Source organism: Triplophysa dalaica, chromosome 12, assembly GCF_015846415.1.
Source record: "Triplophysa dalaica isolate WHDGS20190420 chromosome 12, ASM1584641v1, whole genome shotgun sequence".
NCBI classification, from domain to species: domain Eukaryota; kingdom Metazoa; phylum Chordata; class Actinopteri; order Cypriniformes; family Nemacheilidae; genus Triplophysa; species Triplophysa dalaica.
The window spans coordinates 3,995,562-4,137,769 of record NC_079553.1 but is presented as its reverse complement, the minus strand read 5'-3'; the positions used below and the strand labels follow the sequence as shown (position 1 = coordinate 4,137,769).

Below are 142,208 nucleotides of genomic sequence, written 5' to 3'. Positions count from 1 at the left end.
TACTTAATCACACTAATTAGACACATAGTTGAAATAGAGCTATACTGTAAGAGTATGGTTACAGAACAGAGAGGGAAAGACAATGCTGTTGATTAAGTGCTTTACAATGATGAATTTGATTCAATTGTCAAATCAAGAAATCTATCACATTTTTATATTGTAGATACTGTATGTAGAGTAGAGCATACATTAGCCCTTTCATATACAATACCGGTCAAATGTTTAGGATCACTTGAAAAGAAAAATTGTTGTTGTCTTAAAAATCTTTTAATCTCGTTTCAATGTTTGAAATCACTTTTGTAGGCAAAAATAATTGTGGCAACAAATTCATTTATTTTATTTTCTTATTAATGGATTATTTGAACCAAACAATAAATAAAAAACAGCCAATAAGAGTCCAGCATAGATGAAGTAAATCCTTCATTGATAAAATGCTAAAATGCTTCCCAGGTTGAGACCTCAAGAAGCTGGATGATAAAATGCAAAGTGTATGATTGTTGTCAAAGGATGGTTGCTTAAAAGATGCTAAAATATAGCATAGAGTTCATTTGTTTTGGATGCTTTTAGTCACAACATAATTCTGACAGCTACGTTCGTGTTATTTCATGGTTTTGATGTGTTTAATATTACTCTAAACTCAGGGTTTCTGCAGGTTTCACAAAGTCAAATTTATGACTTATTAAGACCATTTTAGATAATTTAAGAACTGTATCACAACATTAAAAACCTCACACCCAACATTCCCAGATCAACTTCTTTCTGGCATACGAAGTAATAGCTTTAAAAAAATATTTTAATTTCAATGAGCATTAGAGGTAGCGTTACATGGTTGTAGGAACATTAGGACCTGATTAAAATTATTTAAGACCTAGAAGACAAAACATAAGTGAATGTAAGACTTTTGAAGGCCTAAATTAGATTTTGATTTTAAAACTTTTTTAGACTTTTTAAGACCCTGTAAACTGGGGAAAACTATGAATAAAGAGTGATCTTAAACTTTTGACCGTTAGTGTATATACAAAGAACGTACAGATGCAAATCCTAGTGTGACAAATATTCAAATCCACAGATATGCATATTTTGAGCAAATAATGCAAAGAGACCTTTCAGCTCACGTCTTAATGGGAATCACCCTGTAATCCTCATATGTCTCACATTAAGAAGGCTTTATGTTTATAAGAGCTGTAATGGTGTCTATCACTTGTATATTCAAGCATAATACTGAAAAAAAAACAATCTGACTCATATCTTAAAGAAAGGTTACGATATTGTTTTTTTAAATTGTCTGAAAGTGTGAACCTTGCAAAGTAAATAAGTAAAAATTCTGTCATCGTTTATTCCCCATCATGTCATTTAAAACCTGTATATGGCTCTTTCTTCTGTGAAACACAGAAGAAGATATTTTGAATATGTTGCAATGGTTCCCTGTCCATACAATGAAAGTCAATGTGGTTTGGTTACCAGCGTTCTACAAAAAATATTCTTTTGTGTTCTGCAGAAGAAAAAAGTCATACAGGTTTGCAATGACATGAGGGTGAGTAAATGATGGAAGAATTGTTGTTTTTATGCCCTTGATGTTGGTCCTGCTGCTAAAGGTCGTGGGTCAAATTCCCGTACAGATAGATGTATATTTGAACACACTGCATGCCGCTGTTGATAAAGACTGACGATCGCATGCATGTAAATGCAAAACTCCTGTACTTATTCTGTACTTCCACGCATGCTTTGTGCATGAAAGTCTGTGACTTTGTTACTTTATCACTCATATAGTTGGAAGCAGCAGTTACCGTCAGCAGCAGAGAAGGTTCGCGGACCGTTCATTGTGCCCCAGTGGACAGATGTGGCTAGAGAGAGGGGGGGGAAGGATGAGGAATTGGCTCGGCTTGTCACTAGGGCAATGCATAAGGCTGGCCGGCCAGTCGGCTCGCAGCTTGTGCCTGCATTCCCCTTCGCTTAATTAGGGGTTGTTGGTACCACAGAAGGTGTCACCAACCTTTTCAGTCCAGTAACAGATGGTGTTCTTTTTTTTTTGAGGTCCTGCCAAAGCCCACTGTCCCGCTCCTGGGAAAATGACCTAACTCACAGGCAGCTGCTTAGTGCGGCTTGAGTGACTCTTAAAAGAGACTTCTATTGGGGAATTGAGGGACATACCACTGCAGCCCGAGGGGTGCGAGCTTAAGTCCCTCTTTTAAATCGCCCTCTCTGAGCTGCCTTAAGGGCGGAACTTACGTTAGCATCCAAAGCCAACGAGACTAAAAAAAGGGAAGGCGGCAGGCCGCCGGGCTGAAACACTGACCGTTTTAAGTGGCTCGGAAAGACTCGCCGCTCACCCCCACCCCTACCCCCCAAAGCAGATGGTGTGTATAACAACACAGAATGTGGTCCAGGGGAGGTCAGAGAGGGACAAAAAGTGAAAGGGTCCCCAGACAGTTGGGGAAAGAAAAGACCTGCGGAGAGTGTGGGAGGAGCCAAGGGAAGAGAGAGAGAAGAAAAGGGGAGAGAAAAAAGAAACGTTTTTCAAAGCAATGGTCAGTGAGAGGCTGAAAGAGCAGGCAGAGAGTGGCGGGCCGCAGATGCGATACGTGGGAAGGCAGGGGGTCGGAGCTTTACAAGCTGCATGCTGTGTACACACAGCATTACTGCTGTCAGTGACCAACTCACTTGGCTCCATAAAGAAACTCTAATCTCTCTGTCTCACTTTCATTCTCTCGCTCCCTCTCTCTCTGTAGGATATAATATTGATTGCTACTTGAGATTTATTACACAAAACCTTTTGTGTTCATTATTTACTGTGAGAATTCTCTGTTTTAAACGCCATGCTTAAAACAAGACAGAGGTCTGTAAAGATCTGTCCTAACTGGTTATAAATAAAGTTTGTTTCACCAACATCTGTTTCATAGGCCTGATAGCTAGTCTGTATGGCAACCAGCTAGCCACCACGTTATGATGTTTTTGCAGTCCACTGCGCTAATATTACAGCTGTGTATGTGTGGGAGAGCGCTCAAGATAACTGAACTTGTGCTTTTCATAATATTGAATTGTTACAAAGCAGCTTTACACACATTTAAGCAGTAGCTACTGTATTAAAGAGATATAATTATGAAAAATAAAGAAGACGGATTACATTTGTAATACATGGCTTCATACGTTATTATCGGACATTGTAAGTGCAGGTAAGCTCTGTGTATCAAAATGTTTAAATAAAATTTGAATTATAAGGTTCTATCTATTTTTTTTATTTAGTAATTAACATATTCTGATTTTGTGTCAACTTATTTACATAATGTGATGTTTTTTCTTTACATTGTGTATACTTTGGACTTATGTATTTATAATACAAAAATGTTTTGAAGGTTGTTATCTTTTTTCCAGTATGAGTAAGGCTAGGCCTACCACATTTCATACTGGGCTGTTTGTTTGTTTTGCTTAACTGTTTGTTATACTTCTTACATAATTATAAATGGACTTCAACTTGAATCTGACTGTAAGTGGAAAATTCAATGTTTGCTTACAATTTTTGGTTCCCTTAACGTTCTGGGAACCAAAAACTAACTTTTTATAAACCATGAAACTAACATTTTATTTCCGTAAAGATAACCAAAAACAAACCTTAAAAAAACGTTCTGGTAACGTTCCCAGAACGTCTGCCTAAAATAATTTTCTCGGGTCCGTTTGACTGCAGTTATGAGTAACGTTACATCCATTCTGTGTTTTATCCATCGCATATCTAATCTAATTAAAATAAGTAAAGTACAACATCCATTACAATATGAAGGATGAAATCAATGCATTAGATTCTTCTATTAGCCTAATTCCTTTTTCATAACTGAAGTAATTTTCGATAGAAACAGTATTGTTATACCGTTTCTGATAAAACCACACGGTGTGTACCTCAGCATCAGACATTATAGAAATTTAAATAAAGAAACCCATGTCTTCAACACAATATACAGGATTTTAAACAGATATTTATTGACAGAACAATAAACATTTAATTATCTTTCGGCTAACAATATTCATGTCTCACCACAGAAGTATAGATTTATGATTGTTTTTTCAATAAGTTTAACTATTTTATTATTTTCAGCCATTGAAGGGCACATTTATTAATTTCATTTGGTCAGTTATGTAATGTTATGTTAATGTTAATTTCTGTATTGCACGTCACTGACTTTTACCAGTTTTGACCATTTTTACCATTACAAAATAACCAAAAATAACCATCAGGGAACGTTATTTCTGGTTGCAAAAAATAACCATCTCGGAACGTTATTTTCTGTCTATTTTCTGGTTATTCTTAAGAAAACAGGTTGCAATGTTCTGGGAACGTTATTTTCTGGTTGCAAAAAATCAAACATGAAAAGAACGTTTTTAGAACATCATTTTTGGTTCCAAAAAACATGAACAAATCATATCAAAACTTGCCTACACGAACTGAGACCTGTCGTGAGATTTGATAGTAGCAACCGTTGCACGAATTCTTCAAAAAGAACACAAAGAATGGCCTACTCGGCTGCCATAGTTCAACTCTTACGTCATCACAACAGGTTGTTCAACTGCACAACCGTTTCCATTTAAAAACGTTTTGCAATGTTTTGTTGGGGCTGAACGAAGCCAATGTGTCACGATGTATCGAGTCACCCTGGAATTGTACACTAGCGACTGGTACAATACTTACATTTTTTGTAAATGTCCAGTAAGTGCTAGGGCTAGCTTTTTCGCAAGCGCTAGCTAACCACATATTTCTATGCTGTGCTAGTTGATACGTAAACTTACTTAAACAGTTAGAACGAGATTTGTTTGATTTCACTACCAATAGCCTTATATACATACTGGCATAGCAAGCACTTAATGTAAAATACGTTTATGTCATCTTAGCAAAGTTCTAGTGACTAGTATCGTATTGTAATTTTGCAAGAATTGCAATCATAATTACTTTATCCCATCTACATCTGTAAACCTGATCCCGTCCGAATAGTGCTTAACAAAATGCTAGGCTGTTTCAACCCCAGGTAGAATATGGATGAACCCAACCACTGGGTTAAATTTGACCTATGCTAGGTTGGTTTAACCCATGATTGGGTCAAATATGCACATTTACCATTGAAATCAACCGTTATGTTAAAAGGCTTCTCTTGTCCCAATAACCAGGCAGTTTTTACATTTAACATCACTTTCCCTCTCCCTCAATCAGATGCCCAAGCGCATTTACTGCTTTGGAGGGAAATCTACCACTATCGATCTTCGCAGACTCAAGAGTTTTAATAGCCCACGTGGGTAGTTTAGAAGATGGGTGTTAGATGTAGGGCGATATTTTTAATCACTGATAGGACAGAGGTGACGATCACCCTTTTATCAAAAAGTGCCCTGCCGACCTTATAAAACTTCTTACTGCTGTTAGTCAACAAAATCACGACAGTCCTGACAAAATGCTTTGTAGCCAAGCAGATGAAGGAATGGGCGGTTTGATTGCCACGCTGATTGGCTGCCAAACAAGGTCCTCCGGGCGAATCTCAGGCTCTGATTGGATAACGGCGTAGGTCACCGCAACTGTGTTGATGATATAAGTTGACACGGATCTGGAATCGGTTCAGGAAGCTCCTACTCGAAGCCACAACAAACATTCTCTCACACCACGCTGCAAATGAGCCAATTCATTTCCAGCCGATAAGAGCACACGAGAGGCCCGATTTCAGCTTAATCACTTCATACTCCTGGCGTACGTTTGCAAGTATGTTGTTCAAACGTTACCTCCCCGCGTCGTGTGAGAGCTCTTAGTCATTCTTTGAGATGTGTGTGTTAATGAGAGAGCGCAGGGAGCTGGGCTGTTTAACAGGAGTCATGTCTTTGTGTTGGCCTGTGCGGAGCGCTTTAGTTAACAGTGAATAATGGTGCTTGATTACAGCCCATGAGACGGCACATTGCTTAAAATCAATTCTCAATGCAATTACCCAATGCAAACGCCCCCCCTCTCTGCCGGACAGAATAGAAAGTGATTGTGTCAGAGGACAACATCATCTCTGTAAATGACTTGTTGCCTCTTCATATAGGGCCATTAGAGACAGAGCAGAATATCAGTCATAAGGCCTTTCAACGCCTTCCTTTACATGTACATATTCACACCTTAGAGAACATAGACACTAACACATTGATTTATTTGTAGATGCGTTGGGGGAGATAGTTATCAGACTGTATACGCACACCTACAAATCCAATAACAAACACAAACACACAATTGAATTATTGATACTTGTCCTGCTTTGCTGTCTACTTATCTGTTTTTCCACTTACACTGTTGTACAGGTTTGATTTGGTTTTTGCAAACCTGGTATTGTAAATATATTCATATATCCAATTTTTTAGAAGACAATGGCATACATTTTAGTTTGATCTTACATTGGTTATATTTGACAATGCAGTAAGAATCCTAACCAAAGTTGTATTTTTTTATTCTTTATTCAGGTGATGAAATTAGCCTTTTCACGGATGGGAAAACCCTCGGCGGACAGTCTTTGGGAGCATGTGCCGGTCAATGTGTTTCTGGAGGTCAGTGGCTAACTGTTTTTGTGTCCAATTTATTACTTATTTTATCAGTCTTTAAGTGATGAATGCATCTCTACGGAAACCACTTGTAAACTGTGGGGATGTATCTTTACAGCCTTTAACTGTGTCATTTATTGGTTTAACACACACACCAGTGCACACATTCTGGCAGCTGTGCATTAGTTAAAATACAGAGGCCTGGTGAGGGCGAGAAGCTGGTCATGACCTTCGAAGATGAAGTACCACAACGTCTTCTGATACTCATTGTATATTATTACTTTATTGCTGAATTTTATTTTAAATCTTTATTTTAAGTCACATACAGTGTATGTTTGACAACACAGCATTTATTCATTTATAAAGCACACTGTTTTTTTATTTTTGTTTTGAAAAACAGCGCATTTGGACATCCAAGGTTTTGGAAGGATAGCGACCATATGTAATAGATGCTGTATATTCAAATTGCGTGACCAATCATTTTTGTTGTTGTGGTTTCATTTTAGCTTCTTTAAAACTGACTGTTTGTTCCCTAAACCATCTTCATGAGGAGGCACCTGAAATTATTTTAAAACCACGTTAAAGAGTTCTCATTTATGCTGGGCACTTGTTGGCTGCTTATCGGACTATACTATCTAGTCCAATTCATCCAAAAAAGGAAATAAATTCAGTTTAGTAATGAAATTCTTGCCTATTTATTTACTGTCTCCGTCAAAGGAGGGGTATTTAGGCTGAAGATTTAGGACAACTAGTATAAATTATATACATAAATATATGATATAATAAATGTAAATGTGAGCACTAGTAATGGATTTCTCTCTCTCCTTATTGGCGAGGACACTGAAAGGAGCAGTTCACCCAAAAATGAAGAACTGTCATCATTTACTCATCATCAAGTTGTTCCAAATCTAAATGAATTGTTCTGATGAACACAAAGAAATATATTTGGAATAGAGCTAACCAAACAGCTTTTGGCCACCATTGACTACTATAGTACATTTGCTTCATACATTTCCTTGTTCTATTGAACACAAAAGAAGATATTTCGAATAATGTTGGAAAGCGAAGAGTTCTGGGGCTCGTTTGACTACCATTGTAATTTTTCCTACTATGGTAGTCAATGGTGGCCAAGAAGTGTTTGGTTACAAGCATGCTTCCAAATATCTTTCTCTGTGTTCATCAGAACAAAGAAATTCATAGAGATTTAAAACAACTCGAGGGTGAGTTAGTGAAGACAACTTTTTTATTATCGGGTGAACTGTCCCTTTAAACACATCTGCACATAAGTGTGACACAAACCTTACCGCTCCCGCTAAGGTATACAGGATTTACCACAAACCTCCTCTTGAATTGTAATCTGACATTAGTCAGGCATCAGTGAACCAACTGCGCCGTTTCAGAGAGCATGAGCAGTATGTATGAAGCTGTTTCAATGTTTCAACTTCTGCATAAAGAACCAGTTTACTGAGCTTTCAGACAAGAACACTCGTGTGGTACTTCATCTAGGAAGGTCATGACCCGCTCTCTCTCACTGCCCCAGACCTCTGTATTACTCTCTCACTTTTTCTCTGCATCCTTTCTCCATCCTCTTGCGTCAGTGTTCTTTGCTGTGAAATGTCAAATGGAAATGTATTTTTATTGAATACCTAATAGATGGAGCAAACATCAGGATCACATGATACTTAGTCACTGTGGTATAGAGAGATTTGTTTGTGTGTGTGTATTTCATGTGCATGTGAGTAGAACTTAGTTATAAGGTTGGTGTTTACAGAAATAGAACTCTAAAGATACCAGGGGAGTCCCATAGGGTCTGAGTGGTGATGTCATCAACTGCTATATGAGAAAAAGCACAAATAGACACGGCATATGTAGCAGATGTTTTTATCCATTTTTAAACGACTGCTTGAACCCAATAGCTTACCTAGGTGTTGGAAGATGCATTTTTAATTGAACACTCATATCATCCGCGTCATGTTTTAACTCAAGGATACAGAACCTGCATTTCTTCTTATTCATTTCTCATAATGACTATTGTCAAAAGGCAAGATGGTGAAAAAGAGAAGGACTTTTAATTGAAAGGGAACAGGCAAAAGAGGGGGATAGATGACCTTCTAGTGAAGAGAAGGTTAATGCTGCAGGCCACATAGACAGACATTTCTAGCCGTTTCTTTCTGCTATCACTGTAACTCTACACTGAGACCATACAGTGCTAAAATATTCCAGTAAGATTATTTGTTAGATTAGGTATTTCATTTACATTCAACTATCATAACCTACATTTACTCTCTTGCCAACATAGTCCAGTGTTTCACATCGTATATGTTAATTGACTATAATACTAAACAAGCAAAAGAGGGACGTTCAAAATACTAAACATTTTTTAATTGGTTCATTTTCAGTCAAATTATGCTGATAATGAAATTTGTATTTAATCAATATTATATATTTTTAAATATAATGAAATTTACTGCATATTGCACAAATTAACAAATTTGCACATATTATTATTTTCTTGCCCTAAAATGTAAACTGAATGTGTTACCTACAAAATGTAAAAAAAAAATTGTTATATAGCACTTCTGTTGTGATCGTCCTTGTGATACATTTTTGCTTGTGTTTTGTAGGTTTATCACCCAAAATCCAAATCTTTTCAAGATACTCACTGGAACCTGCTTGCCCAAGAGAAAGAAAAATCACAGATGACTTCTCAAATAGTTCCCGAAAACATCAATCAGTTCTAAGGAAAAATGTAGCTTATATCTTCTGCATCCCAGATATTTCTCACGAGACAGATATTCCCCATATATATTAGAAATGTCTCAATTAGGTTCAGGGGAGATGTCAACAATATCATAATATGAGCTCAGAATTGCAAAGTCTGCAATCGAATGTTATTATTTAAGAAATCAAACATTTATCATCAAATTTTGCATAACCCCAAATTGTTTATTTTTTACAATGTATACAAAATATAGTGTTTATTTTTTTAATTTTATGTCTCCTAAATTATTGTAATAGAGACACCTGAGACTTGACATGATACTTAAATGAAACACAACTATTAACTCCAGAGCTATGAAAAATCAACGTCTGAGCTAAAAACAATGTCTTCTGTGTAAGTAGTACCCCCAGAGGTATGTGTATTTACCTCAGGTTGGCAATCACTGTCTTAGCCCATCCCCTGCTTTTCTTCCCCATTGAAATTCTTCAATGAAATTCTCTGCTCTTGCTGCCTGTAAGACAGGGCTTTGCGCCAATGTTGCAGCATCCCACTGTGTTTACATGGAATCCTGGGTAGACTCCAAGGGTTCCAGGCCTATTTTCAATCGGAAAGACTCAATAATTTGAAGCCTAAAGCAGTACAAACCATACGGGCACATCTGTGACTGACAGAACACGTATTTACACACAAACATCATCTCTGACGCACACAGAGCCTTCACAGTCGGAAAAGAAAATACCCATGTGATCTCAACTGTACTGAACAGAGATTCCCTCACACATGCACAGACACCCGCTTCTCTCCATATGTAACTGACCCCGCACACATGTACACACACAAACAGCCACAAAACCACAAATTGGCCCAATGTGGATTTGTAGAGGTGCATATTTTTGCATGCATTTCCAAATCTAATGTGTTCAGGGATGTCAGATGTGAGTTTTTATTTATTTGCATGGGTTGCATAGGTGTTTGTGTCCAGACCAGGAACAAAAGTCTGTTGGATGGATAAAAAGAAGAATGGATTGGTCCTGGAAATAATGACTGATGTGATAGGACGAGAAAAGAAAGCCGCGGTTCATCCGGTGCTACAGTCATCCACATTGCCGCTTCCCTGCTGCTCTACATATGTACGCCCAGCAAGAGCCCTGTTGGCACACCCCACCGGCCCACCTCTCTACCTCCCCTCTATCGTCTACCGCTCACCGTATGACCATCTCTTTCTTTCATTTCTGCCTGAACTCCACGCTCCTCTACTCATCTGTCTCCTCCAATCTCTCCCTCCCCTAATCTCGCTCGTTTTCTCTGTAGTGCCATCCATCTCTCGCAATATCTCGCTCGCTCCGTGAATGTGCCTGTGTTCTCATTTATAAACACCTTTACTTTCATTTGTTTCAGACCCCGTGGCTAGCGTTTTCCATCTTTCCATCTTTTAAGGTATTTCAGATGTAGCATTCCGCTGTGACGTGACATTGTACCGCTCACTTTGAATGATAAACTTGTAATCCATGTCTTATTTCATATCTGAGATGAATGCTGGGTTGATTGTATTTATCCACATTTTTCATTGCAGATAAGTGTTACTGTAAAAATGCATGAAATCTTTTACAAATGCTGTCGAGAGTGAAGGAAGTGAACAGCATGGCTGTATGAGAGGCTTCTCTCTTGGTTGGCTTAGAAAGGCTATCGATTCACCGGTGGTGTCTAGTGGTTTATTTACTCACAACAAATCAATGCTGTGCTCAGCTGTGGGATGCTCTTATTTCTTAGACCTGATCTTTCTTGGAACATCATGTAGTGTGACACTCATATTATAAGCTAACCTTTAATGTGCTGCTCTGCAGATGTATGCCGCATTAGTCTGCAGTGCCATGTTATATCCAACTCTAGATAAAGCTCTGTTGGGGTAGTTACCATTTAGCTTTTATCTAAACATGTACAATAACTAGAATTATGGAAAGTATATTCCTTCTTTAGCAACCTGGGGTTAAAGTGGCCATAACTGAGACAGTTTCTTTATATCTCATGTTAATCTTGAGTACTTTCATCTCTCTCCACTGGCTACCAGTTGAAGCACAAATCAGATTCAAGTCACTAAGACTATCACTGGATCTGCACCGGCATACTTTCACACCCTCCTACCCTCCTACACCCCATCAAGAACAAACAAACACACCTCAACTTCTCTCACTATCGCAAGAGTAACAAGCTTTAGCTGCAGGCCCACAGCGCAGCCAATCTTGATTGTAAGCGGGTCTTCCTATTGCTCGTCGGTTGATGCGTGAGCGGGCTGTTTCTTTTGCCTTGCTGTGGGTGCGCTTTTCCGGGATGTTTGCCCAATAAGGGACTAAGAAAAGTTGTTACGAAACAGATATTCATGTTAAAAAAAACTTTCCAAAACCTATTCGAATGCTGGGGGAGCACAGAAATGCTACGTCATACCTCAAGCTTGTTTTTTATCAAGTGGACCATGTCGAGCATAAGTAGACGGCACGTTTAACATTGTAAAGAAGTCAGAATGCATGAAACACCGTTGCACATCCCCTTTAAGTGTCTTGCTCAAGAGCACAGTGGTGAAGGCACAGGAATCAATCACGCAACCTTTTTGGTTATCAGCACTCGTCATAAACCACCCAACCACCCACAGCTTTAGCCATCTGGTGACCACGAGTTTGCCAAGTTTGACATTTTCCTGGATCAACATGTTGTGATGCAAACGGCACGTATGTGCCACTCCGAGACCTTGTTTGGGACAGACAGAGTAACAAGAACTTCCACCCTGCCAGTACAAACTAATAATCATGTTTCCAGCACCTCAGCATCCCCGCCTGCTTTGTTGTCTCCTCCCGCCTTGTAATCACTTTCTCACTGTGCGTGCATCTCACAAGCCCCGGCCACTCTCAGCGTGCGTCAGCACTATAAGAAGCTCTGCGTGAGAGTGTGTGTGACACAGTAGCCAGTGGCTGTAAGCTCAGCCGGCCTGCTGCTCACAGAGGGAGTTATATGTGTAATTACCGCATGACCCCTGCTGACCCCGGCCGTCTTGTGTCAGCGCTGTGTGTCCGCCGCACCGTGTCTGCTACCGTCTTGTTAACCACTATGCCGAGGAGGGGAAGGTGTTTAGAGGTGCGACAAACATTCAGAGAACCATTTGCACAGTTCATGCCGATTGTCCATCTGCCAAATCAAATAACTTTGTTTATAACTTCCTTTCTGCTTTCACTTCCATGTAAGAAAAGTGATCCTCCTTTTAATATCTCAATAATGTCTCATAAATATCAATGAGATTAAATGAACGCCAAATCTAACTTTTGCTTGAGTTGATATATTTCTCTTCCAGAGATTTCAGAAAGTCTCCATAAGAGTTTAAGGAATCTTCTCAACAATGTCACAAACAGAGCTGAGTCTTCAAATTATTAAAGACTTCAATAAAGATAATCACATTCATACAAATCTAGATTATTTTACATATAAAATCTACATTCGACAGCAACATATTCTTAAAGGGGTAGTTCACAAAAGTTTTTCATCATTTATTCATCATTTATTCACATATTTCTGCTGTGGAGTCTCAAAAGAAGATATTTTGAGAAATGTCTTAGTGGTTTTGTGTCCATACAGTGGACATTTTCGCTAATGAAAGTTCTCAAACTTTATGAAATGGGTAACTCCACCTCTAATTGGTCAATTCTCGATATAAAATGTATACTTGTAGAACTTCAAAATTCCTCACGTCGCCTCAGACTTAATGTCTGCAAGTTCTTACGTGAATTAAAACACACAATTTCCTTCCTGCCAAAGCTATCAATGGTCCTGTCGATCTTGCTGGGTTTTCTACCCATTGTGTTGTCAATTTGCAATTCTAGGCAATGGTGAATTGCAGTGATTATGTAGCCGTAATTTAAACAGGATGATGTGTTTAATTGAATTGGTGCTCCCCGATGTTTCTCTCTAGTGAGGATGCTGTTCTGTTGACAGATGTGTTTTGTCTGTGAATGGTTGTTGTTGTTTTCTTTCGTTCATCCCTTGCTGTGTGTGTCTGTTTGTTTGTGACCACGTTCTTCCTGCGTTTGTGACCTTGGATGTTTTCTTTAAATGTTAACGTCTAGACTTATGATACATTTCTCTATAGTCAGAGGAGCGTGCATATCGGAGGATATTTTGCACTTGAGCTCACAGTGTTTGTCTTCATACCATTTTCTTTTAGTTGATGGCTATTTCTTCTGCAAAGTGCAGTGCTGAGAACCTATTTCACCACGCCGCCCTCCCCCGCATCATCTTCCCTCCATGTAAACACACACTCACCTCCTCTTCCTCTCCTTCTAGACTCTCATCCATTCAGTCTCTAGACTCATCTTTCTGATCCCCGTGTCTGATATCCACTTTTCTTTACCTAACGTCTCTTACTTTGCTCTCTCACCAATTCTTTCTTCCTCTCCCACTCATTTCCCTCCATCTCTGTGGAGGGGCAATTACCCTAGCGTCTCTAAACCCCGGCGGTCTGAGCATCCTTGCGCTATGCATTGTCTGCAGCAATTTACCAGCCGCATCTTCAGATGAATACCTCCATTCACAATTACACCCCCTCCATTAGCTGCTGTCGCTGCTATGTTTGGGGGGGTTGTCTTGTTTCCTTCCTTTATGTCTGCTCACAAAAAAAAGCAATTAAATGTGGACAATGCAAATGTGTATGGAATTGAACACTCCGTCCCCTAGAATAAAGTTTTTTGCTCTATTTTGCTCTCTTCTTGTGTTGATTTTATTTGTCGTCTTTTGAGGTTAGCAAATTTTCTTTCTCTTGATTCGGGACATCGGTCTGCCTTTCTGCACTTTTTAGAGAGAGTGTTTTCACTCTCTTTTAGGGTCATGTGTATCGAGGAACCCTGTGTCCACCATACAATGCGATCTGACTGGCCTATGATGTAAGAAGGGTTATTCTGTTGACGTCTGCTGTAGCAGCATCAAACCTGTTGAAAGTACAGAATGACAGCCCAGGGGTCTCATTTATAAAACTTTGCGTATAGATTTCACTCAAATGTTTTCAGAATTACAAAATCATGCTTGTGCCAGAGCCTGCGCATGACTCCCTTTATAAATCCCAGTCAATACAACCATATATGGAGCTTACAATGCCTATTTTAACCAACCATAACTTAATCTTCATATCATTTACACACGCATTGTACAGTAGCGCACATTCTCAAGCCAAGTTTGTTTTTAATAGATCACAACCTTTGCGTGAAAAGTGGCTAAAGCACGTTTACAGCACTGTTTTGTGCATACACAACGTTTATAAATGAGACCCCAGATCACACTGTGTGTGATTTACTATTCCAATAAATCTTTGAAACTATCTTTCTATGGATTTCAATGTCCCCTGAAGGCTTGAACAGATCGGCATTGACCATTTTCAGGTGTTGAACATGTCAGGTGTCTATCTGGACGGTTTTGTTGTGCAAGTAGAATTGCTTCATTTTTGCACTGGGCACATTGGATGATCGAGGAATTCCGATCTTTGTAGAAATAAATCGCAAGAATATATCTGATTTCTTCCTTTTCGAGGAGGGAATACAACACATACATGGGTATTTTGTTCATATCACTGTAGCAATGGTTTAAAAGGTTTAGATGGTTCTCAAAATGATAGTAATAAATAACTAAAATAATCCTAATGCTATTTCACTATTTTCCCTAATGGCTTAGTTTGCTTAGTATTAGTCATAGCATAATTTTATTTCATTTTTTATGTTTAATGATCTATTTTTCTTTTTATCTTAGTATTTATTAGTTAGTCATACCAATATGTATTACATTTTTCTTGTTAATTTATCTGTTTCTATTATTTAATTTATCTTTATCTCTTATTTATCTTATCCCATATTTTCTTCCAATATTCATGTTGTTCACATATCTGCCAAGCCATGTCTACCACCGACATTTTTATTGATTTCTTTCATGATTGGCATTGCTTTATGAGGCTCTCGAAATTCTCTTGATAATTTTCAGTTCGGAATTATTGGCAAAAAACCTTCACCAATATCTGTGTTTATAAATATGCGAAAAGAAGATAAAACCTGCTGCATCTTCTCGGAAGAGCACTCTTATAAATAAAGGTGCTTTACGATGCCGTAGAAGAACCTATTTTGTCTAAATTGTTCCATAAAGAATCTTTAACATCCGAAGAACCTTTCTGTCTCACAAAAGGTTCTTTGTGGTGAAGAAGGTTTTTCAGATTATAAAAATGTAGGAAAGAGATGGCTTTGACTGAATGCCATCCAAAATGGTTCTTCGGCATCGCTTTGAAGAACCTTCTAAGCACCTCTATTTTTAAGAGTGTATGCATAACATAAGACATACTCCATCTTAGGCACTTTCAGAGGCTCTTTCACCTGGACTGAAGGTACATATTGGTTTATGTTGTGGAGGGCTGTAGATCAGCTTTTGAATGTGTTGGGAGGCTGTCCGCTGTCTCTCCCCTGGTTCTTCCCCTGAGGCAGGAACCGTATGGATCGCAGAAACGAGGAGGAGAAATAAATTGGAGGGTAGGATAAATCGATGCTTGACGGAGAGGCAAATAGACCTTCCAACCTCAGCCCAAACGCAGAGCTTTGGATATTTTCCTTAGGGCTGTATTGGATTGGTTGATGGAGGCTCAGACAAGACTTGGCCTACAAATGATGTCCTTTGTTTTATCCATTAACGTATGAAGAACCTTTACTATGTTGGGGTGGACACTGGTCCATAAGCAGTGCCTGGGGGGGCAGCATGGTGTTTCAGACCATAGTCATTCAGTCTTACAGATGAGAATTTTACAGTAGACCATTTTGCTGGTTACAAACTAATGAATTATGTTGCTCTCAATACTTTAATATCAATATCCAACTAGTGTCCTGTTTCGTCTCCCCGGGATCCAAAATAATACATTCAGTTCATAACTTGAAATCTCAGGCTGGGGTTGACACAAAGTGCAAATATTTTCAGGTTCAGCCTCAGCTCACTAAGGTAAACATCAAGCAATAGAGTGGAGGTCAACTGGATGAAGCACAAGTCTCAGGTCTCAGCTTCAGAGCAAATTTGTCCAAAAGGTCAAATTCTAGTGAGGACTGTTTGCGTGTGCCCAGGAGAAATTTGATTTTTTTTTCCAAATGCCATATACCTGGTTTCAAAAATATAAACAAATGTACAAATTTCTATTATAACTCAACAGAAATATACAGCCACTGACAAAATTTAGACACCATTTTCTTACTTTAAAATGAGCTATTTATAGGTAGCCTATGTGTTAAGGTAAAATGCTTTTTGTGAAAATATTCATTTTTGTTTTATTCCGTGAACTACTAACAACATTTCTCCCAAATTTCAAACAAAAATATTGTATCTTTATTCGCAGAAAATGAACACTGAAAAAACATGTCAAAATAACAGAAAAGAAGCTCCTTATGTTTTCAGATCTAAAATACTGCAAAGAAAACAAGATCATATTCACTTTTAAGCGATTCAGTAGTAATAGTTGGACAAATATTTATGATCGTTCAGAAATAATATTCTTATGATTTATATCACAGTCTTAATGTGTCTTCTCATGCTGTCAGTCTTTAACATTGCTTTTTGATGACTTCATTCCTGAGGTTTTATTTTGTTGAAATTCAACCAAGACTGGATTGTAATGACCACAATACATCTAGAAATGCTTTTGAAATGAAAATTAGGAATGGTCTCTTTTTGTCTGTTCATGCAACATTCTTAGCCTATCTAATTGTGACCATCTATATCAATTCAGTTTCAAATAAGCCTTTAACTCTCCAACTCATATAGGTAAGTTGTTGTGAGGTCATTGCCTGAAAGGGATGAAGGCAAATAAAAACCTTCTTTACATGGTTACATGGGGTATTAAGACGCTGCACCACACAGGCCACAGAAATGAGTATTCATTCATTTGTCTTTTTCTATCATGACTATTAAGAAAAGCAACTGTTACCCTTAAACACAATGCATAGGCTACTGATTATTTGAATGGCATATTTTTCTATTAAACAATCTGTAAACTGATTTACGCATGCTTTACGGCATGAAATATGCTACACTTAAGGCTAGCAAACAGTGCCCGGATGTTAATTCCAGAAGAACGTTTATTGGCAAACATTTTTGTCCGAACTTGCATCGTTGTTCCACTGCGGCTTTCTACAGCAGTATTGATGTTTCAATTAGAAAAGCGTTACATACCACCACAGCCTCGTAACACGGTGCGTCTCCGACCATCTGCTACACCTCCACATATTAAGAATGAGACACGTGGGGCTAATCGAGCTGCACATGAGCGATGGGACCAGGAGCTCACTCACATCTCTATACTGATCGAGAGGAGTCCGCAGGCCCGGTATCCCAGGTAGACAACCGGTACATAATGCCATAATGCACTATGTTTAGGCGCAAACCGGCCTTACGTTGGATAGGACACACCAATGCTCACAGCATTTAGTGATGACGTGTGATGCGTGTTGGCACGTGAGAAACGCTTTATGAAATTCAGAGTGTGAGAATGGTAACCGAGATGACTTAAAGATGTAATGGCAGGTTATGTAACTCAATATAACACACGAGAGAAACCCTATAGATTTGGTTTGGTCAGAAACGTGTGTTTGCACGTTATGTGATTAAAGGCTTAGATACTTTCTTCAAAGTAATCTGCAGACAACAATTTATCACACTATTCATTCTAGAAGAGTAAATAAAACACAATAACATTTTCCTCTACTTAATTGTACCATTTCACCCAGCCTGTCCTGTAGAAAAAAATCCCACAATTCGCCTACTACTGATCCACTTCAGATGGAATAACTCACCGTTTTGGAGTCACCGTATTGTGGATCACATAACAGGTCTCCACTTTGCCTCGCAGGGGTGGTCTCTTGCGCCCCCCACAATGAATGCAGACAATTGGTAGCCAATTGTAGCGAGGGGCAGATTTAACGATGTTTTTGTGCGGATTAATTGCATGGGATTACTAGATTCTCGGTGCAAGACCTGTTCAACAAGGGTTGTCTGAGGATACTCCCCTACTGACAGGGGTTGCTCTCCTCATCCACCACTCAGAATACGCACACATTGTGTAATTTCCTTCTTTGTAAGTAATAATAAATTCACGTGAAATCATGGATCCCTCATACGACACAAGACACTTTGTTAATCTTTGTTTTCGTTACGCCTTTGGTGATCAGGCCGCCATTGATTTGCGTAACAGTGAGAGGAGTTTCATTATTGCGCGATTTAAAGCGTGTCTTTGTAAAATGTAATTAATTATTTTTCATCAGTATTTGAACATGACCTGGATCTCGTGTGAAAATCCACAGAGGAAAATATGTTGATGTATGGGGAGACAGTTACCTAATTAGACCATAAAAAATGGGATCTTTACAGCATGCGGGTCATATAATTACTGTTAATTTAACGCTCAGGTTCTCTGTCATTAATTTTTATTCCCTTAAATGTAGTTTGGCAGCGGCTCCCGGAGCTCAGAAATAGATTTCACTGTATCTTAGAGCGCGCTGGTCCTTCCAAATGAATTACCATAGACCCCACCGTCCAAATAACAAGACTCGCATCATTTATGCGTTGTTAAGCCATGTAATTGAACGATCCATAGTTTGCATATTATACCATTAAAGTAATGTGCTTTGGTTTTCTCCCAACACGACTATTTAAGCTTCTGTGGCGATGTGGTAATTCTCTGAATTACAACCTTAATTGCCATAAATGTTCTTTTGATTTGGGTGATTTCACTGTTACGCCACAATGATGTTCATTATTACGCGGATGAATTTTCACACCGTGTCTTTAAAGTTTTACTTTACACCTTTTTAAACGTCCTTTAACCCCACTTTGACACAATTATCTGCAGATCCTTTTTGTGTATTTCACCTGTTGTTCCTGCTTGGTTGATGATTGGATTTGCCTCGGGACTTTTGTATTAATTCATACAATTTTATAAACCTTTTTTATACAGGAATTGCAAATGAGTATTCAGATACGCAGTAAGATGATGGTTTTGATATGTCCTATCTGAAATTGCATTATTTGAGCCAATTCAAACAAAAGGGTCCGTTTTTACATTTCATTTAATAAGTTTAGTTGTTTTAAGAACTGTTTTTCTCACTTTATTCCTTTTGCAATTTAAAACCTCATTGGTCAAGTTTGATACCTTTTTGCTATTTATAACTGTTTTTAACATAAATGCGCCAAGTTTTTAAAGGCCTGTCGTGACATTTGACCTCATGTTTTCTATCTTGTTTATTGTGAAGTCTATTGTTCAGTAACGCGTAATTGGACGGTGCAGTGGCACGTCCTACTTCAAAGAGCTCTTTATTTACTGCTTTTAAATAGTTCTTTAAATAATCTGATCTTTCTCTCGTTCTTTTTGTCTTTTGTCCATTACACAAGATGATTTACGTTGGGTCTGCTATAGGAGAGAAGGCGAAACTGGTGACGTATGAGGCGTTGTTTAATTTACCGCTCTCTATAGCAACCAGCAGCGCTACTGAAAAAATGTCCCCCTCCTCGGACAATGTCGTATGCTTTTCTTTACAGAGGCTCATAGAGAAGCCAGCTGGTCAGCTTTAAACACCTGCGGTCCCAAACGGCCCACTGTTTTTTTTTCTCAGTGCTTGTTCTCTTTGAAATGTCCCCTCGTTTGACTTGCGTACGCCATGCAAACGAAAAAGATTTTAATGTTGAAGATTTTTAGACACGGTTTGTTGCCTAAAAGCTGTTTGCAATTTATAACAGGAAATTTGTATTTAGAGCAATAAGTAAAAAAATGTAACGCAAATAAGGGCCTACTGCTCACTTTCTATACCTCGAATGTATTTCAGCATGCCATAGAGGAGCTCCTGTCTGTTAATTATAACTTCTGTTATTAAACGTAAATTATACCAAAATTATTTAAATACATAAATTGTAATTACAGTTTTTGTATCTAATTAAAAGATAAACGTCCTCCAAAAGCTTTACTTAAATGTTGAGTGAGTGTTATTTAGTGTACTTTAGTTTTTGATTTACTAAAATGCAAGGCACTTGTATCGACTGTTTTTTCCTACTCCCACGTGTTATGAAAAAGACATGGCAAACAAGCATACTACACAATCTTCTTTCTTTTATTTGCGTAATGAGAAACACAGCAATAACATGTCATGTATTATGACAATTACAATATAATACAACGGTTGACAGTGTTAATCGTAAATAAAATACATTACACATTTCTTCTGTAAAATAGCTTCACAAATATATAAAACAATTAAATACAACATTTCATAATACAATTAATTATTTTAAAAAATAAGGTTTCCAAGTAGCTATATTGATTAATATGCTCCAGATACAACCACAAACTTTAACTTTTAGAAACTGTGGAATTATGAGTTTATGTATTTTCGTTCAGTTCTTGGTTTGTTTTTGTCCTATATCACTCCAAATAAACACACGAATGAAACACTGATATAGTTAAGAAAACTTGGATATAAACACGTACTGAAACTGACAGAATGTCATGCAGGAGACACAGAATGTGAGCATATTTCCACTAAAACTCTGAACGTGATTTTAAAGTTTCCATTCTCCAAATAACTGTCAAAATTCTGACAATTTGACAAAAATTACGCTAAATTACCTCATTACATAAATGGTTCAAAATGAAATTAGTTGTCAAACAAATACTCAACGCCTGTAATAAATCTATAAAATTTCATCACATTAAATGTCTTGATTTAGGTTTTGGTAAATTCAGATTCTGTCAAATCAGTCACATAGATAATCAATGACAAATTTGATTACGGATACTATATACTAGTCATTTCTAAGTTATAAAAGTTATAACCTTTGATGGTCTTCGCTCCGGTCTTGGTGCCCCGTCGGTCCCTCACATTTCAGAGGTGCTGCAGGACACCGAGTTCTTTTGAGGGAAAGAGGCAGTGTTTGTTAAGACTCTTAGCTAACCAATGAACTAAGAGCTCCCTCTAAAAATGCACGTCCTTCATCCATTTCTGCCCAATGAACGTCTCGAAAGGCGGAGCTCAGGTGCGCGCCGCTGCGTCCACTTGGCAAAGAGCCTGGGAGACGCCTGTGGCAAAAGAGTAACTGTCAAATGCAAGGTTCCTTTAATAGGAGCGATCAGTCCGGCTCCGAGAGTCATGGCGACTACAGCATCCAATCATTACAATATCCTCACTTCCAGCCCATCTATTGTACACTCGGAGCCTGGAAGCATGCAGCAAGCTACGGCTTACAGGGACGCGCAAACCCTGTTGCAGAGTGACTACTCGCTGCAGAGCAACAGTCACCCGCTCAGCCACGCGCACCAGTGGATAACAGCCTTGTCACACGGAGAAGGAGCTCCGTGGTCGTCCAGTCCGCTCGGCGAACAGGACATCAAGCCAGCGGTACAGAGCAGCCGGGACGAGATGCACAATACCAGCAATTTACAGCATCAGTCGCGACCACCCCACCTGGTACACCAGACGCACGGCAACCATCACGACTCAAGGGCATGGAGAACAACGACGGCAGCTCACATTCCCAGCATGGCAACATCAAACGGACAGAGCCTTATTTATTCTCAGCCCGGGTTCAGCGTGAACGGTCTCATCCCGGGCACCGGGCAGGGCATACACCACCACAGCATGCGAGACGCGCACGAGGACCACCACAGCCCACATCTCAGCGACCACGGCCATCCGCCGTCCCAACACCAGCACCAGGGGCACCAGGGTCACCACGACCACTCGGACGAGGATACGCCGACCTCCGACGACTTGGAACAGTTTGCAAAACAGTTTAAACAGAGGAGGATCAAGCTGGGTTTCACTCAGGCGGACGTTGGACTAGCTTTGGGGACCCTGTATGGAAATGTGTTTTCGCAGACCACAATATGCAGGTTCGAGGCCCTGCAACTTAGCTTCAAGAACATGTGCAAGCTCAAACCTTTGTTAAACAAGTGGTTGGAGGAGGCAGATTCCACATCTGGTAGCCCCACGAGCTTGGACAAGATAGCCGCGCAAGGGAGGAAAAGGAAAAAGAGGACTTCCATTGAGGTAAGCGTCAAAGGGGCTTTGGAGAGCCATTTCCTGAAGTGCCCAAAGCCAGCCGCGTCGGAAATTACTTCGCTGGCGGACAGTCTGCAGTTGGAAAAAGAGGTAGTGAGGGTTTGGTTTTGTAACAGAAGACAGAAAGAGAAACGGATGACTCCTCCCGGCGGACCTCTACCGGGTACCGAGGACGTATACGGAGACACGCCGCCGCATCACGGGATTCAGACGCCGGTTCAGTGAAAAATAAGGACATGTCGTATTGCCTATTGACTGTCTCAGACTTAATTTATACGTTCTAAACACTGGAACTATCCAAAGCGATAGCAGCTGCGGTTCAACACTGAGGCGCGGGAGCAGATATGAGAGGATATACATGCGTCTTCAATGTTACTCAAAATTCGTACTGCTGCACCAGAGGGGACGCGTGTTCCCCCCAGGAGTAAAGAGAACGGTTGTTCTGTGAATACCCAGCACTGTGAAAAGACGCAGTTTTAAGGTGTAACCCTACTATTTAACGTACACTTTGAGACGAGCGAATTGTCCCTCAAACGTGAGCATGGGTGTCCCATAGCCAGTTGTTTACATCTAGACCCAATAGGATACAGAAACACATCCACTGCGTTTTCTTTAGCAGGTTCAGTCGAAAGCCCGAAAAGTGACTAGAGCTGCAGCATCAAATACACGCCATTTTTACTTGTATTGTAGGCGACTGAGGGTGAACATCGAGTCAGAAAAAAAACATCAATGTGACATGCATCCGCCCACGATTATATTGGCATCAGCGAAAGGCCTTCAAACATACCATTATTTTTATATTATTATTGTTGTTGTTATTATAGATACAGCATGGCTGTGTACAGACATACTACGAGGTGCAAGGTCAAGCCAAACACAATTGATTCTATAGCCATTCCCTTAGTCTTATCAATACGGATGGCTCTAAATTGAAAAGAGAAACTGGCAGGACCCAGCAGCAGACAGATCACCGAAGGGCTAGAGATAGAAACCTTTCCGTCTATCTAGTCATATTACCACAAATACAATTGTTTCGCAGGACTCCAAACAGTGCTGTAAATATTGTATAATTTTGAAAGGACATAGCTTCGTTATCCTCTCACTTGAGCACTTTTTCTTATCGTTTGTAATTTGGAAAAGATTTAGCGGTTTGTTTATTCCTCGTTTGTTTCAGATGATTTTGCATTAGAGTTGGTATATTTGCCTTTATATTTATAGTCATTTAGCCGGATATTGCTTGCTATCTCTCGCGTGAGTCAGTTGCTTTTTAACCCACATTCAGCTGCTTTTTTATAAATTATGAGCTGACTTTACTATATGTTTATGTATAGTAAACAATGTTCAGTCTTCAACAATGTTAGCACTATTTTCTACACAACAAATTCAATATTATATATCTCAAACATTTGAATGTCTTTTTTAATTATTTTGAAATAGAAATGATTTACATTGTATAATGGAGAATGGGAAAAGCAAGTGATGTGACCTGCAATATTTTCGTTTAAAGGCAAAAGGTTTTTCAGTGTTTCATACGACAAAACGTCTTTAAATTTCATTGCCGTCATTTATCAAAGCATATCAATTTGAAACACGAGCACTACGTTATTATTCTTTTTTTATTCTTATTAATATTATTATGTTTAAATTTTCCACACGTTTTACCCAACAGCAGAGCTTTACAGAGTCAATTGATTTTGGGGGGCATTTAAAGTTGTCATTGTGTTGGTCCGGGTTCGCATATGTAGGGTCACGATGCATTGATTATTTACAGAAAATGTAAACACTGGAAGTCTGGAACTGGAAAGATTTGTCCCCGGGGGTTTACTATACGTCATTATTTGTAAATACAATTCTACAATCAGAAATTATCCTTTTTTATTATTATTATTATTATTTTTATTTTGATTATGCTTTTAATATTATTTGGGTGTAGATCTATTCCAGGGACATCTTTTGTTACGGTTCTCATTCTTCTTCAAAAGAAAACAAAAGAAACATTTAGATGAATTAATCAAACTACCATGTAATTCTACCAGATTATGGGATGTATTTATTTGTCGTTTTGTTTACTCTGTCAGAAAGACTCATTCAAACGTTGAAATGGATAAATTTGTGGGTATAATAAAATGCGCAGAGGTTGTGATAGAGAATTGATTTTTGTAGCACATCATGTTTATAGTATCCTAAATCTGTGAATCTAAGATAACATTTTATTTCGTCGAGTGAATAATTTATGTGCATTTTAATGTTTTGGTCAAGGTTTGTAAGCAATGGGCAAAATAATCCAGAATAATAATAAAATACAAATATAAATAAACATACTAAAAATACAATTAATGATTTGAACGTCAACGCCGAATTTGCATAACAGGATGTAACAAATACAAACCAAAAAGATTTAAAAAAACCCCATTTGTTAATAATAATAGCTTGAGAAGTGATGACAGACGGAAGATTTGAGGTATTTTGTCGGTTTCGTTTTAGCGCCGTTCATTAAAACAACGCTGAATTTCGTGATAAAGTTAATATTATCCATAGATACAATTGTTCACCGATGTTTATAATAATTGGACTCCGGGCCAATAAGCATAATTCCTGTTTAAATTAGATTTGGTGCAATTTATACATTTTTGTGTCAAAACGTTTGTCTCGATATTTATGCGCCCTAATTCGTCTTAATTCTTTTGTGTGTGTGTGTATGTTTTACGTATTTTTTGAAAGATGTTTAAAACAGCTTGCCAAGGATTCTCTAAATTCCAGTTTAATTTTATACAGTCTTATTTTTAAAATATTAAATAATAAACAGTGTATATTGTTAGTAGGCCTTATGATGTCAAACGTCTGATTTTATATTTACGTAATGACTAATCCTAATGAATTTGTATTGATTGTTGGTGGGTTCTTATAAGTTTGTTATCATCGTTCATAGTGCCTCGCTTTTGCTGGCGATATTGAACATCACGACTCCTTACCATTCACCGTTTAAGAGCAAGACGTTTTTGGTAGCAACGTTATATAACGTAACGTTATATAACGTTAACAACGTTATAGGTTTCAAAGTGATCGATTTCCTCCATATTTAAAAGGTCTAGAATTTGTTGTAATGAATGTGGTGTCATCGTTATCCTCTAGTGCCACCTAGTGTGGTTTGTTCCAGGACCCCAAAACATCAAAGCGGTTTGCTACATTTGCAGCTTAGTCTCTTAAAAAGCCGGATTATACTAAATCACTGCTGTTCCTATTTTTTATTTCCTTTGAAAATACATGCTGGAACACAAGGAATTTCCGCACTTCTCATATATACTTAAATTATTTTAGAATGTGTTGGCCAATGGGTCCAGTTTCTCTCTATGCACTAAAAACAATTTAAAAATGGGCCTACCAAATTTTATCTATATAAAATAGCAGGCCACTTATGCATGGCTTCTCATGTGTTTTCTGCTCCAAATCCCAAATAATAGCAAATAGAAAACGATTATTTTAATCAAATTATGTAATTAAATCACAATTGCAGCATGAACAAATTAATTTGAGTAGAGCAATAATATATATATATATATATATATATATATTAGATCACAACTTGCAGTATCTAATGTATAATACATTCTCTTATAAAATCATAATGTATGCATCAAAAAACATGTTTAAGCTGATTCCTGTTGAGGTAATTCTTTAAAAGAGAACATTTTGACATTGCAATATTCATTATAAATATTTAAATCCAAGATGTTCTGAAAATTTGATCAAGGTGACTACAACGTCCAATTATAAACACAAAAAGATTCAAAAAGATAAATATCACCACAAACTTAGCCTCCCTCGAAATGAAATTTCCTTGATGTCTATCACCGTCCATTTTAAAGGTAAAAAATTCAAAAGTATTCTTGAAGGAATAAAGCTGTACTAAGGTAGAACAAATCATCCAATCATCAAAACAATTAAAATGTGCAAAAGTGGTCATGGCAATACGGGTTTAAAATTGTGGTCCTGAACTTAGAAATTCTGGGAAATAAAACTTAAAGCCAAAGCAGCAAAATGTATCATAAATAACCTGAAGTTCAGGCTCAGGAGCTCAAGCCATTCAATACCACGAAAAATGAAAAACACTTAATTTTGGCCTTATACATTCATACTTAAATAATGCTTTTTGAAGTGGTTATGCATGTGAGAGATCGCTGCCAGGTCTAAATTACAGGTTCCAAAAATGGACTTTGCTGTTATGGGTTGCATATCCAATGTATTTACAGGGGTGTAATGACAGTTGTCTGTGTAAAACGGCTATCAATAGTACTAGAAATCAAGAAATCGTTTCTTCTAATTAACTGCATCCTCCAGGTCCTCAGGGCACATTAGAGCTCCTCGGTCCATCATTAAAATAGACATAAACAATTCATTACATCACTGTTAGTCCAATGAGACTGTCACTACCAGATGCAATATTAATATGCCGTTAAACTCTGAGGGATTAATGACAGAAAAAAACGATTTCACTTGGGTGGAGACCCTTGTGGGGTGAAGAGGTTTACTAACCAAGTACTATTTCTTTCTTACTTACTTAGAGAAAACAGTAACAATAACTGCAGAATTGTATCAAGCCTCACTTTATTGAACCAAGACCTCATGTCATTCCCAGATCTGAAACAATGCTAAAAGCCGTCTGCGTTTAAATGGCACAAATTTAATACCATTTAGAAATGATCATTAAGGTAGTAAAACTCAGTATAGCAACAAATAAACATAAATACAGCCTACTCTTTGAGCTTGATTCTGCGTTACTGAGTTTGTTTACAGGGTGTGTTTTGATATAATTATGGTAAATAACAACACAGAGCAAATTAAAAGAGGTAATTAAAAAAAAGATGATTTTTATACCAAAAGTACTTAACAAATATTTTCCCCTGGTTTTGACTTTAAATAACGTAACACCTTTAAATAATATTTTTTGCTTTAAAAGAAAAACCCTTTGGTTTCGGGTGATTTTGGCAAATCACAATTTAGCATAGTACAATACAGACAACGAGCAAACATACAAAGCACTTTTCTCCTAAGGCACAATAATATGTTATCTAGCATGCGTCTGCGTTAAATTAAAAGTCAAGTTTTGAAATTTAGAGAAAAGCTTCTCGCTCTGATGTCAACACGCATGTGCAAAACAGGACTGACTCAAGATATGGGCTTTGCACAAAGTATTGCCACAAAATATTTATGTGATTCAAGTCATTGGGGCCCTGAATTTTTAATAATAAATAATTAAATTAAACCACATTACTTTTACATAAGTTCACAATATTCAACATCAATTCGACAACACTTAACAATGAAAATAAAAACAATCTGTGCTCAGTGTTCTTTTTTATCATTTCAATAAGTACGTTTAAAACAAAACCACTCGGCAGTTGTACAGCATGTTACAAATATCTCTCAAAAATAAAACCCTGAGATCAAGATCAAAAACTGAGGTCTGATGAAATGTGTGATTCAATACATTGTGAGTTCAATCAAGCTGAGATCAAGTGAAACATAACATCTAAACAATTCCTCCATGTGGCAGTTCACAGCTCAGTGTAGTTCAAGACAGTAAGTGCAATTTCACAGCACCAGAATCTCCCCCGGCCATCCACTCACCAGGGTCAAAGAAAACCATGAGAACCTTTAGAAACTGCTCCTGCTTACTGGGTGAAACTCTTCTTAATGGACACAAGGGGGAAAAGGCCACTGAGCTCCTGGACAAGGCGCGAGTCGATCTGCAAGCAGAAGGACACGTCCAGCAGCTTCAGCTGAGGACACGACTGCAACAACTTGCGCAGAGATGCAGAGTTCACCATCCGTGTGCCTAAGTTTGCAACAAATAAACATTATACTTTATAAATGCAAAAGCTTTAACTTTTTGGTTTGCCCAACTACTTCCACATTCTACGCACAAATTCTTTGCGAATACTTCATCTCACCGAGTATATCGAGATGCTCCAGCGCATTGCAGTTAGCGGCCAGCTCTTCCAGATCAGAGTCGCACACGGTGCGGTTGGCGGTGAGGAAGAGTTTGCGTAGGCGTGGCAAGCTGCGAGCCAAATGCTGGAAGCAGCCGGAGCTGCTCTGAAGCATGGAGCACCATCCCAGTTCCAGCTCCTCCAGCAGCCTGCAGCCCGTAACCAGCTCGGCCAGCCCGCGCTCGCTCAGGTTCTTGCAGCGCCAAAGGTCGAGGGATCGCAGGGAACGGCAGCGTGAACTGATCATGCTCGCCACAACGTCAAAGTCATCGATCTGTGCTCAGAGGGACACAGTGATGCATGTACGTTGCTAACTAACTGCCATTAGTTTAAGATCACACTATCACTAGGGTCATGAGAATAAAATCACAATTTAAAAGTTTGATATGAAAGAATACAATCATAAGGGTGTGCAGGGACTATTTATATAAAAACAGTACCTCTAGTTTACGGTTCAAGTGGAGGAAATGAACAATATGATCAAGAACGAGCTGATGTGTCCAAACATGCACAGGAACGAATGGTAGTTTCCATTCTTCTATCAAACAGACTTACCATGACACAACTTCCGAGGTTAAGGTGCCTGAGCTCTGTACAGAATGTGAGGATGCTCAACATGGCAGATTGCTGCCGATGTGGAGAAGGAGAGAACAGGGAACAGTTAGGACTAACACAATGCTAAAATGAAAATATTAAAGTGTGTCCTGCTGCCAGAAAAATTAGATGCAGGAATGCCTACTTGACATCACAGCCTAACATGCCAACATTCAACTGAGCTTTCCAATATTCGTTCAAATGGATATGTCAAAATAAAACTATTATATGACTTTATTGTTGATGGTCACAGCGAAGATAAAATGACATCATTTTTTACAAAGTGGGTAAAAAAATACAGCCGTTGCTTTGTTGTATTTCACTTGACCATTCTGTGTGATATAATGCATAAACACTGCGCTTGGGTTTGTTTCACAGTTATTTACACTAGGTCCCATGCAGAAGATGCATTTTTATTTAAGCAATGACAAAAATGATGAAAAAATGGGTTTGCATAAGTGTTACAGGCTGGGCATTTTTGTGTGTGTATGTTTACACAGTTAACATCACTACAGAAGTAGCTACAGAAAAATTATACGCTTTTGGAGACGCACACAGATGCTGAGTCACTCCTAACCACACTCGGAGGATGCCGTTTCTTATTTTTCTCTCGACCTGAGATGAGTGGCACGCTTGGGCCTGCGATGACATGCAGCATACTGATTAAAAGATAATATATCCAGTAAATCTAGCTCTGTGTCTTGATACAATATAATAAGAAAAGAAACATAACATCTTAAAATAGACAAGTGTAAACATGTTTACTTCTCAATTCTCCAAGATTTTATTTGGATGAAAGCGTATAAATAATAAACAAATTTAGATGTGCATGACACAGATCTTTGGATGAACAAACATTTCAGCCACGGATCTGTAATGAGCGATTTTGGCTTTGATGTTAAAAAACTTTTTTTAATTATGAGATAAAACGAGTCAAACAAAAGCTTTCATAAAGTCAATCTTTCTAAAGATTTTTTAAATGAAGACATTTTTTGTGAAGATCTAAAGTGCTTGCTGCTTGTAAAGTTACAAACGCATAATGCAGAAGTAACATATCAAACATAAACAGCGATGTTTAAAAACACAATGTTAATTTGTTTATAAAGGAACTGAGCAGGGGTACAGCTTCCTATTTCTGGAGTTTTTTAGTTTAAGTGCTGCTACAAGAAAACAAACTGCTATGATTGGCTTCACCTCAGTATAGCCCCTCCCACTAAAACTGATCCAACAGAAATCAGCTGGTCTGGTGAGCAGTTTTAAAATGATCTTAAGCAACTTGGAATGCATTTCAAACTATATGTTTTATGAGTACATATTCGATGGATTTTCAATGCTAACAAACACTATCAAACAACTTTGAGTCTGTTGAGTTGGAGTAATTTGATTTCAAGTGAATCAATTCAAGCAAATGCTTCTCTAGCTCAAACAGTACAGCATTTTCATTAACAGCGCAAAGGGTCATGGGTTCAATGCCCAGGGAATACACATACTGAGCGAAAATACCTTGAACACATTGTAAATCCCTTTGAATATCCGCCAAATGCATAAATGTAATCGAGTCATTTTTAATCTAGCTAAAGCAGATCAAAATAATTACACGTTGGGTCAAATAAAACAAAGACAAGAACCCTTGAATCAATATACTGAGATCAATCCGCTCACCTCAACTTTGGTGCGATGCAGTACGAGGCGGCGTAGATTAGTGAGTTTGGCAATGTGATTGAAGGCTTGAGGATGCAGACGGTCACAGGAAGCCAAATTCAGCTCCTGCAGGTTCGGACACATCTGGGCGATCACCTCTAAACACGCTTCATTCAGGAAATGACAGCATGACAACTCCAAACACACCAGACTGAGCCCACAGGCCTTTATAAAACTTGAAGTGAAAAATAAGACAGAGATGGAGTAGATGTTTGGAAGACCAGATGAAGACAATACGTATGTTCATCGGTTTCACTGTTTACAAAATAATCTATAGACTACAGTTTAATGAAATTGAGGAATCTTTACAAGACGTAATTGGGTTATCACTTTCTGTAATATATACTATAATGATTGACTTTATCTACCACAGTAACATCATATCTCAAACTGTCTGTTTTTAGGGTCTTTCCCAAAAATAATTGATCTTTGTGATCAATTATTTGCGTTTGATGTAATTCAACCACCTCAGGTAAATGTATACATTTCTTCTAAGAACAGTACACAAAAGTTCACACATGTCCTAGCTCCAAAAATGTACACCCGATGTCACAGGATCCGATTTACGGATTCACATCATTACCTGCAGAAGCCAGCGGCCGTCACAGCTCCCCGGTTGCCCGTCCAGGACATGTTTAGCCTCTGCAGGAGGGTGCAGCGGCTCTGCAGGTGGCACAGGGAGGCATCAGTAAGTCGGGCCCAGTATGGCTGCAGGCTGAGCTGGATGTACTGCAGCGGGTCACAGCAGTGCTTGTGAAAGAGCTTGCAGCTCTGAGCCAACCGGCACAGGTCCGGAACCGGCAGGTGACACACGATCAGCTGGATCAGCTACAGGAAGACAAACATATTTACTGTGAACAAATGATAAAAATCTATAATACACTATTTACATAAATGACAAAACTAATATATTACTATAATTAATTTCTCTTTCTTCTTCGTTGGACTACGATGCTTTGTAGAACTTTACTTGGTTGGTCAGATATTTGGATTTTTGAGAATATAAATATTTGAGTGTGCTTTTAGATAATGCTACATTACATTTTGAACATCACCATGTTGGTCATAAACATAGGATATCAGGTAAGATCACTTTTAAGACTTTTGTGGCTGTGCTGGTTTTCGTTTTGGTGTGAACACTGTTGGCCGGGATGAACAATAGTTTGGGTGTTGAGCTCATATGGGTTTACAGATAATACCTGTATTATCTTTCCAAAACAAATATGCATTCGCCATAACAACACTGAGACTGACAGTGGTTTGGACAGGAGATCAGAGCTGTGTTAGGGTAATGTGGGGTTACGAATGGCAAAGGCATTTTGAAATGACAATAAAATGATCTTTAATTAGATAAAACGTCCCGTTACAACCACACCAAGAGGAGTTACACCAAATCTCACCTGCAAACTAGCATTTCTCTACTCTGCTATCAACGATTCTTTAAACCGATGTTCTAAAAAACAAATGTTCTACATCATGCGTGCATTGTGGGTAATTATACTCAATGTCTCCTGTGCTAACCTCATAAGGAAGCCTATCAAAGTAGCCGTTTCCAAAGTTGTGCCGATTTTCTCCACCCGACCTGCAGCAGAGACCTCCAATGTCGTTGAACTCCTCATCGCTGTCACTCAGATCACTGATGTCAATGACAGGGATCTTATAAAGGGCTAGAATGGGTCTCTCCCGAACACCCCGCAGGATCACAGCATCCAGCTCGGTGTAGTATTCCAGCAGAGAGCTGTTCACCTCCAGACGCAACAGGTTGGTTGGAAAGCTGATCTGTCTGATGCTGGGGGAGAACTGGCGAGCTTGAGGGGTCGGAGCTTTGGTGGGCTTGCCGGCCCACAAGACCTCCCACCTGCACAAACATCCAGATGATATATTTGGCATCCTTACTAATAGAACTATGTGCAACGGCATATTACTCATCGTGGACCACACCTTGTTCGATTACCAGACCAAAACTACAACAACACACTCAACATTTTACCTAACATCAGTTGGTGGGTTCTGGGAGAACGGGTTAAGAGAGCATGCTAGGATCTTGATAATGGCTCCAGGGTGGTACGTCTCCAGCACCTCGACAGCTGTGGGATACACACGCTCCTCGAAGGCCAGCTCCAGGTAGTCCTGGCTTTGAAAATTGGGTGGCGTGCGGCGGAATGGGGGCGAGGCGCTGGCACACTGCCTCCACCAACTTCCATAAGTCCGAAACACAGCCGTCTGAGTAAAGTCTCCTGTGCTGGGATAGACGTTAGGCACTCCCGCCAGGTTCCACATAGTGTAGGACATACTGTTCTCGCTGCCGTAGTGAGAGCTAAAGTCCAGGACCTCCTTGCCGTATTGCTCCACCTCGACAGTGATGGGCAGAACCGCACGCTGGCCCAGCTCCACAGCCCGCCGGCTGCCCAATCCCTGACTCCGCGTCCCGCTCCTGGAGCGCCGCCGTAGACAGATATAGTAAAACATGCTTAGAAGGGTTAGCATAGGAAACATGGAGCAGCAGGGTTGGGTTTGAGTCAGGAAGCACGCCCCCTGCACTGTAGCGCGAGTGGGATCGGGTTCTACTCAGCACAGGCTATAGGCCATCTGCATGCATGACCTGTAGGTTAGAGAGACACACACAACCAACAACACAAGATTGTGAAAACCCTTAAATGCCAAGACTTATCAAATTAAGAAAACTAAGTGTACAGCTAGACTACTGTAGCTATTGTGTTTCGCATGCTGGGGGTTCAAACAAAAAATGTGCTGTGGTCTATGGAGTAAGTGTACAATGGTTCCTCAATAGACTTGCATTCTGACTTCTTTAATTCTCGGGGTCAAACTGTACAATGTATTTTTAACCAAGAGTAGAAAAACAAGAAACACAGCATAATACGTAGCACATTAAGAATAAACACTATTGCAGGGCTGCTTCCTTAAAGTTATAGTTCACCCATAAATGAAAATGATGTCATCATTTACTCATCCTCTTGTAATTTCGAGCCTTTATGACTTTCTTTCTTCCGAAGAACACAAATGTAGACCTTTTAAAGAAAGTTGGTGACCGACCACCTGCCAATCATTCACTTTCTGTTGTATGGACATAATAGTTCACCATTGCAAGTGAATGGGGGCCTGTCGACGACATTCTTCAAAATATCTGCTTTGTGTTCTGCGGAAGAAAGAAAGTCATACAGGTTTGAAATGAGTAAGTGAGTAAATGTTGACAGAATTTTTATTTTTGGGTGATGACTTCAAAGCATAAACTTGAAAAAGGGAAGCAAAGCTCTTCCTAATCAATTATGTTGCATTTAAGGCCTCTCACTGGTGTATGTTACGTCATTTCTTTAACATGTTATGGTTTAGGCTAAAATATTGGTTTAATGCCATAAACTGGAATTAGTTTTCAGGAATATAATGTGCGATTTAACTAAACACAGCGTGTTTTTTATTGCAGTGTCATTCAACATCACAAATGACCAAACATAGCATTTAATGTTAGTTTTATCTTATCACTTCAAAATACTATCGTCATCGTATAATGTTGACCCTGAGTGGCTTTAACGTGACGTGTTTAAAACATGTCTTAAATGTAATGTCATAAGAACGAGGGCAAATTGTTAGCGGGCTGAGCTAACCTCAGAGTTCTGTGAATCTGCTGACGTTAAATCATAACGCAGGCTGTCATGCACACAACGACAGTTTTCTTAAAAAACAACGAAAACTTACAAATAATATGAGTGCTGCTGTTGTCGGTCCATGTCTCACTTCTGCTGTCATTGCTCGCACATTCTTCACTATTCTCGTGAAATAAATATAAACATCCGCTTTTCCTCTGCGCAATGAATTGTGGGAAGTGAAGTTCCGCTGCACTGGCTTACGCTAGAATACACAAGAATGTCTAGAATTGCGAGGTAATAATAAAGCAATCGTATTGTATGTCATGTCCATGACCTAAGCACGTTTAAAGTGAGATGAACATACAAATATTATATAATAAACATGAATAATTCCCAATTCAATCTTCGTTTAAATCTTTGAATGAACGCAATTGCCTAAGAAATCGACTTTACGAAACGACTTTTATTTGTCTTTTGCAAATAAATGATCATTATAGGCTACTCTCCATTTTATCATTTTAACATGATTTCTTTCACTTAATATTTGGATTTAATGGTTTCCCTCGATATTCTAGCTCATTATCATCGTGTGACACAAAATAATTCTCTGTGACATTAGAAATAATGATGAATGTAAAGGAAAATTATGGAAAACTTAATGAGGCGTTCGCCGCTGCCATTAGTCTAATTAATTTAGTTTTAAGAATTTCGTCTTGTCAGAATTAACGTAAACTATTGCAAAAAGCCGTGATGGTGATGTTCTGCGTTGCTATCGATAAAAGTCAAGCAAAGGAACAAACCAATTAAAGGATTGCTCGAAATAAAATGTTCGATTTTTATGTCATCACAAAGTCATTTAAGTATGAAATGGAATAAAGGTAAACTAATGTTTGTGACAATTGAATGTTTTTAAATACTAAATAAAGCTACTTTTATAGATCCTCGTAAAGTCACGTGCAAATACATTTCTAATCTCGTCTCAATTGGTCGCTTTTTCTCTCATGTAACAATTTACCGAAAAGCACAAACCCTTTGTAGTCCGGAAGAAAGACGTTGTTTTGATGTTCTGAATAATACATTTGTTTGTTTGAATTGACTGAGAATGTGGCGATTGTGACATTTATTTCATCCTTAATGGCCAGATTCCCTCACGGCCTGTCCTGCTGACTCTCTGGTGGATAGAAGGCGCGGTGCAGGCTCAGCTCCAAAGAATACGACCCGCTGGCTGTCCATCACGAGCGGAGGGAAACAGATGCATATGACCGCATATTGGCTGGCATTTGCATCGATGAATGACTTGTCCGGTCGGATTGTCTCGTGGGTGAATTGAAGCCCCATTGTCACCACAAAGAGCATTGAGTCTCTATGGAAGCTTCGCTGAGCAATCACAGGCCAAACTCTCATTAGGAGTGGAGCTGTACGCCGGATAAAGACGAAAATTGAATTTGAATAACACACTCTACAAATGCAGCTTTCTTATACGCTGAAAATGATTCCCCTTTTGTGCACAACAATAATTTTTTGCGGTTGCATGACATTTTAATAGAGACAAACTTTGGATCTGAAAGCACAGCAGAGAGTCTGAGAGAAAAGGGCGTGGATGCATTTAGCCTTGATAAGGAAAAAGGTGTGAAAAGTAATGGTTTAAGGAAAGCGGTGAAAGCAGTGGATCCTTTAACGAAAAAGGGCTTGCTGAAGGATTGACACAAGGAAAAGAGAAGGTTGATGGTGTTGAGTCTGTTAGCCTCCAGCGTGGACAGCTCCCTTGACTGACAGTGTGATCAGCTGTCAGCTCCTGCAGGCATCACAGACAGGCATCCTGTCTTCTGTCAGGACTCTGTTCCAGCCTGCTGTTCCATGCACACGTGCAGGAACACACACACACTGGGTCCTATTCTCCCTCCGACCCAGCTGTCAAAAAGAGCACAGCTAAATAATGAATCTGGCCGTATTCCTTGACGGAAAGGTGGCGGGGAGGGGGATGATGGGAGAGTTTGAGGATACTCGAGGGAAAACCGAAAACAAACCTCAGTCCATTTACTGTAATCCCTTTCTTCACAGCCACAGTGGAACAAGACAACAGCATCAACAAAAATACTGATATCCTTCCATCAGTTGTCATAAATAGTACTTGCTTTGACATTATCTGCTCTTTGACGATCAAAGGCCACTTGGCCGATGCTTACTAGAGGAAAAAGAAAACAAACCCGGCTCTCTCCACACAAAGCGAGCTGAGAACCGAGCCCAGGCACCCTAATTCCATGCTAATTCCCTTAATTTATTAGAAACACTGGAATTCAGTTCCTAATCTTCTTTTTGTTTGACCATTTTTTTATAAATAATTGATTTCTAATCAATTATTCTTAATCCATAAACCCTTAAATGCTTAACATTTTACTGAACTGGGGCATCGTTCATTACCTTCCTCCCCATTTATTTTCAGAAGTTAGTCCTTCATTGTTTATTATCTGCTATTCAACACGAAAAGAACACAAACATGTAAAATAATATCTGTGTATAGGCTCACTAAAGACCTAAATGTACACTTATTCCGATCGATAACACAATAGACTTATGGAACTGCCATGCATTTAAATTCCAAATAAATAAATTATTTCTTAAAGTCTAATCCAATTGAATGCTGTTTCCTGTAGCGCCCTCCAGTTCCTTAATTCCTTTAATGTTCATGGTCAAGCAACATGAAATCATTTGTTCTTAACATTTTACAGAAAATTTAGGAGGACAAGCCTTTTAATACAGCCTAAAATAAACATTTTGCCCTCTGATCCTTTTACTCCCTGTAATCCATTCACTTAACTACAGCAACAATTTTTGAAGCCATCAAAATTACAACATGCTGAAAATATTCATCCCGACCCTTAAACCCTCATTTCTGATTCAAACATTTAAAGCACTGCCAGCTTAAACATGCATACTGTAACTTTACATACGGTTTGGATTACTACATTTTTTTGTCAGGATGTCAATCCATTAGTTTGATAAGTTTTTTTATACAGTACTTAGAATAAGCACAATCGTTTTGATACGATCAATGACCACTCTATTACACCTTCTCCACTATAATTCATCCCTTCAGCTTTGCGTTTAGAAATGAAGTCTGATTATTTTCTATACACACTTGGTTTTTGCACACATACACACATAGACAGACACACATCCCAGCCTGATGGCCCCAGGTGAGAGCATTACAATTCACATAGATTAGAATACATTTGCCAACTTGCCAGGTGTTCTCAAATGCAGGCCTATCACCATGGCAAATCGCTCGGCAGTGGCGCAATTGAATGACACTTCACATTCAAATCAAAAGCAGTTACTCCCTCTCTCTGTGGCATGATAGTCTTTTGAACAGGAGCCAGCATAGTGGGAGGAACCTGTGGCTATAACAACATTATCTGAATTAAAATGGCTTTGATCACTAACAATGGACAGCGAAACACTCGAAATAAAGAGCTTTTGTAAATCCAGTGCCTTAAAACAAAACTGGGTATGACTCAACGCAGCCCAAAGACCGTCAAAGGCTTTCCTTGCGTATCTGAATACAAACATTTTAATCTGTGAATAAGAGCGAATATAAATTATTCATTTTTAACACTTTCTGTTTTTGATCCCATCTCCTCCAAAGTGATATGCACCTGTTTTGTTTTTGTGCCAAACAAAACCTCTCGAATCATTAGAAATATTGCATTCAAGGGCATACGGCAAGGTTCAAAAGTCTGAGGCCGCTTTTACCGTACATTACATTTTTTTCATTACAGTTTATATTATCAGCATTGAGAGGAAAGTTGAACTGAACAAATTTTACATACATTTCAGAATTTTGTATTATTGTATCACCCTAAAACTTGTTCAAATGTTCAAAATAATCAAATAGATTAAGTAACGTAAACTTATTTTTTTTTAAAGTTGTACTTTTAATTTTAAGTTTCTGAAACACTTTTTTACTTTTGAGAAAGGAAAATGACTATTTTTGATTTACTTGAAGTTTTTACTAAAAATAAAAATAAATATTTACTCTTTGTTCAATTTACTTAATTTAAACAGGTTAATTCAACACAATTGGTCAAGAAGGATTTCCAATTCCTAGCATGCTTTGCGTTAGGGTTAGTGTAAATTTTATTGTTATGATTTATTTACATTTTTTTAGTAAAGTTAAAGACTTTGTAGTGTTTAATGTTAACTTCTCTTAGATATTTAGAAGAGTTTGACATATTTTTCAGTTCTTTTTTTAGAAGAGTGGTGCATGTGCTTATGCTCTGTCAAGCTGCATTTGACCTGTAACATGTGTTATGTTACCAGTGAACAAGAACTATGCTAATGTCAGTTCTGAGATCATTCTCTTCTTCCTCATAAGTCAAAAGTGTTTGTTTTATGTAAATAAAGACTAAGAAATATATATATAAAAAAAATAGTTTATTTAACTTGAAAATGTAATTTTGGTGTTGTTATTTACGTTCTGTCTACTTAATTTCATGAGAAGGATAAATAAAATAATTAAGTCGCTAAGATTTGGTAAGAACTTTAACTTAACAGTAATCAACATTTTACAGTTCTGCTTACTTTAACCAAGGACCTCTAAAACTCAAAAATGTTTGAGCATTGCCAACTTATCCGGGTTTACAGTGTTGATTCAAATGCAGACTCCTTTGATTTAGAATTTTCATTGTAATGTTAAATATTTCAAACTGACTTAAAGGTCTACAGAAATACTCTGAATATTCATATTCAAGATCATACTTACTTCTAAATGTACCTATAAACACTTCATAATTATTCTAATTTCATATCAGTCTATCGAAATTATATTTGATGACCGCATATGTCTCGCAATTGACTTCATTTACAAAGGTCAAATATGTGCATCGGCCAGGGAGCGATTTGAATGTTTCATGATGATTACCAAAGTTATTCACCTTTTGTCTAAATGACAGAATCTGCAAATATAATTAGCATGGGTGAAAATACAGGGAGATAGTGGCGATGACAGCCATCAGGTTCTTCTATTGTTGCAGCCTTGTGTCCTCCAGCTGAACTTCAGTGCACGGAGCTTAATTGGATTCAGGAACTCTGCTTTGAGGAAGTCATAACCTTGATCTTTCCCCTGGATAAGAGATTTCTTTTTTGCCACCAAATACATGCAAATTTCAGGCTCGGCCTGGGAGAATTACAAACAGACAAACATTGTTTAATTCCATTGTGATTCTGATTAGAGAGAAATAATTAATCACAGCGTTTAGTGGCCCAGAGACATGAAGAAATCTGATCTTGTAGTGGCGCAAACTGGCACAAGCTAGCTGTAATAAAACATTTCAGCTACATATTGTCAGAAATGGCCACTGATTGACATCTGACTTTAAAATTTGTGTAATGTTTGGAAGACCTACTGACAGAAATGCAATATAATACACATTACTATGTCTTCAGATGTGTATAAAGACCTTAATGAAGCGTTATGTTTTTATAACCTTACGAGCTATTTCTATCTACTTACACAGACAAACTGCTCTACAGAGCGCATTTCATAAATACTTCATATCTCCTTCATCAAAGAAGCGTAAACGTGACGACATCTTAGTCCCGTGTGAGCCACCAAAGTGCTCCGGAAGGAAAAGGTGGAGTGATCTGTTGGTTGCAATTTGTAACCTCACCATTAGTTGCCACTAAATGTCATACACTGGACATTTAAGGGTGTCAATGAAATACAAAGAAATAAAAAAGTGAATACAGATTGGACAGGACAGTAAAAAGGTTTTCTAGATTCTGAAAACCTGTTTGATCATGCAGTCTTTGCACACAGGGCTTTTTCAGAGAGCTTTTTACGCACTATTCCTAATAGGTAAAGAGATCACATCGTGTCCTTCACACCTCACACTGCCTCCGTCTTCTTCAATAAGCAATATTGGCAATTTACCTGAGTAAAAAAAATAAAGATAAAAGTGTTCAACAATCTCTTCAAGATAACAAGAGAGCTACAAAAACAAACAGCAGCAAAAAGAGCGGCAATTTTTAACAAAAACAAAAATCTAAATAAGAAACTATAGGACAACAAATTAGTAATGGCATTTGTCACAACAGGGAATTTTGTAGTCATGGGATGGGCTGATGATTTCTGAAAAATGGTTTTGTTGATGATAATAAACATCGCTGATCTTCTGAATTAGTTCAATATTAAAAATGAACAGCGACAAGCCCAAGACCAAGTTAAAAAAATTCATTGATTTCTAAAAGAAAAACACATGTAAGAAATAATAACTTTACTGTACAACTACTGTTATACGAATAACAGCGATAATGAATGTGAATTCAGCTTTTCATTTCAAATATCTTTACTGGTTCTTTTAATCCTAAATGCCAATTGGAAAGCCCAAGCCCTTCCTTTTCCACCTCACTGCTGCCAAGCTTCTGCCTCTATGAACGTGACACGCTCCCGTGCAATGCATTCGAATATTTTGACATTTTGCCTTTTCTTACTTCCAGAGCAGAAATGATTTGTGACAGATGGAGAAGGGCTTGTATGATGAGCTCCTTCCAACACCACAGGCACCTCTCGCTGCCTCAGTCTGATCTCTCCCGATCTCTCTCTCTCCCTCTTCTGTCATGTCTGATGGTCTCTTTCCAGAGCTGCCCCAGGTTCATCGTCCCTCAGTGATAAACATACAGACGGGAGACTATGTCAAAAAGTTGAGACAAAAACATGTTGCTATTACCTCAAGTCGTTCTGGTCTGATGGTCCAAGAACACTTACACTGCCAGTGCCAATGGCTTGTGACGGAGGCTGTCTCAACGTACAGCCAAAATAGGTAAAGTCTGACAGTGTTTCCACAGACTTACCTGTCTTACTAAGTGTCCCATTACTCTCAAGAAAAGCTAAATAGATAAAAATTACACAAACTAATGAAATTGCAACAAAAAAAAAATCACAGGACTAGTAAAAAGGTGCTTGTGCTAATCTACATGACTGCTTGGATTATTTTATTTTTATATTGTAAAATTACCCAAGCAATACCTTTAATTGTCAAAGTCATTGGGCTGCTTGTCTGTACTAGAGCAGAGGCAGCGAGACGCTGGACAAGTGATGTTGACACCAGAGCAGGAGTTTGAATAATGCCTCTCATTAGCCACTGAAGCGTTTCTACTGCCTGTGTCTGTCCCCGGTCATTTTGCGCCAGCGTGATAAAAAAACAAGCCCATCGCATCTGATGGTTGTCATCAATCACAAGAGGATGCAGTTTACAGCTATGAAAAGCACGAATCTCTGTGTCATTTTGTCATGTGCAAATATCACATCTTATCTTTTCTGAGACCTATAGTGAGCTGCATATGAAGTCTGCATTTTATTTTACAAAGTCTGCGCCAAAAGAAACTTTAAATATGCTACAGGAATGGCAATCCCAGAATGCATCGAGACAGAATTGGTGAAAAAATAAAGATGGTGGACATATCCTAATTATAGTAATTATTATTTATGACATGATAAATAGATTAACAAATAAAAAGCAATTTTATATATAAGTTAAAAAATATGATCAACATCAAATTATAATAAAACTAAATAATAATAAATTCAGTGTTTTTAAGCGACATGCTAGCTTTACCATGAAGAAAACTCTTGGCCTGCGTCCGGAATCGCCTACTTCCATACTAAATAGTAGGTGAAAATCATGATGGTCTACTACTTCCGCAAAAGATTTGTAAGCGTGCATTGGATGGACACTAGTCTAGCCCATGATGCCACAGGAGCTGAGAAACGGTCAAATTCAAGAGCTGAGCAAATAAAAATTGCAGAAAACTTTAGGGTGGATGTATGTTTTTCAAATGTAACACCCTGTCTACACCCGATGCGAGCAACGCAACGCAGCCTTGTTCTTAATAGGTTTGTCATGTCTCATCCAGTGTGGACAATTTTTTTATTATAATGGTTTCTATCTTTTGTCATGCCGTGTTACGCCGCATCTAGTGTAGACAGGGTGTTTCTGATAAATTCATTTCTTGCGATTATAAAAATATGGGGTGTTGTTAATATAGGTTATCATATGTGAAATACCATACGGGTCACATGACAATAAAACATGGCGGATGTACAGTATACATATACAGTACATATAGAACGTACTGTATTAATGGTAGATCGGTAGGTACTAAGTCAAATTCAATACGAAATGTCACAGTTTGCGATTTCGGACAAAGCTTTGGAATCAAATACAGATCTAAGTCTCTCGTGCACAGCACTGAGTTGCATGTGTATATGTAGTCACTTGGTGAAAAACACCACCTCAGCGACGTTAGCCGCTCACCAGGTTTTGTAGTTTTAAAACAGATACTTCTTATATACTGTAAAAGGCAATCAGTCAAAGTTGGAAAACCAGAATCGCATATATAATAATTTATGAAGCAATTTCCTTCTCAAAAAGAAAAGATAAAGCAGTGAGAGCAGGAGTGGTGTAACACAGCATCCATCTGTGCTTTGAGCTGTTGATTGAGTGTTCGTCTGGCCGTACATACACTCTCAAGAGCCCGCGGAGCAACCGAGGCCCCGCTACGCACCACATCAATCAATAATACACTCGGCGTCTAAGACGGAGAGGGAGGCGCAGCCTGAGCACATATGATAACAGGATATTTCCAGCAAATGAGAATTCGGCACGGAGCTTTTCATCATGGCACAATCTGCAGAATCTCCCTCCTCCCCTTCTGCTCCGCCATCCTTCAACTCTCCCTCTGCATGTTCTGTGTTTGCACATGAGGGCCTAGCCGACGGAAGTGAAGCGGATAGACTGAATGTGTTCGCAAAGTTCCTCTGGCACGGTTTGTGTTAATCAGGGCTGGGATCTTTTCAGCTGGGGGGGCCATCTTGGTAAGAAGGTTGTTTTGGTGGAAACGTTAGGGGACAATGTGAAACTTTATCAAAACAACAGTGGAAAATGAAAATCTTTCTGACCATAATGCTCCCAAGTGCATCTAATGTTAAAGATCCAGTAATTACAACCACGCTCACATGTTGTTTTTGTGAGAGTAAAAACTGTTCCACATTAAACATGAAGGCCATTAGCACCTTAAATGTGATAAACAGACAAAATATAAAGAATCAAAAACTGTCCCCAGTTATAAAATAATGTTAAAAACCAAGCACATGTCTAAAGACTGAACTACACTGTAAAAAAGATTATATTAATTTTGCATTTTTGAAATGTGGTACAAAATGTGAAATTACAGATTACAAAAATAGACTGTAAATGTACAAATCAGATATGAAATAAAATCCTTTTTTAAATGTTTGTTTTTCTGGCACTCCAGCTGCCGAAATATTTACCGTGTTATTTTTTCATCCTATATTGCAAGAATTTATATAAAACCAACTTAAAAGTGGAATGTCAATATATCTCAAAATTGTCAATGTTGGATTCCCAAACTACAAAAACCTTTTAAAGGATTGTATTAGCACCATAAAAAGCATTAATTAATCAGGATACAACAAGTTAATAATACAGTACTTCAGTTGCACTGAAGAGATGTTGTGGCAAACAAGACAGAGTAAAGACCTACTGAGCATTATGGACATATTTACATTGAACCAAAATGTATTACTAAAACATAAAAAGCCTTTAAAAAGTTAATCATACTTTTTAAAGGTATGATTAACCCACACAGAATCACTGTTATTGAAATATTCTATAATTATAATAGAAATATGCACTCTTGGCCATGTCTATGATTCAGAACTGAAGGAAAAGCATTTGCCAAGACAAGGATGAAGAACTAATAAAACAATAAGGCCTGTGAAGCAGTGGGTTACAGTGCATTTTATAACAAGCTAAGGGTGTTGTGGCATGACGTGAAGCGGAGTGCCAAAATCCCCATTAGCTGTCATAAAAGCTGTTATAAAATGCACTGTACTCCACTGCTTCACGGGGTTTATTGCTTTTATAAAACGGTTATTCCAAATGCGTAGCAAGGTTTCATAAAATAAAGTAAATACACTGATATTTAGGCTATTTCGGTTAAAATGGGGCTATTTTATAACAGTTCAACCAATCAGAATCAAGGACCACAACTCACCGTTTAATAATATTAACTGGTTGTAGACTTAATCTACTATTTTAATTAGTTCGACAGCTATCAAGTGAGCTGTTGAGGTTTATCTGGGCATGCAGTGATCATATGTCGTCATTATCACTTTCTGCGGTGACATAATGCAGCACGGCCTCTCAGGATTAAGAGCGCTTGTTTACTGATCCAGAATCAGAAGCAAAAGCATTAATCACCCTAATGAAGAGCAAATCAAACCATCATGGATGATCCCATGTAACAGAATGTGCTGTTTAATTCAAACGGGCAATGCTTCACAATGACAAATCAGCCCGCCCTGGTCATGCTGATTGATTTCTTCTATGAAACCTTAATAGATTTAGTCCTCACTGGGCAACTGCCACTCATTAACCTTAAAGCGCTTCCATTTGAGAATGTATTGCTGCCATTTTGCGGCACCACACAAAGGCAATTCAGAGGATGATAAATGTCCTGACTCTTTAGTGGCAGGTCACATATCAAATGAGTTCTTTGGCACTGCAAACTCTGGCTAATAGATAAACACATACACACCCCACTACGTGTGAATAAATATACAGAAGCGGTCTTTAAACCAGTGGAGCACCAGTTTGGCCAAACTGGATTGGAAAACCAAAAAACAAGTGTAACCGGCTACAAAAATGCATATTAACAAAAAACAAGTCTCGTTTTTGGCTTGTATCATCACACTTCAATGTGGCTTCTCAAAGCATAAAATCCCACTCGTCATGATAACTGTTGCCATGGAGACCCCAAAGGTGAGTTTTGAGGGTTATCTAGGGCGAAAGGACGAAACTAGTACCGGGTACACTTTTTCTGACTTAACTGACAGATTCATCGGGTTCTCATCTCTGACTCCCGCCCAAAGTAGCGTCTGTGAGCCAAGAATTCAATTAGTCACTCAAAACCCAGCGATAGCCCCAGGGGGAGTCATATCTCCACCATTTAAAAGTATGATTACAAATAAACCAATAACATTTGACTCTCCGGGAATGGACCAGTAGATTAGAAAATTCAGATTAGATCTAAGTGCCTGTAGATTCTCATTAAAACAGCACAAACTACTGAGAAACAATAGGTAATTAGGAGCCTAATGAAGCACAGCACTGTTAGCGCGACTTGAATGTGTGTCTCTCTGCTGGGACCCAGTTTTACTCTACACTTATCCTACAGCAAAGCTTCCAGCCTTTCATTTGGGCAATAAGACATATTTAATTAGATTAATGAACGTTAGAAGCTCTCGGTGGAATGGCTTAGTACACAGTGACAATGCGGCGGCTTATGTGTGGGGAGGAACACTTGGAGCTTCAGGGCAGACCTTTTGGGTCTCTCAGGATGGAAGTGAGAAAATTGACAGCTTCCGTGCAATCTGTCTCAGTATCACGCCAGGAATAAAGGGCGATTTACAAACGTTTATTGCAAACTTGTGTGTGGGAATTGGAGGAGAGCGACGGAATCGTCGAGAGGCGATACAGGACCGATTTCAGTGGACTTCGAGAGATGCGAGAGGTATATGACAATTTTCTGGGATTTTCTGGAAAGTACAAGTCTGGTGTTTACCAAGTTTGTCGAAGAGATTATAAATCGTTTTGAATGCTCTAAAAGAACTTGGCCCATGAAATTTATGAGAAATATTTCAGGCTCAGTGTGAAATGATGGCACAGGTTGTGTCTTGTAGGCCAGATCTTTATGTAGTATGAAACGCCATTTTAGACAAATATGAAAGACAATTTAAAGGGAAAGTTAATCCAAAAATACCTCAGACCTCAGGTTGTCCCAAACGTGTACATATTTCTTCGTTCTGTTGAACACAAAGATATTTGGAAGAATGTCTGCAAACCCAACAGATTCCATCCACCATTTACACCTCCATAGTAGAGAGAATAAATACTATGGGAGTCAACGGGGGATGAGATCTGTTTGGTGACAAGCACTCTTCCAAATATCAGAACATAGAAATTTGTACAGATTTGGAGCAACTTGATGGTGAGTAAATGTAGACCGAATTTTGGGGTGAACTGTTCCTCTAAACTAAACTATTTTTTTGCGTTGTTCAAAATAATTGTCAACGTTTTAAACAAATCTTGATTTTGGGCGGTGTGAGACAAAGTTATCTAACAAGGGATGTCCTTTTTTATCAAACCTAGCCCCCATTATTACTGCCCTCTATAGGCTCTGGGGGAAAATGAGTCCATGAACCTTTCTTTCACTTGAGCATCAAGACAGAAAATACCATTCGGTACCACATAACACAGTTTTTCCTTGAGAGCAAATGTCATAGCAGAAACCAAAACTTTTGAAGGCATAAATTGAGTAGTGCGCATTTTTCATCTCTGTTTAAGTGAGACTATTGACTTGTACCGATAAACAGCTGTCCGGTTAAGCGCATAAGCGCAACGCATATTGCGGCACGTCTGCCACCGTTTCAGGAGGTCGCTGCTTAAGTACCTGCAACTTAGAAATACATCTCGAACACTGCGTCGCCTTTTGGGAAAACTTTCCGTATAAGAGCTCCCCAAAAGGCCCACGCCCAAGCGTTCCAACTGTTCTGTTTGCGTTCGTGTTTGTAAACAGATGAATAATTGAGCCAAGTTCAAATCCGCCGTGGCACTGGGGTGAGAGAGGAGGAGGAGGATAGACAGATGGCCTCGAGCAGATAGTCTAAGCGCCGAGCTCAGAGCGCACACACCGAAGAACGCGGGCCGGCATTGTTCCGCCCGCCAGGGCCACGCTGTCATGCGGCGTGCGAGCCTTCCCCCTAGAGCCAAGGTCTTAGCGTGTCAGTGTCCCGGGCCCATTGTCTCTGCGTTTTTTAATTTCTGGAACGCAATCGAGTGTGACGCCAAAATGTTTACCTAGCGTGTCTGCCTCAGCCGTGAAGTGAGGAAAATAATAAAAGACAGAGAAGGGGAGAAAATATGTCCAAGGGTCTCAGCGCAAAATAATCCACCGTAATGCTGGAGAGTTTAAAGAGGCTTTGCCAATATCCTTCTGTTTTCAGAAAGGAAAAAAGAGGCGCGAGAGATAAAGAGCTTCGAAAAAGCATCAGGAGAAAGAGAGAGAAAGCCGCTAAAAAAACCCTCAGCCTCGATGGGATTGCTAATGATTGTTTTTAGAGAACAACAATTGTGGTATTAGGGCATAAGCAGCTGAAGATAACATCCAGGGGAAGAGGAACAGCGGCTTGGGGAAGGAGATAATGAGGGAAAAGTAGGGGATTCTGGGATGGGGCCCGCTCCGTTGCATCCATGCCCCTCTCAGGCAGAGGGTATCAAAGTTGCTCGCCCTCTCTCATTCTCCTTTTGAAGAACTACCTTCTCTAATCCACAAAGCGCTGAATGAAAAACCGAAGCGGGGTTAAAATGTCCTCGCGGGGCAGACCTTGAGAAGCTGCGTCTCCAAAAACACTTACTTTCGCTCAGTAGTAAGTCACAGGCAACAAAAGTAAGAATGGCTTCTCATTAATCTGTCGTAATCTATTTCGGAGACAAACGGACAGACATATGTGGGTCTTTATAAAGAATATGATAAAGTGCGTGGCACGCGTACGCGCACATTCAAAAACATGAGCTTATCATTCCTGGCGCTTTCGGGGGAGGCTTTGAGAAGCGATCTTTGTGAAAAGAGCGGCCCACACACATACAAACTCGTACTGGCTGTTGTCCAGCGGGCGAGGGGCTCGTCCAAAACAATCTGGATGGTGGCACATGCCAACGAGCAAACAATGCCGTAATTGATGAAGAAAATAGCGCCACCTGTTGGTGTCGTAGCCCAGTCTTTATAAGGCGCACCTGAGTCTGGTTGCCAAGGCTGAAGTGAGTGAGGTCTTACAGAGGGCCTGGGGAGTCACCTGGCACATGCCGCCGTGCACTCCGAGCCCCAGTTCCCCCCTTTATTTCCAGCTTTCTGGATTCACAAAAACACACAAACAGGAAGACAGTGGGGGGCAGATGGAAGGGTCACTGTCTCTGCCAGGTGGCCAGGGGGCCAGAGAATGAAGCCAGATAGAATCTCTCTGTATCTCTCAAACACACACACACACACACACGGGACAGAAATAGGTACAAACGATTTAAATAAATTGCACTTGATTTTACATATACCTTAAATACCTTGTTATGGTGTTGTTGGCTTTCCAGCAACCTGTAAAGAATATGTCTAGCTCTTATTTGGAATCAAAAGAACAAAATAAAAAAGTATATTTAGAGCTGTTTATGAGTTTTCGCATTAAGCACCCCTTTTTGCATTACCATAATGCTAATAAACTCGTAAAATAGTATTATTTTTTAAAAATTACACTTGATTTGGTATTTGTAGAGTAACAATATGCTGTGTTCAAATGTTTTTCTCCATCAGGATTTAAAGGTACAGTTTACTCCAACAAATGCTTATTCTTATCATCGCTAACTCACCCTCACGTCATTATAAGCTGTATGACTTTTTGTTGTTGTTGACAGAACACCAAAGAAGATATTTTGAATAAAGTTGGAGACTAAATAACACCGGCCCCTATGGACTTCCATTCTATGGACACGCCAGACATTTCTCAAAATACCTTCTTTTGTGTTCCACGGAAGAAATGCTTATATACAGGTTTAAACGACATGAGAATGCATATATAATGATATAAATTTATTTTTGGGTGAACTACTACCCAATTATTGCCCTGACTGGTTCTAGTTCTCCTTACATTGTGACTTCTATAATATCCTAAGGATGATTTATAGCCTTGCAGTAAACGGTCTCACAAATCATTCTTTGTTCCTTATGGTTTGACGGAAGTATGTTCCATATGGCATGTGGAATATAATGTATCGACTTTCAGCTATGTGTTTGAGACTTTTCTTAGAGCTAGTGTGCAAGCGAGCAGATGACTAAATGAATAAATGAAAGTGTGTGGCAGATATGGAGTCGAGATTCATCTCAGAAATGTACATTTTCCTGCAGGATGAGTACGCATAAGAGAGGCTTTTAATGTAAACCATTTAAACATACACACACAAAGCAATGCTCTTTTGCATCTAAACTCTGAGATGTTACATTACAAAAAATTATCGATTAACTCGCTCAGATGTTTGCATTTATGCGTATGAGAGTAAACCATTATTAAAGGACTAGTTCAGTAATTCTAGCGTTATTTACTTCCCCTCCGGTTTTCTTATTTAAAGGGATAGTTCACCCAAAGTTCGGTCATTTTAACCCGTTTTTTTCTTCTGCAGAACACAAAATAGGATATTATGAAGAATGTAACCAACACCCCTTTACTTCTTTTGTACGGACACAAAACCAGTGCAAGTGACTTGTTTGGATACCGGCATTCTTCAAAATATCTTCTTTAGTGTTGAAGAAAGTCATACAGTTCGAGATTACATGAGGGGCAGTCATTTCATTTTTGGGTGAATTATTCCTTTAATTGTGGATCACAAAAGTAAAAATCTTTAATAAATTGGAACACAGTTCCGATTTATTGCAAGGTTGGCAAGATTATCCGATATTTTGATTGCAAATATTCATTCATTTATCGGTACCCTTAATGCTGTCGCTCAGTCATACGGACTACCTTCTGATTATTGACTTTTTGCTGCTTATTAATATTACTTTTGTGTTTCACAGTAAACATTACACATCAGGTTGCTGGCGAGCAAATATTGACGCCGTTTTTTGGTGAACCTGCTCCTTTAAGACGCACTGTTTGCATGAACAAACATGGGTCTTAGAAAAGATCCGCTCCAGTGTCTGAAAGTAAAATGACCTTAAGTCTTTCTGTCGCTGGATGTTTGTCTTGGTGCCGATTCTGAACGTGTGTGCTAGCTCTGCCTGCCTCCTCCATCCTCGGTCCAAAGCCACAGATGCTGCAGTGTTTGTGTGTTGACTCCGTGTAATTTGTTTGCACTAATTTGTTTTGGGGTATCGGGGGAGTTCCCTTTTTAATTTGCCTCTCTCTGTTTACCCCTCTTTGTGGAGCACTGATCTGTTAAGCAGCAGGAAGAACAGGAAAGATAGAGAGAGGGAGAGATGGGGCGTTGAAGATGCTAAATTAAAAGAAGGTACTATGCAGATTGTTTTAAGCTCTAGCTGCCCCGTCAGGCCCAAGGCCTCGCTCGCAGGCTGCACCTGCTCCATCCCGCGGGATGCTGGTTCCTGATCCGTGGCCTCTCTCTCTCTCCTTTTCTCTCTCCCCTGCTGTTTCCTCTGTATACCTCCAGTGCCCAGAAACGCCTTAATCAGCCCTCCTCTGCGCATGGATGGCTACCACTCATTAGCCTGATTGAAAAGATGGTGGCTCAAGGTAAACACACACACAAGCATACACATATGCACACACAGGTTGTTAAACATTTACATTCACACCTACTGTTTAGACATTACATTGTAAAAACATGTACATAAAATGCATAATTTAAACACCCAGGTCTGTATTATAGCAATGTGGATTTGGTTCAGCATTTGAGGAATAGTTCACCCAAATATAAAAATCCTGTCATTATTTATTCGCCCTCGTGTCTTTTTCTGAAGGAACACAGAGGAAGACATTTTGAAAAACATTGGTAACCAAACAACATCGGACAAGTTGAATGCAACTGTAAGGACAAAAAGGTAAAAAAAAAATATTGGGTGTATTGTCCACCCAAAAAAGAAAATTCTGTTATGAGCAAACCTGTATATTTTTTGTTCCGTTGAAGACAAATATTTTTTTTAAGATATAAGAAACTGACATTTCTGGGAAATCATTGACTGCCATAGTAGGAAAATGTAAATGGTAGTCAAAGGTGCCCTACAACTTTTTGCTTTCCTAAATTCGTCAACAAAATATCAAATTGTGTGCTTAACAGAACAAAAAAACAACAACAAATATATAGAACAATTTATTCCTACTACGGTAGTCAAAGATGTAATTTCCTAAAATTCTTCTAAATATCTTCCTTTTGCATTCAACAGAACAAAGACATTTTGATGTTGAATAATTGAAGAATTTTTTTCATTTTTAGTAGGAGTATCCCTTTAACGTGGACGTCTTGCTGTTTGGACTTGCTGAATAAATGAAAACCATCAAACGAATATAACAGCTGGGTTAAAAACTAAAGATCTCAGAAGCGTGCTACGAATACTGTGAGATGTGAGCTTGCATTCATTGAAAAGAATAAACTCACACGCACATACATTGAAATTGTCACAGCTATTTTAATTCATATTTTTAATTGTTAAACAACCAGCCAGTTCAGGATAACTAATAAACACTCATGAGGGTCTCAGTTATGCACAGTATTTTGTAGCCGATTCAGATTTGGTAGAATTAGACATATAACCATCGTTTTGTATCCACAGACAAGAAATCAACCTCGTAAAATATGGCTTCAAGCTAGTAACAGACCTCTACCAAAACTAACTTTGACATCTCTTTAATAAGAACATAATCCAGCTATGTTCTTAAAGAAAATAAACATCTACAACGTATATACGTATATATTGTAAGTAACAAATCACAGGGTAAAATTAAAAATAGTTGAATAGAGAATCTATTGACGCATGGTTTCAAATGTGAATTGTTCTGCAACTGTTATCAGGAGTCAAGAAGGCAAATTTGAAGTATTTCTTCAATTCTTAGGCATGACTTTGGGGTCACTGAAGGACATAGACATTTTTCATACCGTGATACTTTGTATCCAATAGTAATCCGCAAGTTATTATATTTACATCCATGTGAGACTGATGTTGTTTATCACCACCTTCACCCAGACTCAGGGATACAGATATAGAGAGGAATTCTGTACAGAGAATATAAACTCGATAGAGGATTTTGACTGGTGCGGTTTACACCAGAGCACATTGGTAGACGCACACACAAACACACATGCAGGTAAATGATGTCAACAGGTAACCATATCATACACGCACATTTATCATATCTGATTCTGGACCCTGTTTCAGTGCTATTATTTTCCGTAAATTTCCCATCTATATCTTAACATCGTCCAAGATCTTTCAACAATTGAAAAAAGTGCAAAACAACGATAATAAAAGTAAACAACATAACTCTGCGTGAAAGTTAGAAGTACCCTAGGGATATAAATAAATTCGTTTGGAGTATCGGCTTGGGTTTCAAGTAAATTCAACAGAAAGAGGGTAAACTCATCATGCGACTGCTGATCACATTAACATTTCCCTCAACTAAGGCAAATCTGCATAAGTATACACACGCTACACTTTGGTGCCCCAATCACACACATGAGGAAGAAAAACATTTTCACAACCCTAATGCATAATCAGTCTGGCTCCTACATCAACAAAGTTGATGGCTGTTCAGTGTTCACTATTGTTGTTATTGATATTTTAAAATGGTCTTTTGCAGGGATAAATGTGAGGGCAATAAAAGCGGCTGCATGCGACCCACGTATAGTGTGAATGGTCACAGTGCCCTCTAGTGGTAGCATATAAGAACACAGGCCAAAAATGTAGAACCAATATCGCAGGAAGAGACACAGGGGCTGAAGTCAGGCACACAGGCATTAAGCACCATTCAGTCTGATCAAAGGTCAGCCGAAACTGATGATGTACACTGGAGCCCAAATAAATGATAATTATATAAAGGGATTCTATTTAATTGCATGAATCAGCCTAAATATTTATGATTGGACTCATTTAAGTTCACCCAAAATGGACCATTCTGTCATCATTCACGCCTATTCCAGTACAAATGACTTTCTGGTAAAACTTCAATAAGGTTCTATTTGTGACCATGGACAACAAAACCAGTCTTATGAGTCAATTTTTCGAAATTGAGATTTTTACAGCATCTGAAAGCTGAATAAATAGGATTTCTATTGAAATTTGGGATGTCAGGAACGGACAATATCTGGCCGAGATACAACGGTTTAAAATTCAGGAATCTGAGTGTTCAAAAAAATCCAAATATTGTGAAAATTGCCTTTGAAGTTGTTAATCAACAACTTATTATGAGTGGGGGCACTGTACCACGCTGCCCACTCATAAAAATAAAGTTTTTATTAGTGGTGGGCCGTTAACGGCGTTAACGCCGTTAACGCAGTGAGACTATTATCGCGCGTTAAAAAAAATGTCGCCGTTAATCTATTCTCAAAGTTGGGTTGGGAGCTGGGTCTATACTACGCAAGCTATGATGACTTTCACCTTGATATTTTAGCGCGGATGTATACCAGCTTAACTGCACTGTACCGGGCGAGAACGAGATTTTTCAACTCGCGTGATTCGCGTCATTCGCGGAAGCAGAAGCCGCCTCATCATCTCATAACCAGGGCTTCATTCGCGCGATTCGCGCAGCAAGTAGGTCTATTGGCTCTTTGCATTAACATATAAATCACTCGCGCTTGACACGCCATTCGCGTTTGGTCTGAACACAACATAACGTTACTGTGAAATTACCGCATCAAACGTGACGTGCTAACATGGATGCAGCTATGAAGCAGCCGGGTTTGCTTCAGGGAATATTAATTTTTAAGAAGCTTCCCAATAGGAACATCGACAAGACTAACGTTGTTTGCACCTTGTGCAATGCGGAATTGGTTAAAAAAACACTTTCTCTCAACAGGTAGTGGTCTAGCTTAAGTTGAAACCAGTAACTTTGTATTGAGATCTAATGTATTATGGCTCCTGTATGACATATCGCTTGTTGCTCCCTTACTCTTTGTAAATCGCTTTGGATAAAAGCGTCTGCTAAATGACTAAATGTAAATGTACTGTAGGAGCTCTTCCAGCCTCAAGTACCACCTAAACGGAAATCATCCCTTAGCTAATGCGGAAGTAAACGCAAGTTCATCTTATTGAACATAATTTAATTTTCATCACCAATTATCATAGTAGAACAGCTTTCTCAAGCAGTTTGTGATGCATTTTGGAAACAGGAGATGAGCCCCTGGTCTAATGCGCCACCTGGCTTGAGAAACCCGTTCTCAAAGACTTACTTTTAGTCATTATTTGGGTAGCACACATATTCTGAATGCCTTCGGCAGAATTCAAATGAGCCATTTTAATCTAGATTAATCTAGATTAATTTTGGAATTAATCTAGATTAATCTAGATTAAAAAAATTAATCTATGCCCACCACTAGTTTTTATATATTTCTGGTAGAAAATTTACAAAATATCTTCATGGAACATGATCTTTACTTAATATCTTAATGATTTGGGTTTAATGAAAAATTGACCCATGCATTGTATTTCTGGGTTTCTCTTAAAATGTTCCCATGCTACTTAAGACTGGTTTTGTGATCCAGGGTCACATTTGTTCAAATTAGGAAATGCATGAACTAACAATGAGCAATACATTTTTTCACAATTTATACATTTTTTTTTCATGTTAGTTCACTGCGAATTAACTCACTTTTGATTTAAAAATAGTAAATTTCTTTAAATTAACATGAACTAAGATTAATAAATGCTGTAGAAGTAATATTTACCTTAGTGTAAAGTCCTACCAATGTTCTTTCTTTGATGGAAAACAAAAGGAGATTTAAATAATGTTCATTGCTGTTTTCTATGCAAATACAACGAGAACGGACTGGAATATTTTTGAGCTTCAAAAGGCTTTAGTTCCTTCATGGAAAATTCATGTAAAAAAGTGACAAGCACATTATTTAAAGTCTCTTTTTTGCGTTTTACATGAATCAATTCACTTTGTTTGAGTAATTGATGACATAGTTTTTTTTATTATGAGTGAACTGCTTTAAGATGCGAGACCAAAACAGAATTAAACGCTTTATAAACCTTTTTTCCATTATAATCTCTCATATTCTTGAACTGATCTGTAAGCAGGAAATATCAGTGTTAAAAATCAAGGGAGGACACAACTTTTAAGTTCATGTTGGCACAGAGGAAATCGGTCAATCCTCTGAAGTCTAACTGTCAGCCTCACAAACATCCTGCATCATGCAAGTTCAAATATTCTGACTCTAAATGGTTCCCATCACAAATGTTAAAGAAAATATATTTTGAAACTGCGCAGCAACAGAAAGGATTTCTGAGTGGTTTATGACTCATATACCGCAACTATTCCAAGATGTAAAAGAACAGTTTTTAAGTCTCACCTAAGAAGCTTAACCTAGCGTCCAACTTTTGTGGTTTAAATCTTGACTCGTACACATCCATGATTGACATCATGTTAAACACCTTATGCCGCACACACACTCGCTTCTTCAGGTCCATCGAAGTGGGATTCATCCAGACAGGAAATTGTGACCCGTCACAACAGCTGAACTCTCTGTAATATAACCTGTAGCATCTGACAAAGGTGACATGATTTAACCCTTGACCTCCTGCTCAACATCTGAATTCAGCATTTCAACATCTACTTCAATGTCAGAGTCAGAGAGCGAGTGTCCGGAATGCTGTGTGTCTTGCGAGTGTGTGTCAGCGTGTGACGGGGAGCTTAATTCACTTTCCTCTAAAGTGTCTGTCCTGGAAAAGAGTCCGAGGTCCAGCAGGCAGTTGGGCGTCCCGCTGGTGGTGTCATTGTCGCTGTCATAACAGAAGTCTTCTAAGTCCACAAACCATTCGGGCCAGAACTTCCTCCGTATGCGCTCACAGTACATGGCCAAATTAATCAGTTCTCCTGTGAACAAATGTCACGAGTATTAGGAGGACGTTCATGTTGTTTGCATCTTTATTTTTGTACATTAGAAATGAATGGTCACTGGAGGCTGTCAGGCACTTTAAAGTTACGCTTAACTTCAAATTAACTTTATATAATGGTTTGGTTTCACACAGAAGAAGGTCAAACAGGTTTGGAACAACAGAGGGGAGTAAATAAATACAAAATGTTCATTTTTGGGAAGGTTCTCAAACCTTGATAACCAATCACTATTTTTTGTATAGTTATGTGTTTATAGACAATAAAGAGGAGCAATTTCCTAGAATTTTCAATATACATTTTATGGAAATATAACATTTAATATACTCTATGCAATTAAATTATATTTTCTATAATTTTATATTTTTTATAATTATCCATAAAGCTACACCACTATACCTCTATTCACCCAAGAAAAATTCACAGAAGCATACATGAATGCTTCTAATGCCATCTAGTGGACAAACTGAATAATATTTATCAAACATCCTGGCATGGAAAAAGTTTGTCAAAAATAATCTGACATCTTTTGCTGCCATTATGTAGTTTCAAACCCAAACTTTATCAAGGCTGAACAGCATTTGTTTCTACATGAAATGTCACGGGTGAAATATTTGTCTAAAACATCAAAATCCCCGATGTGCATGAATCTCCAAATATTATTGTTCACTAACTGATGAGAGCGTCACACTACATACCAGTTGTCGGGTCCTGCTCACCTTTAATAAGCTGCTCGGGCCGTGTGCCAGGCAGCGTCCACATGGCTTGTGCAAGGTGACTAAAAACTGTAGCATCCACACTGGACAGCTTGGAACCCATGATGTACTTCTTATCCCCTGACAATCCAGAAAATAAAACAAACAAGGACAAAAAACAGACCTTAGAAAGATGTTTCAGAGGCATGAGTTTAAAACTGACATTAAAAAGCTTGTATTGTGTTCCATTATCAGATGATTAAATGAGAAATGGAAGTTCTAGGTGTGGATCAGAGCATCTCGTCCAGTGAATGAATTACAAAACACTTTCACATCTTTTGGCCCTCACCTTGATACCAGAGCAACAAACAACAGTGCCACATAATTAACAAGGTAATCTTTAAAAAAAGATCAACTTTTTCAACGGATTTGACCAAAACGGCCAATGCAATAAGTGGTTGTGTAAAAATACTGACCAACAATGCAGGTGTAGCAAATACATATTATGAAAAATTGTGTTTTTAGCTGACTAAAGTTACCGTAACATGCTGGTTTTATAATAATTTCATTAATAATACTATAATGATATTAGATAAAAGCAACACTGCGCATTGCTATTCCTCACCAAGCAGCGTGGCAAGTGTGCGCATGTCCTTCTCCATGAGCGTGTAGACCTCCTCTTTAGTAAAGCAGCCAATCCCGTGACAATACATCTCCCTCTTTACAATTCCACTTGTCAGATTGCACATAATCCATTTTAACAGGTCACTGAGGGGTCCAGGAAGGTCCAGCATACTCTGCGTCTCATGAACATTATCCACCCACTGACAATATGCAATAGTCCTGTGAGACACGAGGAGAAAGACAAGAATTGGCGATTTTTACTTGTTAAAGGTACAGTACAACAGCATTCAACCTTCCAGTATACAATAATCCAGAGTTTATTAAATGTAACTTTTACAGAGGAAATAGTTTCCTTCTAAACTACTTATAAATGAGGAAAACTAGAAGGAATAACTAATAATACGCCTAAGTGACTCAAATAATATGCTCATTTATAATTCATACTTATTTAAAAATGAGCTGGTAACTGTTGAAGCTTTAGTATCTAACACAACACAAACTCAGTTTGCCCTTTGAGATTAAACTCTGAATGAATTCTCTGCTCTGTGACTCTCTGAATCAAATTAATTAAAGCTGTCTTCTAATTAACGTCTTCGCTCGCTAGGCAAAGCATTAATAAAAATCATTCATCCAAAATGGCTTCAAGGGCTGCTTTCTGGGTTCACTCCAATTCCAACATTTCATGCCGGTGAATTTATCGCTCAAAATGTACTCTGAGAATCAGGTTTAACTTAAACAGGTTTAAAGTTACAGGGTGTCATTTTGCGGCCTTAGGGACGTCATTATAGTTGGGCTAAAATGTAGTCCCGCCCTGAACTCATGCCATGGTTAAATCGATGATTTTTAGTCATATTAAAAGCAATATGTATCATTGACATTGAGTTTATACCTTTTAGTCCCGTTGTAAACAACTGTTACTGACCAATATCCAGCCATTTTATTAAAAATAACAAAATATATTACTTCCATGAATCAGTCCTGTATGCTTTGCACCACATTTATACTTCTGTCATCATTTCTGAGTGTTGATTATAATATTCAAGTCTTTTTGTTAAAATGGGTCAAATGTATAATATGATCCAATTCCTGATCAAATCACTGCAGTCCTATAATCCAGATTCAATTCAGTTATTTACAGGTCAATACGTGTCCCTGCTCAGCAAGCTTTTCAGCTGTCATACACTACAACAGGCTAGACACAGATCTAGAGCCTCTCTCACCAGCTCTGTTAACTCATAAATGATTAAATCAATAGCCATATGGGACATGACACATTGAGAAGTGTGTCAATGTAAAAACATAATGTGCAGAACAAGAAAGACAAATATAATACAGTGAAATAAGTGAAGATGGGGGAGATATATGGGGTTTCAAGTAAAGGGTGTTAGACCAATTCTCCTCCCTTCCTTCCTGTATTTTCATTTTAATGTAAGAGTTGTGCTAAAGATACATAATCCTGTTTCAGCAGACAACTGATGTCAGAAATCATCTTCTTTCATTTACACTTCATTTGTCTCTGTTTGAATTGTAGCATTTTATGATAACGAAAATGGCTAGCAATGGTCCTTCATATTTTTGATTGACTCATTTGGCAAAAAGCATTATAAACATTACTCATGAACATAATATACTGTCATTTGTTTGTTTGAGCTTTTTGGTAACTTTAAGCACTTGCTTGTATTAAAACTGTACAGTACTCTAGTCAATAATCAGTTGGTGTACATTTGTCCATCAGATTTGAGTGTTGGCCCAGCAGCAGAAGTCTGACTCATTCTGAATGCTAACGCATGACTCACCAGTACAAATGTTCCTCCACCATCGTGGTGATAACCCGCGCTACTGCCTGCTCCTGAGCGCTCAGACTCTTGTTCAAACTCGCACCCAGTTTTTCCTCCAGGAAGTCAAAAATAAATTCAGTTCCGCACACCTGTTCATAGTTATACTCAATCCAAGGCATCTTCCCCTGAGCAGAGAGGCTTCCATCAAAGTAGTTCTGCCGTGGAGAAAAAATACTGAATCATTTATATTTTATATAATCAAAATACTTATATAGAAATACTATTATATAAAATATGTATATTCTATGTTTTTACACACATTTACTCTGAAATCTGCAGCATATCAAATACATTTCAATTTGGAAAAATATAATTCTACTAGATCTTCATGAAATTCCTTGACAATTAAACAGCAGATAGTACAACTTCCAATAACTGAATACGACCTCTGTTCAAAGATTCCAAAATTACTTTACTTGATAGGGCAGATCAACCATTCGCAGATAGGTTTCCATTTTCAGGCAGAAAGGTGAGAGGCTTGGCACCCCGTTCTTTGGCCTCGAGAACTGATGGAGGATGATGGCGTCCTTAGAGTCCAACTCTTGCTCTTTCCTGCAAGTTCAAATAAACACTGTCTATACTGTACTACGTTTAGGTTCATTTAGTGATTCCATACTGATACATTTTTCTACATTTTGAAATAATAACTCATTCAAACTAATGGAAGAATACAAAAGTAAAACGTTTTGTGTGTGTGTGTGTGTGTGTGTGTGTCAGGGTGTAAAGTCTTTACAAATGCACTTTAAACAGGGCTCTTTATGAAACCTTAACCATTACGAGTAGATTCAATCATTTGATAGATGCTTTTGTCTAAAATGAGTTACATAAGGTACACTAAAAAATCGAATTGTTGTCCTTCATGTGCAAAGTTCATGTGTATTTTTACCAATGAGCATAGTCTGTGCATACAGTTCTGAGATCAGTCTCCTCTTGCTCATTTTGTGTTGCACAAGTCAAGGTGTTTAATTTATGCATTTTTAGAATAATATTTATGTGAACTGTAGTAAAATTTAATTTAGCTATACAGTATTCAAAATTTAATAATGCAAACTTGTCCGGGTTTACAGTGCAATAAATCCAATGGAAATTCTTAAATTGGGAATAATAGTTAATTCTGAGTACTCCACACTCAAGAGTACATCTGAACTAATTTTTTAGTTACTTGAACTCAACAATACCATTTCACTTTACTTAGTTTTTTAAGGCAATCGGTTTGCATGCTTTTTTTAAAAGTAAGATCAACTAATTAGATTTTAAAATGTAGATATGCCATCCAGGTATGCATTTTACCGGCATCTGTGTTCTTGGGGTACAAGAACTCATCTGGGAGCTACACAAACCCAATTCACCCTAAAAAAATTGTGTCTAAACCCCTAATGTGGTGCTCTTTGGAATAGCTTTTCTTGGAATGCAGTGGAAAAGACCATATACTATAATTATGAAGAAACAGCATGATGTGTGGGAAGGTAAACAGGCAGTTTGGGGGATGTTTAAAACAGCTTGATGCAAAGGCAACTAGAATCTAAAGATAGCTTTATAGCCTTCTCACACAACAAAACAGCCTCGTCTGAACTCCACAAACTGCAACAGTACCCTCTTTAAAAGGCATATTCTTAAGAATGTCTTTTACATAATTTAACGACTCCTAGATAACCGACCCATATGCCTACAAATCACCATCTTTTGAGTGAGAGGAAAACTGTTATTCGTTTGGCTTTGCCAAAATCCCTTCACACAGACCAAAGGATTACACCCTAAAATGGGTTCGACAAATCGTCCACATTTAGCCACTATAAATAAAAAAAGCACTCGCTCAATTGCATATAAATTAAAGATTTCTTATAGATGATTAAATAAACAAACCCAGTCAAAGCCAAAAGCTTGTGGATATAAAATGTATGACTAAATCTGACTTTCTGTAACAGCAGGATGCTCATTGTAGGCTAATATTAGGGATTGCAGCAGTATGAATTTAATGCTGAAGAGACCGGAAGGCGAGTATGGTGCTGTCCACTGCTCTGTGGTGCTGAAAAGTCCTCATCAAGTATTTTATGAGGATGGATGCGTCTGTTGTGTTGACACAACAACAAACAACACAAGACACAAATCTAAGTAGCCTATTCTAACACGAGCCACTCTGTTATGAGATAAATGCCTGCAAATCCGTAAGAAGCAAGGAAGGTCGTTCGTACGATTCAACTCAAGGACATCACGTTCCAGCGTTAACCAAACCGTCAAGATCACGTGCCAATCAATATGACGCTTATTTACAATACAAGACATTGAAGCATAGATCCAGAATAAATAGCTCGATGACTGTGTTTTTTTAAGAATGTAAACAAGGGCAATTCCGGTGAAAGTATTGATGACAGGGCGTTTTAACGTAGTGACGTGCGGACAAACACTGCATGTGCATTTGATTTATAAAAGCGTGACTTGATTCAATCCAGCGTAAAACATGACACATGACTATACAAATCCCATTATTAAATCAGTTCAGCACTTCTTCTCATCTAAGATGTTCAATTAAAACGTCAGCGAGGACTATAAACGATGATAGTGAACGATCGAGGCCTCAACACTGACCTGATGGAGAGTAGCTCGTGCAGCAAATAAGCCGCCGCGGCCAGCAGCGCACCTCCGGTGATGTAAAGGGTCTTCCTCCACCAAGAATCCGACACCAATCCAGACATGATACCACCAAGGTCCTGCAGCGGAACGGCTACTATGTACCCATAAAATGAGTGGCATTCATCAGAGCCGCACAACCCGAAGGACAGGCTCTGATTCCGGCCGAGATCAATCACGAGCGACCGGGAGGAGGCGAATCCAGGTACCCAGTACATACTCTCTCTCCTCCCGCTTGCTCCATCAGATCCTAAGCCACTTCATTTATCCGTGTAATAATAGACAAGCGTTACATGGTTGTATGTTGTTTCAGCATCATTAAACAGAAGAGAGGCATTTTAAGGGGAGGTGGCTCCCGCGCGCAGTTCTGCATCCTCCTTTGTTTGCATCTAGAGCTGCGTGATGTCACTGGGCATCACATGGACGCTAGGCAAATGAAACCCATGTAAGCTTTAAATAACCAATTAAACCAAACGAAACGGTAAACCTAAGCCTGAATTTATTCAGAACACTCTGGTTTGTGTTATAAAATCACTCTTTTTCTCTTCTTTAGTATATTTTTTTAGCCTAGAAAAGTATACTGTAGGCTTTTATAATAAATAACGTGTATTGTCAGATATAGATCACAGCAGATTGTATTGGATTATAAAATATACACATAATAAAACATATAGAGAATAGATGTACATGAAGAATGGGTTACACTTTTTTTTACACCATGCAGCATTTGGGTTTATATTGGGCCGATCAGAAATAAAGCAATAAGGTCACTAGGCTTTCAACTGAAGGGAGCTATTTAAAAAATACATATTAAAGATTATTGTAAATACTTTAACACAACTTTAAGAAGTATTGCATTTAACCGCCAATATCACTGATTCGTATAGACGGAATCACCTGGCACGAAGTTAACATCGGTCTGTGTTTAGTTATAGAATAGGAAATAAGTTAAAAAATAAATTCTTTGGGGAGGTCTACCAGAAGTTAAATTTGGGCGACAAAACCTTTATGTTGTTGCTGTTGAAACCGTAAAAAAGAAAGCTTGTTTGGAAGGCAATTGTTTCCCTAAGTTTAACAGTAGTACCCAAACTAGAGAAATGTTTGAACTGAATAAAAAACCTTCTCGAACCATATAACAGACAAGATCCATTCTCTGTTTACTAAGTACCAACACTTTGTGTGATCATATAATTATACAATTGTCTTTTATCCTTTAAGATTCATTTTGATTGAACATGAACCGATCAATGGTAAACACAACAAAACACCACATACTGTGCTTCACCAAGCATCAGAGACTCTTAAATAAAGCTGTATTTATGAAGAGGTGCTGAGAATCAAACGTGCTTAAGTCTAGTCCTCACCTCAATTAGACCTACACAGCTTCACGACTGTAGTTTTATGAAGCAACATTTTAATTTTTTGCTCAGCGATGCTCCACTAATGCGACAAAAACGGCAACCCCGAGTCAAAAATTGACATCCTGTTCTGACTTCAGGTGAAGTCTGGCAGTTCCAACTTTTACATAAGCTCAGCTATAACTCCTGGCTTGGTGTTGCTCTTCCAGGTTTTCGCTTTCGCTCTCGGCCCAGACCCGATCAGGCTGGGGTTCCTCTTTGCGTTTGATGGCATGCAATGCATAGTTGATGGCTGTGCTCTGCTGCCAGCCCCACGCTCCTGTGAGAGGATTGTACATCATGCCTCTGATTGTCTCCACATAGAAACCAACTGGGAGAAAGAGAAAAAGACGATTGTGAAACAGCAACAGAGTGGTTGAACATTAGATCATACTGAACAATGATGTACAGTTAAGCAGGACTTTCCTAATAAGACGGGAATACAAAAAACATACAATTATCACCCATAAAATGTATCTGCCAACCATTCAAATTACACAAAGTGTTACAACGGCGAAAGAAGAGAACAGTTAGAACAGACGGAAGTCAAGAGGTATAATGAATTGTTAGGAGACATTAACATATTTCAAAGTTAAAGTGAAACATGGAGACTCACCAGACTCCAGTAGTCGTTCCAGATCCTCCGGGCTGATGAATTTCTCCCAGTCGTGAGTTCCACTCGGTACAATCCTCAATAGCTGTTCAGCTGCTACGATCCCAAGAACGTAGGATAGACTGGTCTTGTTAATAGTGGTTATGAACAGTGAGCCACCAGGCTGAAAAACAGACGGACAGACTCCAGGTTTTCACTTGTTTCTATTATCTTTTAATTATAATATTTTGGCTTGTTTTTACAGCTCAATGATTGTCTTCAATTCTAATCAATTACTGAACGCACGCATAGGATTTTTTGGCGGAGAGAGGAAAGTGCCTCTTATTTGAACTGTATGTCACAGCATTAGGGAAGATTATAGGCATTAAATCTTTTGAGAATGTGTCTTCTGACACACTGACCTAGCAGATTAAAACAGCCGGTTCACTTCTCTCCACTGGGAATCTCACACATACTTAGTAACCCTGATTGGCATTGTTTTATTTAAAAGTGACACACCTTCAGGACCTGCTGGCAGCAGCTGGCAAAAGCATCCAGGTCAGCCAGATGTTCCACCACCTCAGACGCCACAACAGCATCAAATCCCTCTGCTTCATCCTCAGCAAGCTCTTCCAGGGTGCAGGGCTGATATCGAACCCTCTCCCGTAGGTCAGGATCGTAGGAAGAGTGCAGCTCTGCGGTCCTTACGCTGTCCTCTACTGGGTCGATCCCAAACACGTCTGCACCCATCCTCCCTAGTGGCTGAGAAAGATAAGAATGCTAGTGCTATTCTGATCTGAATGTCCTTTAGTGGCGTGCAGCTGAACATATTACAATGGCAAATTATCTAGTGTATTTTTCTGTTTCATGTGATTTCTAGGTGACTGAAAGGGACAGTTCCTTCATTATATAATGAACCTTATGTCATTCCAAACCTGTATGACTTTCTATCTTTCTATCGAACACAAAGAAATATATATTAAAGAACGTTGGTAACCAGACAACGTTGGACCCCATTGACTTCAATTATTCACACAACCACCATACATTTTTCAAAATATCTTCTATTGTGATCCACTGAAGAAAGTCACACACAGGTGTTTTGCCATAAGAGGGTAAATACATGATGACAGAATTAAACATTTTGACTGAACTATGTCTTTAAGGCGCCTTAAAAATAAAAAATCACAAAATGCCCTCTGCTGGTCAGACAGGGTAATGTTTCAGAAGTAATTGCCTTAAAAGCCACTGAAAAGGATACTTCACCCAAAAATGAAAATGATATCATCATTTACTCACCCTTATGATGAACACAAAGAAAGACATTTGGAATAATGCTTATAAACCAAACAGATCTCGACATCCACTGACTAACATAGTTGTAAAAAAACAATGGTAGTCAAAATTGCCCCAGAACTGTATACTGTCCTACATTTCTCAAAATGTCTTCTTTTGTGTTAAACAGATAAAGTAATTTGGGTGCAAAACAATGGGTGTTGAAATCTGTTTGGTCAAAAGCATTATTCCAAATATCTCTCTCTGTGCACATTTGGAACAACTCGAAGGTGAGTAAATGATGACAGAATTTTCACAAGACATTACGCTTACAAAAACACAACGTTGACATATCAGTCAGGGTGATAGCATGAATAGACTGTGTTTATCTCTGTGAAAAGAAACATGGGACGTGATGCAGTCTGTTTTAATCAGGTAATTCTATTGGAAGCTTTTTAGCTTTAATTTTTGCCAGAAAAAATACCTCATTTTTTAACCTCACCACCATAATACAGCGCATGCATCCAAATGTTGTTTAGTATACAGAAAAACTGTTGTTGCAGTAACCAATGCAACTACCGCAGTAATTAAAAAAACATTTGACTTTCTTTATGGTGACACTATAGTTACCTCGCTCAGCACACCTCCACCGCAACCTACATCCAGTATCCTGAGACCAGCCAGCGGTTTGCTTGAGTGCCGCACGCCATGGATGTTCATTAAATTATCCCTGTAAATGGGGTCAAAGGTTACAAAATGATGTTAGAGGCATTAAAAAAATCTAAATGAAACATCAAACTGCCATGAAATAGAAAATCTAAAGCTCATCACAGCACGTGTTCCCCGTGTCACTAAAACGTCCGACTGTTAAGTCCTGTTGGCCACACAAATGCATCTGACATCCCAAAGCAATTACAGATTCATAGTTTGTCTTTTTTGGACCCAAAGGGAACATCTTGACATTCCACTTCAAATGCTGCGACGGGCTCTCAGATCTCGCACACCAAGACAGCCTGAGGCTACCAATCCTGTTAACTCCTTTCAGTCCATCTGTGACAGAATCTTCTCTTTATTCTCTTCTTGCCTGTTTCTTGCCATTCTTCAAGTAAAACATGATGACCAGCAACAGGAAAGAGGTTCCTCATTAAACATGGACCACAGCCATACATACGCTGCATGCCTTTACTGTGAAACTGAGGGCATCGCCAGTACAACACATCTTGTGTTCAGGGCTGGATGATTCCAGGACGCAAGACGCAATGCTCACAGTAATATCCAACCATAACATTCATCCAGTCTCTTAATAGACACAGCTTCCAAGAAAAGTGCCCGCGACAGGAAGTAAGAGCGCAAGTCTGTCCAATGTCTTAAAAACGCCAAAGTGCAGTGCCCTTAACGCACACTAAACCCACACTATCTTGAATACCGCTTCCAAGCGATGCCCATCATGCATCACGTTCTGGATATAGCATGAGACTTTTGCTCGGGTCTCTTCTAGATGTTATGGGAAGCTTTCCAGTTTAAGTTATACAACTACGTTTTAAGATTATTTCTTTATTTATTCTATGTTTGGCTAAAATGTGTTTTTGTTTTTTGGGGAACAACTGATTTTATACAATACAAATAAAGCGCTATGAAAATAAGTGAGTTGACTTGACTATATAATTAGATATTACATATAATTTACAAACACATTTTATTGGTGAAAACTTCATAGTTATGTATTTTGTTAAACGTTACATATTTGCACTTGCTAAGTGTGGCCCATCGGGTTAGAAATACTACATGCTCACTTGGGATCTTCACTCCAACTAGAACAATTGTGCCAAAAACAGGAAATACATCATGAAAGTATTCGAGTGGTCAAGTGCAAAGACCTCAAGTGGGGTTATTTGGACGCAGCCTCAGAGATATCCAAAACCCGGAAGTTCGTTTTCTTTAATAGGTATCTGGTAAATTGCCCGAAATAAGATCTGTGGTAAACAAAACCTCTCACCTCCACACACACAAATTGTGCTTTTTTAAAGCCTTATTGTGGCGTTAATTTGTAAATATTATCTTGATAGACAAAAAATGTAAACATTATAAACCTTTGTTAATCACGGAGCTTATTTTTTGCGATCTTCCAAAAGTCTATATGAAAAATGCATAGGCTTTCGGTCGAGAGAACATCGCCTTATCTCTGAGGTACTGGATTATGATTTAGGATTAAAAACAAAAAGACAATAACAATATTCAGCCTTTACAACCTGCAAGTGAATTGTACACCATAAAATCCTACATATATTAGATAACAAAAAATAAATAAATGAAAAATAAGGAGAGAAATTACGTAAAAACACATTGTGAAACCAAAATCCAAAATTATAGAATATAGATATTCCTGTAGCTCAGTGGTAAGAGCATTGCGTTAACAACGCAAGGTTGTGGGTTCGATCCGAGGGGATTGCAAATACCTATGTAATATGTATAGGATAAAGCAATGTAAGTCGCTTTGGATAAAAGCGTCTGCCAAATGCCTAAATGTAAATGTAGATATTTAGCTTTTTATTTAGATATTTATATTTAGATATTTAACTCCTCTTGAAAAACATTTAACGTAGGGGGGTTTAGTTTCTAAAAATGAAAAGATTTTCAGAAAAGTTCGGTTTCAGTGAGCACCGCGTCTGCGTGTGTTCGTGTGGACAGGGTCTTAGCATCCTCATAGTGCTTTGAAGGGAGGGGTGGTGCGAGTTAGATGCCACTAAATTTCATACACTGGACCGTTAAAACCACTACAATTTGCATTATAACCATTAAATCCTTTATCGTGTTAGCCTACATAGTTTAATAGCAGTGTAAGAACATGACGGTACACACCGTATGAAAGGCACTCTCAGATCATTCATGGAGTGCAGAGCAGCGAACTCTCCCTGCAAGTCCCACCACTTGCTCGCCATGGCCTGAAACTTGCGCACCTCGGCGGGGTCCAGAGTGCTCTGAGACACTGTGCGGACATTCGCGTGGGGCAGTCTGCAGAAAATACAGTTTTTAGTTTATTTCACTCAAAATTGCACTCTAAATACATTTGCACATTTCATGGATTAAATGACTCACCCGCTTGACAGCTGATTTCTGTGACGGTGACGCAAACACACCGTCCAGCTGCACAGCGACCTGAAAGATCTTCCATCGGGAGACGCTTTCGGGATTGATGGGCATCTATACGTCGACTCCGCTAATAGTCCAAAAGCAAGTCGTCCAAATTTCTTACAGAACATAACTGCATACTCGTGTCACATTCAGCCTAAAATACTCACCGACTTGAGTCGGACTCCAATGTGACCGTCGAGTGTTCCCGCGACGTTTGACGGAGTAGAAACGTAAACCGAAATATTCGTTCCTAGTACAGCTGACTGAAGAACACTACTTTCTTAACAAAATGGGTTTAATACAGCTTGAGGGAAATTACTATTGTAATTTTTTGTTGTTGGTTCCTTTCTTGACAGGCTGGTGTAAAATCTCCAAGTAAATATTATTTAAACAATTGGCCTGTATCATTCCTATTGTGAAAACTATGTTTTTCATTGGACACAATAAATTCACAAATTCTCAGTAAGTATTGTTATTTATGAAATCAATATTTAAAGGAGACATTCTATGTTCAATAACCAGTTCAGTATCTAGTCTCTACTATAAAAAACTGCGAAATTTTCTTGGGAAGTGTTTTACTGTAAAAATGCATGTTATCAATTATGTTTCTTAACATCTTTGCCCAGCGTCAAACAGTTATGAGATCAAAGTTGGTAACTTCATTTGGATAGGAAATACAACATGATTTAAAAAGACAACACAAGCCATTTCAGACAGAAAGAATCATTGTTTTATTGGACAATTTACATTAAACGAGAATTTTTCCTGTTGTGTTTCCTTTGTGTTTTTTAAAACGTTACAGTTTCAAGATCCTATTGACTACTTGAATGCTCAGTCTTGCATAATACAAGGCAAAAATCTATCATTCAAAATCTCCCGTTTTGAAGACGACACTTAAAAATAGCATGTATTTACAAAATGGAGGGAAGGGGTTTGGAGTGGAGAGTTCACCTACAACGTTGCCTCGATAATGAGACAAGCTTGTTAACTCATGGAATTTTAAAAGAAGTGCACAGATCAGAGGCAGAACCCTCAGTGCTTGCGGCGACTGGGAGATGTGGACCTGGAACAGAAACGGGGGACAGACCATTAGTGAAATCACTAGCACGCCACATCGAGAAAAGGGGAAAATAATATCAGTCACATCTCAAACAGCACCTAGGAGGCAAAACCCACCTTTTGTGGACAATTCAATTAACTTCACATTTAACATTACTAGAGACTGCCCATAAAGCCATAGGAGTAAGAATATAAATGCAACATATTTAAATGTAACTTGATTTGTGCATAATCATGGAAACAAATAAGCAAAATACACCTGATCATTAACACACAGACAGTTAAAACAGTTCAACAATAAATAAAAAATAGAAAGGGATACTACCTTGATCGCGACTTAGACTTGTGTTTGCGGCTTGCCTTCTTACCAGACTTGTGAGATCTTTCCGTTGACCTTGATCGACTACGTTTAGATTTTTTAGACTTCTTTTCTTTGCTAACCTCAGGGGACAGGGACCTGCTCCTACTTGATTCTGAATCGGAGTATTTTCTGCTAGATTTGGCGGAGCCTTTCTTGCTACTTTTACTGTCTTGCCGGGAAAACTTCTCACTGCGGGAATCTGCGTGCTCAATTTCCTTTTTCTTCCTTGATTTGCCACCATCCTCTTCCTCCCTTACTGAGCTGCTATCCGTTTCTTTTTCCTTGCCCTTCTGTTTGTCTTTCTTTTTATCTAAATCTTTGTCTTTCCTCCTCTTATCCTTCTCGTGGCTCCGGCTCCTCTCTTTCCTCCTCTCTCTGTCCCTGCTGGAAGCTTTTTGTTTCCGCCTGCTGCGGCTGGTACTTCGACTTCGGCTGTGCCTGTGATCTCTGCTGCGCCTCCTGTCTCTGCTGCGGCTGCGACTGGTCTTGGACCTGCTCCTATGGCCCCTACTGGATCTGCGCTGTCGCGAGCGGCTGCGCTTCCTGTGACGAGAGGAGTGCTCTGAGCTGCGGGCACGGCTGCTCCGTCTCCTATCTCTGCCCTTGTCACGCGACTGGTGTCTGCGAGAGCTGCGACTTCGGCTGCGCCTGCGAGTTCCACGGGAGGTGGAGCGGCTGCGTCGCCTCTTCCTCCGGGGAGAGGAAGAATGTGAGGAACTGCGAGAGGAGGCTGGCGATGAGGAAGATGAAGAGGATCTGCTGCTGGAAGAGTTAGAACTTGAGGTGCGACTGCGCCTCGCGCTGGGAGAGGGGCTGGCACTTCCTCCGTTACGCCCGCTGTGCTCTTTGCTTGAAGCTGCCCACTTCACCTCACTGACCTCTGGTTCACTGCGCGACCTGCGCCGCTCTACTACAGGCTCCGCCTCTTTTTCCCTAACTTCCTGTTTGTGTTTGAAATCTGACTGTTCCTCCTCATAAATATTTTCTCTGTTTGCTGCAGACTCTTCTGAAAAACCAAATTATCTCGAAGTGTCAGACATGGAAAATAACCGATTACATTTCTTTAAAACAGATGTTCCAACTATTATATTATAGATGTACATACCTTTAGCCAAATGTGCCTCCAGTGCCAACCTCTCCTGCTGCTCTTTCTCCTTGCGTCGGAAAGCGTCCTGTTTCTGGTGAATGCGGTGCAGCAGCTCCTCATCGTCTGTGTCCGAGGAGTCGGAACCCTTGGCGCTGCGCTCCTCATCCTCACTCTCGTCCGAGCCGTACTCACCCAGCCCACCTGCGGCAACAAAGCCCCCCTCGTTTAACGGACATCACTGACAGCAGCACTTGTTTATCCACTCGACTATATTACTCTAAAGCGGCCCACCTCGCGTAATGTAGCATGCTTTAAAATAGCCTAATTCCATTTCACTGTCGTTGAAAGCTAACCATTTTGAGAAAACTTGCTTCTTGAACTCTTCAAGTTCACTAGAGAATTGAGAAAGGAGCCAAGCTCTGAAATATCCCCCTACACCCCCAAAGCCCACCCAGCCCCGATGTACCAAAATGTATAGACACTTACCGAGGCCGGTGAGAGAAGCCAGTGCATTTGACTGTGCCAGCTGTTTTGCAGGAGCTTTGATTCACATCAACAACAGGAACAACATGTTAAAACATATACAGCCACCACTTTCGCATAGGCAAGAGTCTCTAGAGATGATGGTACACATATGCACTATTCACAAGTGCTGCCTTTGGCAAAACAAATAAAAAAATAACAAAAATAAAAAGATGGAGAGAAGAAGAGGGTTATCACACATAGTCTGTCACACACAGAAGGCAAACAGTGGAGGAGAGAACCAGTCTGTACTAATGCAGTATCACGGCCAAAATGAGAAGCTGTCATAGACAAGAGAGTATGTTTGTTTAACAGGAAGTAAATGAGGAAACCGATTCAGATGCAGGGAACCCTTTGAAAGTTCTCGTGGCATACGTAAAACTGTCTATGTGACCGTTTACACCCTCCCTCTGTGGTTTGTTTTCATCTTCTGTTGCATTAGCAGAGAATGGCTGCTGATGAATTTCACTTTTGCTTGCATTACCGTGGTGCATCAGTCAAATATGCTTCATATATCGGGTCAAAACATAAGCAAGCGTAATTTCTGCGGAACAGTGGCTCTTCCCCAGAATTAAACTTGAAGGCACTGTTGCATGGACAGAAGAGAACAGGAGCAGACCTTTAGAGGCTTTGCGATGGGTCTCTTTGGCCACCTGCTGAATCTCCTCATTTGTGACCTCAAGGAGAACTTCGGTGAGAAGCGTTTTAGTCATGAACATCTGTGGAAAGGAAAGGGAGAAAGTAGTAACTAATACGTCACAAGGGTGGGCTGGGAGGAGTCGATAAAAAAGCAGAAGATACAGACCAGCTGAAACTCTTTCTCCTCCTCTGTCATCTCAGGTTCACTTTGATCTTCTTGAACCGGGGGAGAAACTCTACCACCAAACTCCTGTTTCCTTCCTAAGACTCCATCATCTCCAGCATCCTCTTCTTCGCCGTCCTCATCATCGCTGTCCTAAATAAACGGAGTAGATGGTTGGACTAGAGATCGTATGCTTGTGCATTAGCGAAGCGCCGAATTTGCTATATTGCGATACTGCTAGTGTTGGTGGCCTGCATTCGCAACGAGCAATAAAACGGAATAGTTCACCCAAAAATAAACATTCGGTCACCATTTATTCACCCTCATGTTGTTCAAAATTCCCATGATATTGTTTGCTTTTCATTTTTGGGTGAACGATACCTTTAAATTAATGAAGGTAACCATAATTATGTCAATGAACGTTTACGCGTGTCAGTGAACTCTGGGACAACAGTTGCCAAAGTAACCTCAGCAGGTTCCTCCCCCGTAAACAGGTAATGAAAAAGATGCTTACAAATTTGCTTCTGCGTGGCAACCGATGCCCATCACCTCCCTCCTCTACCATATCGCTATCATTATTTGCCATTTCAGCACGCTCTTTTTCCATCCTCTCCTTCTCCAGTTTCTTCTGTTTCTCCCGATCCATCTTTTCAAGGCCTTCCCGAATCCACGCAGGTAGTGTTCTCCTTTTAACAGCATCTAGAACAGGAAACATGACAATGTAAGCATTTATTTAATATTGTACACCATGACTGCATTCAAGTCATTCTGATCAACTTTTGTGCTCACCAAGTGTAGGCGACTCTGGTTTTATTGCCAACTGGTTGGGGGATCGGGGGTGTTCTGTTCTGAAGGCAGGAAGACGGTCTGTTCTGTTCTGAGTTCTGTCGGGCCAGAATGGTGCGTGAAACCCGGTGGAGGGCAGTCCATATGCTGTCCCTGTTGGTGCAGCACCATGCTAGAATAAAACAATATGATTGATTAGTAAATATAAGTGTCAGAATCACAGAAGTGATAAATAGTGAATAGCATACCTGATAATCAAATTGATTGACGGCCATGGGGGTTATGGGGTACGGCTCAGGCTGGCCCCCAAATCCATGGTTGATTGAAGGAAAACCCCTGTGGTGCGGCTCTCCAGGAAACTCTAAACTATCTTGACTGTTACTGTCTTCCGATGGGTTGATGACATCCATCGCCACTTGCCCAGGAGGAATCCACGCTTGTTCTGGAGGGGGAGGTGGGGGCTGGCTATGCATCCCCCACTCTGTAAACAATCATTAATAATGATCAAAACATATCTATGATACAAAGACCTTCATTCGCCTATAGGCAAAACAAAGAAATCTTAAAAATGGTTAAGAGGCCGAGCCAATGATTATAATAGTTAGTAAGTCCTACCTGGTTGCCAACCTCTACCAAAATTCGATTCACCCGGGAAGGACCCATGGTTATTACGGGCTGGAGGCTCTATGTTCTGCATATCCTGGCCGTTGGGCTGAATACTCGGTGGTTCGGGAACGCTGGATTCTTTCTGTGCAATCCATGCTTGCGCTAAAGCAGCCCAGTCTACTTGACCTGCAACATCACGCATACATAAAAGTTAACAACACTGTTCAGAATAAATCATAAAAACATTCTGTACTACTGAATGGGCATGAAACAGCTTCACGCAACGTCAGCTCAATAGGAACAAGGTTCTCACCCGGATCTTGATGATGTTGAAAAGACTGCATCCATTGCTGCTGTGAACCCAGGGGCCACTGAGGCCAGGGCTGTCCTCCCTGGTCCCACATCACTCGCTTTTACTGTGTCGGGAGACTGATACAAATTATACAATTAGTTTTTTTAAGTGCACCAATGATCATACAGGTTACTAACACATACAAAACAAGATATAATGTGTTACAAAGTGTACGTACATGGCGCAATTTTGACTCAACTAACTTAAAACGTACAGATTAATACGAATTAGTTCTCTATTGAGGATCACTGCGGATCTTTAATGTTAGAAGCACCTAAAGACACACACACACAAAACCACCTAAAGACACACACACACAAAAACCACCCCCTACACAAGCAGCCAAGAAACACTGATACTCCGACTATAACAAACTTGATCAGTTTTCTTTTAAATGCAAACCACCATATTTAACAGTCACAACGCGTTTTCATTTAAATGTCTTGCACCTGATATAATCCTCACAAATTAAACAGACATTATCGTCGACGTAAGAGCAGATGTGCAGACGATAGGCCGCACGTCTACAACATTACAACTACGGTTATTACATTCAATTGATATTTTTGCGCTGTTGAAACACACAAAACCATGTAGTTCACCGATCGTAACATCTGATGTCGAGGAGGAATAGGGGAATGTTTTGTGAAGTTTTACAAATACAATCGCTCTCTTACCTCTTCAGTTTCTCACTCTCAGCAATAAAATGGCGACGAAATGATGACCCGGAAACAGTTGCGACCAGAGTGACCTCGCAGCAAACGCCCCCTAGCGCTTACAATAATATCGCATTACCAGTTTACTAAACACGATAAACGTAGTAAACTATTTGCTCAAAAATAAGTAAAATTAAAATTATAATGTCTATAAGTTTATTTCGATCTCCTCACCTTTTTAAAGCGCAAGTGGTGTATCTCGTTCATTTCATTAATACAGTCATTCATGGCACACATTAGGATCACACAGACACCCTCTCAGTGACTGAAATGTCATATTTGCTTTTATAGAGGATTCTATAGCTTGCATTTATAAATTGGGATGCACCTTGAGAGCAATTTAGGACCAGAGTGGAATTTGGTAATTTCCCTGTTCACTTTTATTAAAACTGTTTCTTTGCAGTGAATTAGACAAAATATATCTCATCCATCCTTACATCAATAACATCAGCCACAGTAGGCCTAGTGTATTACATCAGAGCATCATTTTATATGTACGATGAGAAATGACTTAATAAAGGACATGAATAAAGAAATTAATAAATACAGACATACATACAATAAAGGTAATAAACAAGTAATTTTGAAGTGCAGCCAATCCAATTCAAATCTGCTCAGGACAGGGATCAAATCAGTCTTTACACGAGAGTCTGACGCCCTACAGGTGTCCTGTACACCATGACGTCTCATTTGCATAACTAGAGCACTCAAGGCTTGTGAGAACATATGTTTTTATTATTTCCTTCTTATTTCTGTTGTTTCATTTATTTAATGATGAATTTATTTGTTTATTGGTACATTTATCTGTCTATCAATTTAAAATTAAATCATTTTCAGGACATCAGTAAATCCACTTTAGGGTATAAAGAGCAGAAAGTGTGCCTCTCAAGTGCTTTCTGTCGCCATGTTGCTTTTTTGGTGCGTTGGTGTGGTGAATCGTAATATCGGAGCTCCATTGCTGATGGGTTTTTATAAGCGTGGTTCACGCGCATAACCAAGGGTTATCCTACCCAGAGTAAACTGAACTAACTTAATTCAGTTGTTCTGAAATCTAATAGTCAAAGTTTCTAAATTCTAAGTAAACCAACTCTGAATTCAAGGTTTAAGTTGGTTGAACCTCCTTATTGAAACGGGCCCCAAGTAGAAGATAAGATTGGTAGTTATATACACGTCCTCCAATGCCATATGCTACACTAGTTTCTTTTCACATGGTTATAGCAGATTTTATGACCACAATAATGTAAGGATTTTGAAAATTTTAATCAATCCGGCCCAGTGAAGGGACAATTAAAAAAGGGTACAACAATGGCCACATTACCAAAATAAAAAAAGACAAAATATTTTCAGTATTTATTTATATATTTTCACTCTCTTATGAGAGATGTGTGTAGATGAAACCAGCTATGAACTATTTGAATGCATAAAACATCCAAATATCTCTATGATATATTAGCACAATAGGGAAAAATAAAGATTGTCTGAAACCCCCCAGAAAATAAAAAGGACAAGGACTTAAACAGAGGAGATACCCACCTATTCAATTGATTTATATCATACACTTTCCCTTTCTGAAATCCAGGGAATATAATTTAACTGTTTGCAGACAAAAATACTGCATTGCCATCCCAAACAGACAGAATGACATTCCAAAGAGTGACAGAATTGGATATGTTGTTGTGTTCTCCAGAAATCAAACGATAACAAGCTTCATCCTTTGTAAGCATTTGTTATGTCTGCCCTGGAGGTATGTGACATGCCACCCCAACAACATGTCTTGGCATTTATTTTAAGGCATGTACTGTATCTCTTAATGGCAGGCGAGTGATCTTTCTACCAATTCAGCGGGTTCTTTTGAAAGGAAAAGCAGCTCCACCCGTCCCCCATATCAGGTTCCACTGTCAGTTTGGACTGAGGGAATACATTTTATCATTAACTCGGATTAAATCACATCTGATCTGCAAAAACAACGTCCCTAACCCAGAATCCTGCTTTAAAAATAGACACACACACTTCACATAGATTACACATTCTTGTTGGTGTCTTGACACATTGTTGTAACTGATAACAGTCTAACAGCTCGTGTCACATAATGAGAAGAGGAGAACAGGATGGATTCAGACGTTGCCCTTTTCTCGATTCCACACCCACCTCTTCTTCACCAGTCAGGGACATGTTCTAAAACAGCACGCCTTTGAACCCGTCACGCCGGATCGCCACTGTGTAAAGAGTGAAAATGGCATCCTGGGATTTGTGGCGACAGTGGAGGCTAATGGCCAAGAATGTCTCCAGGAAGACCAACCAGACCCAGTAGAAGGTAAAACCCCAAAAATAAATTAAAATAATCCACTCACAGGCAGCAGTCAAAGGTTTTCATCAAATAAATGATCCTAAATAACTCAAATAGATTATATTTGATTATGCTCACAAAATTCAAGTAAAAGAAAAGCTTGAAGACCCCTGCAGACTCAGATACCACAAATGTAGAGTTACAATATCTGGCCATTAAATCAAATGAACAGTATAGAAAATGGTACATATTCTATATAGGCTACAGTGATAAACAGAATGTATATTGCTAATTCAGCACATATATACCATATTCTTTATGCTGATGATCGTAATACTTTGTTCAAAACATGCACACATCTTATAGCCCTGATAAACAGCAGGGACTGATTCACAAGTCATGAGGCGAATGGGTATTTCAGTATTTAATATTTCAAATCTGCAACATAAATTAGGCTTTGCTTTATAAAGTCCAAGAATATTGCGCCAACTCCCTAACATAAGAACTATATATGATGAAATATGTTATACCTCAGAATCAAACAAATTCATAAAACCGTAAAGGGGCAATTCAAATCTATGTCATGAAACATTGAAGAACTCGGTGAAAGCTACAGCTGTATTATAAACCAAAGAAAAAAAAAAAAAAAAAAACTTTTTTATTACAGAGTGACAAAGCAATGTTTTAAATGTAGCATTGTCTCTAAACACTTCATTACATGTTGTGTCTGTTTGTATATATATTACCCAATCTAAACAACCCGAATGAAGTTCGATTGACATTACTTGGATTGCGCAACAAAACCATCAGTTTTTGCAAAACAACTCTTCATATATGTTTGTGTGATATTGTATAATCCAGGGCAAAATAAGATGATGCTAAATTTTCCTTTCATTATAGAAAGAAGATATTCTTATGACGAAGATCATTTTTCCTATTTTCCACTTCTATTTCATATTTTATACATGTTTTTGTAAATTCCAAATTTTGCAAATACTCCTGCAAAATAAATGTCTCCTTTTGACAAATAAAAATATGTCATAAATAACTTCAATTTAGAACACCATTTTACTTTTATAATAATTAATCCCATTGTCCAATCCCTATTCAGATCAGCGTTGAGTAATGAATAAGACCCTGGGGCCAAGCTTGTATTTAGTACAGTATGTAGAATCCTTCTGACATTAAAATTCAGAGGCATGCGCCAGGTGTTGTCCAAGTTGGTATTGTCCGTTGCCAGAGATCATCTTGAACGTCTTACGTTCATGCGGTTCTACGGCAGCTCTTCATAGAAGAGTAAATAAGCTTGAGAGTTCAGCACTCTGGACTCCGGTACAGTCTGTACGTTGGTGTCGCTGACATAAACCCACTGACCTTGTGGTGCAGAACTTGCCTCTCTTGGACCTAAAACACACAAACACATTACTATATAGAGAAACACAACAACTCGGGACATGAGTAGAGAAACAAGGGGTGCAAAATGCATTTTCTGCGCCTGCTGCTGTTCAGGTAGTCTTTTCACGGCTTTTATTTAGCACGTAATCTCCCGATAGCCTTGCAACAATATATCCTACAGTGGTTAACTACCAGCGAACAAAATCGATTCTCTCAGCTCTGTCTCTGAGCTTTTCACTCCACCTTCTGTGGCTGAAAGCGAAGTTTCTCTTTAAGCCTTGAGAGGAATGCACCTATACATCAACACTGAATAATACCGCCTGACCTTCACCGGAAAAGCCACATCTTCAAGGCTGTATAGACTAGGAGTCCAATGGTGGGACGGAAGGAATACTTTGTGTACCAACATGTTTTTCAGGCTTTTCAATGGAAGCCATCAAGAAAATATATTGAGGATTTAATGGAAACTCCGGTAGGCAGAAGCATTGTACCTGACTGGTTTCTCCGCTGCTCAGTTCTCCGTGGAGGGTTGCGGACCTTCACATATGCAGTGTAGTGCCCCCCTCGCATCGATCCGCTGTGTTCCACAATGCCATACAAGCTGTAAAGCACGCGCTCTCCCGATCCAAGGTTCTGGCAAGCACATGAAAGAAAAATCAATAACATGGAGGAATTGTGTGAAATCTTAAATCACTGGTATTGGCTGATGTTGATAACCGTGATCTGTACCTTGCAAGTGGCAGAGCAGAATGGTGCCAGGTCCAGAATAAGAGGAAAGTCCACATGTCTATTAACTTTCCTCAGATTCATCCCAGCCTGCAAAAACACAGACCAATCGATACTTCAAGCACAAAAAAATGTGACCTTGCTCACAATTATTATACATTTTTAAAAGCTCAGTAACCAGCAAATGATTTCAAAGACAACACTGATCTTTTCATCAAAAGAAACTTTACATTGTATATCGAGCAGTAAAAGACTCAGTAGTTAACGTAGTAGTGTTTAAGAGAAATACAATGCAGGTAAGCGCAGTTGCTTGGATACTGAGATTCACACCTGGTGAAAGCGTTTCAGGTGAAGGGTGACCACTGGTGGAAGGGCGGAGATAAGCATCTGTTTACGGGCACTGGTGTAGACCTTCTCGGCTTTCTTATCTGAAATACACATATAGTGATAATCCTTAAGTGTAAGAAGTACAATCAAAGCAACTTGGAAATGGGTTAACTCTTTCCCCGCCAAAGACGAGTTTTTACGGCAATCAGTGTTTGTACTGTTGTACAGCAGGTGGCATTATTACACACCACTGGGAAAAGTACAGAATCCCAGAACCTAGAATATATATGTTTTAGCGTTTTTTAATGATTGTTCCGAGTGTAATCTGGGCGGAATCTTTGACAATTTTTTTTAATTATCTCAGCTGTTTCATTTTTGAAGAAACCTACCCACATCTAAAGAGTGATAAAAAAGGAACAAATGAAGATGTTGGTTGAAAATGTTAAAAAAAACGCTGGCATAGGCTGGCAACTTCTTTTTAAAGAGGCTGGTGGCGAATGAGTTAATGACGTATAATGAACGTTTATTATGTGTTGCGACCAATAATGTCAATAATTCTATTTGATTAGAAATAAAATACATCAAATTTCTGTGGCTGAAATATGAATCTATGATACAGTATCCTTAAGTGAATGCCATTTTTAAAATATGTATATAAGTTGTATGCGATTTTCAGGAAAAATGTGTTTGTTTATTTTTTTCATTTAAGAAAACAAAATTATAGAACAAAATTATAAAGACGATTGCTTACCAAAACTCAAAGAAACGCAGATACTAGGTCTCTTAATACTAAACCACATTCACACCAGATGACATATTTTTTTTAAGGCCATGGCCAATTCATAGATGAGAAACAAGAAAATCACTTCATTAAAAAATTTAAGCTGCATTCATGTGTACACCACATTCTTAAAGTCGGCCTTAAACAGATTTTTTCCATCTCGTGATGTGTACCAGACTGAAAAAACTAGAAATTTCATGCCGACTTTATAATTTCTATTGAAGTTATTCAAACCTTAATTCCTTTTAATTTAAATTGGCATCCTTATACCTCACTGACCCAAATACATTCACTGAAGAAAAACCGTAGGAAAGTCCCATCTTTAAAGGCATCCTTCACCGTAAAATAACAATTCTGTCTTCATTTACTCACCTTCGAGTTGTTCCAAATCTGTATAAATGTCTTTGTTCTGATGAACACAGAGAAAGATATTTGGAAGAATGCTTATGACCAAACAGATCTTGGCCCTCATTGACTCCCATAGTAGGAAGCATTTTTTGATCATTTTTTGTTCTGTTGAACACAAAAGAAGACATTTTGAAGAATGTGGGACAGAAAACAGTTCTGGGGCACTTTTGACTACCATTGAATTTTTTTCTACTATGGTAGTACATGGGGGGCAAAACCTGTCTGGTTATAAGCATTCTTCCAAACATCTTTCTCTGTGTTCATCAGAACAAAGGAATTCAATGTTGACAGAAGTTTCATTTTTGGATGAAGTATCTCTGTAAAGAGCCTTTAATCTGCCTATTGGAAAATGATATCGCCCTATTCATGCTACGAAGAGCTGGAGCAACCTGAAAAATAGCCCAAAAACTTTTAACTTCCAAGATACTTCCCAGATCCCAGAGTTTTGTCCCACACTGTATATATTACATAAGCAAAGTTCTAACCTGCACTGCTACTTCTCTTCAGCTGTCTCTGCCTCCTCTCAGTGCAGTTCTCACAAAGCAGTTTGTTGTTGCCCATGAGCAGCTCAACAGAGGTAAACTGATGCAGGCAGGATTGCACAGAGCACTCTTTGGAACTGGGTGTGTAGCTGTGACAAAGGGCTTGAAAAGCTCCTTGATGATGCTGACGATCTTTCTCCTTGTCCCGGTTCTCCGCCTGCTCATCTGGGCAGTGGCTGACAGGCAGGGTGTCGGTGGAAGTGTGCACCAGGCCCAATTTAGACACGGCGCTGACAAGCTGCTCTACGGCACCACCCTGTTGAGGTCTCAGTAAGGGTATGGTGGTTGAGCTTGGGCTCACATTCGGCTTTACGTTGTGCATTGCTGTTGGTGTAGTCGTGTTGAACACTTTATCTGAGGTGCTACTGTGACTCGGTGTGCATGGGTTTCGAGGAGACCATTCACTTTCAGATGCCTCGCTGTCCGCATCATTACTGCTGTCCAAGTTGGAATCCTTGTCGCTGCAGTCTGATTGGCTGCCCGTCGTATCAGTTGGGTAACTGGCTAGGCCACGCCCAGCCACACAGAGCTCTTCCTCTTGTCGGCTGGATAAAGAGTCTGCTCCCCTCTCATCGTGAGAAGTGGACGAATGTCGACTCTGTGGTTTCTGACGGCACATACATAAGCACAAGCGCATTCTATTTAATGCTAAATTATCTTGCCTTTCAACTATTAGATCTTCAATTTTCGCCCAGATTACACAAATAGCATGATGTCATCACTATGTAAAACAATATAGAATACACTGAATATTTGAACTTGCAAATAATTCTTCATATAGATTGTATTTTAATAGCTCCGCCCACCTGTCCACTCACCTTTCTAATGTTTCTATTGGCCTGTGAATGGGCAGTTGATAAGTCATCGACATGGGAGCCCAGAACATCCTGGTCCCGCCCACTTTTCCCAAGTCTACCCAGGTTTGTGGGTTTAGAGATCTGAGCAAGCAAAATGGACAAGTTTTCCTTCAGTCAACCATCCAGAGGATTCAAAACCATTAAGATTCAGAGTTTTTAATACGGAACGTGTTCTAATATGTGGTAGGATATTCATTTAAGAAGTGTGGAGTGTGCAGATGACATTGTGGATTGTCTTACCCTTTCCTCTATGATGGGAAGTGAGATATCAATGAAGGCTTCTTTCACGGTAGAAATCTAGAAGTGAAGCACACCGATGTTGAACGCAAAATTGTAGAACTGAAAGTAGCTTTAACACATATACAACAAAATATTCTAATATTAATGTCAGTATAATATAGACCATTTTGCAAGATGTAAACACTGGTCCGGAGGAACTTCTGGTTTCATTTTGATTGATATATTCAAAAAAAACTTACTAACATTATTGAATCTTATATATTCGTTATATTTTGTTTGTGAAGTGTTAAGAAACTGTCAGAGGATTAAACACAATTGATCACATCCAGATTAAAAAATTGTTTACATAAAACAAATATTTGTACTGTGCATATTAATTTGGTATTCATAAAAGCATACACATACATATAGTATTTAAGAAAATATAAAAATGTATAAACATTTACACATAATTTAAATTATTGGTAAATATAAATAAATACATGTAAATAAATATATACATGTGTATGTATGTTTGTTTATAAATACATCATTAATATTCACAGTACACAGACATATTTTATGTTAACACAAACTTTTATTTTGGATGCGATCAATCGCGATTAATCCTTTGACAGCCCTAAAAAGAAAGCTTGCGATCACGATTTGAACATATTTATCTAGATATGACACATTAGAAAGAAGAAATGCTTACCTGTTCACACTCCTCGCACATTATGGTGCTGGTTAGTTCTCCGACGAAAATACGATCAACAAAATTCATTTTTACACCTTCCTTCCCATAAGCTGTTAATAAGAAGCATGGAAGACACAAGCGATTTATGTAACGCACTCAAATGAATCAAGTTTTTTTAAGCAGAAAAAAATTATCTGATGTATTTTGAATAATGATTTGATTGAAATATTATTTAGTAGTGAACACATGCTGTCACTAGATGGCAATACTGCTCTGAGTGATGTGAAATGAACGATGAAGCACCCTTCACTTGTCGTTTGGTCTCTTCATCAGCCGTTTTCTCGGTGGGGTTGTTAAAGGCTTTGAGGATGCCTGCTTTAATCCGCTGTCAATGTAAACACAAAGTGATGCCATTATATCAAACAATGAACCTCAGCGGCTGTCACAGTTGCTTCTTTAAATACTGGCAACACAGTCAAAGTTCACATCTTTTAATAATAGAGACTTCACGTTATTTATAAGAGAAACTGAGAAATACAAACAAGATTTCTATAAATCTATAAAAAAAAAAGTCTCTCCTCATTACACTTACACTTCGCGATTTACTCCCAGAAAAACATTTATTGTAGGTTTGTATGGCAACACAAATAAATGACACTACAAGGCAAGGCCACAGGCATGTTCAGGTGAAAATTCAAACGTGTGGCCTTCGAGCATTTCATAAAAACACATGCACTGTATATTTTGTGTATACAACAGCAATGACGACTTCTAAAGACGAGTATTCTTGTGGTCTTAATGAGAGGTGACATGGTCAGTGACTGTTGGTTAGAGAGCTGTTTGTCGACACCGTCACAGTAAAGCACCAATCAATAGATAATTGGCCGTGGTGGCGGTGGCTATAGGGCTCGACGGGTCTCCTCCATTGTCCCGTCCCCACGCTCGGGATGAGCTATTTAGGTCAAAAGCCTAGCTAATCCCTCTCCTTCAGCCCCCCAAAAACCCTGTCTATGTCGGACCCCGCCGCATCACACACTAATTATTCACACAAACACACGCATCCTAAAATAACTAGGCCACCACACTCTTCAGAAGTTGAGCTCACTTGAGCGGCTCATTCTAAGCATTTTTATTCAACAGCTAATTGGTGATAAATCATTGATGTTGATTAGCATATTGTGAGCACTGATCCTATTGGCCGATCAACATAAATATTGTGGTGTCCATGTTTGGTGACTGGTTTACATCACAATATAAAGTGTTTTTAAGAAAATAAATCGTTCATTTAAGATCTTAATCAACACCTAACCTTATTTAAGATTGAATTTGATGATGTTATTTACTTTGCATATAGACTGTTTCATCAGACACGCGTGCCTGTTCAGAAGTTAACGTCCGGTCGGTGTTTTTATGTATTTTGGATTTAATTTATTTTGATATTTCATTGTATAATAACTGTATTAAATTGAATTAAAACTACTCAACAGTTAAAGATTCTATCCGGAGGTCTACTGGAGGTTAAATGTGAGCCACATTTAAGTGAAAGTGAAAATTAATTTTAACATGGATATAATGTTTTTGTTACGATTTCTAAAACCTAAAATAAAAGAAAGAGTAAAACATTAAATAAATTATTTTTTATTATACAGGAAATATAATTTAATAACCTTAAATATAGTTTTTAATATTTAAATATGTCTACGATTCAAGGTCATTCATCCAATGCAAGCAAATTTCTGATTCATGAATTAATTATAAGCTTTTTGTGCAATTTGTGTTATGTTCTTTTCCTTGCTTCCATAGAAACCCTCAAATGATCTTTGAAACATTTTGAAGTTATGTTGGACTTACATGGATCATGAGGTTGTGCACAACCTTGTGAATGGCATGCCAGCTTGACAGCATGAGGTTAAAGTGAAAGGTGGACATGGCAAAATCAAGAAATTTATAGACGGTTTCATCTTAACAACATAAACAAATGTTACTTTTGGGACCCCAACTGAACTTCCTGTACAGATCCAGTAAATTATTTATGATAACAATCAAAAGAAACCGAAGAACCTTTGCTTTGCTAAACCTGTCTCTTCAATATTTTGAATTTAGACTGCGATACCAAGCTCAACCACTAGATGTCAGTTTACCACAGACCAAACTACAGGACCCCTTCAACAAATTGTTTTTTTAAATAAAAGGAACATACAACAAAATTCAACAAATCGTTTATTTAATAGAATTATTATACAGTAAAATAATAATATAAATTAAAACAAACATAAATTAACTAAAATATAATTAGGTATTATTAGACAAGGGCCAAACACAAACCGGAAGTTAACTTGTGGTCTGGCGCATGCGCATCCGATGAATGGCATATAAACTAACATAAATTATTCCATTTAACTTTTAACTGATCTGATATTGTAAAATCATAAATTTATTTCATTTAAAAAATGCAAAATTGAAAAATCTTACTAACAGCGGCAAATTTTGGGACCCCCTGTTTTTGTGTAATTTGTCCATATGTAGATATTTAAAAAAAGATTTCTTACTTAGAATTTCTGTCTTGTTTTCCAGTATAAATATCTAAACATTCTTAAATCAAGTTGCATGTTGACAATTAAATATAAAGTAAATGTAATTCAAGTTTATTTTCTCCTGGCATTATAGTTTTGCTTTTTTTAAATCCAAACTCACTGAAGTATTTTCCACAGAAAACAAGATATTGGTTCATAGGTAATTTTGCTACTAAAGATAAGTCCTCTTGATTTAGTTCTTTTAAGACATTTGTACTGCAAAATTAGACAAAATTACTGAGTAACAAATTATTTTTACAGTATATTTTCCTATATTTTTTTATTGCCTTAGCACAGAAATACAGTTTACACTGTCTTCAAATAACACATGCTGAGATAACCAGAAGCACTTAAGGCAGATTATTCCCTATGTTCTCCATCTCAGCCTCCCATAAGTGTGGAGGGAGGGAAGGAGGGAGGTGGGTGGGTGGGTATAGAGCTCCATCACAAAGCCTCAGCAAGCAGCTGACTTGTTTCCCAGGGTGCACAATGAGGCCAGTCGCGCCACTTGCAAGGTTTCTAAGTGGCACAACTGTCCACATTCACGGGTCTGAATGGGTCTGGCTGGCCCCGGGGCTTGCAGCCCGATTCTGCACCCGCTTTCTTAGGGCAGCAAGGGCCACTGGTGGGGTTGCATGGGTGTTGGCCCCATGGCGCTGGACACATCCAGAATAAGAGCCCCACAAGCCGAAGTAACAGAAAAGAACCGCTCTATCAAACTACTCATGCATCTACACGACAGAGGTCAGCCCCCCAAAAAGTGTCTCTGTATTCTTTCAGTTTGTGTTACTGCATTTTAGGAAAAAGAGATTCTAAACAAACACTCACCTTCGTCTCTTCGACTCTCACAGAGTCCAGAAGGTAGTGTAATAATTCCTGACTGTCCTGTTGCTGGTAACCTTTAAATCGAGGCGCCCTGCAAACACACACACACAAAAGGCACAGAATCAGATTTCCTGTCACAAGAAATACACTGGTACAATTGTAAATACATCCACATGAACAAAAGCAACCAAAGCTACGCAAACACCAATTAGCCACACACAAAAAGCAATCCGCAGCATATAGAAGTCTAAAGATGGGAAAAGAAAGAACCTAATCTTCTCTCAAGGCCTTTTCTGTGATGACTCTTGCTGTCTCTCGGCTGGTTTCTGGATCCTAGAGGCGTTTATTATATATTCCTCATAACAATTTTCATTCAACCATCTGTGATGTCAGTCGCGCACAGCCACACACACAGATCCGTACAAAAACCTACAAAGTATTTCAAGCTTTAACTGATTTTCTCTAGTTAATGAATGACATGACTGGAATGTGAGCAATATATATTTATTTTTCAGTAAAGCCCTGAATTCTCATTTTGTTATAAGGGTAAAGCTGTGTGTTTGTTTTTTCAATTGTTTTCAACAGTAGCGCCGCGCTTTTAAAAAAGCCATCAGTCGACCGTGCTCAGCCAAGGCCATCCCAAATATGCCAGACTGCTGAACCGAGGACGTAAAGAGATCTGTTCGTCCTTCCTCCCAGCAATCTCTGTGCTAAATTAAGCGGAAAACTGTGTTGGCCGTTTAGAAGACGTCTACTCTGCTGGGCAGCCCAGACCAGATGTGGGCCAGCTGTTGGGGGCCATATGTGCAGCTGGAGTCGACCCTGCATCAACCTGTTGTGCAGCGTTAGCACTAGGGTTGGATAGCTGGTCAGGGTGTGGCGAAGGGCAATCGGCCCGGTGATGAACCCGAGGTCAAAGGGGCAGGTCAAGGTGTTGGGTTAGGACAATTGGCTTTCCAGCTGCTTATTTGTAATTACCAGCTTATGCGTATGTGTAAGAATGTGTATGTGTTGTGCGAGGCCAGCTGAGTAAAGCATCATCCTTCCTCGTGCACTGTCTGGAACATCTTTACCGTGGACTGATAAGGTCTGATGTTTTGCAAAATATCTAGCCACCTGCTCCAACCACAAGTCAGGGACAGAGGGTCCGACCCCCACCCTTCTATTTCACTGCATCTTTTCTCATCCCTCCACACCATCATAACCACAACATGCAGTAATAGATTTCAATATGTCAGCAAGTCACATGATAAATCGAGTTCAAATTCAATCTGAACAACGAATACACATTTGTTAAAGAGTTACGTTCATATAGAACAATGGATTGGTGTGTTCTGAAGGAGGGCTGATGGGTGTGAGGAGCTCGGTTGGGTTCTAAAAGCTCATTCCAGTGGAAGGGAAGGCTGAAGGAGCCTGTAGCAGTGCACCCAATATGGCCCTGCCACAGACGGACAGCTGTAACCACTAACACAATTAACAGCGGATGAGTTAGTACCAGACGCCGGGCAGCCCCATCACAATGTCAAACACACAAGCTTAACTGCATCAGTTCGACGTATAACACGGCACTACACGAATCTTACGCAGAAAACTTAACACACATGCAGACTTGATGAGGCATATACAAATTCATTAGTTTTTCTGTCCCACAGTTTTTGTCTATCAAATCATTCCACAAAGATCAGTATACTTTCTGACACACCGACCAAATGTGACCAAGTCTGTGAAACGCAGGCTAAATTCACGAAACCTAATAGCATCAAATTTTGATTTCAACCATAAATTTCATGATTTCAATTTCTGACATGGCCATACTCAGATGACATTAAAGGAATTTATTGTTTGTTTTAGATGTAATGCAATGTGTTTACACGATTTGAGGTTAAAAACGCTGTATTATCCACCGTGCTTGGTAATACCTCCTCCTTGCACCGCCTCTCTGAAACGCACAGATTTTTAACAAAGCTCATTGCTCTGAAAAGCGAGGTGTGCTTTGATTCGCCAGTTAACCAGTGCGTAGTGATTGGTCGAAAACTGCAAGCGTGTGACGGAAATGTAACGCATCTCGCCATATTTGGAAGATCAGGTTCCAAAGCAATTGTACTGACAGATATGCCCACCTCACTTGCGTATACATTTGGGTGGTCTTAGTCAAATCATACCACGAAGTGACGTAGATTTGTGGGGGTGTGGTTACACGAGGTGTTTAAGGCAGGTCTGGGTGAGCATTCGCTATTAGATAGAATGCATCTTTTGTTCAGACACTTGAATTTTTGCAATTTTACGTGTCTAATAAATGCACGGGCAACATATAACACATGAGTTCGCAGAGTGTTGCATGCCTTATGTAAAACAGTAAGGGCCGGTTTCTGGGACTAAAATCAGGACTAGGCCTTAGTTAAATAAGGACGTTTAAGTACTCCTTACAAACATGCAAAACATTACTTGGTAGCATTTTAAGATAAAACAATGGCAGTGCTGATTTCAAAATACGTCAGCGCAAGCTGTTTTTAGTTTAGATAGCTCAAACATATTTTTCAGACAAGTCTTAAGGCCTTTAGGGACACCACCCCTAAATCACGAAAAAATGACTGGCTGGGTTTACAATTAATCGCGATTACTAGCATTCAGAATGAAAGTTTGTGTTTACATAATATATGTCTCTGTACAGTGGAAATCATTTTGTATTTATAAAAACATACACATACGTGATATAAATATATATATTTAAGAAAAATATAAATTAATAAAAATGAATGTAAAATTTTATTTAGTGGTAAATATAAATACTTAAAGCTTGTGTACTGTGCATATTGTTTTTTATTTATAGACACATACATATACATGTATCATATTTAGAAAACATGTTTTAATTCTGGATACTATTAATCGTTTGACAGCACTATGCATTTAATATAAAGCATTTGAGAACTGTAATGTATAATAATTATTTACTGATAGAAATTGAATTAAACCTCGATAAATCATTTGACAGCCCTTTAAATTAATGTTACAAATATTTTTAAAACGTCTAAATTTTCAAGGCTTGAATAAGCATATGCTAGAAAATATGTTAAGATTGTACTAAAATACAGATCTTGCCTGCTCTCTCCAAGATCTGCATCTATATTGGTATTTGGAGGTTGGCCAATCATTTACCAGTGCACGTTTTAACAAAGAAAATCTAAATTATGACTGTATAAATACTCATTGAGACGACTTTAATTTGTTAATAGAGTCCTGGGAAACAATGTAAAAGCTACAAGCGTGTAGGACAAGGTGCTTGGAGTCGCTGCTCTTCTCCGCATTCCTTCGCCCAATATATCTTAAATTTGCAAATATATCTTCTGTGCAAGTTCTGTGACCTGGTAAGGAGAACTTGTTTGTTCATTCTTGAAATAGTTACCATTCCAATTCACCCATTTACAAGACATATGCAAACAATAATATCCAAAGGATTTTAAATTGCAGTCCATGAATCAAATTGAGTTAAAATCAGGGGTCAGGATAAATATATATATATATCGATGTATATTTATGTGTGTTTACAGGCTGGGACCCTCACTGGCACCAGAAACAGTGTGTGGTCGAGCAGGCAGTACAGTCGGCTACCCTTTGGATAACTGCTGGCGCTGGTACCGCTTAGATCTGTCCAGCTGGCGGAGTGACCAGGACCTCAATCAGCAGTGCCAACAGCACTCAGCTGTGTAACACACACACACACACACCACTTGGTCTTCACCCATATTATGGTTGGTGTTTGTCCCACCTTCAAAAAAGGTCTCCTCCATACCTCCAAAAGCCGCCATCCGTCACATTATCCGACACGCCAAACGTACAAGATGATGTTTACGAAAGCCGCAGTAGTTCAAGTACCCCATCAGACCAGCAGCTGTGACCCGCTGTCTACTAGGCTACGAACAAATTAAACAAACAGTATCTTTTCTGTCAAGGACATGCTAGATCACACAGGCGCACAGATATGTTGTGCTGCACACAAGGCCCTCACTTGACCCCTCTCACTGTATAAACCGTGAGTTACTTCTCTGAGTGCGGTCCGTGAATGCGAGTCCGCATGCAGGGAGGCAGTTTAGTGAAAGCTTTCACGCGTGTAAACACTAGTTTTGTGTGTCATTAAGAGTATATGCAAGAGTTTGTGTATAAGAAGAAAGTAATTACAACCAGACTTGAATAAGACTTGAAAAGTAAAAGGCCAATTACAGGTAAGTGGCTAAATCTTGACAATTTTGAAGCATCAATAACAGCCAACTTTTATCAAAGCACACACACATTGCACACTCGAATAAATAGCTGCGTTTCAGGCCTAGTTGGTGCCAGGTTAGTTGAATGCACATGTACACATATGCGAACCCAGAGGTCTGATAAAGGCACGGTACCTGAGTTCAAATCACAGCAGCACCAGAGAGACACCCAACTGCCTGACAGGCTCCTGCCTCAGCCACCCAACCATTCAGCACGTTCACACAACACCCGGTGAACCGTTGTACAACTCACAAAAGCACTCATCCAACCAGCCGTTCAGTAAATTTAAAGCAGCATAACCTGGAAACTGTTCACCGTGAAGCAACAGCCAGAGCGGCCAAACTATCCGTAATGACCGTTCTTACTTTTACATACTCAAAAAAAAAAACTGCTAAATGCTGTTGAACAGTGCTTAAATAAAATACTGGGATATTAGAAAATGTTATACTTTCTTACAAGTATAATGATTAAATCCAAAATATTCTGATGCGGCAATATCAAGGCTTTTTGCCCAAAAAGCAACCTCTCAGAACACTTTGGATGGAAACATCCTAGCAACCATCTAGTACCCAAAGATCTAGTACTCAAAGAAAAAATGACACCTTGAAAACCACAAATCAACACTCTGGACACACTTCAAATACACTAAATTTGAAGTGATTGAAGAATGAAAATTCTGGCATTATTTACTCATCCTCTTGACATTTCAAACCTGTATCACTTTCTTCCTTCCTTCCGCAGAACACAAAAGAAGATATTTTGAAGAATGTTGTTGACTGGCAACCATTCACTTCAATTGTATGGACACAAAACCAAATAAAAGTGCCAATTAACGACATTCTTCAAAATATCTTCAAACAAGTCAAACAGGTTTGAAATGACAAGCAGGTTTTTTATACGATGACAGAGTTCTTATTTTTGGGTGAACTATCCCTTTAAAAATGAGTAAAGGTGTTTTTTCTTTGCTCCATTTAATGTAAAGCTGCTTTGAAACAATGCAACATGGTATCAAAGTGCTATATAAATATGTCATTTTCTTCTAATAAATACTGTGACCTATTGCAAATATTCTGCATGCTTGCCTGTTAATAAAGATAAATCAGGTGGCTGAACTGAAAATTATAAACAAGGTTCTGGCAGAAAACAGCAGCTCAGAAGAAACATGTTTATCAGGAAGTTATCATCAGGAAGCAACAGATGTTGTAACTTTATCAGTCAGTCAAGTGAGGTGACATTTTTTTGAGGGTATTACAAAAGGTGGCAATGTAGACATACTTCTGACAGAGCTGGTTGAAAAGGATCTTGGGGGAGACGGGCCCTTTGCCAGGCTCCTTCATGCTTTGAAGGAACAGGAACATAGCTGAGGTCAGGGGGTCTGGGCTGGGCAATGTCACAGTTAGTGGCCCCTGGAAGGAAGCAAAGCACATTAAATGTTTTGCTGTGTATCTGTAAACCTGAGAGGCCAGAGTCTGAAGCAGTCCGTGACAGGTGGGGACGTATAACATACCAAGGTATTTTCAGAATTAGGGCAGATCTTTATTTTATGTCCTTTTTCCTTGACTTCCTGAATCAGGTCGTTCAGCATGTGAGTCTGGGAGAGATTCTACACCGACATAAAAAAAGGATAAAGAGAGACAAATTTATCTTAAATTTCTCAATATTTCTAATATCTTTAGTATGCTAAACAAAAAATAGATATTAAATCATGTCAAGGTTTAAGCTCGGCTGCAATTACCTAAACTGACATATCATCTTATTTTATATCGGTCACAGCAGAGGTTCTGCAGGACACTTTCTTAGTTCTCAAATCATTCACTTCTTCACAATTAAACCTTTTTTCTAGTCTTTAGTACTTTAGTACTCTTGTCTTATTCTTAAATTCCTGCAAAGGTTATTAAGTTTGGCTTCATTCTCAGAAATGCCACATTATAATCCAAGTACATCAAGATATTGTATATGAGCTACCTGCATGACAGCATTAAAGAAGCAGGTGTTGCCCAGGTTGTTGATGCCCTTCACAGGGATCAGTGTGCTGTTCACCGGACTCTTTCCTCTCTGAGAGTCGACATACTCTGTTGGTTCTTCTCTGAGCTTGATGATTTTGGAGGTTGTTCCTATAAAACAGGATATTCATATTAACAGATGAAAGAAGAAAGACAAGAAAAACAAAAGTTTCTATTCTGCATTTTAAAAAGTTGTCATTACAAGAAGAGTGAGGGAAAAAAAACTTTATTCTTCTCTGATGTCAAAGGACAAGTCTGAGATGAAAACAACAACTCTGCTACACAAATATGCGTTCTGGACTGGACCTGGCCCAGTGTGGCCTGCTTGATTTTTCGGCAGGAGAAATGGGTTAACATGCTGGGTAGCAGCTGGGAGAGTCTGCAGATGACAGCTGGATTAGAGTTCGCTGGTTAGGGAGCGTGGAGCAAGCCCAGCTGCTCCCCGCTAAAGCCAGGACTCTGCAGGAGCTTCTTGGCCCAGACGGCCAAACACAAGGCCCGCAGAGAGAGAACGGGAGATTTTCTGCACAAACACAGCAAAACTCAGGAGAAATGACGGGTGCACTGTTCTAAACACTCAGGAGAGAAGAAAGCAACCTGCATGATAATTCTAATGGAAGCACTCCGAGTCCCACAGAAGAAAACCTGATTTCATTTACATTTATTAATGTGGCAGACGCTTTCATCAACGTGGCTTACAGTGAACTGCAAGGTATACGTTTTATTAACGTTGGGATCGAACCCATGACCTACCAATAGGGCTACAGGAACAATCAATTATTCAAGACCAGTAAAATTAACTGAAACGTAAAGAAAAAGGCTCAATCAGATTGATTATTTTATATAATATTGTAATTGTTTGCTACACAGATCATTAATGAATGCAGAATATTAATGTTGAATGTCCCTGCTGTCCTTTCAAACATTGTATATTGACCCTTTATGTGTTTCACTGGGGTTTGCAAATATCTAACCAATAAAAAGTGATTAAATACTAAGTTGACAAGCACTTTTTAGTATTTAAAAACATTTGAAAAATATGTGTTTGTAGTGCAAAATCCCTTATAATGACTCCTTATAAAGGCCTTGCGTATATTTTTATAAAAACACTAAATTAATCTTTTTAAACTGGATCCACATGTATGGCACCATTTGTAAAAGAAAACACAAGTGGTGTTCTGTCAAATGAAGCATTAATGAACTTAAGAACTGCAGGCACCCCGGGCGCTTACAATGACACGTCAGCATGCTGTTTGTCTCTATTAAAAAACTCACCACTGACACTGTTACATACTGCCATTTCTGCATCAGCAGAACTATCGCAGGATAACGAACATACTTGCTCTGTAACCAGTCCAATCGCTAAGTTTCCCTGTTTAACATGTTCATGTGATTCTTCATTTTTATTTTATGAAAAACAATTCTCTACTCCGACCAGTCCGTAATCAAATATCTTACAATGTCAGTTTTTTTGATGAACATTTTTCTTTGGCTGATGCAGTTAAGCCTTTTCAAAAAAGTAACTAAAGAGTTAAAAGTGGCCTTTTCCAACTACTACAAGAAACAGAGAGTGGCAGCACACTACAAGTAGGTGTGAGGTATATTTGCCTTGGTGTGTATTGATTTCTGCATTGATCCACAAACTGTACAGACAGAAGGTTGAAGGTCATCTTTTTGACAACCTACACAAAACCAAACCACGTATATAACGCTTACAATGCATTCCCAAATGTCCAATAGAATCGACAAAATTCGACATGTCAGACTGGGGTCAACTCAAGACCTCTCTCAGAAAAATCTCTCTGCTTGACAAATACACCCAGCTGACACATAGATGATGTTTACATACAGTCAGACTGCAATAGGTATACAACACACTCTTTACACATTTGTAACGATATATCAGCCACAACCAAATGACACTGAATGGTGGAAATGTTATTTCTTAGAACCAGAATGTGATGGCTGAATAAAACACAACTCTACGTCTTAAAGCCTCTTTCAGGTTAAACCACCATTCCGGCACTTCATTTTCATCCCTCTCCCCAACAATCCACACAGTTGCATTGTCACATTTCAGGGAAGCTCAAGGTCAACCCACGTTCTCTAATTCAGGAAATAAATTGGTTTTCCTTTAAGCAACAATGGTCTCCAGAGCCCAAATGTTGGATGCAGATCCCAAGGCACCCGCTGTACAATCCGCCCCGGTATTAAGCAGTAACACGACATTGGCTTGGAAAAATCTATTTAAAAAAAAAGTGGGCAGCTTCTGTGCCCTCTGTGATTTTCTCACGGGGTGTAATCAGGCGTCAAAACAATAGACCCGAGTGCCGCTGCTCCTAAGTGGAGCCAAAAAGCATCTGGAGCTCTACAATGAAACATCTGGAAGCTTGTCTGTGTCCACACAGCCATTTGGGAGAGAGCCCATATGTTGAAAATCACTGTGATGCCAACAAGTGCGGACAACGGTGACACACAGCACAACTGGAGAAAACAAGTTGAGTGAAAAAAATAATGGAAAATAATGTCACTTTTAGTGTATATGGATGTTTTGAAAGTCCCCGAACATGAGAAACAAATGTCCAGAGTGGGAATGCCTATGGAGCCACGTTGCATCTGGGACCGTCGATCAAGGTAAACAATGTTCACAGTGCCATCTGCCAGTCAGCCAGGGAAGGAGATGAATAGTGGGGACTGGGGGAGGTGGGTGAGGGGGGAACAGTGCCCTGATCAAGCATATGGAAAAACAGACTTTTCCTCTCCCTGCAGCAGTTAGTGAAGGCAAATGTCAGCACGCACCACGGCCACGCTTGACTGTCCCATACTCAGCACCACCACCTGGCTCTCCTTGCTCAGCCACCGAATATGGGCAGCAGTGACACTGTGGAGCATGTCCCCCGGGCATCCTAAACGATCCACTCATGCCCATCCAGACCCTCTCCAAACACACAAGTGGCAAAAAGAAAGAGCTGCAGACACGGATAGTATCCTTAATGAAAATCATACGAAAAGGGAAAGACTTTTGTGCTATAAATGATGTTATATGAAATCAATTGAAATACCAAATTAATGAATTACCTAATTTAAGAGATAATTAGATAAACGCACAATTTCAAAAATATCACAATACTGGACATGGACCCCTGACAAACTGTCAAGGAAGACAAGGACTCCTATAGATGCTTTGAGGCATAATAAATATAATGCAACCTGATGGAGAAACTTTAGTGGCGGAGGTTTCTGGGTAAATTATGGTAAGAGAAAACAAGGCTGTTTATCAAGCTGACATTAAGCTTGGTTTCAGGGAAGCATTCTCTGTCAAGCATATATTGACAGCACTGAATGCGGTGAACACGCACACTGTTTTATCCACAAAGTAAAGGACAGTTATCCTCAGGCTGAAGACCACGAGCACTCATGAGGAAGACCAAGCAACACCAAATGTCTTATTAATTCGTTAATTTGTTGTGACCACCGGGCATGAAAACTGCACTGCATTGCCATCTGAGGCCAAAGCCAACCAACGTCTTGTTTGTTAGTGAACACACACATAAAAACTGTGGCTCACATGCTGGCCATGGATTGACCTACATAGAAGAGCATTCTCGCACCCGAGGCCAACATCCTCTAATCAACAAGACATTAGATATACAGTAAAACCTTAAGTTCTTGAACCTGTGGTTTAAATATATAGTGTATACGTAGCTAAAGAAAAAAATACTTTGGATCATTTGGAGTACGATGCAACTTCCATGTAATGTGAACATAAGAATTCTTATCTACCATTGTATCTATATTTGCAGAAGTATCGTCATAGAACAGTTGAAGACCCCAGAAACACGGCCAGAATATAAATGCGTGTATCATCCGCACTAGCGCCACTTTCTTGTGCATCAAGTGTCCAAGCACAAAAACACGTAAACCAATGACATTTTTAGTCATAAAACAGGATTAACCTGTTTTTAAGTGTAATGCACCCACATCCATAAGAGAGCTGGAGTCAAAAGCGCCCACTACATATGATAAATATTCCCAATGAGTTACTACACAAACAATTTATTAAAGTATTGTTTTTGTCATATCTATCCCCACCACTGTTATTATAAGAAATATTATGTAATATTACTTTAAAGGGGTCATATTACATTTGAAATACCATATCATATCGCTCGAATACGTGTTTTTCTGTGTCTTTGATGTGTTATTAGTTGCCCATGCATGTATAAGTCACGTAAAATTAAAGTGTCGGAACAAAAGATGCATTCTATCTAGAAATGGATGCTCACCCAGACCTGCCTGAAACGCTTCGTGTAACCACACCCCCACAAATCTACGTCACTTCGTGGTATGCTTTGACTAGACCACCAAATGTATACGCAAGAAAGGTGGGCGTATCTGTCAGTACGATTGCTTTGGAACCTGATGTTCCAAATATTGTAAGAGCAGTTACTTTTCATTAGACGCTTGCAGTATTTGACCAATCACTACGCACCGGTTTACTGGCCAATAAAGGCACACTTCGCTTTCCAGAGCAATGAGCTTTGTTAAAATCCATGGTTTCAGTGAGACGGGGCAAAGAGGAGATACAAACACGCACGGTATGTGGGAAGAACAGCGTTTTTGTATTGCATAACTTAAAAAAAAAATGATTATATTTGTTTCAACAGTGTCATATCACCCCTTTAATACAAGACATTCACAGGACAAAAATGTATACAGTATACCCACTTAATAAGATATGAAATGATGTGTAAAACGGTAATAAATAAAACCAACCCAAAAACCAATACGAGAAAATGAAGAATCAACTGCTGTACATGCCAGACTCAGAGGCCTATTGAGTGAAAAACAATTTAATTTCCTCAAAATAAAGCCACCCCAGCTGTGTTTCAAGCACAAGCCTGGAACTCTGAGGTCAAGTCTCTTTCTACCCAGACTCTGGTACTTGAGCTGAAGGCCTTTTTGGTGAGAGAGCGCAGTTAATAGATTTTCTTTCTTCTCCCCGCTCTTGTTGTGGAAAACTATTATGGATTCTGGAAAATTCTTGCTGGGGCTCTTTTGTGATGTGGGTCTATGAGAAAAAGCGAATGCGACAATAGCCACTGTCTAAAAAAACCTGGCCTTCAAATATCGCAGAAATGCAATTTCACCAGCTCCTCTATGCCAGCGCCAGTCCATTTTGCAGTCACAATGGCCGCCCATTTCTCCCTTATTGAGCCAGCCTTCCAGGAACAATGAACACAGAAGAATGGCAACAGGTAATTTAAAGAGCCGAGTATGAAGGATGTGGGCCGGAGGTGGCACGGCACTGCCCCAGCACCACGGACCACCACCAGCTAACTTCTGGTCCTCAACAGAGGAATACCACCCAGTGCGACTGGTTAGAGGGTTTACTCTGTGTTCGTCAAGTCAAACAGATCGAAGTTAGTACCAAAAGACATTAACTTAAGTTGACAATAATAAAACGTCCTGCTAAGTTGAAGCTAAAATATCATGTTGACAGCCCGCTAAGCTGAAAGTAAAACTCTTAAATCAGCTTTCATATATATCTTGAGCTACCCTCGCAACATTTGACCTTTCCTAAGACCCTCCCCTAAAGGTTTCAACTGAGAAGAGGAATCAAGGGAGATGCGGCAGGGCAGGGGGAGGAGCAAAGCACAGGATCCTGTCTCCTCACAGCTGCAGCCGTTCTTTAGGGAATCTGAGCGGGGAGCAGCACTCAAGCGCCTAATGGCATTAATGAGCGCAGCCATGCGGCATTAAAGGAATTGGAGCACAGCTTCTGCAGCAAGACCCTGAGTCGCACAGACCCGAGACTGACAGGAGACCAGTCGGACTGAGCTTAGCTCCACTCCACCAAAGCAGGAACACAGGGTAGAACATTTGAATGCATTTCATTAGTTGTCTACTAACAAGAAAATGATAGTTCTGTAATATTTGAGGATGAGATTTCGAATCTTTCAAAGCGGCAAACACCATCCCAAATAATTACAGCACAAGAATCAAAGTTCCCTCAAAAAAACGAAGTTTTGTTTTGCTTTAGGGGAGAAAGATCACTAATACGTTATCTAACAGATGATTCTTAACCAACTGAAATAACTTAATAAGAGCTCAAATTAGGTAGCTTATGCTAAATTTGATTTCTCTCTGTCTGCATGCCGTTGATCCAACATATGTACATAACCCTGAAAACAGCACATTCATGGTATTTCTTAACCGGGACTGAAAAATCACACAAGACCGCTTCTCACACTGAGCTCAAAAAGTCATATCAGAGGATATATTTTAAAATATTAGTGTGTTCCTTAAATAACCCCACAGCCTCCTTCATTTAGCACAACTTAATTAAATCATAAGCATCTTTTGCAAAAGGTTGTTTTATATTTTGTTCAAGGCAGTAAAGCAGCTGGAACTCTAGGTGGAACCAGGGAGCTACAGTACGACAGATGGCTGTCTGCCAGTTCTGACAAGAAACAAACTGACTGGAAATATATAAAATAACTTATGTGTTTGGCAGCTACTATTATCCGAAGTATATATCCATATTATGTTCACAAATCCATGCATTCCCTGTGATTGAACCCATGACCTGGTAGCATCATCTGTCACGTTCCACCAGATGAGCTATTTAAAGACTGAGAGCCTTGTAATATCACAGAGGTTAATATGTCATTGACATATTAACGACATATGTTAATATGTCGAGTTAAACGTTTTTTCCACAAAAATTACTGTGATCGTTGGATTTAATAAAATAACAAATTAACAAAGCAACAAGTAAACAAGTGTTTGTAAGGCGCCATGTAGAAAATAACTGTTAAATCTATTTGGTTTGCAAGTTTTTTTCCAACCATTAAACTGAATACAGGAGAGAAGAAATACAGCAGAAATGTATATAGATGACATCACTGCAGTGCTTTCAGTTGAGAATTCGTTAAAGTAAAACAAAGTATACAAAGAGACCATATTAAGCATAAACAAAACATTGTAACCTTCTACTTGGGAATCAAAAATAAAGCAATTTCAGGTTTCTATTTTCAGAGGAGAATCAGCCCCCGCACCAGTGTAATGACTGTTAATAACATTATTAGATGGAAATCAGATGTTGAATAAGAACTACCTGAGGTGGTTTTTGCCGAGTGCTTCTGGAGGAAGTCTAGAGTCTGAGCGAGTGCCTTCTTATTGCAGTGAGTGGAGAGCTCTTCATTACATTCAAAGCACCTGCCAAAGCACATTTGATAATCTATTACATAAACCCCAGACTCACATGAATCAAATGACTTAAACAAGGATCATATAAAATGCTGCCTCGTAAGTTGTGTTTTCTTACCAGGCCTTCCATGTACTGAGGCTGATGGTGATACAGTGAGAATCCGAGTGATGGGCTTGCTGGTGTTTTGTAGAATGCTGAGATTCTGCCTGGTTACATCCCTGCATTAGTGAATGAGCAAACTTAGATCCTTTCATCAGGACAAATATGTCATTTGAATAAGGATGTGGGGAATTCAGGTACAATTGCAAAATACTACATTAATTATATACAAATTATTCTATAGTGTTAGATCGGACAAATAGATTGTGTAGATTATACATTAATTATTACATAATGTCTCAGGTGTTTTGGTGAAATGCTATAAAAACATAATAGCAAAACATTTTTTTTTATTTTTACCTGGAAGCCACACTTGAGGCAAACAAGGATGTCATGAACTCCTGCTGCATCGCCCTCAAACATCTTTCTCTCTTTAAGGCATTCCGAGCAGACAGACCATAGACTGCCCGTCACTGCCTTCTTCACCGAACTGAGGTCCACAGCTCTGCTCACATGTTGACATGTCAGTCCTAAATGGCATAAAAACATACATCTTCACTGCAGACCTTACAACTCTGTTTGAGTACTATTACATAAATAATCTTGAACCGAATGCCTGGTGTTATGACCGAGGAACTACATACATGCTAGATCCTGTCATGTCTAAAATGTGATGGAAATTTGTCTGTGATTTCAAGCATCAGGGGCAGATTCACAAAACATTCTTAATAGAAAAATACTTCTTAACTGCCTTATTTTTTTATTCCTACACTGCAAAAAAACACTTTCTTACGGAGTCTTTTTTCTTGTTTTCCAGTAAAAATCTCTACAAATTATTGAATCAAGATGCATTTTCTTGAAGAGCAAAAGTCTTGTTTTTAGTAAAAAAATGTTTAGTTTTTTAAGCACAAATTCACTGAAATTTCATCTTTTTTTACGAAAAACAAGATTTATTTTCTTAGGTCAGTTTAGCTCATCAAGACAATGCTTCTTGATTGAAGAATGTTTATACATTTTTACTGGGAAACCGGAAAAAAAGTCTAAGCAAGAAAGTCATTTTTGTAGTGTACTACGAAGAGTCAATGGGGGAAAATTTTGAAGTAAACTACTTCTTTAAGAAACATTCTTTGCTTCCTATTATTTATCTTAAGAATAATCTTATATTTTATATATACTAAAGAACATGTTCATGTTTCATATATCCAGGAACCAGATGTCCCTTGAACAACGTGAGAAATGGCATCCTTACCGCCGACCTCATCGGAAGAGTCTTCATCCCGAGGCTTTTTTGGCTTGTTTGACCGCTTGGTCATGTCTGCGCTTCTTAAAGAGAAGGGGTCTTTCAGCCGCATTTGTATCTAGGAAAAAAAGTCACATATTGAAAATGTGAGCCCACTGCACAGTTTAAATTGGGTTTTTGAAGACTCTTAAATTAATCATCTCAAAAGGTCAAGGTGTTTTTTAATTTTAAGAAATACATGTTGATTAAAAAAATATTACACTTTCTTTCCTAGTGGTTCCTAAGCAACACTGAAATGTGATACATAGTAACAGCTAAGAGATTATTATGTTGTTGGTGAGGGCAGACACAATTTTTAAAGTCCCCCTGTGGTGAAAATCAAGTTTTTAATGTTGTTTATATGTATATGTGTAGTTTTTAATATGCTTCAAGATAAACCATGTGCAAATTCACAAATTTAACTCATTCGCCGCTAGCCTCTTTAAAAAAAAGTTGCCACAAAGTCTCGGCACTGAAACAATCGCTGCCGTTTCAGCACTGCTTCTGCAACACAAGCACAAGCTGCTCACATGTCATAAGATGCATCTGTGTACCTATATCAATGGTACAAGCTCATGTGATTGAATGGAGGCGGGAGATAATTTGCATATTCATTAATGCATGTGTACTATTTGAAGCAAGGGTGTAGAGTTTCAATTTAAGTCATTTAAGGCATGAAGAAATTAACACAGGGAAAACTTTTACATAAGATTTTTTTCAATCATTTTACAAAGTGAAACACATATATTATATAGACTCATTACATAAAGAGTGAAATATTTCAAGTCTTTATTTCTTGAAAAGTTGATGATTATGGCCTATAGATAATGAAAACCCAAAATTCAGTGCCTCAGAAAATTAGAATATTACATAAGATCAATAAAATATATATATTTTAAACAGAAATGTTAGGCTTCTGAAAAGAATGTTCATTTCTATGCACTTAATATTTGGTTGGGCCTCCTTTTGCATGAATTACTGCATCAATGTGGCGTGGCATGGAGGCATCAGCCTGTGGCACTGCTCAGGTGTAATGGAAGCCCAGGTTGCTTAGATAGCGGCCATCAGGTCATCTATATTGTTGGGTCTGTGTCACTCATCAACCTCTTGACAATACACCATAGATTCTCTATGGGATTCACGTCAGGCGTGTTTGCTGGCCAATTAGGAATAGTATCACCATGGTCATTGAACCAGCTTTTGGTACCTTTAGCAGTATGGGCAGGTGCCGGGTCCTGCTAGACAATGAAATCAGCATCTCCATAAAGCTTATCAGCAGAAGGAAGCATGAAGATCTCTAAAATGTACTGGTAGATGGTTGCTTGACTGTGGACTTCAGAAAACACAGTGGACCAAAGTCCTATTTTCAGATAAAAGTTAATTTTGCATTTCATTTGGAAATCAAGGTCCCAGAGTCTGGAGGAAGAGTGGAGAGGCACAGACTCCATGTTGCTTGAAGTCCATAGTGAAGTTTCGACAGTCAGTGATGATTGTGCTGCCATGTCATCTGGTGTTGGTCCACTGTTTTCTCTGAAGTCCACAGTCAACGCAGCCATCTAGTAGGAAATTTTTGAGCACTTCATGCTTCCTTCTGCTGACAAGCTTTATGGAGATGCTGATTTCATTTTCCAGCAGGACTTGGCACCTGCCCACACTGCCAAAGGTGCCAAAAGCTGGTTCAATGACCATGGTAGTACTGTGCTTGATTGGCCAGCAAACCCGCCTGACCTTGTCAAGAGGAAGAAGAGAGACACCAGACTCAACAATGCAGATGACATGAAGGCCGCTATCAAAGCAACCTGTGCTTCCATTACACATGAGCAGTGCCACAGGCTGATTGCCTCCATGCCATGCCGCATTGATGCAGTAATTCATGCAAAAGGAGGCCCATCCAAATATTGAGTGCATACAAATTAACATAATTTTCAGAAGCCTGACATTTCTTTTTAAATTATCCTTTCTTTTGATTGATCTCAAAAAATAATCTACTTTTTTGAGACACTGAATTGTGGGTTTTCATTATATGTAAGCCATAATCATAAATATTTCACTCTATGTGTAACGAATCTATATAATATATGAGTTTAACTTTCTGAAATGAGTGAAAAAACGATTGACTATTTTCACGATATTCCAACTTTTTTAGATGTACCTGTAGAGTATTTCAAGACCTGAAAGGGGTGTGTCAAACGGTGGGCAACCAGTTTTAAAAGATCCAAGATCCATTTGATGACTGACTATATTTTAAAGATCTGCATTTATTGCTAAAACACAAACACCAGCGGTCAATAACCACACGATCATACACAACTATGTTAATCCTCTAATTGGAATATTTGATTTACCTATTTCATCGTAACAGGGGCCAAAACCTACAGTGTCACTAGCATCAGAATGTCAAGCATGACTTTTAATGACGTCATTAGGAATACGAGGATTGAGAACGTATACAAAATAATAATTAATAATAGGTAACCACTTTAACAGAACACACAATAACACTTGAACCGAAGCAAATGATCAGACTGTGCTAACTGACAGACAGCATAAATCAGAGGCCTTTCCTTTTTCGGCATGAAGTCAGATCTGTTTACAGCATAGGGCTAAATAAAAGACCAGTTGCTACAAATGTCAAACAATCTTTGAATGACAGTTATAAGCACATCTTACCCCGTTTACTTTCCCCTCCTCTCCAGACTCACAACAACCAAGTGACCGTCAGTTGACAAGTGTCCAGGTGGAACAGCTAGGCTGATATAACAACTTATAAATCCTTACAAGTTTCTGGAAACGGGAGAAATACCTGGTGATAGTTTTGTCTAAGTGTTTAAAAGTAGCCCTTAAACAACTATTAACTGCGCAATGCCAAAAAACAACACTTATTAAGGGAGTTTGTGAGCATAGTAGGTGGCATTTGAAGAACAGAAAGCACAAGTATTACATGGATCACGTGGTCGCATCCTCATCGACGCACTACGGATGCTCGCAGGAGTCAGGACCAAACGCGTTTGTGAATCTACAAAATGCGGTTGAAATATATTCTAACCTTTTCGCCACAATTGCATATTCGCTTATATTTGGGTAAAGTTTTAATCAGGGGAACCTTTCGAAGTTTTATTGAAAAGATGTATAACATAAAAATATATGATAATATTAAGAACGCAATATGACTAAATTGATAAATAAAGTACTAGTTTAGTATTATAATAACATCATGAAGAAAGAATAAAACAGCAATAAGATTGATTAAAAATGTGAGAAAAAGAACAATAGAAAAATAAATTAGAAATAGAAGTGCAGTTGACGTAAACCACCAGTTCTCAGGTTGTAAATGCCCTGCTAAAAAAATACAAATTGTTAAAACGTTTTTTTTTTTTTAAAGCTCTTATATTTTCAAGCCTTAATTTGTTTTAGGGCTCCATTTTAAACGTTTTAAAAAGAAACCATGCCATTTCAAATGTGAACCCGTATCACAAACTAACGTTTTTAAATGACATCCTCTGTGACTATGACAAAGACAGCACTGTTATAAAAAATAAATATGCTCGATCACTTAGTGACATTGAAATCGAATCCATCCCCGTGTTGTTTGATCATGTTTGCATATACAAACGTAAACAAAAAGGCATGCAGTACGTCACATTGCGCATGCGCACTTATACACGCATGACGTCGAAATGCATGACGTCACCGCGCTGCAGTGGTGACTACTTGGTAGTATCCCTTTAACGTGATCCGTAGTAGTGCGCAACCAAGCTACGTAACTTGAACGCAATCGCGTTGTAATTTCGTTTATATTCACATACAAACAAGACAAAGGGAACATCGTAACCTTGCCCAATCCGAGCATGGCGTTAAAAGTCTGTGCTAGGCTATCGAGGAGCATTCCCCGCGTTTTAGCGAGCAGAAATGTTATTTCTGTAACAAGACCGCTGGCAGAGGGTTCACGCTGGACACATTTACGATGCTTACAGCGTGAGTGTTTGATACTTGGAGTCTAAATTCAACAGCAACGTGTAATATAGCTAGTCTGACATTGACAGATTATACATTGCAAACATGCATTTACCATGCATATCATAATGAACACGTAAAAGTCGTAGTTATGTAAAGTCTACGTTGCATAGTTTGGTGTTGTGATTGTAAATATTGATCTATAAGGCAGATTTCAAAAAGACCCATGCTGCGGAAGCACGTCCTATGTTGGTCAAGTGACCATGTTGTTGTCGTCTTTCAGATACCTGTGTTATACGTTACGAGGGTGGCTTATTGCGACATTTCAGCTCATCGAGCAATCCTTCAATAGACGTGTCCTACGAGCAGCTGAAGAAGATGCTGGTGGCCCGGTCCGGTGTGGTTATAGACGTCCGTGAGCCGTGGGAACTCCGGGAGTACGGGAATATACCGGGCTCCATTAACGTACCCTGTAGGTGCTTCCTGTTTGCATGTACACGTTTTAGGTCTTGTTTTTAAACACCCATATGGAAGCTACTAACTGTACACAAAATAGTTCAAGTCACCTATTATTTTTTAATTCACTGTGTGACTTTTCTCTTGTTTTTTTTTCACATACAGTGGCACAGGTGAATGGATCTCTCCAGCTTAGTCCAGAGGAGTTCAAGGAGAAGTACGGTGGAGACATGCCATCGCACTCCCAGAAGATTGTTTTTACCTGCCTAGCTGGTGTAAGAAGCAAAACAGCACTGGATGCTGCAGTGTCTTTAGGTTACACCAGGTAAGGATTTAATATAAAACCAAAAGCTGTGACACATTTTCTTTGCCTCCTTATGCGCCTGAAAAGTAAATAAAAATATGAATTGATCATTTTTATGACTTAACTACCCAGAAATCGAAAACAAGTTTTTGTCTCCCTTTTCCTGTAGTGTCCAGCATTACCCCGGCGGATGGAAAGACTGGGCAGAACGTGAACTAATACAAACCAAAGAGTGAACCTCACAATATTGTCATGGTTACACTGTGAAAGCAATGCAGTGCTATTACAATCCGACTTTGTAATCCGCCATTGACACTTATTCAGAATGTGCCACTGATACACAGGAATTTAATGGTTTTGACCGAATGAAATTGTGTGGTTACATTTTAAGCTTTAAAAGATGCACTGTTATATGACATGAGCAGCGTGCATTCACATGAAATTCAGAGGCTTACAATGAGTCTGATTATGACTGATATCTATAGGGCTGTTATACTGTAACATTTATAACTGTTATAATATATTTGAGCAGAAAATCCAAATATTATATCAGAGAATTGTTTTATATTCTTGAAAATAAAACTTTGATGCTCCATTGTGTATATTCTACTTAACTAAAACAAAAACAGTATATCCACTTTTTCCTGTCTTCCAATGTTGCAAAAATGATCAAAGACTTACAGTAAGTGAATGTTAAGATTCAAAATCGAATAGCGCCTGGGTCTTATCTTTGGTTGAACTTTTATTGACTTTGGGCGATGTACTGAGAAAGGCATTACTTAAATATTTACCATTTAGGAAAGAAATGTAAACAATTATAGTTAGATTATTAATTTATTAGCATCAACAGTTTTAGAGACAAAGATTATCAGTGTGGGTTAGCAATAATGATAATAATAACAGTCAATCAATGATGATGTTTTAAATTGGGTCAAGGTATTCCTATTCCAGAATCCCGTTTAGATCCTATACCTATAGTCCCTTTTACACTATACATCATCTGGCTGTCATTTCATGTTCTTTTGTGATGTGTTACTCCCCTAAATCATATAAGGGTTTCTGCACCAGCAGGTTAATCTTTAAGCAAGACATGTGTACCCTAATAATCACTGATGTGATAAAGCTTTCACAACCCTTTTTTGAAAGTATTTCAAATGTTTTTATTAGAAATGAGCAAACAACCTCAACATCAAACGTAAAAATGAATATAATAACAGCGCCTTACTATAACCTCAAGTGTGTCTACCAGCGCTGTCATTGTTTTTCCATTTGAGCGCACCACTACTGGGCTGACTAATGTACTGTAAATCAATAAGATAGAGGGAGTTAAACAACACCTCGGTGTTTAAGCTCATTTAGCACTGTTCACATCCCAGAGAAATGCAGACCCAGCCTTTCACCCACATGCTTGGGTAATCTTAGATAGCAGGGAAGAACTAATGAACCAGATCTGGTCAACAATTAAAATAAAATGTAATGGCAAAAATTGGCAGCATGTAAGTTGATTTAGCTTGCAAAAATAGACCATTATACTATTGGCAGAGCTTTTAAAACCTTGGACCCTAATTAAAGGGCCCAACCCCAAGACTGTTATTCCCACTTATATCCTCGAGTCATCTCAAGCATGAATTTCTGACAGGCCATAAAAAAATGTTGTTAATTCCCGTTAGATTTCTCATTGTTACACACTTTCATGTAGATAGGGTTCAGATTAACGTCTATTAATATCACATCTCTCACCAAGTATCTCTCTCCACGTTGACCTCATGACATTATTCCATGCCTCGTCTTGAAGCATGTGTAATTAAATCCCTTCAAATCAAACCACATCACATCCCAGCTGCACCTACAGAGTAATGGACCCATGCTACCTCATAATTTCACTCCATTCAACACATCTCAATAACCTGATAAATGTTTGAGCGACAGGCCAGTTTCGCTATGATGCAGAGGCTCGAAATTCCAGAAGCGTTGACTCATAATGGAGACCTAGTATAAGAAGCATGGACCACTTGTCAAAGAGTGTGTATTTGTGAGTGGAGCTTCACGGAAGATCAACACATTAAGGCCTTCAAGTCCAGGAACTGAAACAAGCCACTGTTCCATGATGAGTCGCAGCCCTGAAAGGATCTCATCTTATCGCCGCCATTTCGAGGATACCAGCACCTCCTCTTATCAGGTGAGGGTAAGCAGCCCTTCCCCTGTCAGACGGGAAACCGGAAGGTGCCGTTCGGCCAGCTACTCCCGCAATGCCATAGCAGTCAGCAGCAACATGGCAGTGGGCCGTAGAACCATCTCATCCTCACGCAGCCGTCCCCTCATGACTGGGTAAGCACTGCCTATCTTTTCTCGATTGAAGGAAGGGAGTGACAGTGTTTAAAAACTTTTACAAATACTATGTGGTGGGTTGTTTTCAACACATGGTTGGGTCAAAAATGGACAAACCCAAGCTTTGGGTTAAATTAACCTATAGTTGTAGTTGACCAAACCATGGGTTGAAATCAATTTATTTATTTTATTTATTTATTTTTGAGCATATGCCTTTGGGACAGGGAAGAATATCGTCAAATGCATTTCACCATCTGCCTTATTAGATCAAAAGAACCATGTTTTTTTTTATCTGCTGTATCATTGAAATCATTTTCAAAAGCACAATATTATACTATATTCAATAATGTATTTTATATTCAATAAAATGTAACACTATGATATTTAATGACATTAAAAAATGTTAAAAACAACTGCACTGTTAAACAAGAATATTTCAAATGTTAAAAGAGGAAACATAGCATTACAACCAAAAGAAAGGGGCGATAAAAACAGTTTTCTTTCCATTTACCTATTTATTTAGCTTTTTTCTTTACTTCATAATAATTGGCTTTATTTTATTTATTCTGAATATGCTTCAAAGGTTCCCACGTCATGTTTATATTTTGCTTTCAAGAGTTATTGTTCCGTTAGAAATCACACTCGGTCTCCAAAAGACGCGAGTACTCTCAATAACTGTCGGCTAATAAAATCCAACATGACAATGAAATATATCTTCCTTCCTTGGCATATAGCCAGACGCAACCTAAAGTTCACTTCCTATGTAGGTTACAGTTTTTTTAAACTAATATTTTTTTATAAATCTGAATTGCAGTGGCGAAATGGGGGCCATCTGTTTAAGTGGACGGGGCGCAGGCGTCGATCTCGATCAAGTTGCTGCGGAAAACCGTGAATTCCTCAGTACACGAACCAGTGAGAAACAAGAGATGGTCCTGCTCAACGACCGACTGGCAGCATACATCGAGAAGGCAATTAAGCACATCACCCATTCACAATATATTGCATCTTTTTTAACAATGAACAGAACTAAATGACAAAAATAATCAAAAACATATAAGAATGCGAAACTTAATTACGCACTGTGCGTTTTATGCTTGTTTATGTGTTTACACAGCAAAATAAATAGCAATAGGCCTAATGTTAAATTTTTGACACTGAAAAAAAGGAAGGATATTTAATGCCCTTGTAAGCGGGGCTTACTTTCAGAGGCATTTTGACAGAATTTGTCTGATGTGGTCACGCTTGAGTGGATGGCGCAGACTGGCAGTGTGGAGATGCCACTGCTGGCTCAGAAGATAAAGCGAATTATTAGCACCTCTATGGACAGAAGCCGTTCTTCTCAAGAGAAAATGTAAGCTACATATATCCTGTGTCACCCTTTTCTATGTCAAAAAGGTCAGATCTCTGGAGCAGCAGAACAAGTTGCTGGAGACTGAAATCGAGGCCCTCCAGAATCGATACTTGAAGCCCACCGGCCTGCGCTTGTTGTACGAGGAGCAACTCAAGGAACTGAAGAGGCTTGCTGACCAAATGAGAGTCCAGCGGGTAAATATTTAAATTGGTGTGCCAATATTCCAATAGTTTTTAATAGTTATATCTTCGAATATATCTGTACCATATTAAAAAGAATGGCAATATAACCTAAATCAGTTTGAAGGTTTAAAAACCTAATAAATTTAACCTGACTTTTTTGTCAGAAAACAGCACATAATATTACTCCGTTTTATTTTTAAGGACTACGCTGTAGCTGCAAAGGATGCTATGGCGGGTCAGCTGGAGATGATGAAGGTTAAATACGAGGAAGCCGTGGAGATGAGGAAGAAAGCCGAGCTTGACATCGAGGCTTTCCGTCCGGTCTGTATCTTTTCTAATGACGTTTTCTTATATTACTTTATGTAGAAAAAAATCCGTGAGGCTTCTAGCCTTATGTTTGATCATTTTAACAGGACGTGGACGCCGCAACCTCCACGCGCATTGCTTTAGAAAAGCAGCTGGAAAACTTGGAGGTGGAATTAGAATTCCTTCAAAGAGTACACAAGGAGGTGATTACATTTTTAGCCTACCAATAAATAAAAAATACAACCTTTTGAAATGTCGTTTACTGTAATATTTATATCGCATTTTTAGGAAATCGACGACCTTATGAGACAGATGTACGCAGCCCACGCCACAGCCCAAGACGCATTCTCTCTTCCCGACCTGTCAAACGCGCTCAAGCAAATCCAACTTCAGTATGATAACATGGCCGCCAAGAATTTAGAGGTGGGCAAATAATAATAATGTATACGATTAAAAATCCTATATTAAATGCTATAGTCCTCGTTAAATGTAGAGAGGGGGTTATTTAGGATATATAGTCTGTATTTGAAATAATTAGTACAAATTATTTTATTTTTGTATAGGAAATGGATTCATGGTACAAAACTAAATTCGATGACCTCAACAACAAATCGACAAAGCAAATGGACAAAGCTCGAAGCATAAGAGAGGAAATTGTTACTGCAAAGAAAGACGTATGTTTCAGTTATATTTCTTTAACAGATGGGCTCACCAACTTGGTGGTGATTACATAATTGTATTGCAATTAAAAACAATATTATTTTATGTTATTTGAAATAAATTATTTTATTATTGAATGTGATACTTTTCTAGATCCAAAATAAGGTGCAGGACTTGGAGTCATTAAAGATAAAAAACCAGGCTTTGGAAGCAAAAATCCAGGAGACTCAAGAGAAGTACAGAAAAGAACTAGAGGAACTCAAGGTGAAAAGTCTAACAAAATCATGAAATATCCTGTACAATAATATATCAATAAGTTCTAACAAAAAATTGACCTACTGAAAAATTTTTTGCCAGGCAAGAATAGAAGCCTTGCAGCTTGAGCTGAAATCCACCAAAGAAAGGATGGCAATGCTCCTGCGTGAATACCAAGAACTGCTCAATATTAAAATGGGTCTTGAGATAGAAATTACCACTTACAGGTATCATTACATAACCCAATGCATTTAAAAATTATAATAATAAGACAGAAAATAAGTCAGACTCCTAAAACACAAGCTTCTTTTCTTCAACCCTCCCTCCTCTTTGGATGTACACAGGAAGCTTATTGAGGGTGAGGACACTCGTCTAACTGGCATGGTGCAGACCATGCAAACCATGTCCATTATGAGTGGCACTATGAGCGTCCAGGGTGCTGGAGCTGTATGTGTGGCAGGAGGTGTGGGCACAGGAGTGGGCGGAGGGACTGGTGATGGAGTGGGCAGAGGTCTTGGTGATGGAGTCGGCAGAGGTCTTGTTAATGGGATCACTGGTGGGATTGGCGACCCGGGCACTTCAATTGACTACACTCAAGAGCAGGCAGTGGAGCTGACTGAGAGGAAGACTCTTCTTATCAGGTAGTATAAATGTAGCATTCTGTCAGAGCTGTGACCTAGTGGTTGGCACAAGTGTTCTGACATATAAAGACATGCTCTTCCTCAAAATAAAGACATTTTATTCAAGAATTAGACAATATGTTCAAAATTGGTTACATTAGTCATTGTAATTGTACAGTCTAAAAAAAGGAAGAGTTATTTTTAATACATGGGGGTTTCACTTGGTAGAGACAAAAAAAAGATTTTTGCATTTTTTTCTTCTCTTTTTTTTCCTCAGGACCATTAAAACAGAGGATGACACATTTGAAAGCAACACACAGGAGAAATCGTATTCCATCTCTGGAGCAGCAGATGATGAAGAGTAGCTGAGCCTTCCGCTTATCCATCTTATCAAGAAAAATCTTCAATAGTGCATCTTGTGTCCTAATGCTTGTGTGCCTAAACTTGACCAACTGGTCCACTAGAAATAAAGCTTTGAGCAACACACTTTTTTTGTAGGTTTTGTTTTAATTGTGTGCACCCATGACTGTGTCTTAAGTTTAAGGGGTTGTGCAAAGTTCAACCATAATCTACAAAGATAAACCAATGCTTCACCACCCCAGTGTTCAATCGAGCACATCATCTTTCACAAAACACAGTAGCACATGCTTATTTTTAAGCAACAGGTGTAAGATGCAGGCACTCTGTGGATGTGCAGAAAACAAACAATGGGTAAACAAAATACAATAAAAACATGGAGAATAAATGTGTCATTCTAGACTCAAGCTATCACCTTGATTCCTTAGCCAACGGGAACTTTGAGCCATCACACACAGTACTGCTACAACATGAAGTCACACTCATGGTGTGGCCCCATTCTATCCAAATCATCCTTTTTATCTGCATCTGATCTATTCTGATCGGCTCCAACTGGAACATGTCACATACTCGGCCTGTCTTGAACCACGAGTTGAGATGTGCATTTGAAAACTATAAACTACTGAAGCTGTACATTATGGGCAAAAGGGGCATATTGTTGACATAAATGATCACAGACTTGCAAAGCATGGGATGTGGCATTGACTCAGCTTCTACTTTAAACATAATTTCCAAGGCATTACTTAAAAATAATTCCTAAAGAAAAAATATTTTCAAGATAATAATAATAATATGAAAAAAACGGGCATCTATCATAGAGTTGGTTACAATAAAATTGGTTTATACAGGTCAAAACAAAATATCACCCAAAGCACTGACAAAACAACTTTACACTACATCATATATATGGGCAGACAGTCCACAGCAATGAAATGACAAATAAATTGCTAGGAGTAATAAAAACAAGCAAGACTAAGTTCTGAAGTAAATCTACAGTTTTGGACAGGACATTGAAAGAATGTTAGAAACTCTAAAAACCCTAAAAATATTCAAAGAAATAAATTTTGTTTAATGTTCTTCATATTTGCCATATTTTTATTTTACACAGATTGCAAATTAATGTTGCAATATTTAATACATTTACATATTAATGCTATTAGTGGCTGTTTTCAGTATAATGGTTCCTGGGAAAATTGTGGGCCCTCTGTGTTAATAATTCCAAATTAGAATTATTCCCAAAAATTAAATATTCCAAATTAGAACAATTTAATCTGAAAAAGGAATTTTGCCAGAAAAGGAATTTTGCCAGATTTAAGGATAATATTCAATTTATTTATCTGCATTGTATTGTGACAGCAGGTTATTTCAACATTGAAACAAATAAATAATTATATGATTCTTCACTTGTAAATGCAAACAACATAATGAATTTCACTGTTATTGTTAAAAACAAAAATAGTAATTGCAATCTCACCCCAGTTTGCTGAACCCTTTTGACAGCACAAAATCGATTCAAGGTTTTGAACATATCAGATTAACCAGCAGTCTTCTTCATTACTGTTCTAGCGATGGTCATCATTTCCACAAGCTCATCCCACCTGAAAAGGGAGCCACAATTAATGCCCATTACTTGCCCTGCATTCTTTTTTTCCACAGAAATGAACTGGGATTATGGAAAACCCAGAAATGTCAATCCCGCCTATTAATGAGGTGGGTACAGACAGTGTGTAGTGATCATTAGCATTCCTTTTTCCAGTCATGTAATGTGCATGCCGAGCTATGTGCTTAGCTCGTATTATATGATGATAAAAACAAATTGCCTTATAAGCAGGGAAGGCATGTCGGAATTATGTGTGATTTATCAATATAATTAGAATCTGGCATGTGACCTTAACAATTTTAAAGACAGGAGCTATCCAGGGTCCTGCTAGGTCCACACTTGCATTTTGTTCCGCATAGTGTGCTCTGCAAATCAGATTAACTAATTAGATGTGCACATACGATTGATTCTCTCTTTGTTCTTTTATTCTTCCATTTTCTGTACTTATTTGATGTATGCAATTTTGTTTGTTATTAAATAAAAATATGGCATTGAAAATAATGTACAGCAAATAGGATGTCTGATCAAACATGAAGTCTTATCTAAAACGTGCTTAAACTAATGTAGGACTCAAGATGTTTAATCTTTGTCTGATGTCACATTTCTTCTACAAAACACACATAATACAGATCATATTTCCACATACCCATGCATTTTGTATCACAAATTCTATCTTTGAATACTGCATGCACTCAATTTATTCAAAATATTTATGAGACTGAATTAAGAATGGAATTCTTCATCAATGGAATAACTAATGATCTGTCGGTACGCAAAGGTTTTTTCCCAGCGTCTACTCCTTAAGGATCAAAAGGGGCCAAAAGTTGGTCCTCTCTAAAACCTGAGAAATTCTGTCACTTTCTGCATATGTTTTTAGTGCCTTAATCCCAATTAGGCCCGGCTGACACACACATCTATTCACTGCAACCCTTCCCTGAATACATTTGCCTAAAAATGAACTTCACAAATAGAGCTCGCCGCAAAGGCGTTCGACACCAGAGAGAATCGGATAGACTGAAGGTTCATTCCTGCGCGTTCGAGTGAAAAAGGGTATGAATTTATAAGGTACACCGAAACATTTCAATTCAGACAAGTTTACACCCCATTATGCGAGCCCTTTTAACTCGGACAAGAGAGTAAAAGTCGGGGAAACTCGGTTCAAAAGCCAGTGCTAACTTTGGTCAGGCTTTGAATACTGAAACGAGGCAACCCCTTCCTTTTGAAAGCATTTAGAAATGGGAGCACGCATGAACAGAGTCGAATCAGCAGCCACTTATCTCCCCACTTTCTAATGCGACTTTGAATATTAGTCTGGGTTAAAATCCCAATCATGTCATCTGGTGGAACTCCCATACAAGTAATTACTATTCAATCGCATCACTAATGTCCCACCCGCATCCCCTATCTGCGACGCAGCTGGTCCGTCCTTTGTAAGGCTTGCACTTTCCCGCAGAAACAGCGAATAGGTTAAGCGCATTCAAATAGCCAGGCAAAATATTTTTTTATCTTTAATATGCAAAAATATATATTAATTTCTAACCTGGGAAATGTCAAATAATTATATTTGCCGTGCAACCTGTTGAATCTAATGTGAAAATACGGCAAATGAATAAAAACAGACAAGTCGTGCCTATATAATTTTATAGGCTACATTTTTTTCGTAACACTGAAATATCCAAGAGTGAAATCAACGAAAAAAAGAATGTTAGTTTTGCCTGTTAAGGCACTTTGCATGGCAAAGACTTTATGGTTGGCGTAAAAAATGTGTTAGGGAGCTTGGGCATTGTGAACCGTTCAGATAGAGTGGTGAACCCTTGGCATTCAGGAGCAGTTTGGACGCATGAATGGAATCCCCTGGTGGGACACTGTCCCTTTAAACCACAGTTCTATACAAAGCGAGTGTTACTCTACATTCATGGTTCATTATTTGGCAACCTGTTAAATCAGATCCCACATTTAGCTCGAATTGTAATGCTGAGACCCTGAGAAAATGTTTTCACCACCTGACCAACACTTTCTACGAAATTCACAATCCGACCTTTTTTCCTTTGACGAGGCGCGTAAAAGTTCTGGAATGCTCCGCTTGGGTCCACGATATTGCTGAGAAATAAAGCCGCTACCATGTAATTAATGTGCTATTTAAAAGACACCGAACAATGCGACCGTTCAAGCTATTTGATTTCATTTAATTTTCCATCCCATTTGCTCAGAACACTGCTTTTGCTCGCAAAATCGAGCTTTTTGACCGCTCACCGTGCACCAATGAGCGCATCGGGATGACGTTCACTCCTGCATTTCTCCGCTTACAGAACAGAATAGAAAACGTCCCGGTTTCCGCCACGGTGAACAATTTATTAGCCGAACAACTTTGACTTTAAGGCACAAGACAAGAATGAGAATCGGCCCGGCTGGTGTGAGCGCTGTAAAGGCCGAACCCGCTGTTGCAGAGCGGATGGGAACCAGTCACAAATGGCAACATTAATAAATAACCCACCACACAGCCGGCCTTTCCATACGCCTATTCAAAAATTGTTCGCGTGTCGTTCACGCTCTTTGACTCATTAAGCGGCCCAAAGAGAGGGCTCCCAAAAAGGACCAGTGGGGTACCTTTTCCCGAAGAAAGAAATCCCACCTCTGCTTCTCCAATTACAGCGGAGTGTCATCGCAGAGAAGCCGGGGCAGAGGTTAGCAGGACATGTTCATGGCTTAAATTTATCGCCCACAAATTCTTGTTTCTTTCCCTCGCCCTCTGTTCACTCATTGAGGAGCACGATCAAAGGGGTCAAATGAAGTTTTAAAACCGCGAAAACAATGCGCTGGACTCACTTCAAATGATACCCAAGGGTCCTGTATAGGTGAAAGCAATAGGCTCTCCAACCTCCTGTCGGAGGTGTGGACAGGAAAACATGGAGATTTATGTAAAAACATGTTTTGCATAAATTTTGGTTTAAATTACTCGAAATATTCGTTTAAGTAGCAGGCTCATTTTTTAAATAAAACTACAAATAGAGGTTATGAAAAAATATAAGGCAGCACATTTAGCCACGCGCAAGATAAAAATATGTTGTGCTTTATCAAGACTAATGGCCTCCCTGATTCATCACCTGTTGTCAAAAAGTGTGAAATGATAAGATGGCGTGCGTTTTAAAAGCTGTTACTTTTTTGCTGGTTCTCCCGTTGAGTACCTGCCCGGTCCCAGCACGGCACACGCCGGGAGTCAATAGAAGTTAACAAGTCTCCCAAACATTCCTGCTCCTTTTGTTGAAACTGCATCAGACAATACAGCCAGGGAGAGGATAAAGAGCTTTGAAGTACATAAAACCTAAAAGGATGCAGCCAAGTAGATTTAAAGTAGTCACTGATTTCCAAAAACTGGTTTGTAAAGGAACAATGAAGGGGGAGAGAATTTATGGAGAAATTATACAGTGGATTTGTCACTTAAAATATCGGAACTGTCTGGCGGACAAAGCCACATGCTGAGGATTAATGGTTGCGCCAGACCTTTGATTCTGCGCTCTCTTTTCTCTGCCCTTGACAAATTGGATTTTGGGGATGGGAAGGTCGCTGGGCCTATTGTCTCTTGACCGTTTGGAGCGGTTCATTATGTGTGAGGGTGAGGGAAAGTCTCCATGTGACTATTTCGGAGGGCTCTACAGCTGCTAAAAGAGCGCAACTCTCTCATCGCGCTCTGCTCGCCCTTGCGCATTAATGTGCAGAGGGGTAGCTTAACGCGACATAAGAAAAGCCAGATCACACACGCCACGACGTCACTTCGCGGGCGGATATTAGTCCGTCCTCATCTCAGACTCTCTGCTCATCTCAATCAGTGTCTGCTTGGTCTTCCTGGTTCTGATACCGCTGCACACGCAGAGCCAGCCATGCAAGCGACTCGGACACCCAGTGTGTTTGCCGACTGCAGCATCCCAGCAGGGCTGCGGATAGGACCAGTGCCGGGCATCTTTAAACTTGGAAAGTACGTTTCTGACCGAAAGGACGCTGGAGTCAAAAAGAAGGCAAGTTACTTTGATTTATTTTGCGCGTGAATAAAGTTTCATTGTTTAACAACAGTTTAATTATGTGCACTAAGTTTCGCAATATGCAACACGTTTAATTAATTTTTTAAAGATTGAGGAAATGTTATTCAATTTACAATAATAATACAGATATGCCATTTCCGTTTTTCATTTTTATGTTGTAATTTTTTGGGGGTAATTAATCAAATAATAAATAAAACTGATGTGTAATTATATTATTATAAAATTATAAATTATAATATTTATAATCTGAAAATATCCCTTCTATTTTTTTATTCGATTATTTAGGCCTATTTTTTAATTATTTAAATAAGCAGGCACAATGTAAGGTTTTAAACTACAAACATAAGCATTTATTTTTCTGTAACAGAATTTTTGATGCAGGTTCAAAAAATGTTCAAAGCAAGTCTTCATGTTGACGTGTCACTCTTCATAAAGCGTCCTCCTATTAATTAGTTTAGGCTGTCAGGTTCGAAATAATTGAGTTATGTTAGCAGGACAACTTGTCATCCTATGTCTTAACTTAACCGCCTTAATAGGGTGACCTGAGTTTTTGCGCGAGATTTCATGCCCTCTCCCCATTAAATGTTATAGGCGTGCGGTCTGGTAATTCCGATGTACCACTTGATTTTAATAAAAATATCTATTATACAATAACTGTCATTAATGACAATAAAATGTTGCGAAAATAAAAGTCAATGTTAAATTATTTTTTATATTTATACAAGTCAATAGATTTTTTATTGTTTTTAGGTAATTTTATGCAAAATATTTTAATATTGAAAACGGAATAAAACATTTAAAAAAGCTTTCTAAAGTTAGAACATCTATAAATCTCAGATATGTAATAGACTTCATATAAATAATAGTATTAACATTCATAAATAAATTGTATATAGACCGAAGCTCTTTCCGCTGTCTGCTTCTGTGATTGATGCGCGTAAATGCAACGCCCCGGGCCACGGGCGATCATCAGGTGCAATCTCCGTGTCAAATGTCACGCTTTAATCTTTAATTTGTTTGAACAGAATAGAAATGCTTTGACACTCTTCAAATTCGTTTCTCATATCAACTCAATTATGAGTCCTTTTCTTTAGAAAATATCGCCATTGTCTAATAGACCGCATAAAAACACATTAACGGGTTATTGTTTAAAATATCTTGGGGTGACAAATTTAACAATGATTAAAAGAGGGGGAACCAGAAAAAAAGTATAGCCTATTTAGAATATTTTTTTAAATAATTTTATACAACTAGCCTACATTTTTAAACATTTCGTTTAGAATAAATATAATATTCAAATATAATTTAACTAGTTTTAAATGAGATATAAACCATAAAAAAGGAAAACAAGATATCGTTTTTAAATCGCAACTTTAACAATTTACTTCCCGTGACGAGTTAAACAGTGTTAAGCATGTTTTAATGGTTATGTGTGTATTTGCAGATTCGTCTGGTAAGAGGTGAGTTCGTGGACGAGTCTGGCAGTGCAGTTCATGAGTGGGTTGGATTAATACGTGCGGCCAGAAACAATCAAGAACAAAACCTTGAAGCGGTGTCGGATTTACCTGGAGGACAGGTGAGCCACGAAAAAATATTGAATGAATCGAATCTTGTTTGAATACATTTATTAATTTTTTACATTTTCCTCCTGGTTTCTTAAAGATATTCTATCGCGTGTTGAGAGAAATCCAAACTGGGGAAGAACTGAGCGTTTGGTACTCCACTGCACTCGCCCAATGGTTTGACATTCCCACGACTGCCACTCCAACACATGACGAAAAAGGTGAGACGCGTATTATAATTTCGTTCAACTAAACAACGTGAAAATGTAATGCTTATTAATAATTAGGCTAAATATTCCTCATTACCGAATTCGCTTTTGTACATACGTACAAAACAATACACATAGCTGAACAGAATAATTTAAATTAATTTTCAAAGCTGTCATTTCCAGTAAAACAATAATATTAACGGGAAACGAATTATAACAGATCAGAAGAGATATTACACGCGTATTTTAAAGCTACTCTGCCACCAGCTGAATCGAGGCTAATCCTATTTAAATCCGATTTAAAAGATTTAGTAGCTGAGAATGATTCAGATTATCCTCTTTTACTTAGTTAATCGAAAGGTCTCTATAGTCTAGAGTAGTTACACACATTGATTGGTCCAGAATTATTGAGCTGCGTTTAAGAGTACACACATATATTTGGACACACACATGTATTTGTTACATTAACGAATGATTGATGCGGTCCTCTCAGTATAATCTCTCTTTTTATTTCATTCATTAATAAATTAAAATTCGAGAACCATCTCAATAGGGGCGATGCGTGCTCGGCCAGGGGAAGAGGTTAACAAATGGCATAGCCTAGTCATTAATATTAATATATTCAAAAGCAAATACATTCAAAAAGGTGGTTTACGGTAAATTAGCTGGGTGCGTAAGGTATTGTTAGCTGGTGAATGCTAACTTTTATGTGGGATGTATATTGCCCTGATTTGCGACGGTGAACTGTGAGAGCTGCTCCCTGGCCAATACACGGTGCGGTCCTTGACATACGCTTCCAATTCTCTGGCGTCAACAGATGGGCCAGCCTCATTGTTTTACGCGACTTGCGATTTCAAGCAACAGCTGCCGTCAATTCCACGGGAAAGCGAACAGGGAAAGTCTATTCAATGTATTGGTTGGTAAACGCCAGATTGGCCCGGCGCTTGCTCTTTTGATGGTGACAATAAACAACGGGGTTTTGCGGATTACAAAATCATTACATCTATATAATTGACCCCAGACTGCCCAAGTGGCGTCAAGCCAATGTGAAGAATACATTTATAACATAGTGAAAAAGCTATAAAGTGTAACGGCGTTTAATGCATTTTCTTTGTAATCTTTCAGGTGAGGAGCGTTACATTTGCTGGTATTGCTGGAGAATATTTAAATACCCGAACACGCTCAAAGCCCACGTGCATTTCCACTGCGCTTTAAGCAATGGTAAAAGCTTCATGAGCAACGAGCAAGCGAGAGGGACGGACAACTTCAGCAGGTCTCCAAAATCTGGGGATATCCCGAACACTTCGTCTTCTCCAAGGAACGGCCACAACACCTTGCTGTCCGATTCTTCGAAAAGGACAGCATCCACCTCGCCCGCCACCAAAACGGGACTATTGAAAAAAACAAGCTCGGAGGAGCAGGACAGAGCCCTTGACATGAGCGTGACCTCTGGCCGGAACTCCGGACACATCATGGCCCTCGGTGGAACGCCATCTGTAATTAACAGTATGGGCTTCCATCCTGGCGTGCGTTCTGCCTTTAAACCAATGGGACTTTCAAAGATCTCCCCGGCTGAAGTGACAAGAGTTGAGTCCAATGCAAAATCAAATAACATCGGTTTTAGTAAACTGTTAGGAAGCATCAAGTCACCTTTGCCTAATGTTCATCCGTCAAAATGCGCGCACCCTATGGATACCACGCCACCTGTGATTCCCTGCGCAAACACTATCCGTGGGTTTCCTTTACTGCCACACTTTGAGGAGACCTCTGCGTTCAAACACGTGGACAACCGCATGCACTCTGCGCTATCCCCTTCGCGATACTCACAGCTACCCAGCGCGTTTCATTTCGAGAGGTTCCCTCTATCGCAGTTTGATGGGGGGAAATCATACAACGGAGACTGCAACATACCCCTCATGCCATTCACTGTTTACAACGGAGAGCTCCTGTACAGTTCGCCATACTACCCACTTAAATTTCACTTCGGCAACCTGCTTAAATATCCCGACACCGTCTCCTACTTCGGCGCACCTGCTCTTAATCCAGACCTAAATTCAATTACGAACATCGACAGGGAGATAGCGATGCACACGCAACAGCTGTCAGACATTTCCGTGGAGAAAAACCGTTCTAGGCTCGAGTCTATTCCCACATCCAACCCGAACTCGGGGAAACCGAAAAAGGGACACTTGTGTCTTTACTGTGGCAAATTGTACTCTCGAAAATACGGCCTGAAGATTCACATGAGGACTCATACAGGTTACAAACCACTCAAATGTAAAGTCTGTTTTAGGCCTTTTGGTGATCCCAGCAATCTCAACAAACACATCCGACTGCACGCGGAGGGAAACACTCCGTACAGGTGCGAGTTCTGCGGTAAAGTGCTAGTGCGCCGGCGAGATTTGGAGAGGCACGTCAAATCCAGGCATCCAGGTCAATCTATCAAAAAATCAGATGACAAAATGGAAGATATCTTCGAAGATGCCGAACAAAAAAGCGACAACGACAGCGACGTTGACGTTTGTTTCACAGATGATCAGAGCGACCAGGAATCGAGTAAAAATAATGATTAATGGACTAATTATATTAGCTATTGTTCTCAAGTAAATAAATTATGCATGTATATATTAATTTTATCATTTTCTCCCTTTTGTTAAAATTTTGTTTATTTAAAGAAATTATTGAAAGAAACAATTGCAGAAAGACCAAGAAATGGGTAAACGAAACCCCAAATTAAATTTAATTTTGTAATGTATTTACGTTTCGATATCGAGTACATCTCAGCATCACCAATGTGGAGCTGCACTTTATAAAGACGGGTTACTGGCATAAAAATAACACGGATGCCAACTTCGCTTCACTGTTTTTTAATCTTCTATTTTAATGTTGTGTGACCATTCCCCTAACATACAACGTTGGAATTACCTGTCAAATTCGCACTTTTTATTGCCAAAAGCATTTTAGTCATTCTGTAAAAATGGTATTTGCAGAACAGCGGGCACCTGTCATCAATAAAACACTGGTGTTTTTGAGAAATCTTGGAGTCTCCATTTAGTAGAAAAACTCTTGTACAAATGTAATAACTACATGTTTAACTGTTAAGTGAAAGCTGTGGATTGTATTGTTAATTAATGAATAAATATTGTATATGATTTTTATTTTCTTTAACAAACCCAAATTCCTTTCATTGTCCGTTTTAAATAAAATGGAAATAAAATAATCGAGGGTTTGGTCATTGATATGTTAATCTGTGTGAAATTTAAGTTTCATTTGAAGGATGTCATCAGTGGATTCTGGGTTGATGTTATCCTGGCACCGCTGAATGCCTCACCTGCACGCGCTTTAGTCTCGGCGTCCCAGTGGTGCCACCTGAGAAAACTAAATAGCGAGAAAACCTGGCATTTGATACAAAGCATCGACATTTTTAATTTAACTCAAGAACGCTGTTGAAAGGTGGTTGCAAAAAATATGATACAACGTGGGTATGGGAATAACTGGTGAATACGCACACATTTTTAAAACATTTAAAATAAATACATTGGCATTTACAATTTAAAAAGTTTATAAAACTTGGAATTAACTAATTGTTGGACATATTTACCAATTAAAAAGACAGAAAGGAAAGAAACAACACAGAAATCTAACCTTTTACTGACAGTACGGGGCAGTTCTCAACAACCTGAAAGATATAGACAGGACAAAATTACATACAATTAGATGTTCATGTTTGAGGACTCTAAACCTATTGCATTTGACAGACACGTTTTCCAAATCAGCTTAAGTAAAATGTGAAGACTTAATGAGCTGAAAACCCAGATGTTGCTGTTTCTTATACCTTCAAGTTCAAATAACTACTATGACAGCTTGTTTTATTAAATAACTATATTTGGTCCAACAGATCAACAAATTGTGATTTTCAAATGTTGTATTACACTCTTAAAAATAAAGGTGCTTAAAAGGTTCTTCACAGCGATGTCATAGGAGAACAATTGTTCATCCACAAAGAACCATTTAGTCAAACGTTCTTTAAAGAACCATCCCTTTCTTACCTTTTTATAATCCGAAGAACCTTTTTTTGCCACAAAGAAGCTTTTGTGAAACATAAAGGTTCTTCAGATGATAAAGGTTCTTTATGGAACCATTTAGACAAAAAATGTTCTTCTATGGCATCGAGAAGCACCTATATTTTTAAGAGTGTACAGTATTTCTGAAACACAAAGCCACTAAGTTTAAACCAATTCTAAGTCTAGAAATACAGCCTTACATTTGACATATTAGGATTTGGTGAATGACACAAAAAGCAGCAGTCTCTATCCAGTATGATTTCGTTCTGTGGGTCTTTGCACATTGGCGTGTCCTTGATATGGTGCATTCATCATCTTCTCTGTGGAAACGCCTTTACTATCTTCACACTGTGGCCCAAACAAATGTGACTTTTGCTTTCAGTTCTAGGTTGTTACTAGTCGCTGCTTCTATGTTTTCAAGGTACCAACAATACAAAACAGGAAAAGTTATGGCAGCAGTCTATGACCAACTGATATTTTATCTGTTATTGTGGATCAAATGAAAGGGATTTCACTCATGTGTAATTATTATTTACGTACAAATTAATCATCTGTGGGAAGCAGGTATTTGCTCAATCTTCCTTTAGTGCTAATATGAAAAGTCTTGGAGCTTGTCCAGTGATGACCGACTAAATTCCTCCCCATTAACCCCCAAACCCATGCACCCGCACCAGCGCTCAAATCAATTAGTGCCGTTTTTATCTCAGACACCAGAAAGCGGGATTGATAAAGAGCCTTTTGGCTTTCACACAGTCCGGGAGCTACAGAGCTTTTGCAAACTTTTAACACATCCACTAAAATACTATTATAAGCAGTCAAGCAAAGCATATTACCAACACCACAAAAGCAGATGTATGTCAGTTAAACGGTATGCAAAGTGTTTGATGGAAGTGAATCATTTTATATTCAACACATTAATTAACCATTCAAACTTGCCAGTATTATGTGGCTCACAAATGAAAGCATCTGCTATTTTCACACTATCATCTGAAAATAACATACATTCATGGCAATCTTCACAATCTGAGGGCATAACAAGTGTTAAACAGATCAAACACTGAGTTGCCTTTTGTAACTTTAGCAAATATTTAGATACAGTACAGTTTTGAAAGCAGTGTTCAACTTGGGTTCCTTTTTGAATTTGTACAATACAAAAAAAGAAGAAGAGATTTTCAACTGCACACAACAAATATGAATCAATACATTGCAGCCATCGACAATCTTATCTTACAGGACTATGAAACAGTTACCTATTTCCAATTTCTACAGTTTGCCACCCACCACACAATTCACTTAAATTGTGTTTGTTAAAAATCTGACTTGCAATTAAACATGTAGAAAAGGTGTAAAAAATGTTATATATATAATGTTTCCACATTGCAATGTGTATATACAACCCAGTCTCAAGGCATTCGTGGCACAAAATCCGACACCTTCTTACCGCATCCCAATGCCTAAAATCGCAGCCGCAAAGGCTAATTTAACCAAAACCGCAAGTTTCACAAGGTGGCAAAACAATAATAAATGGCTACCCTAACCCTGCCCCTAAAACCTAACCTTCACAGGGGAAAAGTCAAATCGTAACAAAACATATGAATGAGATCGTTGGAAATAGGAATTCACATGACTGAGCCACCTTGTAACATAGGTATGAATTCCCATCAGATTCAGTTGATATATATTTAAACATATGAAAGCTATCGCAGTTTTTGACAATGCCACAAATTCCTGTGAGACCATTTGGTTTTACCATTTATATGGGTCAGAGACGTAAAAGGGTTTAATCATGTAATTTAAGTCATTTAAGGGTTTAAGCAAGTGTAATACTGCTTTGAAATGAAAAAGTTACCTATTTAATTTAATTGTAATTTTTTTTTTGGAGGAAACAATAAATATCATACATTTCCCCTGGTTTACAGAAGACATCCACTAAAATGTCATAACAATCTCGTCAGGCATATTTACAACAAAAATCTAATTATGACATATTAAAAGACAAATTACTTTCACCCCAAATGCAAGTAGCAGTCGTTTTTTTATTTTGCCACTATCCTAGGTTTTGCCCATTTGTCAATAAGAATGTTTTACTAATTTATGCACAATAAAATATAATATTCTCTCTTATTCTTTTATATATTTTAATGTGACCATGTGACATTATTTCATTACATTATGGTTCAACTAAGTTTTTTGGAGAATAAAAGTAGACATTTTACTTCTATTTAATATGCATTCGATGGACATAAAATCACTTTTGTAAAATGTCTTTTGATGGGACATCTTAACGTCTTTGACCCATATGTATAGAGTTTGGTTCCATAATGAGATAACCCGGATTTTAAAATGTTTCAAAAATCTTGTTTTTTATTAAAAACAAACCAACTGCTGTTTGATTGATATTAATTGGAATGCACAATAAAGAAACATGATTTTGAAAAGTTCTCATTTGGAACCAAACTCATCATTTAAATGTGTGTGGGTGTGTGTGTGGTTGCCGTTCTTCTGAAACCTTGTATCTTCATATTTTTTTTATTTAATTCTTTGCCATTAATCATTAATATTAATCACCATTTATGTACTGGGTTTTGCAAAACATTTTACCAATAAAAAGTATTAAAAAGTGCTTGTCAACTTTGACAACAAAGTAGTAATCATTGAAAAAGTACAGTGTTGGAATTCATTATTTGCTTTATTATAATTTCATGTAAGGCAATATATCATGAGATCCTTATGCTCTCAATGTCTCAATGAATTACCGTTAAATCCTGCCACATCCAAAAGCCAGAAGGCGCAGAAACTCTGAGTATGGGAAACAGAAGAAGAACGATTAGGATATGCCAACACTCCATTCCAATCCGCGTCCTAATTGTATTCGAAAGTAGAATTAGTATGTCGCAAATTCTAATAAAGTATATTTATTGTGATGAATTTTTGACGAGTCTTGCTTTTTTAAATGCACGTCATAAACAACTTAATCTCCTAGTGATTTTAGATCGAGCATTACTTCCAACTGATCAAAGAGCCTAAAATCACGGAAGAGCTGTGCATAAAACAAAGATATGATTTCAGAATCGATTTAGACAGAGCCAGCCAGAGAATCATTTCATTGTGTCCCATGACTTACCTCTACAGCAGAGACACTTCATATGTTTCTAATGCAAGGTGCTTACACTTGAAACGTTGTGGGTTGTCAGTGATGATTCTAGTTAACAACATCTCATCTGTAAACACTTTGGATTCATCTTTGAAACATTATTCAACGCGTTCTCATTCCACATGCTTGCTTCACCAGAATACCAGAGTGCGGTGTAAAAAAGAAAGAATTCTTGAGCAAATCAACAGCAGCAAATAAACACCGCTTGTGTCCATAATAGAGTTCCCTTAAACTGCTGTATATCCTTGAAACACGGACAAGTCAATGTGCTACATTTGCTTAAAGACAAGTAAGAGGCAGAGGAGGAACGTAAACAGGTTAGATGGTTTAGTGCGTTGTATTTGTTTCGACAAGCATAGCTTTCTGAATGAACGCCCATAACATGGCAGAGAAAAGCTCTAATGAGTTCTAAGTATTATGTTATGCCCATTAAAGATGATGTTGGAAGTTTTGATTAAATTTCACTATTACTAAGAACACAAAAGTACCCAACAGACCTGATGTGAAAATGAAGGCTTGCACTTAAGAGACAACCTTGAGTCTAGATAAAAACAGAGAAAACAGTTTGCCTTTTCTGGGTCGGACTGAATGTTTTAAGGCAATTGACGAAAACGCAGTCGGAGACGTTTTGAAGCTGAAGAGCGCAGAGCCTTGGTCATGTTTCTAAAGCTTTTGTTTGATCGTGTGGCTTTGTCCACAAAAGAGTCTGTGTGCTGGTGAAACATCTGTGGGTTCCAGGCACATGCCACGCTTTCTGTGCGTGATGTGCAGGGATGCTGGAGACAGATCTAATTTGGGATTAGACCATCCACTCGTTTCTAAGGCAACCCGGATGTCAGTGCCTATCAGGATTAGAATATGCTCCCTAAAGGAAGTAATGAGTAAAGCCATTCTCTGCCAGTGGGTGAAAGCGATGGGTGTGGAAGTGTTTTGCTCTGGCTAAACTGATGGTATGCTTGAGCGAAATGAGAGCCGACAATCTTTACCTTGTGCCCTTTTCGGCTCACTTCCTGGGTCTGTATACGTCTTTATAAGTACAAATAGACTATGCAGCTAGCCTGAAAGTAAAGCAATGAATTAACAAACCCCCTAGAATTTATTATCTAATCTTAAGTATAATGGAAAAATTATGGAAAAAGAAAACATATATAGACATATGTGTATTCATTTACATTGTTCAACCATTCTACCTTTCCGCCAACTGTCAAACCAAGAACAGAGTTCTGGAATATGACAAGCATTACGATTTCCGTTTTACTGTTGTTGTGTCCAAAACAATTCACGATAATAATATTACAACAGCTACAGAATTTTTGGTAACACATTGCTTGAACCATGTATGTATATGCATTATAAAGAGTTATTAAAGGGTTAAATGCATTATAATTCTTCATAATGTGTGTCAAAATATGAGTTTAGATGGATGAAGGGAGAGCGTTTGTGACTCAAAGAAGAATTCTAAATAGGAAATTAGCAAAATATAAATATTGTCTGTTTTTAATATCACCGTTATTGTCAACACCGGTCTATTGTCCCACAACCCTATTACACAGCATGTCATACCCATTTTAAAGGGATAGTTCATCCAAAAATGTAATTCTGTCATCGTTTATTCCCACTCTTATCATTTTAAATCTTTAAGAATGTGAATTCAAAATATCTTCTTTTGAGTTCTAAAGAAGAACAAAGTTAAAGTTACATTTTTCGAAGAATTTGTTTACATAGATGCAATATAATATACATAGCTATGTCTTCAGAGGTGTATAAAGCGCTTACTAAACGAAGCGATATGTTAGAATGAGCTATTTCTATCTACATACACTGCGAGTCCCCTTGCATTTGATTCGCCATTTTCGGTCCACTTTCAGAGTTTTTCGAACGGGAGAGGCAGAATGAGCGGTTGGTTGCAATTGGCAACCTTGCCGCTAGATTTCACTGAGTGTACCTTTAAACAGGTTTGAAATGAAGAAGGTGAGTAAACGATGACAGAATTCTCGTTTTTTAGTGAACTATCCCTTTAAAGCGTCACGAAACATCCTCTTTCAGCTGGATTCTACCTCACAGTCATTTTTGAAAAATGTAATAAAATGTAAAGAACACTAAGAGAAGAAGAGCTGTTAAAAACCGGTGAAGGTTCCGGCATGGGAGACGGGCGCTCCAATGGAGAAATAGGATCAATGTCTTCTCATTGGTCATGAAAACACAGTCTCGTGAATAATAATGGGACACCAATGCATCATCGATGTATTATAGTACATCGCCACGTAACATCTACGTTAGCTAGATGAGGATTTTAAAGCAGGAAGGCAAAAATAGCGCTCAGGTTTCGTGATGCTTTAAACCTGGACATGGCCAAGATTACTTTTATACTCCCATTAAAGGCTGTACTGTATCTGACAGATTTCAGACACAGTCACCTGCATTATTTGCAACCCTTTTTTCTAAAATGCTGTGTTTTCCACCTTTCTATTGCTGTCATCCTGTCTCCAGCTGTAATTTTGCTGCAATTATGTTCTCTTGTCTGTATCTCGGTATAGCCATCAGGGTTGTACTGTATTTCCAGCAGCTTATTAAAATCACAGCATACAGATGCAAGGACATTCTTACAACAGATACACATCCGTGGTAGGTACTGCATAAAACCACCAACATCACCTTAGCGTTGTCACCTGCAAGGACGAGTGTCTTCTGCAAAGCATCTCCACATCCCCCTATGAATGTTTCTATGAATTTTCACAATACATTTTTATGCACCTCACCTATTCTGACCCTTATTATACCTTAAAGCCGTTTTTCGAAGATAAAATTATTTTTCATATCATGGCATAATGTGTATAGACAATTGTACTGCAGTACATATTTCAATGACTCTCATAACAGCTCTCATAATTTTGTATCAGCATAATGCTCAATGCCTGAAACAACTTTGCTCGATTTCTAATAGAAGAGAATTAAGCAAATATTACATATTAATAAATATTACACCGTAAAAAACGGAGAGGCCAGAAATAAACTGTAAAATAGTTTTCCCTGTAAAATGACATGTTTTACTGTATTTTTGCTTAATATGTGTTTTTTTCCCAAAACAGCCTTTCTGTTAAATTTCCTGTAAAGCTCTTTGACCAAAAAGAAAGTTATTCAAAACCACTGGAATTGACACTCTTGTCTAAAACTTTCTAACCGTTTGTGCCAATAAAGACCAAAAGTGGACTGAATGTATTTCTTTAAGTACTACATAACAACCTGAAAGGTTGGGAGGAAAATGAACCATGTCAGAATAGCAGGCCAAATCTTTTTCCTCTACTGACATCTCTCTTGAACTGAGGGTATTGTTTGAGGTGCGTGTGTGTGTGTCTGTTGCCGTGAGTGGATGTGACAGCTCGCAGAGGTTGAAGTTGATAGCCTGTACTCCTGGAGCAGGTAAACCAGAGGAGGAACACAGGTTGAACACACACACAGCTGGTCACAACATCCAAGTGAAATACAAGGACATGAGGGGTTTAACATGGATAGGCGCACACACACGCACAATGAAGCTCCCCTTTGGGTTGTCTTGTACCACATCATTAACCACGGCTCATTGTGTTTCTGTGGTAGTGGTCAGTAACCCACAGTTCTTGTCCTTAGAGGTCACTGACCTTATTCCTCCCATTCACATCAATAGAGATCCAATTTAGCCTTTGCTCCGATGCAATGCCAGTTACTGAGGTATCACCGTTACAGCTCTGAAACACCCATATCTCATCTTTCAAAATAAAAACACCCAATAGGTGTTATAACCGGGGAAAGGACACTTGGGAATGTCACCTTGGTCCAGGAGAAAGGAACATACATTTACAAATGTTGTATGTCACGATTTGAGCGAAATCTGTGGCAATGTTTGAGATGAACAAACAGCTCATACAGAAGGTGTAGATAACATTCAAGAACTGCTAGAAAAACGTGCCAAATAAAATAAACACTTATTTATATAGCCATACAATATAGACAAAGTGCTTTAATTACTGTATATGTGACCCTGGAAATATATGTCTTATGGGTAAATTTTTCGAAATTGAAATGTTAACATAATCTGATAGCTGAATAAATTAGATTTCTATTGAAGTATGAGTTATTAGAAAAAAAACACGATTAACCAATATTGCATTCATTCGACACGTATCATAATATCACAAATAATTCAGCACCCCATTAAAATGTTGACTTAAGAGCCACTATTGTTGCAAAAAAGCACAAAAATAAACTGAATATAAATTTGATTAATAGTTTCTTTTGGCCACGACAGTCGTATTGCGACGGCTCTAATCAGACACTATATCTCAAGCGGCACACTATTCTGAGTTTATACACGGTCCCTCCATGCCAACCTTATCCAGGCCATGAGTCCACAGTACCTGCAGCTGTGTTCTGCTGGTATCCTCTCCTACATTCTCTGGCCTACACAAATAAAAACATGCTAATGACAGCTCCCTCTCAAAGACCCAGCTCTCACATTCAGCTGCAAATGAGGTCAGGCGGAGGCCTATTCCCCTACACCCCCTGTTTGATGTGGGCCACAATGAGAGGGTCGTCTGGGCCACAAACATGAAACCCTAGCAGGTATTGTGTGGCCAAATGATACTGCATATAGATAATCACCGTGACGGAGAGAATATGCTATGAGGGATGTATACGCAATATACTAGAGCAAAGTCAACACTACTTACTGATTAAAGCTCCACACAATACGTTCTTAGTACAAAGTACATAAAAACCTGCGATGCTAACTATGATACACAAGCTGTCGTTGAAAGTCATTCTACGCCATTAAAAGCGTTCTGATGCAATTTTCAATGTACACTGATTTTTCAACAATTCTGATTTCCAGCTTCTACATGGACCCATTTCTGCTCTGCTCATGTACCTCACATCCAGGCAGCGAGCCATGAACGCGGGAGTGATTAATGGAAATTTGTTTACTTGTGGCCATGCTTTCTGTCCAAGTACTATGAAAGCTGGGCTAAATGTGTCCCATTGATTTTCTCATTATCTTCAGCCTACTAAACAGACAAGCAAACTAGGCTGCTAATGTACCAGCAATTACAACAATCCCCGAACCTATTTAACTACATCTGAAGTTAGCTCAGGAAAGTGAAACTCTCAGCATATAATAGTGCTTATAATTTAGATTTGAAATAGGGCAGTATGATACACCTGACACCTGAAATAAAGGTGTTTAAAAGGTTCTTCACGGCAATGTCATAGAAGAACCACTTTTGGTTCTACAAAGAACCATTCAGTCAAAGTGTTGATGACTACAATTAAATTAGATTACATTTATGCATTGACAAAGCTTTCATCCAAAGATTAGACTGGATAGAAAGGAATAGGATATACCTAAAAAAAGTGCATAAAAATAAGAAAGAAAATGTATAAAAATGTAAATTTTTATATTGAAAAAAAACCTATCAGCATTATGACGATGAAGTACAAATGCAATATGTTTGAAATGATTCGCCTCAGAATTCTTTTATCCGCAGAAATATTAAAAAGACACAGTCATTTCACAAAGACCTCTTACAAGTAAAAAAATCTACTTTTTATTTTCTCATGTTGCAGTACGATTTTAAAGGGATAGTCCACTCAAGTACTTCAACAAATTTCTCTTAAGGGTTGAAGATAAAAAAAGGAATTTGTAAGAATGTTAGCAAATGACATTTCTGGGGCACAAGTGACTACCATAGTAGAACAAAATGATTTTTTTTGTTCTGTTGAACACAAAATATATTTTGAAGAATTAAGAAAAACAAACAATTCTGGGGCAACTTTGACCACCATTCTATATTTTCTATATGGTATTCTGATGTCCCGGAAATCTCAGCTGCTACATTCTTACAAATCTATATATTCGTGTTAAACACAACAGAGACATTTATACAGGATTGTAATTCATGACAGAATTTTCATTTTGGGGTGGACTATCCCTTTAAATTCAATGGCTATGTCGACTGTTAATTAATTTGGGAATACAAAGTTACAGGTTACTAACAGATTTTTAGAGTTCCTAGACAAGAAACCATACGAAAAGACCAAACCTAGAAACATGAGGCAGTAAAGAAAGAGAGTGACAGACAGAGAGATCTATTGGAGTGCAGTGAGCTATGAGACAGGTCTATTCACACATCTAAGCTGAGTGTCAGGCTGTGCTTGAGCGCACTCACCCGGGCAGCGGTGCATACACCACAAATACAAAGTTAACCAGTCAACTCCATTACAGTGCTGGGGGGCGTGCCCAAACCTGCCACTCCAAAGAAACCGGGCAGGGTGACCGAGAATATTAATTACCTTTAAATGAAGTGGAAGTCTTTTTATTGCATGTCTGGTGCTGGGTTTGTTATTGCTGGTTTGAAACGGCCAAACGATCCTTTGGACTAACCGCCTTTAAAATCCTCTCACTCATTTCAACAGGCTGAATGCGGGGCTGACTTTTTTAGACTTTCCTAATTTAATAAATCAACTAGATTTACTCAACTAAAAATTTCCTTTTTCGTTACTCTTTATAGGTTATCAAGAAACCTTTAGTTTTTATTTCCGGATCAAGGAACAGGATTTTTCAATCATGTTACAATAAAACGAATCAAACTTGACGCAACTTGTACGTACAAGGCCAAGAGGCAGATTCATCCACATCTCCACTCCTCTTGCGGTAATGAAAGCTTTCTATACAGCAGCCTATCCAGAAGTTGTTTTGTCACATGGTAAATGCAAAGACTTGAAGAAACATATTCCCATACATCCAAGCTCATCTAACCACACATACGCACTCAGCGTCGACCTGCCAAATGGTAGAAGAGGACGTCTTACGGCCACGGCTCAATGTCCAGCATTACAATGGCACACATTTAATTGCTCAGACTCCTCAAGTGAGAGAAGCAAACAAAGCGCTGGAGCCTGGGTTTCAGCGAGATGATGAATGAGATTACATATTAATCTTAACGATGGAAAAAGAACATGCTACAGGTAGCCCTTTTAAGCACCTTTTGTATAAGGCCTCTTCTGCACCTCTTTTCTGACCAGTGAATAGACTCTTTTCCTCTCCTTTATTATTCTGTTTCATTCTATTGAAGAAATTGTTCTCTAAATACATGCCATTAGAATATGTGTAAAGGCGAGTAATAACTTATTAGTTGCAATTACTGGTCATCTATTAGTGGAGAATAATAGGCTGATTAGCCGCCAAGCCTTTTAACTTCAGAGGAAGTAATTTAAAGGCAGCTCTCCTTTCACAAAAAGAAGAAAAGAGCTGCTCTATGAATGATACACCCGCCTATTGTACAATAGTGGAAGAAACCCCCATTATAATAGGATAACCAGAATGCCGCATAAAACTGATATGATGAATAGGAAAGTATATCAGTGTAATTTTCTGGAAATATATTGCGATGGCAAGACGAGCCGGGCACAAAACGCACGGCTGTAGCATTGCAGTACAGGTGTTAGTTAACAAAGCAGACACAAAAAGCATGTCTATCATTTATAGTTCTTAGCTACTGGACTGTACAATTTCTACCCTGAACAAACTTCGCTGTTATTATACAGAAACTACCTGATCGAGGTAATAACTAATTACCGGTTGAAGCCATTACCTTTCAGAAAAACAACAACCAGATGGTTCGGAGACTCGTCTTTGTGCCCCAAGGACATCTGTTGAGCGAGACTACAATTATTCCAATAAGTGAAACCAAGCATTCTTTTTCAACTACAAACAATAGCAAACAGATCTTGGGATGTTTTTCTTATTTGTTCTTGCAAAAAACTAGACGTGCTTCTCTATTCTGGCATACTTGAACACTTTAAAAACTTGAGAGTAGGAGTTATGACATTATGTGATGACACTTATCGCATGACAAAAGACCTGCTCAAGGCTGTATGTGCCATCGTGGTTTTTCCCCACTAAAATAGGAATAAAGTTTGGTTAAAATGAGAAGGACTTTCTCTGCAGTAATGCGTTTGATAGTGATGAATGAAAAAAACGATCCCACTCAGTAGGTGAAAATAAATGTGATAAGACAATGAACAAACCTCACTCTACACCCATATATGTGACCCTTGAAACCAGTCTTTGGGGTACATTTTTTGAAATGGAGATTTTTACATTATTTTATTGTAAATAAGCTGTTCATTGATGTATGGTTTGTTAGGATAGGACAATATCTGTTTGAGATACAACTATTTAAAACTGAGGAACCTGAGGGTGCATATATTGAGATATTGAGAAAATCGCCTTTCAAGTTGTCCATCAGCGATGCTAGCAGGGCGTTGCTAAGAAACAGGTATATTTTAACGCTCTCTTTTAGCTTACTGCTCTTACAACGTTGTGGAGAGTAGATGAACCCGAAATCAGAAATGTTTAGCTTTACATAGAAACCAAACTTGAGGGGATAATTCTCAAAGAGCGGGCAGGAGCGAGTGAAGTTTGTTTCCGGCCATTTTTGTTCACAAGTTTGCACACAATGTTCTCGTATATTTACGGTAGGAAATCTTCCAAATATCTTAATGGAACACAATCTTTACTTAATATGCCTATGATTTTTGCCATAAAAGAAAAATCGATCATTTTGACCATGCAATGTATTTTTGGCTACAAAAGTTTCCCGTGCTACTTAAGACAGGTTTTGTGGTCTAGGGTCACATATGTGATGCAAAAAACAAGATTTTTCCAGAATCAAGAAATTCTGGAGCCTGATGTCACCTGGATAACACACAAAGGACAATCATTTTAAAAACGGATGAGCAACATCTACAAAAAAAGGCCACATGTCTTCAAACAGAAGACACCTGTCCAGCCAATGAGCTTCTACTACCTTCAAAAGAAGTCCTCAATGCAAGCTCCGCTCTTATTTCTCCCTCACACACCTCTTTAATTTTCCCGTACAATTTGATGTTTTTTGTCTCAACTGTTTCGTAGGAAACATCTGATAGTGACAAGAGGCTTATGATTAAACATGTCTTAAGTAATATGACAGCGAGCCCCGCTGGCCTCCATTGTGACATGGTCTGCGGATGACAGGCCTGCCTGTTGCACCAGCCATAGAGTGTGTAACAAACACAACATGCATACTAGCCCACTGTCTACAGGACTTGTATGATATATAACATATTTATATTCTGTATATTTGACATGTTTTAAAACATTCTCATAAAGATCAGTTAGCCAACAGACGCTTCATCACGTGTAGCCAGTCAGTTTACCAATTTCCTCCATGAGTCACTTTCGCGATGCACTCAATGACCAAGTACCGCCGGCGTGTCCATTCACATGCTCGCAACTATCTAGCGAAGGGCTCGCAATTCCCCATGATGGTCCAGTTTTGATCTCACGGCCTGTAATTGCTGCAGGAAAGTGAGCCACTCCAGATGAATGGAAGAGGAACATCGGTGTCCGTGATGTTGGATGAACCACGCTCAGGTAATAGCCTCTCTTCTCCAGACCCTGTTGGCCTCTTGTACAGAATGGAGGGGATGAAAGTACTAAGAAAGGGAGGAAGAGGTAGGGTAGTAGTGGGGAGGGGGGTCAATAGGCTGTGCTCTGATACTGGCAAGCCATAATTACCTGTAATGAGACTTTTGTTTTGAAGTATTATGGAGATATTCTTGAAGTCACCCTGGCTGATTGAAAGAAGTGGCACCATACGGCCCCCAGGACCCTTTTCGATTATGATTTGCGCTTGGCGTAATTACTATTGAAGTCTCACTTTTCGCTCTGAGAATAAGCCCCTCCGGCTCCTTCCACAAAGTGCCCCTCCGAGCTGCCCACGAAACTCTCCACGCTCAAGAAAACAGCTGCAACACTTTGATATTTTTAACCATCATTTCAGTTAATGGGTTACCGTGACAACTGCCCTGAACTGAGACTGAGAAGAATGAAAGATTAGAGTGAGACTATTTCCTCTTTGACGTTTGCTTTAGAAGAACTTGCCGTAGCCAGTTGAGCTCTCTGGACAGGCAACTTCTAGAGGGGGCACGGGGCACACAAGTCAAAGACGGTGTTGATTAGCTGAAATTTGTCATATTGTGCACTGGAAATAATTTCTGTAGAAATTACAGTATTACTTGCAGTAGTTTGCCAGTAACTTACTGTAGATTTACATTTATGTAATTTACTGACAACAGTCGTTCACAGATTCATGAAAATTAAACACAAACAAGACTTTATCTTTACAGTAAAAAACTATACAATAACAGCCTCAAGCAAAGCATTCTGGTAACCAAAATTAGAAAGAAAAACAGAATAAGGTTGATGAGAATTTCTGGATTCCAGAAAGCGTTGCATGAGGCTGATATTTTATAGTCACCCTCAATGTTTTATGTTCATTTAGCTTTGAACAAACTGTTGCCAATAAATTAGATACAAATCTACAGTAAATTGCTAGCAACTATCTGCATAACTAGAGCAAAAAGTTCTACAGTGTGAAAGTGACCTATTTGTCAGATATGGTGACCCATACGCTAAATGTGACCTCTGCATTTAACCCATCCAGTGAGTAGTAAACACATACAACAGGACCAGTTGGCAGCTATCACTGCAGCGCCGAGGGAGGCAACATTCTGGCCACGAGTCCAACTCTCTAACCATTATGCAGGACTCCCTCTAAAACCAAAAGGTAAAGGTCATGGTCAAACAATGATATATTTTTAGGATTCTGCACTTTTTAGGTCACAGACATTGTGAACCAGTCTGTGAAAACCAGGCTAAAGTTTCAAAATCAATTTTTAAGAAAAAAAATATTAAAGTATGATATCAACAACAAATTGTAGTTTGATTTTAATCTAAGAGATGCCATTAATCAGTCAATATTAGAGATATCAAGATATATGTTCACAGAGAGTTCTTTACATTATTTAGCATGATTTTATGTAGAAACCTGTAAATCACAAAAAACTACTTTAGATGGGTTTTCACAGGCTGGGTCACAAATTTGTGATCTTTGTACAAAATATCACAGTTTTATGCATTCCATGAAGCACATGCAAGGATGACAACATGCAAAAACACTTAAAAAATGTACTTAGAAGAATGTAACTTTTCTTATACATAAAGTATATTCACTATTGGCCATTGTTATTTCACTAGCTAATGTTAATTTACAGATTTGCAAGTATTGATTTTTTTGGTAAGTAAAAAAAATCTTAATTTAAACATTAATAAAGTTTAAACATTAATAAATGCATTAGCTAACATGAATGCACAATTTATTTTGCATATCGTCACTGCTTTTCCGAAACCTTGGATTTCCAACTCTTATTACTTATTAAAATGAATAAGTACTGTGTTCTCAAAGTTGACAAGGACTTTTTTGTTAGATACTTGCAAAATCCAGTGACAAACAAAGGCTGACTAATGATTTATGACCAAAAAACCCCACTAAAATACAGAGATAAAAGGTCTAAAATTTGTTATGCTTTGACAAGACAATTGATCATGTTACTTCATTGAGCATTAACTAATGTCAACAGTTACTTTAGGACTATAGGAAAGTTGAAATGAACATGAACTGAGATGAATAAATAGTAGAAGTATTATTCATTGTTAGTTTATGTTAGTTAACCAACAAGTACAACCTTATTGTAAAGTCTTACTGTACAAGTACAGGTAAAAACATCTACCAAGATGAATAAGAGCTGTTAAAGGATTGCTCGTAAGTAATTTTAACAAATTAAAACAACGTTCAAAGTTTACCAAACATTAAAGTAGACAAACTCTCAAAACCATATCATCTTAACTGGGCTAACCAATACACATTTTGCATTCAATATTTCTTCAAATCAAATAAAAGTAAAAGGTGCTCAAGCACACATAGCATTTTCTGCTGATACACATTCAATCTAAGCATCATGTGTAAACCTAAGAGTGAGAAAGAGGTGAAACACAAAAGCACACTTGAACAGGGATGAAAAGCTGTTCCATTTTTCCCAAAAATGCAGCGTTCTGAAGTGCATTACAGTGGTTAATGAAATGATGAATAATTTTGTAATTGAAGCATGATTGCCTTTGCAGGGAGACTACAGGGTCTGTTCGCTCAGGTCTCAGGTGGGCTCTAGAAAGCCCGGCTTTATGTCTCTAGAGGAGAAAGAGGTCCTCAAACTCAAGCCACTCCTCCCACACTATAACATTCAAGAGACCAGACCACACCTGAGAGTTCACGTATGACCACACACACCACAACCCATCCCAGAAGCAGGTAGCAATGCACTGCTTCTAAACACATACACACTCAGGGGAATCTGCAATAATCCTTGTCTCCCTTGTGTATTGTAAATGGTGGAAACTTACAGCCTCCAAGAAAGTGTGTATATACGTGTGTGTGTGCGACATGTGGGCCGGTTCCCATTCCCCACTCAGCAGGGCGGTTCATTAGCATTCCTTTGTGCGTGCATAAAGGGGCACGGAGAGCCACCTATTCTGCGGCTGGACTTTACCAGCTGCCATCTAGGGCTAGTCCTCATTAAGGCCCCGCTGTTCGGCTGAGAACACCACCACATGTTCCACACGCGCCCGCTCTCACCCGCACACACGCCGGTGCAAACGGTCGAACCAAAGAGAATTTCACACACCGAGCGCTCAATCGTGCTCACACACTCCACCAGAAAAGGCTCTATTGTGTTGGCCTAGCGTCGCCTACATCTCCATATAAACACAAGGTGATCCTGCCTCGCAGGAGCTCCGCACCAACCAATGCACACCATGAGAAAGTGTACACGCTGCGGCTCGGGTTCAAAACCCCGCTTCAGATGGATCTATTCAACAGACGGCCATTGGTGTAATTGCTGTTGGTGAATAATTGTAAAGAAGATAAAGCTGCAGCTCATGCACGGTGAATTTGATTGCGTGAGGTATGCAAACAAGATTATTAGGAGATAAATGTTTTTTCAGCTCGGGGACACCAGTGCACCGAGCCTTTCAGCTCTTCCATCCAATTCACTTCTTGTCATCTCTTCATCTTAAGACGTTTTCAAACGTGAATGCTTTAATGAATGGGTAAAAGAAGGCGAATTTATATAACCTCTAAAAACCTACGAGCAAACGGGGAAAACAATTTCCCTTATTCGGCCATATGCTTGGACTGGTCGTGTGAATAGTTTGATGAGAGGTGACGGGTAATGTGGTTTCTATTGCAAATTGAAAACGTCTTGTTCTGAGAGAATACGCACTGGAAAATTCTGAAATGTTGAGCACAATCGCGGATAACAGGCCAGTCTGTAGAAAGCAAATGTTTTTATGCGTTTCTTAAATCAAACCGATGACCTTCCACACACACACATTTTTCTGAAAGATCTGGAGGAGGTAAAATCATGGCCTTGTGTTACATGCCGCGTATGGATGACTGTGTATGTAAAGTTGTTTTTAACGAAACATAAAAGAAACATATACAGAAGACGTTAAAAAAGACATTTTTAGGGGCAGAACAGCATCTACAAAACGCACATGTTTGTTTACTATATTGGATGGCACATTTCTTCAGACAGATTTCTTGAATGATATTCTGAAAATGAACCATATGTTGAGATTATTTACGGTACTATTAAATAAAAAAACAATCAATTTTAAATACAGTGACTAGGAAACTATTCTTGAGACATACGAGAACACATATATGCATTTTCACATATTTACTTTAATGACGGATATATGTGCTTTGTGAAGCTTTAACATTTAAGTATTTTAATATAAAACCATTCATTTTGTGTCCAGTTTAGGACTAGAAGTTATAAAAATTAGAGATGCCATATATATAATCGGCCATATCGTTTTCGGCCAGATAATAAAATCAGGCTGACATGATAAAGCCAATAAATTATGAATCAGTTCCTTTGGTTAAACAACTTCTGGAGAAAACTGCTCACAGTTAAATTCCAGTACAGTACTGTCTTTCTGTTGTGATCATTCGCTTACTTTTATTAGCGAAACATTGTTGATGTAGATTAAATAAACATTATTCCAGAAGTTTAAAAGTTAAAGAATCTTTAATGTAAAGTAGGTATGATCTTTCAGGGAAAAAGAGAACTAAATGTTACTTTGTTCTACATAGTCTATGTTTTAAAATAAAACTTTTTGCCTTTTGTTTAAGGCTCCAAAAAACATATATTTATATTAAGATACTGTATACAGTATCTGCCAACATATCGGTTATCACCTTCCAATGTTAAAGACCGATCAGTTATCGTTATCGGCCAAAATGTACATGTCGGTGCATCAGATGAATTATATTCCTATAAAGAAAATAAAGGATTCAGCCTATTTAATCGATTTTATAATTGTTTTACTTCAATATCCTAAAGCTTTCATTACATGTTTCATTAACCCTATTTATAAGCCTAGCCTAGTAACAAAACAAAACAACAAAACCTTGGGTCAACACCAGGGTCAAAAAAGAAGCTTTTCCTTCTCAAACCTCATCTAAACCATCCTGCTTAAATCTGCATGAGAAACGCATGCCGTCTGCTAGCTTCCCAGAGCTGCGCCGCATCATCCACCTGCAGTGGGATGTAAGCAGTGACTGGCAGGCCTGAACAAAAGTGAACCAGTGAGTGCCCTCAACAACTCGAACCGTTTCACCCTCAAGGGCCATTGATTGACAGCACATGTTAGCGACACCCATTTAGAGCGTGTTAGCACAGCCGCGAGAGAGAGGACAGACTAGAATGAGCGAGGACAAACCAATGGAACAAGAGGAAAATTAGGGATGATTATAGCTGGGCCACACCCCTTAATAATAGGTGGGCCGGCCTCTATAATCCCTTACAAGTAGACAATGATTGTTAGACCATGAGAGGAGACTGAGCCTGTGTTTTAACCTGGCCAGAGAAGAGAAATCCCTCTTATTCTCAGCATGTGAATGACTATCCTATTAGCCGCATGGTTTTTGGATAGGCTTACATAGTGAGAGGCTGCCTTTGTCAGCCAACTCCTTTGTGTGCCGGTCCCTCGCGAGCATGCAATGGGATTCATACTGTTGAAAATGACACCTCCCCGCTTTCCAGTGTAGCTCTTTCAAAGGTTCTCATACGTTTGTCTGTTTTCTCAATAATTGAGTCTTGATTATCCTCCCCTTTGTAAGCGAGCAGGGTTCTTCAACGACTTGCCAGTTTGCCTGATACATTTTTGAAGTTACCAGAACAGGTATCCAGAAGTTCTAGTAGCCAAAGTCAAATAATGTATGTGCCATGCATGTTTATTGTTGTTTTTGCATCCCATTTCAAAAAAATAACCAAGATATATTTCTATAATTAATTGTAATATTTTAAATAATTATATTTCATGCAAAATATGTATACTAAATCTGTCCACATTTGCCCCGTGAACTACTTGTAATTTTTTTGAGGATCTAATCACAGAAATCATACACAGATCGATGTGTTATGAGGTGGATAAAGACCTTACATAATGAAGCATTATGTTTTTATTACCTTAGGGATGAGGTATTTCTATCTACATAAACCACGGGTCCCCTTGCATAGAATTCAACATGTTGTTTCTACAGTAGCCCTAAAGGGACAAACTGCTCTACATAGCGCGTTTCGTATGTGTTATTTCAAAGAAGCCAAAACGTGATGACATCTTAGTGGTCGATCAGACAGAACGTGCTTTTATGCCTAAATTAATTTGTTTTCAGTTACATTTACATTTAGTCATTTGGCAGACGCTTTTATCCAAAGCGACTTACAGTGCACTTATTACAGGCAGTTGGCAGGAAGAGATTTGATCACGGCTTACGCATCTCGTGTTTGACCAATGACATCAGTTAAGGGGCAGTGCTTGTGCTTATGAAGGCTCTTAAAGAAGATTCGATTCCCTTCAAACAAAAAAAACTATTCTGTGTGATTGCCCACTTAGTTCTGTGTCAACCACCGTAGTACTTCGAAAGG

General features: G+C 38.7%; 9 protein-coding genes across 15 annotated transcripts; 4 read left to right on the top strand and 5 right to left on the bottom strand.

Annotated features, from left to right (window-relative positions):
• Positions 1-20,526: 20,526 nt before the first annotated feature.
• pou3f2b (POU class 3 homeobox 2b) lies at positions 20,527-25,317 on the top strand. The gene is given in 2 exon segments (XM_056761683.1): positions 20,527-21,389; positions 21,392-25,317. Coding segments are annotated over 2 exon segments (1,275 nt in total). The 5' UTR covers positions 20,527-21,307; the 3' UTR covers positions 22,585-25,317.
• A 1,893-nt stretch (positions 25,318-27,210) lies between these two features.
• On the bottom strand, positions 27,211-34,470 carry fbxl4 (F-box and leucine-rich repeat protein 4). 6 transcript variants are annotated; one of them, XM_056762809.1, is made up of 9 exons: positions 34,359-34,461; positions 33,583-33,801; positions 32,635-33,246; positions 32,166-32,502; positions 31,228-31,472; positions 30,606-30,819; positions 28,905-28,976; positions 28,311-28,623; positions 27,211-28,195 (listed from the first exon to the last, which is right to left on the bottom strand). In XM_056762809.1, exons 3-9 carry the CDS (start codon positions 33,138-33,140, stop codon positions 28,032-28,034), a joined length of 1,851 nt encoding a protein of 616 aa, XP_056618787.1. In that variant the 5' UTR covers positions 33,141-33,246; positions 33,583-33,801; positions 34,359-34,461; the 3' UTR covers positions 27,211-28,031. The 6 variants fall into 6 exon arrangements, with proteins under 6 accessions (XP_056618787.1, XP_056618785.1, XP_056618788.1 ...); XM_056762807.1 differs by having other exon boundaries at positions 33,612-33,801; XM_056762810.1 differs by having other exon boundaries at positions 33,674-33,801.
• A 17,027-nt stretch (positions 34,471-51,497) lies between these two features.
• faxcb (failed axon connections homolog, metaxin like GST domain containing b) lies at positions 51,498-62,116 on the bottom strand. Its single transcript, XM_056763567.1, has 6 exons — positions 61,681-62,116; positions 59,511-59,646; positions 59,053-59,249; positions 57,258-57,475; positions 56,657-56,773; positions 51,498-55,919 (listed from the first exon to the last, which is right to left on the bottom strand). Exons 1-6 carry the CDS (start codon positions 61,938-61,940, stop codon positions 55,609-55,611), a joined length of 1,239 nt encoding a protein of 412 aa, XP_056619545.1. The 5' UTR covers positions 61,941-62,116; the 3' UTR covers positions 51,498-55,608.
• A 225-nt stretch (positions 62,117-62,341) lies between these two features.
• On the bottom strand, positions 62,342-68,349 carry coq3 (coenzyme Q3 methyltransferase). The gene is made up of 6 exons (XM_056762443.1): positions 68,083-68,349; positions 67,846-67,998; positions 65,617-65,716; positions 64,231-64,473; positions 63,736-63,895; positions 62,342-63,450 (listed from the first exon to the last, which is right to left on the bottom strand). Exons 1-6 carry the CDS (start codon positions 68,244-68,246, stop codon positions 63,254-63,256), a joined length of 1,017 nt encoding a protein of 338 aa, XP_056618421.1. The 5' UTR covers positions 68,247-68,349; the 3' UTR covers positions 62,342-63,253.
• Positions 68,350-68,825: 476 nt separating this feature from the next.
• Positions 68,826-74,455, bottom strand: pnisr (PNN-interacting serine/arginine-rich protein). The gene is made up of 12 exons (XM_056762442.1): positions 74,371-74,455; positions 73,655-73,770; positions 73,351-73,527; positions 72,984-73,216; positions 72,739-72,907; positions 72,464-72,648; positions 71,953-72,102; positions 71,767-71,866; positions 71,112-71,165; positions 70,644-70,826; positions 69,503-70,544; positions 68,826-69,181 (listed from the first exon to the last, which is right to left on the bottom strand). The coding sequence occupies exons 2-12, from the start codon at positions 73,743-73,745 to the stop codon at positions 69,151-69,153; spliced, it is 2,415 nt and encodes an 804-aa protein (XP_056618420.1). The 5' UTR covers positions 73,746-73,770; positions 74,371-74,455; the 3' UTR covers positions 68,826-69,150.
• A 2,652-nt stretch (positions 74,456-77,107) lies between these two features.
• usp45 (ubiquitin specific peptidase 45) lies at positions 77,108-104,453 on the bottom strand. Of its 2 annotated transcripts, none has more exons than XM_056762453.1 (18): positions 103,574-104,453; positions 100,874-100,982; positions 99,985-100,154; positions 99,643-99,743; positions 99,433-99,533; positions 92,275-92,423; positions 91,817-91,912; positions 91,585-91,715; positions 86,050-86,137; positions 82,952-83,033; positions 82,667-82,758; positions 81,973-82,029; positions 81,694-81,813; positions 80,819-81,482; positions 79,148-79,245; positions 78,821-78,907; positions 78,583-78,724; positions 77,108-78,100 (listed from the first exon to the last, which is right to left on the bottom strand). In XM_056762453.1, exons 2-18 carry the CDS (start codon positions 100,974-100,976, stop codon positions 77,970-77,972), a joined length of 2,412 nt encoding a protein of 803 aa, XP_056618431.1. In that variant the 5' UTR covers positions 100,977-100,982; positions 103,574-104,453; the 3' UTR covers positions 77,108-77,969. The 2 variants fall into 2 exon arrangements, with proteins under 2 accessions (XP_056618431.1, XP_056618432.1); XM_056762454.1 differs by lacking the exon at positions 103,574-104,453 and adding an exon at positions 103,056-103,145.
• Positions 104,454-104,615: 162 nt separating this feature from the next.
• tstd3 (thiosulfate sulfurtransferase like domain containing 3) lies at positions 104,616-106,212 on the top strand. The gene is made up of 4 exons (XM_056762455.1): positions 104,616-104,878; positions 105,141-105,329; positions 105,479-105,638; positions 105,787-106,212. Exons 1-4 carry the CDS (start codon positions 104,752-104,754, stop codon positions 105,851-105,853), a joined length of 543 nt encoding a protein of 180 aa, XP_056618433.1. The 5' UTR covers positions 104,616-104,751; the 3' UTR covers positions 105,854-106,212.
• A 1,055-nt stretch (positions 106,213-107,267) lies between these two features.
• On the top strand, positions 107,268-122,066 carry prdm13 (PR domain containing 13). The gene is made up of 5 exons (XM_056762908.1): positions 107,268-107,282; positions 117,149-117,289; positions 118,758-118,889; positions 118,976-119,096; positions 120,210-122,066. The coding sequence occupies exons 1-5, from the start codon at positions 107,268-107,270 to the stop codon at positions 121,655-121,657; spliced, it is 1,857 nt and encodes a 618-aa protein (XP_056618886.1). The 3' UTR covers positions 121,658-122,066.
• On the top strand, positions 107,725-111,838 carry zgc:172323 (uncharacterized protein LOC564165 homolog). Its single transcript, XM_056762909.1, has 11 exons — positions 107,725-107,945; positions 108,760-108,913; positions 109,341-109,490; positions 109,680-109,799; positions 109,892-109,987; positions 110,073-110,207; positions 110,348-110,458; positions 110,598-110,708; positions 110,802-110,926; positions 111,044-111,340; positions 111,597-111,838. The coding sequence occupies exons 1-11, from the start codon at positions 107,725-107,727 to the stop codon at positions 111,682-111,684; spliced, it is 1,608 nt and encodes a 535-aa protein (XP_056618887.1). The 3' UTR covers positions 111,685-111,838.
• Positions 122,067-142,208: the final 20,142 nt, after the last annotated feature.

Coding starts and splice junctions, on each gene's coding strand:
- fbxl4 (XM_056762808.1), bottom strand. CDS start 33,140: ATGTTTCCTATGCTAACCCTTCTAAGCATGTTTTACTATATCTGTCTA. Junction 32,503..32,634: donor AACCCACCAACTGATGTTAG/GTAAAATGTTGA, acceptor ATGTTTGTGCAG/GTGGGAGGTCTTGTGGGCCG. Junction 30,820..31,227: donor ACGGCCGCTGGCTTCTGCAG/GTAATGATGTGA, acceptor TTTCACTTCAAG/TTTTATAAAGGCCTGTGGGC.
- faxcb (XM_056763567.1), bottom strand. CDS start 61,940: ATGTACTGGGTACCTGGATTCGCCTCCTCCCGGTCGCTCGTGATTGAT. Junction 59,250..59,510: donor TGGTTGATCTGCCCTATCAA/GTAAAGTAATTT, acceptor TCTCCACGGCAG/AACTACTTTGATGGAAGCCT. Junction 57,476..59,052: donor GTGGAGGAACATTTGTACTG/GTGAGTCATGCG, acceptor CGTGTCTCACAG/GACTATTGCATATTGTCAGT.
- coq3 (XM_056762443.1), bottom strand. CDS start 68,246: ATGTTCTGTAAGAAATTTGGACGACTTGCTTTTGGACTATTAGCGGAG. Junction 67,999..68,082: donor AGAAATCAGCTGTCAAGCGG/GTGAGTCATTTA, acceptor TATTTTCTGCAG/ACTGCCCCACGCGAATGTCC. Junction 65,717..67,845: donor CTGAGAGTGCCTTTCATACG/GTGTGTACCGTC, acceptor CCCCATTTACAG/GGATAATTTAATGAACATCC.
- pnisr (XM_056762442.1), bottom strand. CDS start 73,745: ATGTGGGACCAGGGAGGACAGCCCTGGCCTCAGTGGCCCCTGGGTTCA. Junction 73,217..73,350: donor TGGTAGAGGTTGGCAACCAG/GTAGGACTTACT, acceptor GATTGTTTACAG/AGTGGGGGATGCATAGCCAG. Junction 70,827..71,111: donor GGCTTCTCTCACCGGCCTCG/GTAAGTGTCTAT, acceptor TTGTTGCCGCAG/GTGGGCTGGGTGAGTACGGC.
- usp45 (XM_056762453.1), bottom strand. CDS start 100,976: ATGCGGCTGAAAGACCCCTTCTCTTTAAGAAGCGCAGACATGACCAAG. Junction 100,155..100,873: donor CTCTTCCGATGAGGTCGGCG/GTAAGGATGCCA, acceptor TATGCCATTTAG/GACTGACATGTCAACATGTG. Junction 81,483..81,693: donor CCAATAGAAACATTAGAAAG/GTGAGTGGACAG, acceptor ATGTGCCGTCAG/AAACCACAGAGTCGACATTC.
- tstd3 (XM_056762455.1), top strand. CDS start 104,752: ATGGCGTTAAAAGTCTGTGCTAGGCTATCGAGGAGCATTCCCCGCGTT. Junction 105,330..105,478: donor GGGCTCCATTAACGTACCCT/GTAGGTGCTTCC, acceptor TTTCACATACAG/TGGCACAGGTGAATGGATCT. Junction 105,639..105,786: donor GTGTCTTTAGGTTACACCAG/GTAAGGATTTAA, acceptor CTTTTCCTGTAG/TGTCCAGCATTACCCCGGCG.
- prdm13 (XM_056762908.1), top strand. Junction 117,290..118,757: donor ACGCTGGAGTCAAAAAGAAG/GCAAGTTACTTT, acceptor GTGTATTTGCAG/ATTCGTCTGGTAAGAGGTGA. Junction 118,890..118,975: donor CGGATTTACCTGGAGGACAG/GTGAGCCACGAA, acceptor GGTTTCTTAAAG/ATATTCTATCGCGTGTTGAG.
- zgc:172323 (XM_056762909.1), top strand. CDS start 107,725: ATGAGTCGCAGCCCTGAAAGGATCTCATCTTATCGCCGCCATTTCGAG. Junction 109,988..110,072: donor TTCAAAGAGTACACAAGGAG/GTGATTACATTT, acceptor TCGCATTTTTAG/GAAATCGACGACCTTATGAG. Junction 110,927..111,043: donor ATAGAAATTACCACTTACAG/GTATCATTACAT, acceptor GGATGTACACAG/GAAGCTTATTGAGGGTGAGG.